This window comes from Haemaphysalis longicornis, unplaced genomic scaffold (assembly GCF_048455015.1).
Source record: "Haemaphysalis longicornis isolate Haplotype H1 unplaced genomic scaffold, Haemaphysalis longicornis Haplotype H1 scaffold_10, whole genome shotgun sequence".
Taxonomy (NCBI): domain Eukaryota; kingdom Metazoa; phylum Arthropoda; class Arachnida; order Ixodida; family Ixodidae; genus Haemaphysalis; species Haemaphysalis longicornis.
Genome location: NW_027526204.1, coordinates 97,733,186 through 97,871,679, shown reverse-complemented (window position 1 = coordinate 97,871,679; position 138,494 = coordinate 97,733,186). Strand labels below are relative to the sequence as shown.

The window sequence follows — 138,494 nt, the reverse complement described above, 5'->3', positions numbered from 1 at the left end:
GTAGGGGGCGGAGGAAGATACCGGGCTCGCGAAAAGCAAAGCTTGGGGTGATGCGACCGAAGGCAAGACATCGCCACAGAAGCCTGGACGGGAGCGGGCCGGTGACGCATTGGCTCCAGTCCCCCGACGCTCTGCCAACTCACCCCTTTGACTGCTCCATCAGCGACGGGCGCGTGCATTCGGGAAGCGGCATTGCACCACCGTTCTACGACACGACGGCCTAGAGCATGGCAACGCCGAGAATAACGCCACAAGATCACGACGACAACATGAAGGCACTACCTGTTCTTTACATCTACCTTTTTTCATGACATCTTCAAAGCCACGCAACGTTTCCACCTCAGCATCGGTCACTGGGTAGGCCTGTTTATGGACTCATTGTGTGATGCCTTGTAAATAATTGTGGGAAACTATTCAATTGACCTTGGGGAGTAACTATTTTTTACTCTTATTTTCCATGTGTGTGCTTTCGTTTGCTGTTTTTGTTTGTTTCTAGGTTGGCTTTGCTTTGTCATAAATGTATTTTGGTAAGCCTGTCCCGTTTCCCGTTTTCTTCTCTGGCTGTCGAGAGACGTGACAAAATAATTGGCGAGCCTGCCAGAATCTTGGCATATTAACCGCCAGGATTCGCCCTGTCACGTGTCTGATAAGCTGAGAAGAATGGATTTTGGAAACCTCCTAATGATAGTTCAAACGTTCGGTTTTAACAAAGGTCAGGCTTTTCAACTAATTGAAAAAGGGAGTCGCCGAGCGGAGGAGATGTTTTGAGGCACAGAAAAGAATATTGCGACAGAAGATAGAAGTGGCCGAATCGAAGGTGAGTCTCGTGCAAGAAAGTACAAACCAGCAGACAGCCTCGAACTCGTCGCTCTTGGGAAGAAAGGCACGCGCATCGCAGACAGCACTGAGTGCAGGAGAATAGAAGAAAACGAAAAGGGTTCTCCGCAGCTATCCGCGGAGGTGAAAGCCCCATAAGAAACAGGAGATCGCGAATGTGATGAGTAATGTATGGCGGAAGCCCTGCAGCAGGGGCAGGAACGTATTGAGCGTTTCACTGCAGAATCACAGCTGCCTGGATGTGAGCCTGCTGAAAATAGGCGAAAAAAAAGGCACCGCTACCAAACACTTCGGAGGAGTCAGGTTCCTGTGGCGGTTCCGAAAGATGAGTGTTTGAACCTGAAGTGCATGTTGGTGGTGCACCGTGCACGTCTGTTAATCGCGGAAGACCTGGGCGCTTTCTTTTGCGTTCCTCAGACGTACCTGCTAATACGGAGGTTAGGCTCATAACTCAAGAGGGAAGGGAAAACGCCGGGCTTGTTACAGAAGTCACTGTTGCAGATGCATTGGGTGAGGTTGCCGACACACTAGGACCACGCCGGAGATAGAAAGCTGCGAGGTCGACTAAGAGACGCAATTAGAGGAACCGGACAGGGATGTCATGCACGAGCTAGTTGCCACGGGCAAGTCTATTTTACGAGTCCTAAACAACCCTTCTCGGACGCACAGCAGGGAGCATGCATCCTCTAGACATCATACGAAGCAAATAGCAGAGGAGTGCGTTAGGCATAAACAACTTCTGGACCTTGAGGTGATTCGTGTAGACAGAGACAGGCTTATTAGAAAATTGTACACTCTAAGGTACACAACAAGGCAGACATATACTCAAGGGAGCACAATGCGAAAGAGTGACGGCAGGATGATAACGGACCAGGTAAAACGCGGTAAACACTGTCAAAGGAAAGGGGTTGCGCCGTAAGCTGAAGAAACCTGCTCGACAATTGTGCGCCATCGCAGAAAGTGGATGATCGGAATGTGTCGGTACCTTCAGATACCACTGAGAGAAACGTCGTGGGCTAGCTATGGAAAAAGTAAGTAGAGGCAGAGCCGTTTGGAGAAACTGAAGCGCCCGCGTAGACAAAGATGTAATGGGCGCACTGGAAGACGATTAAAATGGACAAATAATGGGCGAATGGGCGCACTGGACAATGGGCGCACTGGACAAATAATGGGCGCACTGGAAGAAGGTTAAAATGAAGCAATAAATTTAAAGAGCGGACGGAAAGCACGGTCTAGATTTGGCTTCGTAAAGAAAAAGGACTGGGTATTTCCGCATGCAGGTTAAGGCGGAATGCTGTACGCCGAAAAAAAAACTCCCCAGTGTTGAGCTACTCAGAGATGCGTAGTTCTAAATGTGGTATGTTACAGATGTTCAATTTGGGTAGAATATCGTGAGCGGACGATATGAGTAACGTTGGTTTAGGGATGATGGTTTGCTTGTTGTGCGATTAGTCAACAATGCGCGATCAAGACTTGTATGGTGCGCGCACTGCAGTGAAGTGTATGCTGATACCAAACTGGTATTGAACAATTCTGACGGCGATGATGAACAATTAGTGCGGTATGGTGAACATCGTGATGACGAACAATTTGATGGTGAACAATGAGGGCGTGAGAAGCATCCAGCAGTTGTAGACTTTAGGTGAATCTTTAGCTTCATGGAGGGAAGTTGGTGAGAAGTTTTTTGGGAAAAAACTTTAAGAGGGGGGTATTGTCATGAATCAAGGCGAATCCCCGCCATCATTCGCCAGAGAAGAAGGTTGAAGAGAAAAAAGGAAGAAGGGAGATCCAGGCAGGGGCGGAGGAAAACACCGGCCTCCCGAAGAGAGAAGATTGGGGTGACGCAACCCAAGGCACGACATCGCCACACAAGCCTGGACAGGAGCGGGCCGGTGACGCATCGGTTCCATTCCCCGACGCACCGCCTACTCGCGCTTTGGTGGCTCCAGCGGCGACGGGCGCAGGCATTCTGGAAGCGGCATCGCACCGTCATCCTACGGCACGACGGCCCCCAGAACGGAGACAACGCCACAAGGTCACGACGACAACATGGAGGCACTACCTCTTCTTTACATCTACCTTTTTTCATGACATCTTCAAAGCCACGCCACGTTTCCACCTCAGCGTCGGTCACTGGGTAGGCCTGTTTATGTACTTCTAGCGCCACCATCATCATCAGCAGATTGGCCAGCTGGCACAGAAGACACTCGGCACCCGGCACCCGGTCTGGAACGGCACCCCGTTTCCACTAGCCTCGTCCTGTCCATGGCGCAGCCAACGCAACCGTAATAAACGTGGGCTCGGCCGCACCGCCTCATCGGCCGCCCACAATTTGGCGACCCGACAAGCGGCTTCGCCATGGTTTCCCAACACTGCTTCCCAAGCCACAACGCGGACGACGGCACGCGAAGAACGTTCCCCGCCCTCTCAGACCTTCCCTTGCTGATCCCGTTTGATTACACCTGAAACCACGCTGCATGCTTCGTCATCTTGGAGAGCCATTTTTATGTAAATGACATCTGCTCCCCGGAAATTAGGTACCTCGCGACACTACAGAAGCTACCTGCTTACCTCATTGAGTAGATCCAGCTACCGACCCCAGGACCCGGTGCGTATGACGACTTGAAGGCCGCTATCCTAAACCACTACGGTATAGGAACGCCTTTGTCCACACCACCACGCCTTCCAACGGCATCCGTGGATTACACGTCGCCGGCAGGTCCACCCTCGCCTGACCAACAAGCGCGAGCCCCGACTACGACTTGCGGCACTTCTGAATCGGCGTTTCACTTAGCCAACTAGACGCAACACCATGGCGCAGTCCCACACGTTGTTGCGTCTGGTGCACAAACCCACTTGCCACAGCTCGCCTCGACCGCATCTTCTACTCTAGGCGAGGGCTCCGGTGAGCGCCTTGGCGACGTGACCGTGCTATCTTTCCGAACCTCGTCGCCTGCTTCACCCGCGTTGCACATGAAGTGCACCACGACGTTGACGCAATGCCCAGCTTCACTGCAATCGCAGCCTGACTCGGGTGAATCGTACATTGTGGCCCTGTCCGCGGACATCAACAACACAGCCACGGCCACTGCTCTACATCAGGTGCCCCAAGAGCGCCCCGTAAACCACGACGTGCAGGATGACCGGACCGCGGCCGCACAATCGCCCGACCAGACAAAGTCTGTTATTCGGCGCCGCCGACGTCGCCACCGATGTCCTAAGCAAAAGTCGTCAAAGCAAGTTTCGCGCAGGGGCGCCATCAGTGCACGTGCCCAAGCCGTCACTGGCACCTTGCCCAACGCCCTTGGCTCGTGTCCGGTCGACGGCGACTTCGGATTCGTGCAAATACTCGTCGGCGCTCCGGCCCTCGGGTGTCTTGCTGTCGTCGCGCTCAGCAGAGTCGTCATACCACGGACGCACTACGAACCTCCGCAACGATGCTGCGCCCGAAACCGCGCTCGACAATTCCACGTCAAGGACGTCAGCCTCGTCGAACCGGCTGCCGAACGACGATGTGCACACATCGCCAGAGCCTGCTTGTGCAGCTCCAATTCTCTGAGTATTGCCATTTCGTCTACACCGTGGCTGCGGCTCACGCCACATTTTCTCCGGGGCTGCTACACCCTACACCAACTCATCCCATCCCCCACTCCCAGCCTCATCCACCAGAGGTTTCCCCACATCCCGGACGCTACCTCGCCGACGACCAGGACCGTGCCGTTAGTCAACCCCTGCCACTTGACCACTGACTGCCCACGGACTCTTCCTGAGAACGGACAAATTGTATATACCTTTACATAGCGCATAGTGCATTTTCGAGCATTGTCATTTACGTTTGTCACTTTCCGCGCTTCAAGCTAGAGGGGGAGCCCTGTAGCGCCACCATCATCTTCTTCTTAAGCGCCACCATCATCATCAGCAGATTGGCCAGCTGGCACAGAAGACACTCGGCACCCGGCCTGGAACGGCACACCGTTTCCACTCGCCTCGTCCTGTCCATGGCGCAGCCAACGCAACCGTAATAAACGTGGGCTCGGCCGCACATCATAAGCGCTCTTCGACCGCCGGTGAACATCCTTCGTGTGTCTGTGTTGTCTGTGCGCTGTGATCGTACGGCAAAGAAGCTTGCTAAGTGTTGTATTACCATACCTTGGCGAAATTTGTTAGCAACGCTTTGAAATCAGACAAATTCACCACGCTGGGAGCCCGTGTGAGAGCGACGTTTCCATATACACAAGGTAAGTTCATTCTTCCCGAGCGCTCCTGTATATTTCATAATGACGGGAGTTATGCAGTCCTACCTGAATGGCTATACTTACGACTTGGTTATTTGTCGCAATATAAACAGTGTTTTTATGCATGCCAACTCGAGGGCGACCTAAGAGGTGGGACTTCACTTCAGCCTTTCAAAAATACTGTACGTAAGTGTAACAAATTGAAGGGAGAGGTTATTGTACCGGCACATAACATTATAACGTCAATAGGAATTTTACTGTCTTCCACGCAGCTTTATTGCTTTCACGTGTGGTATATTTGTATGTATCTTATGCTAAAGATCTGAAAAAAAAACAACCTGTGGAGGCAAGTGACGAATAAATAAAACCCCAGACGTGGTGCTGCTACAGAACGGAGCAGGAGCCCTGTATTACCTAGTACGAAGTTTCATAAAAATGAAACACCATGATTAAGGTAAATAAAACTTTTGACGAATGAAGTTAACGAAAGTGAAAAAAAATGAAGGAGGTTGAAAAGAACAAGTGCCTGTCAGATCAAAAACAGATGCATGAACACTGCACTATGCAAGCACACCTGGCAGCGGTAGGTTGAGGGGCAGAACTACCAGTCACAAACAGGATAGTGTGTTCCACGAGTTAGGAGACATGGCGGCAACATCCTTACAAGCTAAAGTAAGGATATTTCCTTTTTTCAAGGAAATTTTCAGGAGAAAGAAATTTCCAAGCAAATTTCCTCTAAACTTAACTAGCTTGTGGTCGGCGCCATTGTCTTTCTTCATAAAAATGCATCCCGACCAGACGGGCTTCCGTCACATCCTTGACTTCAAGCTAAAATGCTGGCGGCTTCCTAATTCGAATTATTGCTTGGAGAAAGAGCGTTCCCTGAGTCCAGAGCAGTGACTCAGGTGTCAAACGTGGCCTAAAACGTACTTCATTCCAGCTAAGAAAAATAATGCCCAACAATATAAAAAATTCATTGATTGCTTTTGGAAAATAGAGACGACTATGCATCCGCAGATGGTAGGGTTTGAACCAAAAGCATCTTTACACAAGTCTGATGCGTTACCTTGACACCCTGAAGGCAAGCAGACACATTGGCTTTAAAAAACATTGCAGGAAAAAACGTGCTGCGTAAGTGTAGTAGTTGGACACAGACTGCACACTATTGTCATACATTAGTCTTTTACCACAAAGTGCCAATCCTCTGAGCGTATCTTTCCGTGAATTTTTTATTTGCCAAATTTTGTCTCAGGTACTAGGCAGCTTGTGTTAGGCCATGCACACGTGTGAAACTTTAAAATTGATGAATACCGGTTTTGACTTGAGCACTTGCTCGACTTGCTAGCACAAATTAAACTCTGCCATTGCTTCTAATCACAACCTGCTGACTGCCTTTCTCGGAGCAATTTTGAATAAGTTGGGCTGAATGTTGTGTGAGTAATAGCAAAATCACTGATAACATGCTGGCTGAACTGGTATCAGACGTGCCACTGACTGATGCTAGACTGTCATTGAGCGAGGGCTTAGTCAGTCTGTTGTGGCAGATGTTCTGCCTCTTGGAATTACCCAAGCGATTACTCGGCACGCTATCACTATACTGTTTTAGTGCTGCTACTGTACAGAAAATCTCGCCAAGCAAAAGAAAAAAAAAGCTTTCAAATTATTTCTCGCTCGAGACGCCGCCAGGGAGCAAGGACTCCTGGCCGCCGTCTGAGGGGGGAAGAATGAAGGGGACTCCCATCTCACTTCTTCCCTTACCCCCGTCTCGGGCTCAATAAAGTTATGCACTCACTCACTCGCTCGCAGCAACTCTGCTGTTTTTCCCCTCACCATACAAGACTGTTTCGTGTTCTCCTTGTGTGTAAACCGGCACTAGAACACAAAGTTATACTGGGATACTCCCTTGACATTGTTACGATTAAGGCAAAAATGTGGATATACCCATGTCTCACATGATCCCTTCAAGCTGCTGCTTAGTGCTACGTGTTTGTTAAACGTACTGCAAGGAACACACCATACTTCAGCGTTACAAGAGTGTGAAATACTGAAATTCAAGTTACATCGTATTTTTTTATGTCACGTTCTTTCTGGCACGTTTTCCTCTGTCACGTTCATGTATTTTTTTCACTAGTTGGTAGGCATAAAGTATTATGCGTTCACCCATTCATAAAGCCATTTGCAATGTTTCCCTGTTGCAGTAACTTTAGTTTACAGTACCATCTGACACTAGTGGAGTGGAATAAACTTGATTATGTGCCTGCAAAACCCGCGCGCGTGTGCGCGCACGCTGTATACCGGGCCTAGGTCACCGTCAGGGGGACATCTTGGCTAGGTTTCTTCTCCCCCACATGCAGGGTGTCGGAAGCCTGCCTCGTTCTCGCCTCTTCGGCTTGCTGGACGGCCCAGAGTTGTTCTTTTAAAGACGATAGTCTTTCTTCGGCTACTTAAACCCTGAACTTTTGGTCTGTCTGTATGTCTGTATGTCTGTCCGTCTGTTTGTCTGTGACCCGATTCAGCCACCTGGCCAAAGCAAAACAATGCCTGCGCAATAGTCTTATATAGTCACAGCTAAATCTACCCGTCTATGTCCGGTGTAATGTTCATACTTGTCAACATTGTTGAAGAAGAACAAGACATTACGTAAATATGAGACAACAAATCAATACAGAAGTGATATTTGCAGTGTTCCTTTATAAAGAAATGAAACATGCTTGAATTTGCGAAATTAAATACTTCATCAACTGCAGAAAAAGAATCCACTCCCCCGTCTCCTGCTGTCGCTCGCGCCACTATAGCTTCTGGGGCCATTTTAAGAAATCAACCGGCAACACTTACGCAAGGTTCCACTAGGTAGGTTCCACGTTCTGCTTGCAACGCACGTGGAGTAGGGAAACGCGGTTCTATAAACGCTGAAGTAGGGCGCCTCGAATAACGCGCGTCTTCGCCGTACGGCAGCGTTCGCATCGAGACACCCGGTTTGGAGCAGTGGAACGCGGGAAATTTAAAATGGTTTAAGCAAACCTTTGGCGTCTTTACCTTGGGAGGAGCGCGATGCAAGAGGAACAACATGAGAGGTGAGAAAGAAAGCGAAGGGAGGCATTTACTTCGCAAAAGCCGATAAAGACTATCGCCTTTTGACGGCATTTGCAACGAAAGGAGCAGATACGCGGCCAATTTTTTGATTGTAGGATGTCAGCGCCGCTGATAGTCGCGGCGGAAGGGTTCCTGACTTTGCTTCTTCGGGGTGTTCGTTGCAATTCCACAGCATGTGCATTAGAGTAGCCGTCTCCCTTCGGCAGACCCTGCACTTGCTGTCCGGGTAGGCATCGGGGTATCGTCTGTGTTGAAGTAACGGCGTTAGAAGGGTTCCGATCTGCAGTTGTCTGAAGATTACGGCCTGGGCTCTGTCCATCTTGTCACTGGGTGGAGGGAGAGTCCTGCGAGCCAGGCGATACGCTTTGGTGATCTCGTGGTAGTTGACGAGTCTGTCCTTAGTTCTGAACCAGAGTTGTGTGGCCGCTTCATTGCCAGCGCGGCGAGATAGAGTGTGCGCTGCGACGTGGGCCGACTCGTTTCTGTTTTCGTTTGTCTCTGAGACCTTGCCTTCGTGTGCTGGGAACCAAGTGATGCGTTTCTGGTTATGAAGGTTGGCTCGCTCCAGGATGCGGACTGCTGTGGATGAGATCTCCCCTTTGGCATAATTCCGTACTGCTTGGCGAGATTCGCTGGGGTGTGTGGTGTAGACTTGGCCGGCAAGCGCTAGGGCTATGGCCACCTTGTTTGCTTCATCGGACTTGACGCAGTTTATGCTTGCACCGGGTATTCTGCAGCGTCGACAAAGCGAGCGCTGGTGTCCTCGCTGGGTTTGTCCGTGAGGGCCTTGGCTCGGGCTTGGCGCCTGCCTTTGTTGTGTTCTGGGTGAGCATTCCTAGGTATTGGGTTTATGCGTAGAGCTTGGAGAACTTCGTTTCTGAGCGTGCTCTTGCTTCCTTCCTTTCGGTAGTGTCTGATCTGCAGTGTTTCGAGGATTTTGGGGCCTGTCTTCGTTGCTGATAGCCTTTCGAGTTGAGACACTCTCTGTGATTCTGCTATCTCTTCGAGCGTATTGTGGATTCCTAGTTGTAACAGCAGATCGGTGTTCGTGGTGTCCGGTATGCCGAGGGCGATCTTGTGAGCCTTGCGTATCAGTATGCTGATCTTTTTTCTTTTACTTTGGTACCAGTGGGGATATGCAGCAACGTCGGTTACGTGACAGATCAAACACGCTTGAATTAAGCGGACGAGATTGTCCTTCTTCATGCCGCCCCGTTTCGAGGTTACTCGTTTGAGTAGCCGGGTGGCGTTGGCTGTCTTGTATATGAGACGGTTGACCGTGTCGCCATTCCTCCCATGAGATTCGATGATCATTCCGAGGACTCCGTTCTTAGGTACCGCGGGTATGATGGTACCATCTTTGGTGCGTATCGTGATCTTGCCCCGTTTCCTTTGCGGTTTACTCTTGTGTCTTCTTGTCGGTTGGTACAAGAGTAGTTCCGGCTTCTTTGGGGAACATTTAAAGCCAGTTTCTTGAAGGTAATCTTTGATCTCGTTGACCACCCTCTGGAGTACTGTCTTGATGTGCCCGTCGCTGCCTTTGCATACTGATAAAGTAATGTCGTCGGCATAGATCGTATTTTCGACGTCCTCAAGCTTCTCGAGTCTTTCCGCCACTCCGATCAGGACTAGATTGAAGAGCATCGGGGAGATTACAGACCCTTGTGGGGTGCCCTTGTGCCGTATGGTAGGTTCACCGACTCTTAAGTCTCCCGCCACGAGTTCGGCGCTTCTGTCCGTTAGAAAATCTCTAACGTAGTTGTAGCTGCGCTCTCCCAGGTTGACTTTGGATATTTTTTCTAGGATTGCAGCGGGTTCGATTTGATCAAATGCACTCTGTAGGTCGAGACGTAATATAGCTTTGTTGCCGCTGGTCTGGCCGCCTGTTACTAGGTGTTTGAGCTGAAGCATGGCGTCTTGGGTGCCCAGGTGTTGCCTGAATCGGGTGTTCGTGTGGGGGAAAGCTTTTATTCGTTCAAGGAACTTTTGCCACCGATTGAGGAGGATGTGCTCGAGAGCTTTCCACACGCAGGACGTCAGCGATATAGGCCTGGGGTTGTCTGGGTCTGTGGGCTTGCCCGGTTTAGGGATTAGAATCATTTTGGCCTTCTTTTACTGTCGGGGGAGCTTCCCTGCTCTCCAACATTCGTTGTAGTAATCTGTTAGGGCTTGTATTGCCTGGACATCGAGATTCCTAAGGGTTCTGTTCGCTACCCGATCAGGGCCGGGCGCCGATCTGCTGTTGAGGTCATGGAGTGCCATTATTACTTCCTCGACGCTAATGTCGCGGTCTAGGGCTTAGTTAGTCTCGCCAGTATAAGGGCCATGTTGTTTCGCAGTCGACTGTGGCACGTACGTGGTCAATGGATGCATTTTGACAGCCGTCTCGCCCTTGGCCATCGCCTCCTTGTGTATTAGTTTAGCCTGTCGGTCACGCTGATGCGATTTCGTCTTGCTTTGTCTAGTGGCTGTCTTAGGATGTTCCACGCTTTGCCGTTGTGCATTTGGCCGTTGATCGCGTGGCAAGGCTCGCGCCATTTTTGCTTGCGAAGCTCCTGGCACTGCTCTTCCATGTGGCGATTTAGCTCCGCGATCTTTTTGTGAAGTTTGCGGTTGAGGCGTTGTTTCTTCCAACGTGCCAGTAGAGAGTTCTCGGCCTCGATCATGTCTGCTAATCGGCTGTCCATCTTGTCTACTTCAATTTCAGTCTCGATCTCCTTAGTTGCTGCCTCGATGCTGCCTGTGAGGTCTCGGCACCATGTATCCTTGTCTGTGATCTGGCTTGGGTTTTCGTCGTGTTGCGATTCTCCTAGTTTGCTAAAGTCGTTCCAGTCAATCCATTTAAATTTACGTATGCCGGCTTGGTGTGCCCGGGAAGAGGGATCTTGATTTCTATGATCAGGTCGTCGCTGCCCAGGTCAGTGGATGTGTTGTGCCACGTTGCCGGTTGCGAGCCAAAGTTCTTGATGAAGGTAAGGTCGGGTGGGGTATCTCTAGATACCGAGTTTTTTTTATCAAGGCTACAGTTTTGCAAGGCAGGTAATGCAAGTCGACAGTTTTCTAATCTTGTTTTATAAAATTTCAGCATTAAAATTTCAAAAAAACAATATCCACAGTTTGCTTTTGGGCAGGTTTGGGGTTTCTCCTGTCAGGTAGTGGCTGAACCAGTCTTGATAGGCCTATGTGAATTTTATTGGGCCTGAAAAGTGTGAAAGACGCGATAACGAACCCATGCGGTTGATTTTGCGGCTCTCTGCCGGCCTTGAAACATTGTCGTTCCTCTAGATTTCAGGCGCTTTAATGCGGAAGGCATTCAAGTAAAGGCATTCCACTCCCTCGCCATTGTAGAAATAATTGATGTGGCTAGCTTGTCTTAAGGCATTAAATCCTGAGAAAAGCTTATAGATTTGTTGAACTGCGGTCTGCTTGCCTTGCTTTCCAAACATACAAACCATCTAACTTCTAAAATGGCAAGCTACTTAGACCAGCATACCTAATGAGGAAGGGATGCAATCATCATTTCGTACTGTACTGGTGCAAACAAACAAGTCTGTTTCTTGCTGTATTTTGCACGCTACACAGTCAAGTAGCCAAGTGGACCTGCGAGGCTCCCAGCCCTCCCGCGATGCTTTTGTGAGCAAATAGAGCAAGCTTTGCCATGAAACTTCTGCACTATTTCTCCTGTTCCATGCACGCCTTGATAACAATTTTTAGAATATTTTTTGCAGTATTGAAGCAGACTCAGTATATATTTAATACAGTCAACAGAACTTTACTGGGCAAGTGTGGAAATAACTTGATAAACAACTCAAATGAAATAAGACGAGCTGTCTTGAATATGCTCAATAGGTTTTTATTTGACATTTATCCCCAGGAACTCAACAGAAGAATCAATAGAAAGTCAACACAGACCCAACTGGAAGTCGTAGTAGTATGTGCGTGTTTATGGCGCGTGAACAGCGAAGGCGAAAGAGCGCCAAGATCATATTTAGTGGTCCTTCGCGGTCATTTTAGTGTCTAAGATGTGTATGATATGAGTATGATCCTATTACTAAAAGAGCTTAATATATGGGTGTAAGGGGCCCTGACAATAAAATATGAGGATGGTCATAATGGTGGATGAAGGTGACCAAGATGGGTGCCTAGCCCTCGGTAGCTCTTTTAATGCTGAGAGATCCGAAAGTTACATGTGGTACAAGATGAGATTTAAAAAATCGGCTTCAGCGAGATGTGATTAAACACGTTTGTTCGTGACCGCTGGTTCGTCTAGTAAAAATAAAGACGAACGACGTGGAATTTTGTACTTGTATAAATCAGGGAAGTGTCGCTGTCTCATATCGTTTAAGGATTTGCATTCAAATAATATATGTAGTCTGAAAGCCGCTCGGCACATCTGCTGCAAACTGGTGGTAATCAACCCAAATGGAACTCAACAGACTTTCAATTGATATGTCACAACACGAACTCAAGAGGAAAAGTGTATTTGGAGTCAACAGAAAGTCAATCGCAAATCAACAGACATGTTGACTATAGTCAATAGACTTTCGATTGAAACACAGCGTTGAGTTTCAATTGACGCACGGTGGCCAATTCCCAACCAGAACTCAATGCAAAATTTCAATTCACAGTCAACTGTCTGTCAACAAAACGTGCTGAGTAGAGTCAAGTGACTTTCAATTTAATCTCATTAACCATTTTCGTAAGAATGCAAATAGTATTCTTATGCCACTTGTGTAGTGTGAGTTTTTTGCAGCCTAATATGGGCATGAGTAGCTAGAGTCGTTGGTTTGTTTTATTCCTTTAATTATTTTGTTTCTTTTTGCAAATGGTGTAGTTGTATAGCATTATTTCGATGAAGCGGCTTTACTTCGTTAGTTATGCTTTTTTTTCCCGAAGGTGCAAGGCGTACTGCAGAGTACTGGGCCGTACTGGGCGTATTGGGGCCGTTTACGCTATTTTTTTTGTATGCCTGACGTTCTTTTGCGGGCCTTTTCAATTATTCTTCAATTTTCGAGGGAGATGTATAAGATGCATATTTTTTAGTTTGTGAAATAATTAGTGAATTTTTATTTTTTGTATTTTCTTATTTTTCGGTTTTTCAAAGTTCTTTCGCCGTCTAAAGTCACAACAGGAATACCGCAAAAACATAACAAGAATTAGTGTCGTACTACAAAAAATATTGTTGTGACCAGAGAAGTCCTGTTGTAACGACAGAGCCATCGGTTGTTAAGACACATTTCTGTCGTAACTACAAAGTCAATTTTTCAACGACAGGCATTCCTGTAGTGGCAACAGAACTGTAATTTATGCTACCCTTCACATTGGGCAATGGCTTTCAAACCATGTGCAACTGATTAAACATCAAGATCACGACGATACAGGAATTCGGCACGACGGAACATCAAAGTGGGGACAGAAATACGACACACGACAGAACACCAGAATCATGACACGACAAAGATACGACAAGACGATAGTATGACACGCGAAAATACGACAAACAACAGAAATTTTTGTTGTCTTTTTCGACTGAGTTCCGACCAATTATCTCCATTTACGCTATTACAACAACTAAAGATGATGCGTTTCTAACACTGAAACACCGGCTAGTTGGTGACAATGCATGACTCTAACTTGTGCGCACCAAAAACGATGACCGAGCGAAAAAGGCACGAAGAGTTTGTTTCTTTTTCGTTCAGTCCTCGTTTTTTTGCGCTCCGGTTACAGTCATTGATGTTAATTCCGCCGAACCTGAATTTTTGTTGAAATGTATGGCGTCCCGCGGTTTTGGCCGTGGGGGTGCTCGGCAAAGAGTACACACTAAATTTTCGGCGTAGAACATCGCATAGGTCTTGCTTTCGGCAACGCGATAAATTGGGGCGTAGGCAGATTGGATCATTATAAGCCTTCCCCAATTTCCAATTGCTCTCTTGCCCTACCAAGGACGTTTATTCGTAAGAAAAATGAAATAGTTCAGTGAATGGTTCCCGAGCAGCATTTGGAATCGCTTTTACTTGTCAAAGTCGCCCTGGGGAGGAGAAAATGCCAAGAAGACCTGGTCTGAGAAGCTCGTGTGCAAGATTGACTACATTGTCTGTGACATTGCTAACCTGCCTACGTTCTCTCATTGAAAATACAAAGCAAAAGTGTAGGGGAAAGAACATCAGCCCTCGCCCCCGCAAGGGCACCTTGTGTACTCAAGGTGTTTTGGTGAGTAGCGCCACCACGGTCCCGACCTCCGGAGGGGTGCCTACTGCCATAGGCACTTGGTGTCTTGCAACACCACGGACCCGAGCACATGCGTAGGTTGGACCCACCCACGTCCCGGCTGTGCTTGGCTTTGCCGTGTCCGGGGAAAAGGGGAACCTGGTGGCTGAGCGAAAGTTGGGGTTGTTTTGGACCTTTACGGCCCCCCCAGCAGTGGCAACACGCCACTTCGGCCCCCGCTTCTCGCAGACGGTACCCCTGGTCTTACCCGCCCGGGGGAATCAGCCAGTCGCCTTTTCCTCTCCCTCTCCATTCTTTCACTTTCCTATCTCCTCTCCTACCTCTGTCCTGTCATCTGTTTCCTTCCTCATTTCTACATTTTTCCTGACGGCAAGGGTTAACCCTGTGCAAGGATATCAACCTTGGTACCAAATATAGGGTTATTGAAGGTGAGATGTTTGAGTGGCGCCCTCTGTCTCTGACGTCGGCTTAGGGACTCGCTCCGGTGTCGTCTGCTGCACTCCGCTTGCAAGCGGCAGCAGCGCCTGTGCTAGAAATCGTTCGCTTTGGTGCTTTAGTACATCACAAGGTGTAATTCTAGTAATTCAAGTATTTTGACCAGCTTCTGACACATATGAATTATTTCTAGCTGTATCCCCCTAAAGTGTGCAACACAATAGGAGAGAGAGAACAACTTCCTTCGGAGCATCGGTCAGAATATCGTGTGTAACTTGTCCTTTCTAGCTTATAAGCGAGGTTCAGCACTCAGAGCTCCTCGATAAGTATTCAATATGGTAGGCTTCCATACAGTATTTTTGGGATGCTCTTATGAAAACTCAACAGTCAATGCGACATGCCAAGCAGAGGGCCCCTATGCGCGAAGTGTATGGAAAAAAAGCGGCTGTCTTCTATTTCTGTTGACTTGTATCAGGTTGATGTTTTTTTTTTACTTTGCTTGACGCATTAAGTTTTTTGAACCGTCAAAAACGTCTTATTAGTAGGTTTTGGGATGTTTGGGAGGATAACAAAGATTGTGTGGATATTTTCTTCAGGCTGTTTGGCAGGTATTTCTTTCTTTAAAAATTGGTTTTCGTTATGGCTGCGTGCAAAGAGCTGCTTATTGGCAGCGTACGTTGTTTATTCACATGCAAATAGAATGAGAAGGCTTCTGCTACGCCACCGCGATCGGGCTACAGACAACGTACGTTGTTCGGAGTACTCGAAGGCGGCTCTTGTACTCTGAATTTCTACCGTAACCATCGTTTAATGACGAGCTGACTCTCAACCCAAACAATTATGACATGCTCACGATTTTGAAGTTATGATATACTAGCTAACGAACGCAATAAATAGTATACCTGAATATATCACAAGAATCGAAACCGATGAATATTTCCAAACAGCTCTTTATTGCTTGCCACCCCTTCCAGGCGTAAAGAACAAATCCTAGTCTACTCGGGATGGCGTTCTATGAATCGAAGAAAATTAATCTTACTCTCTTGTCCTGGACTGAGGACCCGACCCACTAATCACTTCGATTTTACTGTTAAAAATGTTTCTCCTCCTCCTCTAGTTCCTCCTCTTGAGCGCAGTTTTCCTATGACGCATATCTGAATATTGGGGAGATAAGGCAGTGGAAAATGTACCGAACTTCCTTCCAGGTCTAAACAAACATAGTGTTAATGTATCTTTACCGTAGACGTTACTTATTTGGCTCAATAAACCTCCATACTGGTTATAAGCCCGGTGTAAAACAAACACGCGCCTATACACACAGCGGGTTGTTTGGAACTTAACCTACAGTTTTTCCGGCTCATAGTGCATATCGGCATACTTTCATGCTATTACAACGTAGGGATGTGATATAATCCTTTCGATAGTTCGGCGAGGTTACAAAAAGTATTTTTCCTTACATATGAGAACCGGGAATCGTAATACCTTCTGCCAAAACCAACAGCCCTGAAGGCCTGGTATTTATTTTGGTCTAGCATTTTCACTGTTGTCGGTTACTAGCAGCTGGCGGCTGCCTTTGTTCTAAGTATTGATGAACGCTGAAGCTGAAGCTTACTCCGACTTTTCGCTCTCCGCAGAGGGCCGGCTTCGCAAAAACTGGGGTGGCGCCGACAATGATTCTTCCGGAGCGGTATCAAAAACTATACTTTAAATAACGCCTTGAGGTGGTGTATGCGATTTAAAGTGTTTTATTATGATAAAAAGTTACGCACACGCAAAATCTGGTACGGACAACCATCAGACGTATCAGACGACAACCGTGCGCAAAGAAACAGCACGGAGAGCGAGCCTGAGTGAAGCAGAGGACAAATGCGAGAGTCCCTAAGCCGACGTCACGGAAGTGCGCCTCGCAGTGCCGCCCGTGGTCGCGCTCATCGCCAATAGTGGCAGGGTAGCGGTTAGCATGTACTTTAACGTCTCGTTCACTTGTTGGGCTTGGTGGTAGGCGACCGGCTCAGCCGCCGAATTGATTCCATATTCAGATGACTTTTTCTATCTCCCCCCGCCCCCCCCAAAAAACAAACAAAAAACAAACAAACTGATCGGCCTTCTAAAAGGGGCCGCACCGAGGTAACGCAACTGAAACAAGCCTCCCAAGCTGAAACTTTCGCAAAATACCTTGTAATCCACCCCGAAGAAGAAAATACACCGCTTGCTAAAGAATCTGTCTTCCTCATTGCAAAGTGCCTTGAAAGCGTTGTCGGCCGGGATTACCAAGCCCAGAAGCTAGCCTCTGGTGATCGGCTGGAAGAAGTGCAACGAAAGAACCAAAGTCAGAACCTACTAAAACAGGACACCCCGGCTGAAGTCAAAGTAACGGTCACACCGCATCGTAGCCTGGATACAACACAATGCGTGATCTCTGAGAGGGAACTGCTTCACTAGGCAGATGAGGATTTGCTTGAAGGACTGAGGGACCAGGGCTTCACGGCTGTGCGGCGGATCACCATGCGTTGTGCAGGAAGGAAATTCGAGCTAAGCATATTGTTCTGACCTTCAACTGTCCAACGCTTCCTGAATCCGTACATGCTGCCTTCATATCCTGTCCAGTACGCCCTTACATACCTCATTCTTGAAGGTGCTTCAAGTGCCAGAAGTATGACCACGGAACTCAGTCTGATCGTTGCCGACCAACCTGTGCTCACTGCGCACGTGCTGACCACACCAGTGATGACTGCAAAAAAGAACAAGTGAAATGTCCAAACTGTGGTGAACCACACTCTGCGTACTCACGTGCATGTCCCGCATTCAAAACGAAAAATAATTCGACTCAAAGTCACTGAAAACCTAACCTTTGTACAAGCACGCATGAAGCATGCCCTGCTTTCACGCAGAAATAACGCAGACGCTGCTCGCCGGGGGGTGGAGCGTCGTCTGGTGGATGCGGGCACCCAGTGTAACCTGGTCCCGCCACAGCCCTTCGCTAAGCAACTGAAAGTTGCTCCCGTGGCTTCTGCTGCTACACAATCCTCCAGTGCTGCAACTAAGGCCTCCAGCGCGAGCGCTGCTGCTGTGCCTAGGCCTCAAGCACGAGCTCAGTTCAGATAAGTGATGATCTGGCTCCATCCCGGGCATCTGTAAAAACAGCAGAAGGCTGCTCCTGCGGTCACTGCTGTTGCAGCAATGTCCAGTGCTGTGGCTGCGGCCTCTAGCACACACAGTGTCTCCACTGACACGTCTCCTTCGGAAACCTTGGATTAGGCCATGGATGTATCTCTAAGTACACCTGCTCCTAAAACATAACAGGAGAGTCGCAGTTCCGTTGGTCATGGTAAATCAAACAAATTGAAGTCACGCAAAATCAGTACACCGGGAACTAACTCGGCGACCTAGGTAGACTATTCAAAAGGTCCAGGAACAAAACTCCTTCACTAATAACCCTTTTAATGGAAAAAGAACATCGCATGATCTGCATTTCTCTTCTGTTGGTATTTATGGCTGCTGAAAGTATTATCCAGTGGAATTGTAAGGGGCTGTTAAACAATCTTGACGATATATATGACATAATCTCAAATCACAAACCAAAAATATTGTGCCTCCAAAAAACACACGTACATTCATCACAGAGAAACGTTTTAATGCAGTACGTTATCTTCCGTAAGGACAGACACAACCGCATCCAGCCGCCTGTTTGTGTGACAGTAATACTACAAAAATCTGTGGTTTGCCAGTACGTCAAGCTATAGACATCTCTTGAAGCTGTAGCTGTTATGGCCATAGTTTTTGCGAAACTAGTTACAGTGTGCTCTCTTTACATTCCGCCAGATCAACACCTATCCAACGTTCAATTTGAAAACCTAATTAATGAGCTACCAGAACCCTACATCATAACTGGTGATCTTAATGATCCCAACCCCATTTTGTGATGTGTGCGAGCCGCCGCTCGAGGGCGGCTCATTCACGCAAAATGTTTTTCAGTACTGGGTGACGTTGGAAGGAGTTTCTTGGGATGAAAAAACGCTTAAAAAGCAGCTCCTCAGCCTTGTGGCCTCTGTTAAGACACGGCAAATCAGGTATTGTATTTACGGTACAGCTGAAAAGACAGGATGTATTCGGGAGCCCTGCCATTGTGAGCTCAGTCCTATTGAGTGCATATGGGCACAGATGAGGCCAGGCGTCGCAGCAGAAAATGACACATTTAAGCTGGCAGATGCAGAGGTGCTCCTGAGGGAAGAAGTTGTCAAGGTAACAGGTCAGCACTGGGCAAACACTGTTCAGCATGTGATGAGCATTCAAAGGTGCAGCTGAAAGGACAGGATGTATTGGGGAGCCCTGCCATTGTGAGCTCAGTCCTATTGAGTGCATATGGGCACAGATGAGGTCAGGCGTCGCAGGAAAAAATGACACATTTAAGCTGGCAGATGTAGAGATGCTCCTGTCGGAAGAAGTTGTCAAGGTAACAGGTCAGCACTGCGCAAACACTGTTTAGCACGTGATCAGCATTCAGACAAAGTTCAGAGGAGACGGTGGAGCAAGTGCGCATGTTCAACCTATTATTATAGATCTGGGTGAAGACATGGACTTCGACAGTGACCTATCTCCTATCGAGTCCTTTCACGATGTGTAAGGCTGCGACCTATTCGCCAGTGCCGCCTTTGCATCGTTCAGTTAGTGTGGAATGATGCGTTTAGCTTAAATACCTGTGTTTCCATAGCTTCAGAAGGAACAAACTCCTTCAGACAGCAGAGAAGAGCAGATTAGCTGTTTGTGTGCTTTATTAAGACTTATTTCTGGACCTAACTGAGCAGCCTGTGTGTGGTGCGTAACTTGCTGAGGGTGGATTGCTTTGACATGTAGCTATGAGAATCAGAAGAAATCATTGGAATGTTTGATTTGTAATCTCATTTGCAATTAAGCAGTGTTGTCTGCTGTGTCGTAGACTCAACATTGATCTTCCAGTCAGGGCGGCAGAAGCTATTTCAACAATCGGGTTATGATCTCATTTGCTGTAGTGAACGGAGCTATGATAATAAGAAAAGCCTGTTGCAGTGCTTGGTTTCTGATCTCATTTGTTATAAGTGTGGTGCAGGAATTAAGACGGATAAGTTCAGTCGTGACAGGATACTCTGTGGCAGATGTATTCATAAAAGGAAATCGTACATCTCGAGCTAGAGAAAACCCGCACTGTTCCAAACTATTTTCTGGAAGTAAAGCCACGCTTACACTGTGCGATAGTTTTCGCTGCACGAGGAGGGTGACTATTCGCATGTATAGCATGAGGTGTGTTCGAGCCGAGTCCAGCGAGTTCCCAAATTCACTTTAAGCAGAATCACGTGTGCGGTGTATGGCGTCGGGGATCTTTGTGCGACACTGTAAATGGTGATAAAGGCAGGTTTCACCTACAGGACAAGACACTAGCTTGAGTTTTCACTGCAAGTTTTTTACATTGTTGGGACACTTACCCACATATGGGATGCAGAAACAGTTGCAAACAAAATGCCTACATGAAAGCATGTAACTCAACATTGTCTGCTTGTGCGGCTGGCTGAGACAAGTTGTCTTCTGATAGAGCAAATAAATCTGCTTCAGTCTCCTATTGCTCATTTCATTTGCTCTGCATAATTCAGCAGTGTGTCTCTTTAGCTGTCTGAGCCAAATCTGACATGATAACAGTAGTGGGGACCAGAAAAGTTGCTTCGGTGTTTTATTTCTACTTTGATTCGTTTTAGCTTCTTTTCTATCTGGCTATCTGCTGTCTTACGCAGGAATTAGGATAAATAGGTTTTAGCTGATGGCTAAGCCACTGGATAAAATGCAGAAGTACAACGTTAATAAAAACAATTCCCAAAAGCTTTGGGAAGATGAAACAATGTTAGCTTCAATCGATCCGCCCATGTATGGGAATAATTTCATGTAGTGCATTTTTGCAAGATAATAAATTTCTTCCTGAGCATATGATCCGATTTTGGCTCTTGCGTAACAAGAAAAATATGATACCACTGACCAGTTTCAGTGCGGCGATATGTACCATATTAGTGTTTCCATGCGTCCACTCAACCGACATGTCATACATCAACCAGTGCAGATAACTTTGTATGGTACAGATAACTAAGTAACCCTTCAAACATACTTCACTTCCCGTGTTATGAATTTGGCAGCAATTGATGTGCTGTCATTGTTATTTACATTCCTAATATATGCGTAGACAGTGCACGTGTTGCGTTGTAAACAGCGCTGCAGCAAGCAGCAGCTTGCTGTTCGATTTGGCATCCACGAATTTGAGCACTGCTGGAGCAGCGAGCTTCTCACTCCAGCAGCCACTTGTGATGTGACAGGGAGAATGCTCTATCTCGAATTTAGAGCACATGCATGCAGATGACCATTACAGCAGCGGCTTCGTACTTAAGTGACATAAACACAAGGCGAGCAGTGCCGATAAAACTTCATAATGCACATCTCTGGTGCAAAAATTTGATTTGGTAAAGAATATGCATGCTCATGTGTAGGAAAAGCTGAAAGGTGGTTTATTTGATTTCAGTGCTGCTTTTAATGTTTTCACACGCATTGTTGCAGCTGGTCATACCGGTGAAATCTAGCTTATGAAATTTCATTATCGCGAAGCACAGCTAGCTCATTCACGAAGCCTAAGCAAGACAATTAAATGGAACTTACAGTGGTAATACTCATGTATAATTTTTATTATCGTAGACAATACAAACTCAACGCAGATACCTATTCGTATTTAATTCACAAAGGTTTTTGTCCAAAACAACAAATAAAGCGCTCCAAGAAAAAACAGGCGACTTACACGTACCAGCTGCAAATAACACATTTAACGATGGAATCTCAGCGTAACCGAGAATCAAAATAGAAAAGGCTGCATATTAATTCGCATCACGCAGCTAAGCTACAGCTCGTTCGCATTCACGTTAAAAAAACGCGATAATTCAGCTTCTTGTATTTGGCGACTTTTTTTTTTTTGCGACTTGATCACAATTTGGGCGAATACGCTTGCGCCCGGTATGGACATGGGGCACACGACTCGACATATGCTCTAATAAAATGCAGCGCGCGGCGTCACGCTGTGTCCGGTTTTCCCCGTGCATAGAGATAATATAGTGGCCCCGTGCATAACTCACCATGGCTTTAACGTCGTGCGCTATGCACAACAGTAATATTTACGAAAGGCGTAATCTACGAGAAATAAACAAGGAGTGATCAAGCCCTGTCGCAGTCACTGGTGTGATAAAGTGGGTAGCAGAGACAGAGGAGGGACTAAACGGTAGAGCTAGAAGCACTTCACGCTCAATAAGAAACGCCCGCACAGGGTAACGACCACCGCTTTGTATCACACAGCGTACTCAGAATCCAGTACCTGCAGCGGCGGCTATTTCCCGGCAACGCCGGTCGCTCACAAAGCAGAAGAAAAAACACCATAGCGATTGTCGTTACCGAGCATGTTAAGAACACGCACACAACACGCAAACAACGGCACTAAACGGCACTAAACGTCACAAACAACGGCACTGAACGGCACTAAAAATCATTCTCAGAGCCGGACGACGTCGAGGGATTGACGCGAACAGCGGAGGTGGCCATTTTGGTAGAAGTCTGTTAGCGCGGAAGAACATGCTCTGCGATTTCTTCCGTGAACACGGCGTAGGTGGTCTATAATGACGTCACGTTGATACGGTGACACCATTGGCTAGAAGGGGTCCTTCGATGCGAAAAAGCCGCATTTTTCTTGAGTTGTATCCGAGTATAGCCACGTCTCAACCGCTTACAGTGAAGCAATTATGGTTTCATCGACTTCCCAACCACTTTTCGCGCATCTTTTAAGCTTTAGAAAAAACGCACTACTATAAGCACCTCGAATGCGCGCCGTCTTTGTGCAGTGAGTGTCTGCCGGCCACGGGAGAGTCTGCAGGCCACGCCGAGTTGATTCCTGAGTATAACGTCACTTCCGGCAGGCAGTAATGGTCGCTCTTTCATCCAGTTTCTGTTTGGAAAAGAGCAATTCTTGGTTTTGGTTTGAAATGTAGCGACGCATACTCGGACCCCAAAATTTTGCTCTTAGCACCTTGTAACGTAATACTACCAGAAAAAAGTGTATTTAGGCGACCGAAAACATGGTTCCGCTTGGCCTTTAAGTCACACTTGTGGGTAGTTCTCTCGTTTGGAGGAAAATGATGTGCGTTGACAAAATTCGGCGGCTGGTAAGGAGTCATAAAGAGAATTTATTAAACACAGGTTACAGCTAGGACCCGCTGTAGTTAGCTACTACACGGGTCGACAGAGCACAGGATTTACGTAATGTGCCACAAAGGAAAAGGAAGTGAAGATCATGGAAGTTCACAAAACAACTAGTACACCGCACCGAAGGTCCTTTACAATAATGTCCGAGTAAGGAGTGTTCGTGGATATCCTGTCAACAAGACAGTAGATCAACTGAAAAATAATCTTACAATGTTGTGTTCATGTGAAAAACAAGTTGACTGCGACGTCAGTGGTACGGCTGGTAGATTCAGAATTTTTTTGGTATATAGCAGACGGATATTTCTTAATACTGAGGAACACTTATCCAAGGACGAATCACCATGAAACTGTCTTTCCGCTTCCCAACACAAATAGCTGCTTCATCCCAGAAATCAATAACCTCGAAACCGATTCAGTAGCCCGCTTACCCCAACGAACAATTTTGCACACCCATGCGCACACTAGCACGATGTTATAAATGCCACAGCGCTCCAATTTTTAGTGCGGCTGATATTATCAATATCCAACCCATTTTTCACAAATGAAATTTCTAGTCTTTTCTGGTCGACCCGCAGGCTCAGCTAAACATATTCCGAATGGCCCAAGATGCCGCCAGGGCTTAGGGGCGCGTGAGCACCATTTAAGGAGAAAGGACGGGTGAAGGCTCCCCCCCCCACCTCCTTCCTCACTACATTTTGGGCACAAATAAAGTTACCTTCTATCTCTCTGCCCTTTCTAAAAATCTCTTTAATTCGAGGTCATCGTAATTGAATTTACAGTAAGACAAAGCTCTTGCGGGTAAGCTGGCGTTATATTGTTAACATTCTTGAAAGGCTCTCTTTTATAGTTTGACAGGATGAGGTGACCAATAAATTTTGCAGGCGGACATCTAGAAGATCCCTAACAAGACTTCAACCGTGAAAACGCGTGGTGAAAAAAAAAACAACTACATTTGACTTTTTTTAAGGAGAGTTCTAAAGTTTGCAAACAAGTGGAGGCAAAATACGTGCATTTATAAAAATCACTCCGCTCTCAATTCTAATCTGTGGCAGGCAATAAAACGTGATCAGCTTACCTCGGGTGTCGTTTGCCTAAGTACACTTTCAGCAGGCCACTTGTCTTCGGCATAACGTATTTTGAAGAATCTTTATACATGACAAGCAATGGGCGCATTCACGCATCATACTGGTAAGTTTAACCAAAGAAGGCGAATGTAGTTGACTAACCGCTTATTTTGTCACGTAATTGCAAGTGAGCCGTAGCTGTGCGAGAAGACAGCCGAAGAAAAACTGCTGGCGTGTCTCGTAAAATAAATGAACATCTCAATGAATACGGCATGTAAGTAAAATTGTCATAATCCTATTCGTCTTCTCAACGAGCTTATTTGTGTCCGCTGCATAACGAAGGCCCTCTCAAGGGATATAAATGGCTTCCGTGCCGTTTCTTATTGTGACGGTATTGTTATACACATTCAGGTATTTGTAGTCGGCTCCATACGTCAACAATCTGCCCTGCTCAACAAACGTCCATGGAAGCAGGTTCTCCCCGCCAACAGGAAAAGGGCACAGCTTGCCTCAAGCTGCAGGAATTGTGAGCAGTGACGGACAGGAGTGTGAAAGGTAGAGGCGTGCTTGCGCGCTCACCATTAATGTCGCTAAATGGACAAAAATGAAAAAAAATGCATGGTTCGCACGTGCCGCGCTTCTGCAACGAGTTTGTTCTTCACGAGCCGGTGCTGGCACATGACGTCGCAGTTATGGTTGTTAGAAGTGGCCATATTTGCGCGATTACCCCCTCGGCTTACCCCAAAAACTTATACCGGGACTAATGTTGCGGCTATTATAAAAAATGGCCCCAAGCAAACGCTAGGTTGTACACGGATTAAAGATAAGAAGTATGTGTGCTAAGTGGAATTTATACCCATAAATGCGTCCAGTTACACAAACTCAGCGACACCCCACCGCTGCACACCTTTATCAATTTATCTAAAGCAAGGCACACATAGATATCCTCTGTCTTTTTTCGTGTCAATTGTTTGGGAATATATTTTTTCCAATTCACCTCTCCATTGAATCATTTTTCTCCTGATTTGTTTGCCATCCCTTGGTTGGCATTGCGTTAAACGCAGGGTTGACCATTTTTTTAATCGGTTTCCCAACACCCTTATCTGCGAACATTGTCTTCGGCCTGTTTTGATTCTTTACCCACGGTGTATGTCGTCTATATATCGTCGCCACCAGCATTGGTCTGTCCATGGCTTGTTGGACAAAACAAAGCTTCTTTTAGGTACTTAGCAACGCTTCTGATTTCCGCTCCGTGCGTCACCATAGGCTTGAATAGAGTCTTTGTAGTGACAGGTTTAGCTTATACCTCAGTATTTTAGACTGCTTAGGAAGGCAGGTAGCGCCACGGTTTTCTTAGGCTTATTTTTGATTTTTGTTTATATCAGAACAATTACCGTGACCAGACCAATTAGAGCAATGACAGTTTGTGTTTTATATCCTATCTCACGGGAGAAGACGATGTCCTCCAGAAAGTTGAGTGGGCTGAAATGTTCGTAATTTACTTCCTTTCTTGTTTTTACTTCATTAGGCTCTCTGACACCCTTTTTCGAGAGGCCGCAAATAAAATTGAAGTAGCTACATCCCATTGCCTGACACCTTTTGCTACAGAAAACGTCTCAGTTTTCTTAGGAAAGGGCTTGGTTTTATGCAATTCACGGCTCGCTACACCATGATCCCGTAACGCTTCAGTCACTGCAGAGGGGGAACTGAATCACAATCCATAAGCGACACACAAATTTACGCATGTAACAGATTTTTGTATTGCCCACAGATTTTCATTACAGTCTAATGACCAGCATAAAATTTGCATTTCAGAAAACTTCTTTAATAGCAGACTGTTCACTTGGCTGATGAATGTTCGAGGTGTCTATTATGGTATCGGAAATCACTTAGAAAAGCAGAGGCTGAGGCCTGTTATTTCAAAGCTCCCAGACATCCCATCTATTGTGTGTTAAAGCTAGGTAAGCCTGTTTTTACGTTTTAGGTATTGCAAGAATTCGGCTCGACGCGGCCGAAAGCACAATGTACAAGCTTATGCTTACATTCTAGGCAATCACATCATGGCTACCTACAGCCGCCCCTCCCTCCCTGGATACACCGCATGTGTCCAGACCCCTCCCTGCATCTTCGACACTATTCAGGATGCCCTGGGCGTCACCGTACCGTCACACCTTCACCATAAATCCGTTCAGGGCCGAACCAGGCATTTTGCCTGGCAACAGCCCACATCATCGACGTGATCGATCTCGGGACCACGAAAATCGCATAAAACCCACGCGACAACACCGGCTGCTTGGGCTCGACACCACTCGAAGCCACGACGGCACAAATGTACAAGCTTCTGCTGACAGTACAGGTTAGTTATCTCTGCTTTTATAAAGACTAACGTAGCAGTAACCGTTTCCTTTTTGCGGTGTCTGGGCCCAGTACTCTGAATTGTGTGGCTGTTGTGCGTTTGAACTCCGATGCAGGTGCTCATATTCTATTGTCGAACTTGCTCTTATTGCTCTCTGGCGACGTGGAACGTAATCCTTCACCATCGAAACCTCTCCCTGACCCTATCTTCAGCGCTATCCAAAAGCTAGTAGCTGGGCAAGCCACCCTACGCGCGGAGATGGAGAAGCGCAAGCAAACCCATGAAATTCAATCCAACCAGTTCCCTCCTCTAAACAATCGAAGTGACTGCTAGCGATCGAATACCAACTAAGCAACCGGAACACGAATGCCGAAACGACCACTGACGACCAGTTCATTCAGAAAGTACCCACGCTAAAAACTGAAATCACCGAGTTAAGCAACCGCCTCCTAAAAAATAACTTCCTGTTCCTAGGACTAGACGACCGAGATAAAAAATCATGGGAGAAATCGGAGGAAAAACTTGTGGCCTTCTGCCAAACAAAGCTAAACTTCCAACTTAATTCTTGTAACATTGAAAGGGCTCATCGTGTCGGAACTCCCTCTCTCAACAAAAAGTGGCCTATCATTCATGAAGTTTTCTAAATTCAAAACCAAAAAGAGCATATAATAATGTGAGCCAAAACTAAAGAATACTGATTACGCGACTAGAGAATACTTCGCATAGGCCACACGCCAATCCCTGCCCATTGCATAAAACCTAAAAAAATGCGCGTTCAAGTTAAGATTAGGCAAGCCGCTTGTTGGCAATAAATACTACATATATACCCTTCCACCATAGAACTTTTCGCGCATTAGCCAATGCGCAAAGATTTCAATTAGCTCTGCAGAATATGCCGAAACATCTCATGACACTAAAAACGGCACGGAATGACGTAGACCAGATTGTTCCACCCGTTTTCTATCTCAACAGCGACCGTTATCATTCTCACAGCTTAACGTCATGTTCACAAACATTGGAAGTGTAATCCCAAAGCGCATCGAACTTAACAGTTCTCCTGAAGACACTGAAGCCGATCTCGTAGTATCGGCCAAAACTTGGCTACACAGTGACATCAGTGACAACGAGGTCATCCCTTGTGACCAAAACTTCAATGTGTATCGTCCGGATTGTATTGGTCGCAGAGGCGGTGCTGTCTTCATCGCTGTCAAAACTACACTGTGATCATCGCTCGCTTTCCAGGATGACAACGTTGAATTTTTGGCCATCTTCACACAAAATCCCGCGGTGAAAGCCTTTTGCAGCTTCTGCTACCAGCCACCCGACAGCCACCGATACTTTTTTGCTTCACTCATACGTGGCTTACCTGAAATTAGGATAGAACATCCTGACAGTCCCGTTCTGTTATTTGGCCATTTCAACTTACCTGATGTAAGCTGGACCCTGCTCTCGACCCCGAACAGAACCACTACTCATGAAGCCAACCAATTCATTATTCTTGCATTATTCTTGCATTATTATTCTTGAAACATTGAAACCTGTATCAACATTGAAATCATTGAAAACCTTAACCAAAATATATCATGCCCAACACAGAGCAACAACACACTCGTCCTGTTACTAACCACCTGCCCTGATGACATTACATGTGGAAACGTTTTGCCCGGCATTAGTGACCACAGTCTGCTCGACATTTCCATAGCCCTCCCGTTTGCGAGAAGGCAAATACACCAAACTGATCACTGACTACATGCGTGGTAATGACGACGCCATTAAGAACGACCTTAAGAGATTTTATTCTCACGTCTGTAAAGCCTACGGAACACGCACGGCTCATACTAACTAGGAATCGCAGAAAAATTACCGATAATCTTAAAAATTAAATTTTTTCTTAGTCTACTTGTAAATCTAATTCTAATAAACCATGGTTTACTAACTTTATAAACCACCTACGGAGTAGAAACATGCGCGCCAATCCAACCTGTAAAACTGGTTGGAAAGGGAAGCTGTAAGCGACCCCCACAATGATTACCCATGCGACGTCACTTGGATTCAAACACGTGGCTCTAAAGAGAATGAAACCGGGGACAAGTGCACCAGAATTAACCACTCCGTTTGTTACTTCAAAAAGATATTCTTTTCACACGATAATTGAATGCATAATCATGAACGCTGGTTTGTTTGAGTTTTGTTGGTGGAGCCCAAGAGTGGAAACTTTTTTTTAGTTAAAAGGAGCTCAAACCCGGTGTTAGACGATCTCAATTCACCTCCATTTCTGCCGCAGGCGATGGAGGCGACGAGATCGGCGGCAGATACGGAGAAAGGAGATGCCATGCGTTGGTGTGAGGTTCCTTTAATTGTTGTAACACCTAGCGCATGCGAAAGGCGCGCACACGGCCACTGCACATGCCGTCGGCGGAGCGCACAGCGGCGCGACAAGCCGCGTGGTGCTATCACATGGAATTTAGCGAGAACGCAGGGGGAAAACCGGCAGATGTGCTGAGTGAGTGTACCGTTTGTCTCCCCCTGTCTCCGCGTTGGCTCGTAGCTCAATCGGCAAGTCAAGGTGCTCTCGCACTGTTTCTGTATTCACTCCAGGTTCTATTCCTTGCGGGGCCGGATTTTGGAACATGTGAAAGAGGCACCGGTAGTGGCGATGAGAATAACAGTTGTGAAAAGGGGTCAGCAGTAGCGAGGAAGAGTGCCGGAGCGGCACTGAGTAAATCGGTTTCACTGGAATGAAAACTTCGGGGGTTAGACACATCTGCTTCGCAGTAAAAGTAAACTAAGACTTTTGCCGACGTTTGTTTCTAAACCCCTGCCATTAAAAGCTCCGACGATAACAGCACCATACAAGATGACCTTAACAGCATCGCATTAGGTGCAATAAATTGCTTACTCCTCTTAACTTATCGAAATGCAAACTAATCTCATTCTCTTGTAAACGCACCATCATCCACCACACTCAAAATATTAATGCTGTTTCCATAAGCCCTGTCACATCGTATGAATTCTTAGGCGTTCACGTAACACCATTATTATCATGGATATTACGCACCGACGCAATCTGTTCAGAAGTATCCAGGACGCTTGGATATCTCCGACGAAATCTGAAATCCGCGCCCATAGAAATAAATAAATAATATCCATAAAAAACGCTTTTCTAACATTCGTGCGACTAACATTCGTTCCATACAAAATCGTGTAACTCACTTTATCACCTCCCAATACTCCTCAGGTACCACCGCCACTGCTTTGAAACTGTACATTTCCCTTCCGCCACTTGTATCGCGCCGTCATATCGCCCGTTTGTGCCTTCTTTATGGGGCGTAGTATCATCGGAAATCGATTGATTGATTGATTGATTGATCGATTGATTGATCGATCGATTGATTGATTGATTGATTGATTGATTGATTGATTGATTGATTGATTGATTGATTGATTGATTGATTGTAGGGTTGTAGGATGTAGGGAGGTCTCCGGATTAATTTTGACCATCTGGGGATCTTTAACGTGCGCCGAAATCTTGTACACACGGGCATTTTGGCTTGTCGCCTAGCAGCCGCCGCGGCCGGGAATCAAACCCGCGGCCTCGTGCTCAGCAGAACAACGCCTTAGCCACTGAGCCACCGAGTATCATCGAAATCAAGGCACGAACTATTAAAACGATCCCACCGCACGTCAGCGCGCCTAGATCACACCCACTCAGAAGCACACATACCCGGACGAAAATCAGCTTTCTCAAGTTCATTTCTCCCAGATGCAATAACCCGTTGGTATTAGCTACCCAATTATATACGCTCATCTTTTTGAAAAGAAATTGGACGACAATTATCACAACTATGGACATCAATGCCTCTTCATGCGCTTTACTAGTTTGAACCTGTGTAATCGGTCTTGCTTGTATGTTTTAGTCTTCTAACTGACCCTGTGTAGTGATATTTACTTGTCTCTTATTTGCGCTTTATTTCTTTTTTCTTTTTTCTTTGTTAGATGTGGTTACTTATGCATGTTAGTGAGTGTTATGTTCTTGATTCTCAGTTGTATTTATCTTATATTTATTCATTGTATTCTTTATAAGTATTTGTCGCTCTTATGAAATGCCTTCGGTCCCTTAAGGAATTAATAAATGAAATGAAATGAAACTGCACTAGCGTTTTTCTCACACCGTATTTATTGCAGTATAATAGACGGTATTTATTGGTACAATAGATTGGACGACCTGCAGCTTTCTCTTTTTAAAACCCGTGAGTGCTATTGTCGCCTCATTTGCCATTACAACGGGAGCCTGTCCCCTGACGTCAGCTATGTTCAAGCTGTTTCCTTGGTTCAAAGGGACAACTACGCATAATATGTCTTCGCGATTTACCCTATCTAACGAATGCTCTTTGTTATATCGCATTTTTGTCCCTGTCGGCATATATATAGCTACTGCCAATGAATAGGTTCACTCCGGTTTCTGGCAAGATAATTTTTGCGATGTTAACGAATGCCTGCAGCCTTGCTTTTGTTAATAGAGTTGGGCAACTGGACGAGATAGATTAGTTTTGGCACGCTTGGTATCGTCACTTTAAGCGCTTTCAATGAAACCCTTTGATTTTTGCGATCATTTACTAGGGTTGTTTTTGGTCTCTCTCCCTCTTCTCCAGCTAATGCGTATTAGCGCTGATAGAGACTGCAAATTTAATTAAAAGAAGCTGTCTCAATTTCGCGCTCATGTTTTAAATGGAGCGCAAGCTACGATTCTTCAAATTTAACACTTACACTCTCTCCATTCACAGAGCCTGCGAAACCTGGCTTTCTAACTACAGTGTAAGCGCTTAACGTGGCCTTGCCATGCACCCAGGATCACGTAAAATACTTTAGTTATCCGTTTAAAAGAAATCTATTGTAGGTTACTTTCCACAATTTGGCTTACCCCGCGTCCATTTCCTATTTTAACAAAACAATTTATTCATTATTATTAGAATATTCCTTCCCAAAACCGACCAGTATATTTCCTCACTTTTTCGCGACCTTATTTCAAGTTTTCAATTCGACGCTGAGGCATTGGCTTTTATCTATCATCGCATTGAAGCCCGACACCCATAATAACGTAAAACAAAAATGACGGATGTTTGTGTGCGATTTATTCAAAGCCACATCAACGTACCCACAACAATGTAAATACGTGCACATCAATAGTTGGACGTCATTGCACAGACGTTTGCCGTAGCAATGTGTGCTTGCTGTTTGGCCTAATGACTATAAACTAGTGCTGTCGTGATTACCCAAAAACTCTTCTGCCATCTACTGCGTTCTCATTGTTTAGGAAGTATAACACCAAAAGTTTATTTCTTTCAGGATGGTTGTCGTAACATAGACAATGCCCGGAAGTGAGCATTATATCTCCTTCGCTTTTTTGGCCTCTAATTTCTAATATCTTAAATTTCAGACACCTCTTCTAAAAGATCTGCTAAACCGGCCTGGCTCTAAAGTGTTCCAGTGTTGAAAGTAGCAAATTTATGTTAATTAGCCCAATCCTGTGATAGCACCATGTTACGCTATAGCATATCTCTCCAGCTGACGCCTTGCGTGAGCGCCGAACAGCCGCTCGAGGCTGAAGACCAAGAGTGTGATTGTGTAAGCATTTGGAAAGCCTCTGACTGGACCGGGTCTCTGGACGAGGTGTCCAAAATACAGGAAAAAATTTACGCAATAAAGTTTTTCACAACTTAACAATGCAAGAAAGTTTAATCCCACTCCAACCAACAAGAATTCGGAGACTAAAAAGAGTTAAAAACAGGAGAGGACCTAAGTGAAACTAGGGTGGCCACTGGAAAAGCAATGCTTTCAGAGGTGTATTTTCAGGGGTGAAGATGGTCACATTACGAATTTTCATGAGAGATAGAAAGCAGCAGACTGATTCACCGCGGCGTTACAGCCAACTATGTCTGGCCGGGCACATTACCCAAAGCAACTTTGCTCGCGAGGTACCACGATTAACTAAGGAGAAGTTGAAGTGAGGATTAAAGAGATAAAGAGAAGAACAACAATACACATTGATACACAGGTATCCTCAAGGATGCATGCGATTCCCCAAAAGAGTTAACGGTACTGCAACAGTAAAGCCCGATTATATCGAACAGCGCGAAGATTGTAAAATAGTTCGATATAGCAAAAACTGGATATAGAAAATGAAGCAAAAAAAACTTACATGAGAGCAATCCTGCCGACGGAGTCACGAGCTAACGCTGAGCTCTTACAACCGAGGAGTTCACTATTGATACGACACTTTCTCGGAAAGAAAACAATCCTTTATTGGGGCGGAAGAAATACGTGAGTGTAGCCTGCTTCTCGGAGCGCAACGCGTTGCTGGTGACTGCTTGCTCCATGGTATCTACGCAGTCGACAAGCACTTCACCGCTGTCCACAATGGCACTGCAGTATCGCCGTAGCAGGGCCACGGCAGTGACGGCTTCGCTCGGGATAGGAAGCGGTACGGAGTCTTCGGCGTCTTCGACAGAGCGGAGACAAGCATGGATACAAGCGAATAACGGCGAACCAAGCTTACCGAGCAAGTGCGCGCAGCGAGTGGCGCGGACTTGAAGATCGGTGACACCGCAGCCGGCAGCGCCCAACGTGGCGCTTTCGGCGCTAACGGCATGCATGCGTGGAGCTGGTCCACTCTTCCACGTCCGGTTTAGGCGCGCTCCAGCTCGCACGGGAATCGCAAGCAACACCCGCGCCTCCGCTGCGCGCCGAAGTATTGCGGGGAAGCCTGCCGCATGCCTAAGGAAAGCGAAAAATTCCGGCGCAGGAGAGTTCGATATATCCATTGTGAGCGAATACGCGTTTGATATAAAAACTTTAATATGCGTGCACTTTTTATCAGGATGGTGCAATGGTTCAATATAAGCAATAATTCGATATATCCGTGTTTGATATAAGCGGGCCTTACTGTAGTAACGGTTTATCTTGTACGCACGAAATTGGCAGAACATTCTTAGTAACAGTTTGAAAAGGTGTTTGTCCGCTACTGATTAAGAAACATCGTGGCAGTACAGCAAGAATCTTGCCTTCTTCACTGTAGATATTACAGTTCACTAACATTTCTTTGCTGCGTAGCTTGAGTCGATGAGGCTATTCATGTTGACGTCAGAGTTCGGACTGAACGCAGCTGGGATGCATACATTTTGGGTACGTTTTCAGTAAGTACACTACTTTTCGAATTGTATTTTTATAGTGACACAAAAGACGTATAAATATTTATAGATACTAAATATTTTCACACTCTCATGCCAAAAAAAGTTTATTTTGGTGATTTTATATTTTAAGCCTATGTAAATGCTTCTCTGAGTAGAACATATATAATTTCAGCTGCACTTTCTGGTTCTAAAGCCAGAAGCCTTTCACCAAGCACAGCGGGATTGAGTAAGTACTTCTCTAATACTCTATAAAATTTTGTTTAGATTGCTTTCTGTTCGGTTTGCTGCACGAGGTATTTTAGTTGCTTTCGTCATCGTGTGTCGATTGTGATGTAGGATACGATTTAAGTTACCCGGCGAGGACAATTGCTTGTACTTAACGGGTGGTGTATTTTACTTTTAACCTATGGCGCCGGTTTTAAATACGTCTCATAATGCGGAATATTGCATTTCTGATGTGCGCGAGTCGTTGGAGTGCGTGATATCTACCTTCATTTTGTTGAAGATAGAATTCGGGGATTGTGACGGGGTATTTATGGAAAGTCTGATTCTTGAATGTGCGGGATATTCGTAGTGAATCGCACAAAATTTGTGCGTATTATTTGTTCTTCAGAAGTAGATCTAACTTTTCCTGCGCACATTCAAGACCACCGTTTCACCCGTAATGTTGGACAATGGCGGCCGCGGGCTGACGATAGTGCCGTATCTCGCCGACCGCGCCGGTGATTACCCATATAGTAACGTAGCTGGTGGAGTTTGCGTAATGACGGCCAACTTTCTTGATTTTCCGGAGTGCTTCTGACGCGCGAAAACAAGTCGGGTGTGCCTCGCCCTAGAACAGCTCTACGGGTACAGTGGTACAGCCTGTAAATGTAGTCATCTGATTACACAAGTTGAAGGTAAAACTAAGAGGATAAAAGTTTATTCGTAGTGTTGTCGCGATGTAAAACTTTCGGAAGGTGCAATGGTAAAACTACTGGATTGAGAAGAATTGTACCGGGGTATATGTGATTGGTAGAGTTAATAGGGGGGGGGGGGGGGTGGTATTCTTCTTCATCGTTTTCATCGGCCTAGCCAAAGCTGAAAGACGAAGTTTATAAACGAGGCGCCACTACCCTTCCCAAGGGACTTAGTTCTCTTTTGAACCAACACATTTTTCATCACGCAACAGTTGTTTAGTGACGCATTTATACGAGGAAATAGTCAATGGTGTAAATGCAAGCAACGCTGGTGACATATAAAGAGCATGGTATTTTTAAAGTCAGTAAGCTAGAAACAGTCGCTAACAATGATGTAAGCCACCCTTTGGCGTTAATTAACGTAAACATTTTTGAACCACCCTTTAGGCGGACCTGATGGGTTACCTTAGCCTAGAACGCCAAAAGCGCAAAACCTGTATTCCATTTCTGTTGAAAGGTTACGCGTACGTTTAGCGTGTCATTCTTTTGTACGGAAGATGAGCCGTATGACGCCGTGGTATGACCGACACGTTGATTGATTGATTGATTGAGGGGTTTAACGCGCCGACGCAACGCAGGCGATGAGGCGCGCCGTAGTGGAGGGCTCCGGATTAATTTTGACCACCTGGGGATATTTAACGTGCGCCGAAATCTCGTGCACACGGGCGTTTTTGCTTTTCGCCTCCATCAGAAAAGCGGCCGCCGCGGCCGGGAATCGAACCCGCGACCTCGTGCTCAGCAGCGCAACGCCTTAGCCACTGAGCCACCGCGGCGGGTGGTATGACCGACACGTGACCACAATATTTTAAGCACTGCTGCCATACGACACCAGCAAAAAGAAGGTGCCACGGCATGCGTTTACCGAACGGCCTGAATTTGAACGGCAACTGGCACTCATACAAACAAAGCTGCAGCAATCCTACGACACGGACCGCAACATCCTCCGCCCCACTGCGGCTGTTTTCAGAAGTGGTGAGAGAGTCATGGCAAGGACACCGTCCATAGAGGAAGACTGTGTGAAAAGCTCTCTAGGGGGCTGTTTGGACCTTATAGAGTGTTGTATCAGGTTACCCACGACGAAGTAGTTGGCAGTCAACTTCTTTCTTGAAGCCGTAGTAACCTCCTCCCAGATGTCGTCCATGTACTGTACATGCACCCTTACTTTAAAAGTTTGCGGGTTCTAAGTATCTACGGGTATACCGGAAGTGCTTTTCTCCATACCAGTGCGTGGATCGGGCCAATGCTCCTTCGATAGGGGTGCGGTAAATGTGGCGGGAATGCAGGTTTAGCGGAGCAATAGCCGAAATAACGTATGTACCACACGTTTGCGAGGATGTCGGAAATGGCGACTCTTAGTTTGCAGAACCTCCCAGCAAGGAATAAGTGCTATATTTTATGGGTCGCCGACAACTCGAAGATGACGAAGATGACAACGACGAAGACTGAGTGAGCCACTGTTGCCGAGTGAGACCCACCGTCAGAGAACCCCTGTTGCCAGCCTCTCCACCTAAGTGCACGATTCGAACTAGACCTGTCATTGAATTGGAATATTCCATGAGCTAGTCAAAGGGGGGTATACTTAAAGTCTTGTTGCAGGATCTAAATAAAGAAAATGATGACGTGGAGAATAAGGATCAGAGAACGGTTTCCTTATTTTTCACATAAGCGTGCCTAAAGCAGAAAAGTAGAGACAGGTCGATACCACATAAATGCATCGTCGATTTTTTTAGTTTTTTTTTCCGGAACTAATGGTAGGTAACTCTTATTAGAGACAGTACAAATACAAGTATGACTTCATGACGTCACCATAGATGGTGCGAAAACAGGTCCCAAAATGAAATACTCTTAAAATTGATTAGACGCAATGAGTGATATTATTACGCACAAAGTTGGTGCAGATGGGACAAATCTTAAAACCTATTGTGGGTCCTACATCGACGCCCTTAGGCAGGCTGTTGAAGGGATGCTGAAGCAAATATACGTTAAAAAATGGGGAACACAAATGTTAGGATCACCTCAAACAAAATTACAGTCAAGTTTACTTCATTCCATGAAGGCACCGTCACAAAATTATCAATAAATACCTCATGAATATTTTTTTTATTTTAGCTACTCCGGAAATGATTGAACTGAGGACATTCCTGGTGGTGGCTTTGGTACTGGTGAGTATATGATTTATGCAGACAACTCTCTGCGAATATGTTTTGTGCAGCACGGGGTGCCGTGTTCTTTTTAATTACTCTTTGGCACGTGGAATACGGTATTCACTAGCCAAGGGCTTCTGTCATTCTTGTTGGGTTTGCACAAATAAACGCACTCAGGGAACAAGGACAAAATATACATCTCCTACAAAGTAACTTCTTGCGACGTGACTGGCACTTGAACATGGAGCGAAATGGTAAACATCACTTTGTAAGATCCTTTGCAAATAAATAGTAGGCCTTCGTATGTTAAGTTAAAATTGAGTTCTTGGCATTGCTTGAGAAATGCTTGCCTTTAAGGTGCAGTGAAATAGGTAAAATGCGGAAGCAACAATGATATATTTCATTGATGATAAATAGGTTGTACTTCTTTGAAATTTGAATTCAACTAATGTCTCTTCAAAATAAATATTCAATATTATGCATTTGAGGATGGATGCATTGGCCCATCCGTAGACAAGATATACCTAGAGATAACTGTTGCATGGCATACAAATTTAGTTTGTATACAATATAATAATGGTCACTACATACGTCTTGTGACGATTATTATACCGAGCATGAACATATATTTTGAATTCAGTGTAAAATTTGCCCCTGTATATTAAAAGAATATTGTGACATATTTTAATTATTAGCGGTTTACGGACATGGTTTTACTTCTGTATAAAGCATTCAAAACGCCACCATAGGGTCGGAAAATTAGTGTGAACCTGAAACGAGCTAATGCAAGGTAACTTAGAAGAAAACTTTTTATCCGCTTCTGGTATTTTTAAAACATTTGACAGGATTTCACTTATTTGAAAAAAAAAGCACGAAACCGGTGCGCCATGAAAGAGCTGAGGCGGCTGAGGTCTAATACTCCAGAAGTTTCAAACAGGGAGAATACAATAGTGAAAACATCACGAGAAATATTAGCGAAAGATTCTGCCACAAAGTTAAATTTTGTCACATAGTGGTAAAATATTTGTGTTTAATAAGTATAATATGAAATAACAATTACTCATTCTCATGGGCGGTGTCACGTCGCTATAAACATTACTGTATAATAAATGCGGCATGTCATATTCACAGCTGAAGGCGGGGAGTTTGTTTAGAAAAATAACTTACGTGTCTTTATGTACAAATGCCAGCCGCAAAATCCCTAGACGCAGTGGTGCAGGTGGATGCGGTGAGTGGGGAGGGTGTATTCATCATAAGAAATGTTTGTGCGCGTACATTTCCGACAACATCTAGTATTTCTTACCGAAGCTGAAAGTGCTGGTGTTGCCATCTTACACCGCATAGTGAGGGGCCACCTCGGTTTAGCACTCGTGCAGGCGAGTCTTTTTCCCATGGCATGTTTTACTCTTGAAATGCTTCCTAAACGTAAGATCAATTCAGAGGAGAAGCGCACTCAAGACAGCTGTATTCTGTTCGTTAGTGTTGCGATGTGATGTCCAGGTGAAAAAATACCCTCTCTAACAAGACTCAAGTGACACGAATAACAAGAAATGGCAAGGACAATTGTAAAAAGCTGTGACGGTCTAACTGGTTCTTAGTGCAGCTTTCTCCTTTGCTTGTGAGGATAGGACTCCCTACACATATCCTGAAGCAAAGCCTTCGTATTGGAGCTTGCTTACCTGAGAAGGATGGACAAATCGGAGAGCAACGCATTAAAGAGAGTGACACCGCTCCTTAGTGGCGTCGTACCTCCTCCCATCATGAGGATTAGTCCCACCTTTAAGTTAGACAAAGCCTACATACCTCAACTGAGAAGGATACGTGGAATGTAAAAGAACACATATAAGGTCGATACGGGCACACCACTTGTCGCTTATGTGTTTTTTGTTTGGGAGAGCAGTCCAGCCCCTCATTTTAAGAAAGCCGTAGTGTGTCATCCGATCCTGAACATTATGTGACAAAGTTGGGTATTGAGGCTGTAGGACCAGCTCCAGCGACATCGTTTGTTCGAGCGCTGCTCCTCGCGCAGCAGCCCGATCGACATGGTCACAGGCTGCGTGGCCGCGCGGGCGCACGAGGACACGGGGGTTTCGCCGGTGCTCACAAAATAGAATCTGGTTTTGCCTTGCGATGAACAGTCGTCCTGCCTGAGGCTCCTTCCTCTCGCCCGACATAGCGCCCTACAAGGAACTTTCACGTGATTTTTTTGCATTTATCGCAAATGAATACGACGGCAGTCTCAAAATGGTGGGAAAAGTGGTGTTAGTCACTGCTGTTTTGTTCAAAGAAATTATCACTTAAAAAAACGCTCAGTTGTTTAAAGAAATACGTCCAAAGAAAAGTGGTTCTTGGTTCTGAAGCCCGGGGACAACCAGAGAATGTTGAGTCGCCGTGATCTACTACGGCAGGAAAATGCGCGGTATTGCTGTTTGAGGGCTGAAGTGGGAGGAGTTATCTGGATGCATCACGACCGAATGCATGTTGGGCTAGTTGGCGTTGACTTCAATACATATTACCAGCAAAAACCATTCGCGGATGAAGAAAGAGGCGGACAGGACGATCGACAGGTTCTAGCGATCGTCCTGTGCGCCTCTTCTGTCATGTAATCTTCTTGCTGGTAATTTATAGTCCGCCGGACGTCTATTGCTTTTGCTGGTGATTTATATTCGCCTGGACGGGCAGAAATGTTGTTGATAACAGGTTTCTCGACAGGCGGATGTCGATCATTCAAGCTCGAGCGCAGCCGACTGACGACACCGCATGTCGGTTCCCGTCACTTCAAGGCATCGCAAAGCTCTTCACCTTCAAACTCTTCCCCTTTGCGGAGCTCACCGATCGTCTCGTTCAGCTAGTCTGCGTGCTTGCATTAGAGCTCGTCGATTCCCTCTAGGGAGTCGGACTGAGACGGTGAGGGGGCCTTCCCTGAGCTCGGTCGCTGAGTTTAGCTGCCTCAAAATGGCCCCGCCAATAACCTGACGTAACCAAGGCACAGCGTGCAGTTGTCCAGCTTGGTACTTGGGAAAGGTGCGGCTTATTCCAAGTGTGGTGTCCTGGACCTGACGTGACCTGACAATGCCTGGTCGGTAGTAGGCGGGTTGCCATGGCCAGCCATGGGGACCCTTGGCTGAGGGCGGGGCTAGGAAGTCAAAATAAAGGGTAAAATAGCCGGCTATAGGAGTTCCCCGTCGGGGTATGAACCATCACTGTTAACATCATCGTGCAATAAATCAGTTATGGACGTTGTCAACAGCCGTGACCCCGGCCTCTCCTGTACCGTTCTTCCCCCACAATTCTGTTTGCTAAGTTCAGCGAGCCAGGACGACTTCGTTTTGTTAGGAAAAGATTGGGTGGATTTCCCTTGGTTTACATTATTTCAGAAAGAAAAAGCATTGCATGTGCGATGGACGTACAAACAGGCAGTTGTTTTCGTTTTGCAGCAAGATCAGTACACACACACATTTTGCGAGGCGGTTAAAGGTCTGGATAAAAATGAGCATTCAGAGACTGTGACTAGCGCGCCAGTTGTACCTGAAATACCTGCAGTTCCAACACTGTAAAACCTAATATAAATCGAGAGCTCCACGCCCCAAATTGCCCCACAACATGGATATTCCTGTCGTCCTGCCAAACCAGTAACTCAAAAAACGAAGCATATTAATAATAGCGATGCCTGACTTGCGTTACTACGTGGGATAGGTATCCAACGGGTAGAACGACCGCTATACACATCGTGCATGGCACCTCACCGCATAATCACAAGGTGGAATCTGCGAGGCAAGGTGATTGTGAAGAACTATGAGCGCAGCAAGAGAAAATGACCCCTTATATAAATTCTCATGGCAGGTTTGGAGTCGGATAAAATGATAGGAAGGAATTAGGTAACAGCGTACAGGCAAAGGTGATGACCGCTTCCTTTGCAGTTACAAAAGAGGTTCTGCCGATTGTACCACAGACTTGATGGGATGTTGGAGCAGTTTTTCGAGCAATGAGAGCGACAATAAGATGGGCGGGGTAGGGCACTGTCTACGGAGAATGCGGGCTCAGAGGAAGGGTCGTGAAAGTTTTTTGCGCACCGCAGGCTATAGGCGACGTCCGTGATGGCAATTTGGGAGCATGTTTTGCAGGATCGGCTAAATATGGAGATATTCGTGGACGAGCCTATTGTGGGATGAAGGGTCTAGTGTCAAGAGAAGGGAACTGTTGGCATGTATGTGCCAGGGTATATTCCGACCAGTCGGCATCTCCAAAAGCGTGGCGATGCAGTGAGCTTCAATAGGTTCGCGTGTTGTGTTATCTATTCTAAGCACTAACACACGTTAAGTGGGGGCGTGTGGAGGAAGCAGGCATCACGCTACTTTAGCGGCAGTTAGCATTCAAAGTTGCCGCTAAATTATTTCATGTACATTTCATGCACTTGGGCAGACCGAAAGACGAAGTTGTAGACCAACACTTTCGAAATAAACATGTCTTTCAATATCGGTGGTGTTACTTTACACACGTCGAAATTCTTGTGATAAAAATCTACAGCGCCAAAGGATGATAAATTGTTATTATATGCAAGAAACACTATGATATTCGCACATAGGTGGTAAGGCGGTACGGCGTACCCTTTACGAAAAACCGGGTTTTGTTACGCTGCTCTCATTTAAAGGTGTAACCCAACCTTACCGCGTTTTCAAGACAACATTTATCACATCCAGACCCACAGCTTAATCAAAGACAAGACGTAATAACCAGGAGAATCCCCACAAACACCTTTCCTCCTCCAACTTGGCTACATCGGATGTTTGAACACTTTACCCAGTCCAATGTGAGCAGTGCCCTAGCACACATGATTCTCGAGTGTGGCCATAACTCCACCTTTAAACCTTTATACACTACCCTATCTCTCCCGAAGCTCTTGAAGAACCAGATGACCAGCGCTGGTTTTGATTCCCAGCAACTCCAGGTCTCTAGTGCTAAGACAGCACGGTGGTCTCATGGTCTACAGAGATGAGGGAGCACTAGCACAACACCAGGGTCACAATACAGTGTTTCAACAGAAACCTGCAGGATTACTCAAAACTGTGTTGGACACAGTTGAAAACTGTGTTGAAAATTTGGAATGTTTGACAAATTATTTTGCTGCATGCCTCCACCCTTGTTTCCAGCCTATCGCCGGGCGCCGCCGAACCACACCAACGCTGCCAAATTTCCCTCCGTACGTCCTTGTTGCTCCTTTTTGTTTCACATTTGGAGCAATTATTTTTACATTCCTACTTCCTGGTGTAACGGAGCTGCACCAAGTGTTTGGGGCTGGGTTCTATTGGCCTCTATTGCACCGATTTTTTGCGTGACCCCATTCTCCTCCCCGGAGTAGTATCACGTGCTTCTAATTAAGGGCGAAATTTGTGGCCTGCATTGTTCTCATTTGTTTTCCATTTCTTCATTTGATTCTACCTGTAATTGGCGGCAGCTTCTGAAGTTTCACAGTATTAAAACGTAAAATAAGTTTCAAAGTAAATCTTTGACGGCAAGTTGGAACTCGAAAAAACTAAACCAAGCATTCTGACATGTTCCTTAAGATGGAAGATTGAGCGAAATGGAACAAATGGCAATATCTGTACTTGTACTGTGTCTCGCCTCTCCCTGTCTATGTAAACTGGTCGTGCTTAACGTTAAGCTAAAAAAACAATTGGATTATGCATTCGACTTTGGCGTATGCTAGGAGTTTAGAGCCTTTCATCTACTTCGTATAAACTCCGATAGTGACTCTTGGGCAGCGGTACTAGTTCCACTTTACCTCCTATTTGTATTTTAAAATTTGCGCAATCACTTTTTGGCAAACAATTCAATTCCTCGGTTAAACGCTGATAAGCTCTTTAAATAAAAATCCCACCCTCAAAATATTTTAGCGAATAGATCAGCAATCAAATCAGAAACCAGTAATCAAATCATTCCAAAGGGTGAGTGCACGTAAACCCGCTCAGAACGAAACTTACAAAATTATATTGGATGTTGGTGATGTTCTAGCGATGAACAACCGGCCTCCTGTTTCTCAGTGAGGAATCATAACAGCTCGAATACATATCCTTTGCCCTGCGAAGCAGTTAGTGACTTGGTTTCGTTAATATTCATTCCTGCGACACACAAAATCACTGGAAACGTTTATGTTACGGAGAGAACGATGCGTTCCAGTCACTTGGGATTGTAGCGTTGGCTGTGACGTTGAAGGGACACCCCTCGGAGAAGGGCACTATAATGTTATGCAGCAAAAAATAATGCAAGGTTCTCTAAGTCAATATAATAAAACAACCTTTGCAGGAGTCAGCTTATTCGCCACAATGAGCTATAACAAAGCACAAGCCTCGAAGTAGCGGTCAACAAAGTGATGTACACAGTAGAACAACGCGAAAGGAAATCTTACGCCGTTTCTTTTCATAGATTTCTCTTGTAATGCGCTCCTTCTCAGAACCATGAGATTAGATAAAGATAATTTGAAATCAACATAGAATAGTCAGGTCACTGACAAAGTGACAAAGTTTTGCTATAATAATAATGTGAGATTCGTAATTCGACAGAAGAAAAGTCACTCCGCTTAAACAATTGATAACAAACGAGTGTGGCTACGCGCTGGTAACAAAGCGTAAACAAAACAATACCAAGGCATAGGTTGTAGAAATTTTTTATAGTCCAGTGACAAAGTACAGCTTCGTGTAGTAATGATTCATGAGCGATTCGCGTTGCGCAGCGAGGTAAGTGTAGGAAATGTGCAAATACACCTGCACAACAGGGGGGCCAAACTACTTCGTTGGCGACACCGAGCTATGAAAACTGCATTTCGCATATGCGAGAACATAAATGGCGGAATGCCCGACCATCGAAAGAGGCGTACGTCTCTTAAAGCACTTCAATTATGGCACGCTGCCCTCCTGGAGGTTTCGAATTGGTCAAAACTTTTCACTGTACATAAATTTATGTCTCTGTATTGATACTGTACCTCTCTTTTGTGTGGATGGCAAGGAGATGTTGGTGGTGAAAAACAATTATCGAAAAAAAACAGCTTTTTTGTGATAAGCGGCACCTCAGGTGGGTGCAGTATTGCGCTCTCTTCTTACATGTTCCCACCGGTATTCCGACTACAAGATAGACTGTGTTCTGCCACTGCTCATGTGTTTGAGGGGGGGGGGGGGGAGTAATGGGGTTGGTGGTTTGTGCTGGCAAGACCACGCGTGATACGTGTAGAATGTTAAGTAAACCATGGTTGTGATACAAATGTGCACATACATTCGGGGAAAATTATAGGGAGTAATTTAAGGTCAGTAGCTGCGCCAAGTTTGCAGCGCCCTCTCGGGGGAGCTAATTGTGTGCTAGTGTTTGAGACGAAAGTGCTGAAATAGGCTCCGTGCCGCAGCTGGATAGTTCTGTGGTGCAGACATGTGGCGGCCTGGTATAAGATGGTATAACCTTTGTGGTGCAACCTGGTATACCCTGGTGGGATTCTTCATTTTGGCAGGTCTGATCAGCGCTGTGGTAACTTCGTCGGATAAACCGCCTTTCTAGTTTGTATGGCCGCGTTATTGATATTACCTGCGCGATCAAAAGCACTTCTTAGGGACGATGGGATGCGCGGTTAACCACGTGATGCGTCGGACATATGACTGCAGGATTTTCAGCATAACTACGATGGTTATTCCGAAGCATAAAAGCAACAATAAAACATGGCAAATTTGTGGATTTTTCTACCCCTAAGAAGCAACACCAAGAGGATCTTGATGGTACAGCCCTACTGTAGTGTGCTCATATTTTCTACTGTAGTTTCCTCATTTTCGCAGGAATCAAATTCGTTAAATCAATTACCCTAAAGTGGTGAATTCAGTCAGTTTATGAAAATATTTTGAGACTCCTCGATTGAAGGACAACCAAAATATGCAGACATTCAGCAAGCCCTCGCCAGTGATTCATCAGAAAAAGACAAAATGGAGGCAAACTTACATGCTTGGCTCCATGATTGCTCGATCTCAGGTTTTATTTCCAGATTTTGTGAAATGGATGACTTTCGCAGGGGAAGGTCCCCTTTAAATGTTTATTCTCAAATTCTCGAAAATTATTATCAGATAATATTCGCCATTTTCTATAGCTACGATTTTAAACTTCGAGTGTTAAGGACCAAATGTACGTCGTGTTTCCAATTACGATCGCTAGTACAGAGTCTTCGCCTGCGGCATCCTGTTTATTGCACCCTGGTTGCCAAGCCCGGGACCCATGGCTTTGTCTTAATCATTGCCCGGCCTCTGGCTGATAGTACATCTGTTTTAAACCGGTTGAAGCGGATCTGTAAAGAAATTTTCAAACTGCTATGAGCACTATATTGTTTGCCGTGGTGTCTTTCGCCCCGAAGCGTGCGTTAAGTCATTTCGCCTGATGACACTCCTTATTTGTGGCATCTCAGCTGAAAATATTTTTAATGAGAAATAATCTATGTACGTAACTGTTAGCGTTATGAAGGCATCCGTGTTTATTTATGAGCTCTCGCTATTGGTACCCTGCACATTTTAGACACAGTGTTCATTTCATCTTGAGTGCTAAAAGCGTGATATTTATTTTATTTCACCCTCACTTTACAGCTGCAAATTCTGCTTCCCCTAAATATGGGAAGACATCTTTCTCTGCTATAACGTCGGCATTTAGAATACATTTTGCAAGTCCTAAATCGCTGAAAGCCTAAAAAAGCTAGGGGACAACAGGGAGCACAGGGGAGTCTCTTGTGAGCGCTTTATAAAGCATAAATAAAGGGCACACAGCCACACAAGAGAAAAAAAGAAGCGCGATCTTGCAGATGCTTTTACTGTTGTACCAGTGCCTTTCACGTTTTAAATTTGATGTTTCAAGAATCAATTACCCCTCTGTCTTAACGGAAGCAGTGGGGGAACGCAAAACTTGCCAAAATCAAGTGTACCACCAAACACACACAAAAAAAAAAACAACCCAGAATCAAGCGTACCCTATTTATTTACTGTTTATGGCACTGTGATTTCCCTGCTGCTTCACTGATACGGGGAATTCATGGCTTTCTCTCGCATAAAATCGCCGTCGTAGTTTGATGTAAGTGTGCAATAACAGTCGAACTCTGGACGTCCATGCACCACTCCCCAAATCCAAACTTACCACGTCCGCTGCACACGTTGCTGACGCGAATCCGACGGACGGTATTTCCGACAGAGAGTATCTAAGTTTGCTGAAGTACAGAGAGGACAACACCCTATCCGTCAGTGGTTCCCAAGAACAAACCCCTGACCACACTTCATGAATGGCCGAAGTTCGACTCCTACCACAGAAAACGACTGATATTCTTCACTTCACCCAAGATCATCATCATTGTAAGAGAAAACTGTCTTTAGGGCCACGCGTTTTCAGTGACCTACAGCCGACATCCATGGGAGGCTTAAAGATTGGGTTTAGAAACAATTTGCAATATTACACTCTCAAAGGGCGCAATTCATACGGCCTAAGGCATACTAAGTGGCATGGCCAAATCAAGCAGCAACTATGTTCTGTGCTAAATCCGCAGTTTAACTGCGGACAAATTTGCCTAATAAATGTTCGCATTGATCAGAATTTATGAGAATAGTGCTGCTTGACTTGTGCTCTTGTTAAGGAAGGTCGAAGCCATGTTGAACTTAATAAAAAGCGTTCAACTTTCTCTCCTTTCAGATAACAGTCAATGGAGGTAAGAAAGCATGTCCATTCCTATTATAACTGTAGAATAACTTTTGCAAAAAATGAATAAGTGTAATCAATTTACAAGGTTTAGTTTTATCAGTGAATTCATTGCTACAAATTAGAAACAATCGACAAGAGTTGTTTTCAATGCCGTTACCGGGCACTGATGAGTTTCTTCAGTTTTTTATACGTCCGTGTACACTAACCAGCGGCATTAATGTTGGGTTTTTGTAGCGAAAGCTGCACTACGCTACCTCGGGCAGTCTTCGCGAGGTGACCAGTTTTGCCCTTGAGAGCTAGAGATCAAACCACACCCCCTTTCATAAGCGCCCGGCATGGAGCAGCAGCCGGATGGCGGGGAGACATAGGTTGCAGGGAGAGACAGGCGATGAGAGAACGGGGCCGTGCGCGTGACCCATCTCGCCACCTGTCAGAGGGAGGCGAGGAGGCCGCCGCCGAAGCGATAAGCGCGAGTCGAGAAGGAAGGCCACGAGGCCATGTGCGGCGCAGAGCCGTGTGCGATGGAGGGAGACGAACATCCAGCTGTTGTCGCTGGTACACCGGCGGGGATTAAACTATGCCGTGAGGCGAAGAAGATGATGAATAAACAGTGTATTTATTGCAAACGTGTCTTTATATAATTGCAAAAACCACATCTCTACAATGGGCTTAGGCAGGGCAGTGAAACGTTCGCTACGAACTAGGGTTAACCAAAGCGAAACCACAGCAATTTTTCTATTCGCGTCTTCATTGTTAGTTGAAGAGAGGACCTATGCACCCAGAGTTGTTTAAAACAGTGTGTTTTGCTCCGAACTGAAATGGGTCCTTAAATGGGTATTGAGTACCCTAAATGAACAAGCGTAGTCGTGAGGTTGGGTGGTCGACGCGATCTGTGCCATGTACACTTTTATACGTGCAGCGGAAAGCTCAGACTTTCTTTTCTCAGTTGGCCACCCCTTTTCCACTTTCCCGTGCGCGTTCATGGACACCATGATTTAAACGTGTGCATGTACTCGAGTATCCCGTTTCCGTCACAAAGCATAAATCCTGCTATTCAACGCCTTTAGTAATGCACTTTCGGCGAACAGGAGCGTCGTCTGCTCAGCGTTCCGGATCGCGCTGGCAACTTTTGTTAACGCCTCCTGCAGCACGCTTACACGCTATCCTGTGCGCCTCTAATAATTGCGGAGCTGCTGAAGCTTCACTTCTACACGCGGTACATGAACAAGGGGGGACTTTCATGATCAGTCAAGTGGAGCGGATGAAAATGCGATGCCAGGAAGTGTGAGGGAAAGTTGCGAGCAGGTAAGGAACCCACTATAGGTGTTAGGAGTGCGGGCCTTAAGAAAACTGTGCATGGAAAGGTCCTGGAAATCGAACGCCAGCCCTTTACTTACCTAACCATTGGCAACCTAACCATTGGGCCACTCGAAAGGCCAGCACGGTATGTGGTTAGCTGCGGCGAGGAACAATAATATGCGAAGCTAATTGGGACGAGGAAAGGCTGTGTTGGCACCAACAAGCCCAATTGGGCTAGTTGGTAGCTGTTCATGCCTTTATCAGCTCTTCAACTCGTCCCTTTTTCTCTCTTCATGCCTGTTTTAAAAGCGCTTACAACACCGAGATTAGATATGCATTACAGCCAAACGGGTTAATTCTGAAGCGGAAAAAATAAATGAACGTAACAACAAATTTAGGCACCCTAAGCGTGCAACAGCCATTCTCGCCTTTTCAGGCTGCCTCATTACGAGACGGGAAGGTAATTGATACATGAGCTACGGAGGTTGCAAGGAAATAATAAAAGAGGAATACATTTACGATGTCAATTTCAAACTACACGCAACAAAAGAAACTAAAATAACAGCCAAATGAAACAAAAGAGAAGAACCCAAGTATACGTGCTTCCCGTGGTCCGAATCGAACCCAGCAGGGTCACTCGCGTTATGAAACCGGCGTCTATCCGATTATGCTAAAAATTCTTTTTAGTATTGCACGGGTGTATACGCTCAACCCTGACAGTGGGAGGACGCTACATAGTAAAGACAACTATGCAATACATAAAGTTAGGAAAACCGAAATACACCAAAAGTAGGCAAACACACAAGTGTTCAAAAGAGGGGACCCATCATGTGGCAGTTCCCATTCGGGGTGCAAAATAGTGCGGGAGTTCGCATTCAACTTCGGCTTATTGAATTTTACTTCTGATTCGGAATTTGGAAGTTTGAATTTAGACATCAGGAGCGTGGATTTTAGACTTTGGTTCAAATTATTTTGCATAGAGATGGCTTCGGTTTTAGCCCAGAGCACTCTGGCACCGGTTACTAGGGTTTCGCTGTGGAGGCGGCGGCCTTGAAGGCGTCCGCGTAACAGAGTGGGCGAACCATCCAACGGAGCAGACAGTAGACGGAGGAGCCGCGGCTGGCGAAAGTGTGAGGGTGTGGCCGGCACGCGCTGCCAAGGCGCGTCTCCCAGAGTTTTGTCACGGCTCAGTATGTCTCACTGCCTCCTCCTCACACTTCAGCCATATGCCTCAGCCAAGGAACACTCTTGCCTCACACTTTCGCCAGAAGCTCCTCCGCTGCTTGTGGTTCATCAAAACCACGTGAAAGTTGCTCGGGAGTTTCAAACACCATTTGCAACAACATGCTTGGTGGTAGCGAAGCGCTGCGATATAACGGCAGAATAGCGCGTGCCTCCATGCGTTCACTGATCAGGCGATTACTTCCTGACACCCAGCAGGATATGCGCCATGACCAGAGTTAGCGCTAAGAGTTAGCGCTAAGCACAAGTTTCGCATTGTGAAGTATAGTGATTGTCATGTAAATTTAAACCGCCTTTCTCTTATTAGGGCGGAGACGTAAAAAAAAGCCAAGTGCAAGCGAGTGCAGACGACCAGCCGCGCTGTTTTCTCAACATTCGCGGCTAAATCTCGAAGGCGACCGAATTCTTTAGGCCTTAGGGACTATAGTCCTGCTTGGGATACTTAAGCGCAGAAAGTGTCTGTCTGTTTGTGTGTCTGTGACTGGATTCAACCAACCATCCAAAGTGAAACAGAAGCTGCACAATCGTCTTATATACCCACAGCCAAATCCCAACGTTTACATGCGGTGTCAATATCGATAGTTCTCCACATTGTTGAACAAAAAAAAAACATTCCGCAAATGTAAGTCAGGAAATCAATGCATAAGTGATATTTGGAGGGTTCAGTGGAACCAGAACAAGAGATTACGCAAATATGAGTCCGAAAATTAATACACAAGTGATATTTGCAGTGTTCCTTTATTTAAAAAAATGATGGATGCTTCTGTAAAATACTACATCAACTGCAGAAAACTGTCGCCTGCTGTTGCCCGTGCTACTATATCTCCTAGAGGAAATTAAGAAATCAAACGGCCACAGCAATGATTGATTGATTGTGGGGTTTAACGCGCCGACGCAACGCAGGCGATGAGGCGCGCCGTAGTTGAGGGCTCCGGATTAATTTTGACCACCTGGGGATCTGCGTGCGCCGAAATCGTGCGCCGAAATCTCGTACACACGGGCGTTTTTGCTTTTCGCCTCCATCAGAAAAGCGGCCGCCGCGGCCGGGAATCGAACCCGCGACCTCGTGCTCAGCAGCGCAACGCCTTAGCCACTGAGCCACCGCGGCGGGTGGCCACAGCAACAAAATGTTCCACTAGATAGGTTGCACGTTTCACTTGGAACGCCCGTGGAGTAGGGTAACATGCTTATATAAACGCTGTAGTATGGGGTCTAGATTCACGCGCGTGTCCGCCCTCCGGCAGCGCTGGCATCGAGGCACCCGACTTGGAGCAGTGGAACGGCGTAAATTTAAATTGGCTTCAGCAAACCTGTAGCGTGTAATCTTTGGAGGAAGGAGACGGGAGAGGAACAGCGTGAGAGGTGAGCGGGATAGAGAAGAAAGGCATTTATTTGGCAGGGGCACTAGTCGAATATCGTCTAGCGTGGACATTTGCCACGAAAGGAGCAGATACGCGGCCACTTCTCACTCTGTTACCACGCTTCTCGTTATGGGAAGGTCCCAATCGACTGACATGACGCCGACTCGTCGGCCGATTTGCACGTTGGTAGACAGTATTGTCCCACTACGCCGATGGCGAGAGACACGTCACTGTTTTGTGTACAGAATACATTGACGAAACCGCTTGGCCGACACGAACGAAGGATGGGTCTTCGGGAGTCAATGGTGAAGTGACAGGTTCGTACCCACAACACTCGTGCCGTAATGAATCAGGCTCTACTTTGTTATTATCTCGGGTGCAATGTGCTTATTAAGGTTAAATAATTCCAAACAAATAAACACCACCACTAATATGACCCGTATTTTGGTTCCTGACTAATTGGCCATGCGCTTCAGCGACTTCGCTTCCCCGGTGCTTGAAACTGAAATTCTTGTGCGACCACCACGCTTGTATATAGTATAGGCCCATCTAATTGCAGCAGATGAGTTAAGAAAGGTACTGCAGGTAATAAGGAATCAATATCGGCCGATTGTTCTAGCCTAAAGCATAAAATCGAATACGGGAAGCAGTGTTCCCGCAGCCAAAATTTCATTAGCGGGCGGCACACACCTGCAAAAGATTTTTCTTCCGGAAGTAGCGTAGGGGGACATAACCAGATATTGTGGGGTACCAGGGAGCCTTCCTGCTGAAGGGTTATTCAAGAAACGCTCAGTTTACATCCCGTAATTCTGCAGACTAGTTAGTCAAAGAGTAGGCCTCCGCCTACTAGCCTCGTACCAGCGTATTGTCCCTGCACCACGCAGCAAGCGTTTTACTAACTGCTTCAAGCCTATAACCAAGATCCGTTACCGTATGTAGGCATGCGAGGACATACGTATGGGAGAATATGTAGTCAACCTTAGCTGCGATCTTGTGCTTTCATTTTTCGGTGTCAACTGTACCCACATTTATTTAAATAAGAAAGTTATTAGTGAAAAATATATCCGTCATGGCGAAGTGGGCTGGGGCTTCACTCGCACTATGTCAATGTGGCCGCTTCAAATAAAGGTAGGGTGGTACTTCTTTTTTTACTGGGGGTATTTGACGCTGAATATTTTGCGTATGCTATACGAGAATTCATGTTTTGCGTAATTTATAGAAGCCACTATTGCTGTATCGCGCACAACTTGGCCCGTACGTGGGGCCAACCAAGCAATGTACATCAGTCCCCCGCATGGTACACTTTGAGTATTCATGGTGACGGTATTGGCGACACCGCGCACCCCGAGCTCCTAAACATAAGTTTAGGATGTTTGCAAAGCACAGGAATGGAATAGACGACGGAGGCACAACATGGTATATAGCTATAAATATGCTTCACCGTGCCGCCAGGCATAGCGATAACCTGTTTTTTGTTTATGCGGCGATCGATGTTTGCGCACAATCGGCCCAACTTGTTGCGCGCGAAAATAAAACCTGTACACCATAGCGAGATGCCACCTATTTAGGCTGTGAATGAACCTTTTTAGGGGAATACAGCAATTTCCTTGCTTTCTTTTTCAGCGGATGTTAGCTGGGCATACAACAGAGAGAGCATGCCCAGCGGAAATCTACCGTTTCTTAGTTTCTGCGCCTGACCGGTGAAGCTCTCTTCCATCAAATGGGGTCACGACGTAGATACAAGCAATTTCAAGTCATTGTTTACCAGCAAATCCACCATACCGTTCCAGTTGAAGTTTTTTTCCAGGCGTAGCTGATGATCGTTCTATGGTAGCCATGCACGCTTCAATGCACCGTTGCTTGTCACCCTCTGGAATAAGACGGGTGATGTCACGTGCCAGGCCGACCTTTTCCACTTTCGTCAAGGGAGACTCAAAGGCAAACTTGGGCCTAATCGCAGAACTTGGCGATGTGGCTCTAGAAGTTGCACGTCACCCAACGTGACCACTTGTCCTTTGTAGGATTGGACCTTTTCCTGGTTGGAAGGATAGGCCGGATGATGTTCCAGAGCGTCTGCGTTACTTGGAAAGTGGAAGCGCTTCAGCCCCGGTAGTGTATTGCGTGGGCGTTGACGATCCTTTCAACCGCACTGCACAGCCAGGCACTCCTTGGGGAACCTAACCTAGTGCCACCATCCCGAATGGAGAATGCGGCAGAACCGTCCAGAGTTACCCGGGGAAGGTTGTAACCACCCACACAGCGCTTAGATTTCCCTTGGGCAGGTGCCTTGCCTGATGTGCCACGACGCCGTCCTGGGCCTTACGATGCAGACAGAAATAAACGAAGCCAGCAGAGCCGGATTAGTGGCAGAAAAATTAAAACAAGTAAAAGAGCTCGTTGTACAAGAAATAAATTGTAGAGGTGTTGTAAGCTGGGCTTGTTGGTACTGCTCTATGATGAATAACAGCGCGAACCTGGACGAAAACACCAAAAGGGGAGACACAAGCAATTGCCGACTTTCAACTGACTTCAACTTACTTTATTCGGGGGCGCTGTGGAACATCGTCCGGCCTACCCTCGCAACCAGGAAAAGATCCATTCATATGCAAGGGAACATGGTCACGTTGGGTGACATGCAGCTTCCAGAGCCTCATCGTCAAGTTCTGAAATTAGGCCCACGTTTGCCTTTGAGCCCCGCTTGATGAAAGTAGAAAAGGTCAGCCTGGCACGTGACGCCACCCGTCTTGTCCCGGAGGGGGACAAGCAGCGCTGTATTGGGGAGTGCATGGATACCGTAGAACGGTCTACAGCTAGGCCTGGAAAAAGCTTCAATTGGAACGGTATGCTGGATTTCCTGGTGAACAACGACTTGAGATTGCTTGCTTGGGATAAAGAGGGCCAATTCGTTATTTTACAGAAGGGTGTGTTCTGTGAGAAGGCTTTAAGAGCAGTACATAAGAGTTTAGGGTAACGAATGATAATCCGGCGGACAAGAAAATGAATGCTGTTGCGCTGCGGTCTGAATGGAATTTGTATAAACTAGCGCAGTCTGTTAAGAAGGCGAGCGAAGTGCAGCTAGATGTCTTTTATACGGCATAAACTCAAAATCCAGATGTTCCCTTCCGTGTCATTGTCAACGATCGTCATTCGTGGGAATACCGTGCGTCTGGCTACCTGCAGAAGGGCCTGTCATTCTTGCGCATTGTTGACCCGTACCTTATACCAAGCTCAGATTTGGTTGTCGATTTTCTGCGCAATGATAACCCTGCCAATTGTGGGGCCATGAGTGTAGATGTGGAAGATCTTTCATATTGCTTTCCTCATGAACCCTCATAAATGCTGTCGAAGACTGCGTTACTAAGGACAAAGATGAATTCGCCTTCTGTACGCACTGTGGTCTGCCATTAGAGTCATTCCTTGAGCTGTTGTTTTTTATCTGGGGTCATTTGTTATTCCTTCTAACAATACTGTTTATATCACAAAAATCTGGAAACACTGTATGGTCTTCAGCCGCCACAGTTCTAAGTGACCTCTTGAGAAAAGTTGACCGGGCACTAGAAGTAGTATTGCATCCCCTGAAAGTTAAAGTGTATCGGTACGTTGAAGGCTACTCTGTTATTTTCGATACGAATGTCTACTGCCCTATTTCTGTTAATTTCTTGACGTTATTTGAGCAGTATGGCTTTTGCCTCAAATTCACCGCGTAAACGTGAAGAAAACATGTATCCAATTCTTGGATTCGGAAATGAAATTCTTGCCTCACCATGTCTGCTGGATGTATGCTCCAAGGTCGGTCGAACCTTTGTAAAGTACAGCTCAGTGCGTACAGAATTAGTGAAAAATGCCCTGGTTCTTTCCTGCTTTCGTTCGGTGGTATCTAAGTCGTGCCCCCACTTGATGGAAGAAAGCTTCACACGTCAGGCGCAGAAACTAAAAGACTGGCTTTCCGCTCGACATGCTCTCTTTGGCGTGCCAAAAGGTAGTTCAGATCATTAAGAAAGTTGATAGAACAGAGCTTACATCCACTAAAACGTAACGTAAAAAATTGCTGTATTGCCCTACATACATGGCCTCACTCACTCCCTAAAATGGTTCTATCTCACTACGGTGTGCGGGTTTTATTTTCCGCGCGCAACAAGTTGGGCCGACTGTGCGCAAAGTCGATCGCCGCATAAACATAAAACAGGTTGTTGCCACGCCTGGCTTCACGGTGCAGCGTATTCGTAGCTATGTAGTTCGTTGTACTTCCGGCGACTATTCCATGCGTCTGCCTTGCAAGCGTGTCTGTGTAGAAAACACGGTGCGCTGTCTTAACGTGCGATTAAAGGGGTCGTAAGATACCTTCCGCCGATGCATGGATGTACATGTAACCAAAAAAGTAATGTATTAGCAATCTCGTCCTGTAAGAATTTTGTTAAAGCGATGAGTATTATCTGAGAAATCGTAAATCAAAAACCACGCATTATCGTCGCGCCGTACTTCCTCCTTCCCACTTTTTCCTCGCTGTTGACGGCGCGCGAGCCTTCCCTCCCATGATGCTGCGCTCCTCAGCGGTGACGTAGTCCCGCTATTGCGCTGCTCAGACTGCCGTCTGCTACGGGCAAGGATCCCGCCCTCCGCTGAAGGCTGGAAAAGCGAACGAAAGACCTGGCCGCATGTGTACGGCCTGGCCTTTCCCTTTCGTGGTGTACGTTGCTGCAGTTGCTATCGGCGGCACGTGACATTTTATAGGCGGCGAACTCACAGCCGCACGGGGAGAATCGTGGGCTCGTTCCCTTTGATGCACCGCGCACCGTTTATCTAAAAAGCGCCGTCTCAGATGTAGCCCCGCTGGTGCTGTGTCTTATTTTGCGGCGGTGGTAATTCCTACCGGTCGGTGGCATGTGAAAAAGACATTTTAAACCGACATAAAACCCGTGCGCAAAACGCGCCGGATCGGATCGGTTTATCAGTGACGATGAACGGGAAGGCGCAGAGCAAACCAGCGCCGCACTCGAGCCGCGAGCATCCGTGTTCTGACAAGCTGCACCAATGTGTTGCCTTCAACACTGACGGGAAAGCGTTTCTTTGCACTTGTTTGGATAGTCGTAAAATGTCCAAGCACTCCGGCACTCCGCTAGCAGATCAGCCGGCGAGTCATTTCGCAAAACATTCGACAGATGGCGCCGTATGCATTAGCGTGTCGCTATGCAAAACTGATGAGACGCTCTACTAAAACTCCCCTCGCGGTGTTTACGTAGCGGGACGCAAAAATTTAGCGTTTAGCGTATGCAAAGGCAACAAACGCTGTACTAAAACTCTCTATTAGCAGCAAAATAGCGTGCGTACGTGAGGCCGCTTGCGTTCCCAATGTGGCGGCAAGTAGCACGAGATGGATGAAAGATTGTTTGCTTCCGATGAACCAAGTTCTTTGCCCCAGTGTTTTTAAATCCGTCAAGTGGTTAGCACTTCGCCCTCACGCAGCTCTGCATCGTCGTAACATCGCTCACTGTCCGAGCGAAGCTTGCAGTTAAGCCAAGGCAGAGACCGAAGCTGTGTGTGTGTGTGTGTGCATCGCCTCCTGTGTGTTGTGGACGCGTTCGTTTCGCAATGAAATCGGACGTTGTACTTCTGCGGGTGAATAGTGCATCCCATGGTCTGGATTATCTTTCTAGAGCGACGTATGACTCAACCTCGCATGGGGTATGTGCAGTGTGCCTGGCACAAAGCCTTCTCGGCTTGCGCGCCGGAGTTAAGTGACTTTCCGTTCGTCCCCGCCAACCGGGCCCGAGGTGAGTGCCGAATTTGCGACGGCCAGGAGGAGGCAACCGATCGTCTGTCAATCGCGGATCAGACTTGAACGCATGTTGTGATATTGTGTTCATTCGAAACGCATCTCTGGATTGTTTTGAAGTTGAATAAAATGTATGCGTCCAACCCGGGCATTCGGTTCAGGGAGTTGTGTGCCTTTGCACGAAAGAAGTGCCACGGTGCTGCGGCGCTTCCTTTATGGAACGTACACACGTAATATAATATCCATGTCGTGTTATGGCAGTGTTGCAGTCAATACAAACGGGTGAACGTCTGTTTACACTTGTTTCGTTTGTCGTAAAATGTCCAAGCACTCCAGCACTCCGCTGGCAGATCAGCCGGCGAGCCAACGCTGAGCCGACGACACATCTCTTTGCCGAAAGTGCGTGAAAAAGCCGCCCAATAGCAGGATGTCTAGCTTATGGCGAACATCGGGGAATCGATGACGTAGACATGTGAAGATGGCGGCGTCCAAAAACACGAAGAGAAGGGTGAGAAAAAACCGAGAAACTTTCCAACAAAACTGCGAGCTTTCCGCTGCACCTAAAAGAGTAATACTTGGCACAGCTGACGTTGACGACCCAATCTAACGATTGCGCTAGTTCATTAAGTGTGCTTAAAACGCATTTCAGGGCCCTTTTAAGAGAACATTACAATTCAATCGAAGGGGCTACATGTTCCCACTTGTCTGCACATTGTAGGCAGTGTGGTTGCACACCTCGTTCTGCCGACACTTCGATTTTGTTCTTTCAGAGGAACCAGAGGGCTAGGGAGCTGGTAGAGGCAGCGCACATTAACTAACGGTCGACGGGTTGTTTCAGCCAGCCTTTTGTTGTTTTGAATGAAAAAAAGATTTCTTATCTGAGCATAAGATGAAATGTAATATTTTGCAATCTGAACCGCCTGTGTCAGCAGCTACGGTGTTTCTTTCTCTCTGTCTTTTTTTCGCACATCCCTGGGAGAATTCGACATATGTATATATTTGTGTTTTTAATAAAGTCAGTTGAAAGTCAGCGCTTGTGTGTGTCTCCCCCTCTTTGTGTTTTCCTCCAGTTTTGCGCTGTTAGCTGTCAAAGAACAGTACAAACTAGCCCAGTTTACAATACTCCAACTCCATGTCCCCTACCTCAACCTGAAACAATTGGTAGGAAGGGCTCTCCATCGACGTTGGCAGGAAACATGGGATACGCTAACCGACAACAAGCTACATACTGTAAAACCATGCTTAGGCAAATGCATAGCAGACAGACGAGACACACACACGGAAGTAGTCTTAGCTAGCCTGCTGATAGTCCAAACGTAAGTGAAGCACTCACGAAACAGTCAATACTGCTTCGTTGCAGGGAAAGTCTAATGGCTAATTGCTCAACTTAAGAATTTTTTAAAGTGTGAAGCTATTTAGGTGTCCGGCTTGTAGCCATAGCTCGTTAGGGGTCAAGGCATCTGACAACCTCAGCGACGTGGTGTCACGCACCCCAGCAGAGTCTTCGAAAAGATCACCGTTTGCTTTTGTAGGTATCGAACCTGGGCCCCTCGCTCGAACCTTGACGATGAAGTGGTGGCGCAGAAGCAGAGCATCCGACTCGCGTGCAGAAGGACCGTTGTTCAACTCCCGTTGCCGCACACTTCCCACCGGATAAAAAAATAATCGAGTTCATGGGATTGAATAAGGAGGCCTGGGGTGCACCTGATCCAGGCGATCATCGCTGGTAACGCACTCCCTCAGCAGAGCAGGATTGCACACCCTGGTTAGTAACAGCTACAACTTCCCACGAATACGCCAATTAACCCACGACTGTTAGCCTCCAGGGGCTTCAATGCACCTGACCAAGGCGGAGGTCAGACCTGTGACGCAGCCGAGGGTGATTAAAATCCCTGAAGCCGGAAAGGCCGCCATTAGACTCTGAACCTGGCAACATCTAAAGGCCCAACCACATGCGCGCGTAAAACCGACGTACTCGCGCAACGACGTACGCCTGCGGCGGCTTCCGCCGCTGCCTTTACGCCGGCCGACTACGTCGGAGAAGGCGAGTAACCACATATCGCCGCAACGCGCGCGTAAACCAATGCGCAGCCCAGTGTGGCTCGACTACTTTGGACTCAGCTTTGTGGCGACCAGTTCAACTACATTTTAACTCAAATAAACCAAATAATGCCTATTCTTACAAAAAACGTATATTTAATACAGAAACAACTAAAACAGTTCTTGGGACATTAAAAAAAACGTTAAGGATTAGTATGCATACTTGGCAGGCACAAAACCCTTTCGCTACATTTGGCGTAAAACTGCCTTGCTCCCATAGTTGCTCGTTGCTTCGCGTGTTTTGTCCAGTTGTTTGGTCACCGTGTTTTACAAATTACTCCGTTTTATCGCATAATGAATAGTGAAGTTCGCTTATTTATCAATTCGCTGTCTTGTTATGCGACCTGACCGCCGATAACATCACCGCCAAAGGTGTACGTCAACACCGTACGTCCGAAAGTTTGCGTCGATGTCTGGCGCGCTCTGACCTGGGCGTAACAAGCGCGTACCAATGCATTCCGCGTACGCCGGAGTACGCCGGTTCCAGGTTTATGTCGTTGCGCGAGTATGTCGGTTTTACGCGTGCGTGTGGTTGGGCCTTAACACAAGGACCTTATCTAGCGAGTCGAGTCTGTAGACGTTTTTTGAACAATTAGAGGGCTTTAATCGGATGTAATAGGGCTTAGCGAGGTTGTGGGAACAAAAGAAGCCCTTACATTGCTGAAAAATGGACAGGTTCTATGTTACCATGGTTTAGTGAACATGAAATAACTGGGAGCGGGATTTCTAGTCAATCAAAGCATATCTGGCAACATAAACGAATACCATAACAATAATGAAAGGGTAGCCTGTCTTATAATTAAACTTAATGAGAGGTACAACCTCAAGTTGGTATAGGGCTACACGCCCACATCCAGCTACGATGACCAGCTAGTTGAACGCTTCTATGAAGATATGAAATGAGCAATAGCTAAAGTAAAAGCACAGTATTGCGTAGTTACAGGAGGCTTCGATGCTAAAGCAGGCAAGAAGCAAGACCATTGGGAACTATGGTCTGGGTTTTAAAAATAACAGAAGGGACTTACTAGTGCCCTCGGCAATACTCTACGTATCATGAATAACTTTTCTTGCAAACAGGAGAGCCGGAAATGGATGTGGAGGTGCACGAAAGAGGAGCATAATGGCTTCATACTACGCGAAAACCCTGGAGTAGTGCAGGGTGCGGAAGTGCCCGGAAGGGTGAGGTGTAGCATCCACCGTATGGCACGATCTCGACTAAAACTAGATTTGAAAAAAAATAGGCTAGATTTGAAGAGGGGCCGTAATAACCTAGTACAAAAGTGGCCCATAAATTAGGTAACACTACTACGGAAAGCTGAGGTATTCAGAATCTCACAGCAGAAACGATATTCATCTCGAACTGAGAAAGCAGCGTTTCTGACAGAGGAAGCCAGCGACAATGTTAGACGCATTATCACGGAGTGTGCAGTAGAAGTCAGAGGTGCGATCGGTAGACTGCATACCGGTAAAATTTTCCAGGAGACCAAAAATTTACTTAGCAAACGATGAACCATGACAATCTCCACCCTAGCTGGCCTAATCGAACTACCGGATCCTACGAAGGTAATCAATAAACATAAGACAGCTGACATATAGATATAGATACTGTATATAGAATATAGATACTGTATAATATAGATACTGTATAATACAGATACTGTATAAATGTCGAATATAGATACTGTATAAATGGTGTGCCAGTTACCACGAAGACAACTTACAAATACCTGGGTGTTTTCTTTTCTTCTGACTGTTCATGGAATGTACATGTGGATTATGTTGTCGCGAAAGCTGCGAGAGTGTTAAATTTTATTCAGCGTAACTTAAGATGTTCGCATCAGCGACTTAAAGAATGTGCGTATTTGACGTATGTACGACCAGTCTTAGAGTACGCCTGCGCTGTCTGGGACCCGGCGCAGGTATCTCTCAGTGATAAGATAGAAAAAATACAGAACAGGGCGGCAAGGTTCGTCCTGGGACGGTATCAATGGCGGGAAAGCTGTACCGCTATGAAACAAGAATTGAATTGGGAGCTGCTTTCATCACGTAGAAGAAAATTGCGATTAAAACTTTTATATTTAATATTTAACAATAAAACTGGAATCAACAAGGACATGTATTTACAGACGCCATATTATTTGTCAAATCGAATTGATCATTCCTTTAAACTGAGGGAATACCGTCCCAGGACTGCAATTTTTGCAAATTCATTTTTTGTCAAAACGATACATGAGTGGAATGGGCTCTCAAATGTACAAGTGTCTACTGTGAATGAAAACTTGTTTTTTTCGAACCTGTAACCCCCCTGCTATAACGCCTTCGGGCGCTGCAGGTATATGTTGAATAAAGAATAAAGAATAAAGAATATGGAAGTATAATATGGAGAGTATCGAGGATGTTGTAAAGAGCGGAGGCAGCCTGAAAGCAGTGAAGAAACGTGTAGGGGTGGGGAAAAATAAGATGTATGCGCCTAAAGACAGGCAACACAATGTCATCACATATAGGGATGAAATATTTATAGAAGACAAGGAGTTCCACAGAGACCTGTACAGTAGCAGCGACATCCACGATAATACCGAGCGGCGAAGTAGTTGAGAGGACATAGACATTCCACCAGCAACAACAAAAAAAGCGAAGAAGGCTCTGAAAGAAATACAAAGGGGAAAATACCTGGTGAGGATCAGATAACAGCACACCTCTTGAAGGATGGCGGGTAAATTGTACTATAATCGGTTACAAATCAAAAACGGCAACACCTCATGTAGTGTATCACTCCGTCAAAGCGCCAGACCCGTGACGTGAGTGCGCGCGCGTTTTGAAAGGGGTTTGCTATGAATGCATGATATCGTCTGCCTTGTCTCACGCAGTTTCTTTGTCGTCACTGGAGTCGCTTATAAGCATATTAAGTCCAAAAAATCACGGGAACGGCTAAGGCCATGTTCAAAATATTCCCAGGAACGACCTACTTGAGATGCGCGGTGAAACATCCGGCTACGGTGATAAGGCACAATGGCAAATTCCGATGCCGTTCTTAAGTTGTCACCGAGTATAGAAAAACTGGCAAACCTGGATACGCAATGCTTAATGACCACGAGTGTACCGGCATCTTGAAGAACGGGAACATCATCTTAATCCTTAAGAAAGGTGACGTGAAGGACTTAAAAAATTAAAGGCCGATCAGCTTACTGTCAGTCGTCTACAAGGTACTTACCAAGGTTATCGCTAACAGAATGTCTGCGCTTCAGATTTCAGTCAACCTAATGAACAGGCAGGGTTTCATAAAAGCTATTCAACAATAGACGATATTGAAACGATCACTCAGGGGATACAGAAATGCGCGGAGTCTACTCAACCCCTATATATAGCCTTCATTGATTATGAGAATGCATTTGACTCAGTCGAAACCCTAGCAGTCATTCAGGCATTACGGAACCAGGGTGTTGACGAGCATCATGTGAAAATACTAGAGGATATTTACAATGGGTCCACAGCTACCATCATCCTCGATGAGGAGAGCAGTAAAATACCGAAATGGAAAGGTGTCAGACAAGGAGACACAATCTCTCCGATGTTATTCACAGCCTGTTTACAAGAGGTATTCAGAACATTAGTTCGGGAAAAGGTGGGCGTAAGGGTTAATGGAGAATACCTCAGTAACCTCAGATTTGCTGGGGACGTCTCTTTGCTAAGTCACAAGGGTGACGAATTGCAAAGCACGCTTACCGCACTGGACAACCAGTGTAGAACCGTGGGCCGTATAATTATCATGCAGAAAACTAAAACAATGCTCAATAACCTCCGTAGAGCACAGCGGATGTAGATAGGTTGCGAGGCATTTGAAGTCGTAATAGAATATATCTACTTGTGCCATGTAGTGACCCCGGAACCCAACCGTGATGCACTGGCAATTAGAAGGATAAGAATGGGGTGGTGTGCATTCGGTAGGCATTCTCAGATAATGAATGGCAGCCTACCAGTGTCCCTTAAGAAGAAAGTGTATGACAGCTGCATCTCACCGGTACTCACCTACAGGGCAGAAACTTGGAGGATCACTAAGAGGATTCAACTTAAAGTGAGAACGACTCAGCGCGCAATGGAACGGAAGATGATAGGTGTAACATTAAGGGACAAGAGCGGAATGGGTGAGGGAACAAACGCGTCTTTGTTCCTTAATTAAGCTGAAGAAATGGGTGCGGGCAGGTCATGTAATGTGAAGGCAAGATAACGTTACTAAGAGTAACAGAGTGGATCCCTAGAGAAGGCAAGCGTGGCAGGGGGAGGGAGAAAGTTTAAGGGGCAGGTGAGATCAAGTTTGCTGGTATAGATTGGGCTCAGTTGGTACAGGAGTGGAATAATTGGAGATCTATGGGAGAGGCCTTTGCTCTGCAGTGGGCGTAGATACGGTGCAGCTGCTGCTGATGATAATAATAATGATGATGATGAAGGGACGCGCTCACATCAGCTCACTGGGTCGTCAAGACCCTTTCGTAGCAGGTGTGGAAAGGGCCTGTGCGTGGTTCACATACTAATTACATGTAAGACACTCGAAAAAATACGAGACAAACACTTCCCAGAATTATACAGGCGAAAAATTCCAATCAATCCATCATTCTTTTTGCGGGGCGAACCTATGTTCTCGGTCAAACGCGTTTCAAAGTATGTGTCAGAGACGAAGTTTTTACAACTGGTTCTCTATCCTCCATAGTCTTATCCTGGCGCTGTACACCAGCCATGTTACTTTCCCTTGTTTGTTGTTCTCCTTTCGATTTAACTTTTACACCTCATTTTAAATACTGTTTCATTCATCCCAGAACTCGTAACAAATATTATTGTTTTGGCCCTGTTTACCCGTTGCTGGCCTTGCTCCACTAAACAAACAACTAACTAATCTACATCGGTGCGGAACACGGGCGCGCTCACTCTTACAAAAGTATATTGATTGTTCAGTCATTAGCCCATATATTACATTTTTCGATACGCACAAGTTCATCTCGTCGCGGTATCGTTTCGGTGAACATCCTTTTTTGCTATCTTTCAGCATGATGGGTTCATAGGGATCTTACCCCAGGTATTTCGTTTGATTTTCTAGCCGTGAACGGATTACAGGATCTTGTAGCGAAATTGAAAAAGAAGTGCGACTTAGTTCGGCTAGGCCGGTTATGCAAGAGAAAAGAGCCGAAGCACAGTTTGGTATCCGAACGATATGTCTAGACGAACATTACGTTCTGCGAGTGCTCACTACCGTTATTTCCTCCGTTAACGAGAGGAGAAAGCCAAAAGACCTCGTCCAAAAAGGCAGTGCTCGCGAAGCAGTAGCAGACGGCTGTCAGCGGAGTAGAAAAGTGGAATTCGTTGAAGACGCCACTTCTGAAAGCAAATCATCATGGCAGGAAACTGCATAAGCCGCATACAGGGAGGAAACTAGTGAACAAAGAAGGAAACGCACCGCGGCAATTATTCGTGGTTTTTATTTTACAATTTTAGGGGCGAAGCTCCTTAGGGCGTGGGTCTGTCCATCCTCGACGTATGTATGTAGCCACCTGTAGTTTATTTCTTGGATTGTTTACTAGATGGCGTGGCTACCTCTAGTTTAGGAAAAAAAAGTATTTCGGGCCTAATAAGCTTTAGTGCCTGCCCTAAGCAGCGCTAGTATTAAACCAAGAGTGTAAAACATGGTTATATTAGTCCTTTTTGGTAAGATGACATGTCATCACCCCGCTTCAAAGGGGAAACCAATAGGAATCATCATCATAGTTCTTGGATTGTTTACTAGATGGCGGTACTTGTATATGATGAAAAGATGCGCTTGGATTGTTTACTAGATGGCGTGGCTACCTCTAGTTTAGTTCTTGGATTTTTAACTAGATGGCGGGGAGCGTTGTAATAAAATCCGTTCGCTGTTGGCGCGCGCTTGGAGTCGCCCGATGGATAAGGCTGCAGATGTGCGAGCGCTCCGTGAAGCTGCGCGACGCCGCCGCCAAGATCCTGCCGTACGAGAGCGGGAGGCCGAAGCGTGTCGTCTGGCTGCGCGACGACGCCGCCAAGATCCCAGCGTTCTAGAACGAGAGGCCCAAGCGTCACGGCAACGGCGCGAGGACCCTGCCGTACGCGAAGCGGCACGGCTGCGGCGCGAAGAGGATCTCCAAAACGTCAGAGAACGGGAAGCGGCGAGAAAGCGCGCGTATCGGCAGGCAGACCCCGATGCAGTGAGAGCTTGTGAGGCGTCTGCAAAACGCATCAGGCGAGCTCAGCCCCAAGGTGCCGACGCGCGGTTTAAGCGAGACTTTCTAGACGTTACGTTCGGACACAGATGTAGTGGGCGAACTTTCACTGAAGAGTCACGGTTTTACCGATGATTTCCCCTCAGGAGCTTCGCCCACTCATCATCATTCACCCCGTGGATATGCTGTGAATTTTTTTTCAGGTAATACTCATCCCTCTAACAGAATTCTTAAGGAAAATGGTCCCTAATACAATTCTTTTTTGGTTATATGAATATGCATGTCTCAGGATCCGTTCAACTTAGTTATGTAGACCTATTCGTTACGGGACCAACAGCAAGCAAAGAAAAAAACTATTGCTGCTTAAAAGTCGCGCAATGAGATAAATTGGCCGCCTCTTACAAAACTGTGCGCATTATCTTACGAATATAATATCTCCAGAATGTTGAGGAACATGACGCTTCCTTGCATGAAAAATTCTCAGGACTGGCAGGGTGGTTCAGGTACAAATTGGAAGTGCGGCTTAGCGCAAGGAAGGGGATTTCATCCCAGGCGTGCGGCTAATTTTGTGATGGAAGGAAAAAAGGAAGACCACCGAATGACGAAGTTTCAGTGCACGTTATACATCCGAACAGATTTAGATTATCAGCCCGCCAGGGTCTCCGAAAAGAGTGTGAGCGGGTGTTAATGGGTAGTCGGACACCCCATTTTGTTGTGAAAACTACGAGGCTGAGCCCTCCTCGTCTTTGCAAAATTGTGAATGTCCTGGTTTCTAAACCAGAAGAGAAAAGACGTCTGCCACGGCTAACTGGAATTTTCTTCTTCATATTCCTGCATTCTTTTTATTTGACGAGGTGGTAAGTACACACTACCATAAATATCCATTTTCTCCTCCTGCATTGGAAAGCAAATGTTGTTGTTTTCCTTTTTACTGTGCCATATAACCACTTATGAAAGTGGTAACGATCAGGAGATTTGATAAGCTGGTATCCGTGCTTAAAAACTGTGATTTGGAAACGAAACTATTTCTTTTAAATTCAGAAGAGTCCCGCTATGAGGAACTTGGTTATGAGAAATTCGCGCGAGTCCACGAAAAAATTGCTTGGGTTAACCATACTTAAGAGCGAAAGCTTGACTGCCCTGGCTACGCCCATTGTCGAGATGTGATTTCACAATTATATATAGACATGTTCACAATGAATACAATGTTTATTCATACGTTCTTCCGGCTCACGGCGTTGTTTAAGCTTCGCCGCTGTACGAGCGACAACAGCCGGATGTTTGTCTTCCTCCATCACGCACGGCCCTGCGCCGCACATGGCGTCGTGGCATTCCTTCCTGGCATTCCTTTACCGCTTCGGCGGCAGCCCCCTCGCCTCCCTAAGGCACGTGGCGAGATGGGTCACGCGCACGGCCCACTTCCCTCCTCGCCTGTCCCTCACCTGGCACCTATGTCTCCCCGCCATCCGGCCGCTGCTCCATGCCGGGCGCTTGTGGAAGTGGGTGTGGTTTGATTTCTAGCTCTCAAGGATAAAACTTGTCACCCCGATGTAGCGTAGTGTAGCTTTCGCTACAAAATACGTTTGCACTCCTGGAGCATGCGCAGTGCGACAACATCCCGCTTATTTCTCTCTCAGTTAGCATTAACGGAAGTTTAGTGCAATTGGGTTCATGATGTTGATTGTATCACGTGTGGTGGTGCTTGAAAGTGCGCTTTGAGTGCAGCATAAAGTATACGCTTGTTCTTCCATTAACAAAGAAATACTAGTTATCAGACGACGGAACATTCAAGGACAGTAGTGGATTTATTGAGCCTCTCGGAGCAAAGATTTATTCGTTTTTTATGTGCGAACTAGAAGCCCTAGGCGAAGTGCGCGATCCGGCCGCTAGCTCGAAGCATGCCTGGAAAGCCCAGCGCCACCATTCTGTGTTACTTATTTTTCCTCTAAACTTGCACAAAATAGCCTGACTTATTACAAAGTGTAGGTCTAACTTTTGGAGGGCATAAAAAGTTGTTAAAAACTAGTGGTGTGTGAACAAATATTCCTTCGGAGAAGCCGGCTGCTTCACCTGTGTGCTATAAGGAGTCACCGGCCTCTATAAAAAAGTATTCGTACGCTAAACAAGAACACACTCCACATTTTACAACTGCAAAATGGAAAATCGAGGCGAATGATTTGCGGGCATCAAGTCTGAGGGGTAAAATTGAGAAAGCGCAACAGGTGTCCCTAAGCGAGCAATAATTATCATCACCTTCATCATCCTCAACTGTCTTGAGGTACCTCCTGCCGGCACTTAAAATATTTCCAAAAGCCGCCGGCCACGCCTCATAGCCCACGTATACCTTCGAAACGTGAAACACCTGAATTTTTTTCAGATGAAATGAATATGATTGAGAATTCTCAAAATCTTGAAAAACGAATAATTCCCGAGGCCAGGTAAGAGAAGTTTGGTTCCCTGTCTGTGCCATAAAATAGAAAAAAAAAATTGACTTTTGGGCAGTGAACTTCACCGAGTCCTTGTTCTCCTAAACATAGTTAAAGTACGCAAACACCCAGTATATTGAGGCACAGAACGAATACATCAGAAAATGTTTTGTGGGTAGTGCTATAGATGGCTCAAAAGCGTTTTCTTTAGTTATGAGTCCTAAGTTTTTCTACATGATAGATGTTTCTTGAAATGCTTATGACTGATATTTTACATTGAAATGTCATTTGCCTGAAGTATAGACAACCATTATATTCATGGAATTGGAACTGCAAAGTTACCCAAACGCAAAAGTTCGGCAAAATGAGGTTGAATACGTTTTTAGCCTTATCTATGTCGTTACACTGGAAACCTCTAGTTTTAGGTTGCCAGAAAAAATTCCCCGCATTTCCCCGACGGGAAGAATGTGGAAGTGCGAATGCACGGGTTGAATTTGCGCGGTTCGGTAATGTTCGCGAAACAGAGATCACACACACACACACACAACTACAAAGAAAGAAAGATGCATTTATTCACAGACACCTATTTGTGTTGTCGTTGTACTTGATTGCTAGAGCGGATCTCAGCTTTGAAATTTCGTGTCAGTACTCCTTTAAGTGGGTGCATTAGCCCTTCTCACGCCCGATTCTTGGCCAATCCCCCACGTGGGTATGTGCCATGTCAGCGGCCAGGCAGCGCGCGCCCATCTCCCCCCGTTGCCAAGGAAGACGAGGAGATTCCTGGCCAATCCCCCAAGTGGGTATGTGCCATGTCAGCGGCCAGGCTGCGCGCGCCCATCTCCACGTGCGCGGACATCGCCGGTGGACGCAGGTTCAGGGTCGCTTAAGAAGTGCATTGCACTTAAAATTAAGGGAACATCCACAAAGCGAAATATGCGCTGGTAGCTCTGGCTGAGTTGCTAAGCTGTGCTGCTTTGGAGCCTCTGAGTCTCAATGTAGTGTGCTGGTACCAGAGGTGCATTTTACCTAACTGAAAAACCAAAATGGGTAAAATTCTGGGCACCTTATAAACCCTATACACTTCAAAGTTGTCGCTGCAGTGACTAGGGGTGTGGGAAAGGGGGGGGGGGGCGTTCTTGTAGCCTATACCGCTTCAGACGAGTGAATCCACGAATTTACGAGTTTTGTGCGTGAACATGTATCTGCACTTATCCCACCAGAGCAGACGCTGCAATCAATGGGGAGAAATATGCATGGCCTTACAATGTAAAAGAATTGGGAGTAAGTGCTATAGTGTTGATATAGTCGGTGCAAGTTACGTACAGAATAAGTGGCACTCAGCGGTTCGGGGTTAGAAATAATGAATACGAGCTTTATTTTTGTCTTGATGATGGCTGATGTCTCCTCTGTGCATAGGTTTTCTATGTTGCGTGGGTTAGCTTCCTATGCGGCGCGTCACCCTGCGTGGCCTGTGTAGGGATCCAGAACGGGGCCTGCTAGTTTACCTTGCAATTATGTGGTAGGTGCTGTTAAATAAAGGCAATTTATCGTTGTCACATTGTGACAAAACCAGGCCTTCTCTACAGTACTGTCTGTCAGGCTTTTTCTACTAGCCCAAGCATCCACGTCAGTGATGTAACCTCAGCGACACCGCGAGAAATTTGCTGCAGAGTAACCTTTGCTCTGTCTGTATTTCATATTATCGGGAATATTTCTTTGATGTTTGAAGAAAAATTGGTATGGTTACGTTGCGGCTATACAAATGACACGAACAAAGGTTGAAGGTGAACATTTTATTTGCTTGATATCCTTAACAGACCTTTTTAAGAGCAGTCATATGCCTCTCGCCAGGCTGCGCGAGCTGACAGCTAAGACATCGATGGTAGGAGAGAATGGGGCTCCAAGAGTTTGCTCTTCAATATTTTTGTTGACGGTAGCCTATTTTATCGGCGAAAACAAGTCTTTTTACAGAACCAACTTTGCATTTCGTCTCCATTGCCAATTTAAAAGTATGTGGGCGCAAAAACTCACTCGCAACCATGCCCACGAAAAGCTGCACCCTACGCGGACCATTTGGCTTCAAAAGGCCGCAACACCGAGTTTTTCTCCCACCTCTCGCACACCGTGCTAAACATGCCTTCCGTTCAAACCAGCACAGTAGTTCCTGTTTTTCTCGCTGTAGCAGCAGGATTGGCTTCCTGTTCCTCGTTTTCTTGTCCACGAGTTTCAGCGGTTCCTCGCGACCAATTCCTTTCTATGTTCTTCTGCCACCGACTTGCTGTATATCCAAATTTTTGACGCTTTAACGAGGCGAGTGGAGAAACTTGGATACGGGAATCTTCGTCACCCCTTCAACTTCACGTCCTTCAAGCATGGAGATCGGCAGCGACGCAAGCACAGCAACACTGCTCACAGTGCGGGCGCTGGGTTTGTTGCCGTAATCTTTATCCGCCACCGCTTTCGTTCTCTGAGGTTCTGTCACTGTATGACTGGAGGACGACTGTACAAACTTTACTGACTTCCACAATCTACTGGTAATGCAAACGAAAAACAATTCTAGTGACCAGGAACATGTTATAAAAAATGAAAGTGAAGTCCAGCTTGAATGAAGCTGAGAGCTGTTTGGGTAAAGAGATTTTTGAAACGGTGTAATGGTTCCGGGCTGCCCATTTTTCCACGTAGTAAGGACTCACTCTCAGTCATTTGATTAACTGAAAGGAACGCCGTTTTGTTTCCCGGTACGTGAGAAAAAACACAAAAAGGGAGTGAATTTGAGATCCGAAGTCGAGTCACACAGCAAAGCTGGGTACTTTCTCCGTTTCTATTCAAGGACTCTGCGATAAGATCACCCGACAGATTTAATGATAACCATTCGAAAACATGGCCCTTACCCCATCGCCGTGACCCTCTCGGCCGCCGCCATCAAGAACGGACACGCAAAAGATACCTTACAGAACGAAATACACAATAACCGTTTTTGTACGGCCGGGATGCCTCTATTACTCCTCCCAAAAATCACCATTCTTGGCACATAGACCCACAAGCAGAGGACGTGAACATGCCTCCGCTGCACCAAATATTGAGCTTGTAGCACCCCGGAATCTCGGCTGCTGAAGGAGGCGAGAAAGCCGACGTGGAGCTGGTTTGCAGTTTCAAGACAAGACTGTTTATTTTCCAGAGATGTGTACGGCGAGAGTTTTCCCCGACAAGGAAAAAAGAGGAACCCTCGCGTCCTTCTAAAAGATTGGAAAAGAGCCTCCCGAGAGCAGACGGCAACGCTGCCAGGAGACGGCCGGACAACAAGTTGTTTTCCGAACTTCGACCCTTGAAGAGGGCGGGGAGCAGGCGGTGGCGTCGTCAATACACGTCTTTCACAAAGGCGCACTGTCGACAGGCCGGCTGCAGACCGGAGAGGAAAGAATGCTTGCGCGGTAGTGCCAAGCGCCTTCCGCTACCGAGGCTCCCCCTTAGATTGAGGAGCTTTTAAGAAAGGCAGCAGTTACTGGCTAAATGGTGAAAGGTCAGAGTCCACTGGTTATCACTGAAAAAGTACGTGAGAGGCTGCATGAACAGAAACCTCAGTATGGGAGGCTTGGCACGGTCGACGGCAACGACATCTCGTTTCCCCCGCACGTCGATTGTGATGGTCTTATTACGCCCCAAAACTTTGAAAGGGCCGTCGTATGGTGGAGTGAGGGGCGGCTTCGTTACATCGTGTCGTACGAACACATGTGTAGCTGAGTCTATGTTGGGAAAAGTGAAAACCTTTCTGTTGCGGGCTATGTGAGGTGCTGTTGGACTGAGTTGCGCAAGCCATGCGCGCAGCTTCTCGATGTGGTCGGAGGCGGCTGGGGTGGAAAATGTCTGGTCTGAGAAGAATTCTCCCGGGAGGCGCACTGTTGAGGCGTACCCCATTTCTGCTGCGCTGTAGCCGATATCTTCCTTCACCATTGAGCGTAGGCCAAGAAGAACTAGCGGAAGATTTTCCACCCAGTGCTGACGATCGAATTTTGCTGTAAGTGCAGCTTTGAGTTACCTGTGCAAGCGCTGCAACATTCCGTTGCTGGCGGGGTGATAGCCGATTGTATGCCGCAGCCTCGTGCCAAGGAGGGTTGAAAGCGCGGAAAAGAGGTTGCTCTTGAACTGCCATCACCGGTCAGTTGTAATGCGGGCGGGCCAGCCAAAGCGGGACACCCATGGGTGAATAAAGGCCTGCGTGACAGTCTCAGCTGATATGTCCGCAATCTGTATAGCTTCGGGCCATCGGCTGTATCTGTCGATGCATGTGAACAGGTACCTGAAACCTTGACAGGACGGTAGCGGACCCACCAGGTAGAGGTTAACGTTGTCAAACCGCGACTCATTAGTCCGAAATTCCTGTAGTGCAGTCCGAGCGTGGCGAGTGACCTTCACTTGGTGACACGTTTCACATGTCCCAGACCAACGTCACGCGTCCGCGTTGACACCGAGCCAAAGGAAGCGTTCTGTTATCAGCCGCTCGGTGACACGACACCTGGGTGGCTGATGGAGTGGAAAGTGTTGAATACCACTCGGCGAAAATTCAGTGGTACGAAAGGTCGTGGGGTTGCTTGGGAGGTATCGCAGGTTATCGTGCCCTGGATGTAGGGAAGTGCAACCACTGAAAGCACGAGTGAAGATAGCCCACCTTTCAGTCTCGTCAACTCAGTGTCCCCCCGCTGAGCCGCGGCCATCGCCCCGAAGTCCAGGACTTTTGTGCCGGAAGCATTGACGCAAGACAAGTCGCCGGCTGCTTCGTTTTCGACCCCGGAAACGTGGTGGATGTCTGTAGAAAACTGAGTGATGAATGAGAGCTGACGAATTTCCCGTTCTGAGTAGGAGGAAGTGTTGTTGAATACGTAGGTGAGGGGCTTGTGGTCTGTCAAGATGTAGAGTTCATGACCTCCCAGGAAGTAGCGGAAATGTTTAATGGACCAATAGATTGCGAGCATCTCCCTCCCAGAAGTGATGTACCGTACTTCTGCAAGCTTCAGGCGTTTCGAAAAGAAGCCCACTGGCTTACAGTGTGCACCCTCCTGTGGCTGCAGCACTGCTCCGACCGATTTGAAGGAGGCGTCCACAATGAGGCGTGTAGGAGTGTCAGGCAGTGGGTGAATGAGAAGGGTAGCCACGACCAGCTCGTCCCTAGCTTTCTGGAAAGCGTTCTGGTGTTCGTCAGACCAACAAAATTCTGGTGCCTTTTGGTCGTCTCGGCGCAGCAGGTCGGTCAATGGCTGGAGTACTTGAGCACAAGACGGAATGAACCACCGGTGGAAGTTTAAGAGCCTAAGGAACTCTCAGCGTGGGAAAGATGTTGGAGCAGGAGACTTCTTGATGGATTCTAACCTCGAATCCAATGGCATAATGCCTTCAGGAGTGATGTGTTGGCCGTGGAAGTTGAGAGCCTCGACACCATACACCCACTTTTGAGGTTTCAACTCCAGACCGTGCTCACCCAGACACCGCAAGAGCTGGCGGAGGTGCTATTCGTGCTCGCTAGGAGTTCGGCTGGATACCAAAATGTCATCCAGGTAGACAAAGACGAAAGGAAGACACCGGGTGACCTCATTCATGAACCTTTGAAGGGTCTGTGCTACTTGTTTCAAGCCGTAGGGCATACGATCAAACTCAAACAGGCCGGATGGAGTTGTTATGGCGGTTTTTGGTATGTCTTCCGGTTCGACGGGGATTTGGTGGTATGCCGCTATGAGATAGATCTTGCTGTATACTATTGTACCTGCCAGCCACGCACTAAAATTGTGAATATGTGGCAGAGGATACTGGTCCGGCCTTCTCGATGCGTTGAAGGCTCTGTAGTCACCACACGGGCGCCAATCGTCCCAGTCGTTTTTAGGCACCATGTGCAGCGGCAATAAATGGTTGCTAGACGAAGGGCGAATATTTCCCAGCTGCAGCATATGCTCGAATCCATGGCGTGCAGCTTGAAGCCTGTTGCTGGACAGCCGCCGTGGCCGGACGGTGACTGGCGGCGCGGTGGTGACGATGTGGTTAGTCACGTTATGTTTCACTGGCTGTTCCGTGTTGCGGCTTGGTGAGAGAAGAGAATTCGACCAGGACGTGGTGGTAGGCAGATACTGGATGGAAGGCGCAGATGCCAGATGAGCAGATGTTTGACTCCAAACCAAGTACGTTGAGTGATGTGTTGTTATCCTTGAGGCAACGATCACGCACGTTCACATGCAGGTTGAAGTGGCTAAATTCTGCTCCAAGTATGGCAAAATTAACGTCCGCTACCTCGGAGACCCATCGAAACAGGAGCCTGAGTTCGACGTCTATTGTCAGGGAGCGGAAACCGTATGTAGCGATGGCAGTGTTGTTGAGGGCCTGCAGCGACGATATGTTCTTGCTACGTCGGCGATCCTCGGGGGTTGCGGGACAATAGAGATTTCGGCTCCCGTGTCGACTAGCAGGCGCGAGTTGCTTACGTGGTCGATTACGAAGAACAGGCGACTGGGTGGAGGGACGATGTCATAAGCCGCCGTTAACGACTGGCCGGAGCGTTTCCCGGAAACAAGCAAGGTTGAGTGCAGCGGCTAGCACCCGTTGCGTAACGACGGTGGTACCAGCAAACTCCGTCCTGCTATCTCGTAACTGGCTTCTCTGGTAAGACCTTGGCTGTCTAAAGGGGATCGGCTGCGTCGTTGCTGGCCCTGTTCGGCAGCGCCAGACAGCAAAAGTTGCTGCATGGTGTCCGTCAGTTGTTGCATTTTCTCCTCAAGGTGCGACAGTCGATCTGGTTGTTCGTGTGTTCTTGCAGCAGCTATGAGCGCGAAGTTTGGAGTAGAGTATTCTGTGATACGATCAGCCAGTTGCGCGCGTCGATCAAGGGACGTCTCATCTGAACCCGCGACAACCCCGCGCACCGACTGAGGCAGCCGTTGAAGAAAAAGTTCACGAAGAAGTGGGAGCTGGCCGTCCTGACGTGCGTGCACACAGAGTAGTAGCCGAATCCGGTGCAGCAGTTAGGAAGGTCGTTGGTCGCCCAGCTCTTGCCGACATAAGAGCTGCTGAAGTCTGCTTTCCTCAGGCGCCTCGAGGCGGTCCAGCACCGTCTTTTTTAATGTGTCGTATTCCCCTTGTGTGGCGGGTGAAACCAAAATGTCGTCGATAGCGTGGGCGATTTCTGGGGGCAGAGCTGCGACCACGTGAAGGTACTTCGTCTACTGCGAGATGATGTGCCCGAGCTGAAAACGGGCCTCCACTTGGATGAACCAAAGTCTTGGATTTTTATGCCAAAAATTTGGTAGCTTCAGTTCTGTGGCGAAGACTGCAGACATGGAGGCAGCAGTGTTGTCGTCGGAGCTCATCGTGGCGTGTTTGTTGAAGCGTTGTTGGGATCACCAATTTTGTAGCACCCCGGAATGTCGGCTGCTAAAGGAGGGGAGAAAGCAGACGTGGAGCTGGTTTGAAGTTCCCAGACAAGGCTGTTTATTTTCCGAAGATACGTACGGCGAGAGTTTCTCCCGAAGAGGAAAAGAAGGGGAACCCTCGCGTCCTTCTAAAAGACAGAGGAAAAGGGCCCCAGGACTAACCCGAGGAGTCAACCGGACAAGTTGTTCCCCAAAAGGCGACCCTTGAAGACGGTGGGGAGCATGCGGTGGCGTCTCAAATACGCGTCTTTCACAAAGGCACACTGTCGACATGCCCGCTGCAGAACGGAAAGAAAAGAATGCTTGCGCGGCGGTGCCCAGCGGTTTCCGCTACAAGCTCTACGCGGGTAACAAACTAAGTGCCACTATTACAAGTGTCACATTCCTTTGTCTAAAAATTCTAGAGAATGGCTAGAACAGAAAAACCATTAAAATGTAGGCAGCTGACTTATAAAAATATTGCATGGGTTGAATACACGCACAGAGGCATGAAAGAACAAAACCTAATACGCCTCATTCATGCCTTCGAGCTGAGGTGGATAACGGACGTGAGTCGATTTCTCCGTTTCAATGTAAATGAGACCATCGCAATCAATGCTCTGAACAAAAATACGTACAAACAAGCCATCAGCCTTCCAATCAGAAGTTCAAACAAAAGATTACTAGCGAAGGACATTGACAACATCATTAACGATGTGGTGAGACACAAAATGCGCCCTTTACGAAAGACGGCCTCCTGACCAGTTTGGAAGTAAAAATCTTCGCTCACTAAGAACAACCCATAAGGCACAAACATACCGAAAGAGAAGATCCCGTACAATATACGGGCACCTTTATGTTGCCCCACTTTCCAAAAAGATCAATTGCACGCACAACTTCGAAGGCACTGGGAACAAGCACGCCAACTAAAAAACTATTTTAACGATCAGAGGACGCAGTCTGCATTGACGCCACCGAATATTATGCGCGCGGCGTCATGATAGTACCAATAGTTAATCGTCAGGCACCGTTAATTGCGCCACATTACTCGCCAAGACGCAGCCGAAGGAAAATGAGGAAGTGGCAATTGCTATGAACATATTCAACACCAGCGCCAAAAGTCGGGAAGCTTGCACCGACGTGCCAGACGTAAACGAGAAGCTGTGGTGGGCGAGTATTGCTGGATACATAATCAATTTTCAGTGTCACTGTTTATTCTCATGGTTGCCCTTCTACTAATCGTCGTCGAATGCAGCGAATAGATCGTCGTCTTCTTCGCGTGGAGTTGTGGATGCAATGTTTCAGCATTGCGGAGTACCCCAAGCTGTTCTTCATCTACTCGAGGCAGCGTTAGCGGGATCTGCAAGTACTCTAGGAAAGGCGTGGCACGCTCGTAGCCATGTCTCCAATTATCTGTAATGATATCTAGAGAATGGGGCGGCCGTGGTGACCTCTCCCAAGCAGTGCGTCATTTCATCTTTCCTATTACAGCGCGAATTCTCAAACCGAAGGTTTGTTATTCTCACTGATAGCATATGCAACGCAAAAACACCTTGCAGGAAAGGCTGCTTTCTCTGACGATGACGATGAATGATCGTGGGTGAGGTGAAAGAAAAAACGGTTCAGTGGCCGGATTCGAAACAGGGTTTCTCGCGTTATGAGGCCGGTGTCTATCCAATGCCTCCATTTGACATGGTCTAAAAATACTCCAAACTGAGATTGCAACCACAGAATCCTATCAGAGAAAGCGTCGCAGTCAAGCATCGTCGTCGTTATTCGGAGGGGTGGAGGATTTTAACACGCAAGTGTTTTATGCCCGGGTGCACCAAGATGTCAGTGATGTCATATGCACCACGAAAGGGACGTCGCCAGAAGAAGTGCCATTCACGCGGCGGCGTCCGGTTTCGACCCCACGAACTCTTTCGCAACAACGCGACGTACGAGGCACTCTTCCCACTGAGCTAAGAACAGAGACGTAAGCAGCTCTACAAACGTGCCTTATGACCTACCGTACGACTTCTTCAGATGGTGCTGCGTATAGGGGAGGTCAAGCGAAGTAGCGTATTATGAGGGTAATGAGCACCGACATTTGGCGCCTCGATGCCAGCGCCTTTGTGTACGGGGGACGCGTGTGAATTGAGGCACCCTCCGCTGTTTGTTTCTTGCGTGTCGGTGTCGCTTCGTCTGGCGGGGTCAGGCTCGCGCACCCTTCGTATATGAAGGAGGATCCATTAAGATTTAAATGCTCCTATAAAGGCCCCTTTCACTTTCGTGTTTTGCCAGTTCCTATGAAAGAGATATCAACCATAACTTTTCACATGCGTGGTAGCGCTTGGCGACAGCTCTGGCGGTTTCACTTTTTTAGCGGAACCCACTTCACGAGCCTTCAACAGGGGAGTCACTGCAAGGCACGCGCTCACGAGCTCTGGGCTTTTCCTTGTTCCTCGGTGATTTTGTCAGTTTTTTTCTGCTAATGCCACTGTGCGTGCCGGGGATGCTCGTAGGTCGACGCCGGGCGCGCTCTCACGAGCGTTCGCGTTTTCTTGGTATTTTGTTCTGCCAACAGAACAGAACTAAAGGCTTGCACAACAGTTCCGCTGTTGAAGTAATTGTTAGCGAAGTGGAATCGGCCGGCAGAAATTTCGCAAGAGGCAGCGTATCGCTCGGACCTCGACCATGTTCCCCAAAACTTAAGAAACACAAATTTAAACAAAAAATAACAATGGCTTAGCTCGGCTATGCCAGGATATACGTAGCGGGAGCTAAGGTTCAGCTGGTTATTCATAGGTTCCCTGGTTGTCTAGGAATTGGCTGCTTATCATGCTTACTGCGCTAAAACAATTTACAGTCCAGTCCAGTCCAGTACAGTCAGTGCTCCTCGTGCATGCGCAGCCCGGCTCTCCAGGAGCCACGCAAAACGGCTATCAAGTGGCTCCGGCGCAGCGTCAGACTTGGCTACTGCGCAACGGAGGCGCACAGCTGGGCACGCGCCGGCACCAGTGCGTCTGCCGCGGTTATGACGTGACTCCTCGGGAATGCACAGACCGGTGAATGTGCAGACCCAATTCTCTACACACCCGTACTCCAATTGGGTTGGATTTCCAACCCAATACAATACAATTTAATTTCTTTCAATCCAAACCAATCTGAATACAATCGAATTTAATCAAATCTAATCTAATCCAATCCCATGCTCCTCGCGCCTGCACAGCACTGCCCTTCAAGGTCCACGAGAAACTGCTCAACCTCGGACAGTGTAGCTTACGCTACAAAAGGAGACCTCCCAATTCAGTTATGAGAGACTAGAGAGGGCCCACGCCACCGCCCGACGTTTATTCGACCGGACAGACATCAACTTTGACTAACCCCACCTGCTCAGATTGGAAAGAGATCGCATGGTGTCTAACCAAGTTCTGGATCATTACAGATTAGCAGTACGAAACTAGTCCACCACACACCGCAATTTTACCGTATAGGACCCAGACACTTGCAGACGTTACTACCACGACATATACTCGGAATATTGCAAGCTATGTGCGGGCAGGGCGGACCTCTAGTGCATGTTATGGGCGTGTCCTGCCGAGCAGAATCAAAACGGTGGAGGAAATTTTCTAGGAGTAGTTTGTTTAATGGAACGAATATGGCGTTATGGGAGACTGTTTCTCAGCCCCGACGGGGAAGCACAACTTCGAATCGTCCGAATGGCCAAGGCATCCTCCAGAATCCATGAACTTCTCGTTGACGACTGAGGAGGAGGGAGAAAGACGAGTGGAAGACACAAGTCTTGCCGAGTTACCACACCGGAATTAGAATGGCTCTAATTCTGTTCCACCTTTTCTGCACCCCGGAATGGAAAGGTAATGCAATTACGACATGCGTGAGAGGACTGTAATAGGAATGCAATTATGCCCCTTTTACCCAGAATGGAATAGGTGTGAGAAAGGCTCAGTTTTCAGGCAAGCTGTTTCGATCTTAAGCTCCGACCTATAGCCAGGCTGGCTCTGGAACTAGCATTACTGCAACCAAAGCTGCCAATCGCTGTCTTTAGTTCTTCGGCGGCTGCTGTGAACTCGAGGTCCTGAGGGCCCCAGCTGCACAGTGCGGCCTCTCACGGCTCGAGCACTTTAGTGCGAATAATTGGGGCTACTGGTGTGTTCAGGTGAGGCAATGAGAAATGGGAGTGAGGCAATGGGAGTGAGGCAATGGGTCTTGGATGCTGGCTGGCGTGTGGCAATGTTGGTGGATATATAATGAGGTGTATGATATGCAGCAAGCTAAGGTACGGGTATGTGTTATTCTGTAGTTGCCTCCAGAATAGACCCTATTCTCGGACGAGCTTCTGTTGCGGTAGAGGGTAGGCAAAGGTAACGAATGGCAGGAGCCGCCGCAGGCGCCCTGGACTGAGGTATTATCCCGCTTTCAAGCGCGAACCTCCTTGTTTAATAAATTTTTTACCATCACCAGCACCGCCTGCGAACTCGTGGATGATTGTGGTTACTCGCGGTTAATCCACCGAAGCGTAATCTCTACACAGGAAAAATGTTCTTGCACCCAAGTGGTGCCGACTTGACTGCTCTGCGCGACTACCGTCATATTCAGCAGCCGCGCAATTGCCAGATCCTACAGCGGCGACCGTGGCCACCCTTCCCTGCCATGGAGATTCCAATCTTTGTTGCCGTGGATCTCATCTAAGGGGGTAGCAAGTATGAACAAATCTTTAAATGGCAGTTGGCAGCCTGGATAAAACAAAACGCTATGTGTCGAAATTAAAAAAAAGACATTTTAACGAATAGGGAGCGCTTGTGACACGTCCGCACAGGGAGATCCTGTGCGCCAACATAATTCCAAAACGGCGCCACACCTGTGCTGGGATGGCATTTGTGACCCCTTAACGCTCAAGAGTTCACTTTTGGTATAAAGAATACAAGTTTTATTTCGCGCACAGAACGGGCGCCATCAGGTATGTAGTAGGAAGGGTGGCAGGTCTGGATACATTATGAAGACGATAGTCTTTCTTGGAGTGCTTATACGCAGAAGTTTTGGTCTGCCTTATGTCTGTCTGTGTCTGTGACTCAATGCAGCCACTCTGCCAAAGTGGAACAAAACTCGACAATTGTCTTATATACCCCCCGCCAAATCTCAACATGTAAATGCGGTGTCAATATTCATACTTGTCAACATTGTTGAACAAGAACAGGACATTACGCAAATATAAAGTAGCAAATCAATGATACAGGGTATATGCAGTGTTCCTTTATTAAAAAAATAATGGATGCTTGGTTTTTGCGATAGCAAATGACATACTACATAAACGGCAGAAAACGGGCGCCCGCTCTTACCCACGCCACCTCCTGGAGGTACTTAAGGAATCAAATGGAAATAGAAACAAAATGTTCCACTAGAGAAGATCCACGTTCCGCTTGGAACGCTCGTGGAGTAGGGCAACGTGGTTCTATAGAAGTTGTAGAAGGGTGCCTCAATTCACGCGAGTCCCCTGCGTATGGCAGAGCTGGCATCGAGACACCCGACTTGGAGCAGTGGCACGAGGTGAATTTAAATTGACTTGAGCAAACCTCTAGAGAAGGGAGGCATTTACTAGGCAGGGGCACCGTTCGACTATCGTCTTTCGTCGATATTTGCAACCAAAGAAGCAGATGCGAGCCATTTTTATTGGTGAGCCTCGCTCAAGCATTACCTGGCTCAGGAGACAAAAAACGCGCTTTTCACGTTGTGCGTGTCACCAGAAACTTGGGCGCCAAATTTCCGTTAGATGCGAACGCTGGAATGCATTTTCTTCGAACACTCTATTTGTGTCGGCATGCGGATATTCCTCGGCCTTGCGTCTTTAGTGGCTTCTAAGGCACGTATTGGCATCTCTGACATATCGACTGGGTGGTACGCGTGATATGGCTGAACAAAAAACTTTTGGCCCTCTCCACTAGCGGGAAACCTGGGGAGGGGTGAAGCATGCAGTGTATAAGTGTATTCTTGGCACCATGGAGTTTTTGACAACGGAGATGAAACCTTGGGGGGGGGGGGGGGGGTAGAGTTATACAGATTTGCTGTAAAAGCCTCTTGTGTTTGAACAGCATGAAGCTCTCTAGCGCAAGGTGTAAACGAGTGTCCCGGCGTTTCTTTAGTACGCGCTACGAAGCACTCCAGCGCGAAGCGGAAGCGAGTGTCCCAGTGTTTTTTTAACACGCGTTATGTTCTAGTGCGCAGAGTAAACGAGTTTTTCCGTGTTTTCGTACCGTGAATACATGAGACCACAATTACAACGATGACGACAGGAGACGCCAACAGCCGCAGCCCCTAAAAGGCTGATGCTGTATCATGAAGCTTTATTGGGCAAGGGGTTGCTGGTGGCCCAAGGAAAAATGTTAAAATGGTGAAATAAAACCAGCCGGACGGCTGGCGAGGAACGTGTGGAGGCAGGTATACCATGGTCCAATGTTAATCCTAAAGTACACGATTTGAGGTCTACAGTCTTCAACCGTAGCTGTGCTTCGCGTACAATGAGTTTGGCGTTGCATTATACGCGGCAAAGCACAACGATAAGGTTTCCGGACGTTATGCCTGAATATAGGTCTAACAAACGCTATTGGTGAAGGCTCTTGGTCATAACAACAAATAGGAGAAGAAAGGAGCAACAAATGGTAACGATGAAAATGCTGAAATGTGGCCTGTTAGTGGCTTCGCATGCTTTCAACATCTTACCCATAGAAATGGAAAATGCGGAAAATTTAGCGACACTAAATTTAGCGGCATAACTCGGTGACATAAATGAAAGAGCAGTGATGCTCGCGCATTCTGGCACCCCCAGATAAAGCATTTTTTCCGTGATAGTTCCTTTCTATATATCTTTCCCTGCACGGGATGTCCTCAAGCTGCTGCCATCCCTCGACGTTGACGAAGTGCCTGGATATTTTTCCAATTCTCAACGAGTCTCATATTGTCAGCGTTATGTTGATTCGTAACCCGTAACCCCCCAAGAAGATTTTTCTGCGTTCAGGAAAAACAGGAATGGAATTAGATTTCATGCCCATTCCAGGATGGCCTTCCATGGTCATTCCAAAATCGGCAAAATTTTGGCCTTCCGCACACTTGAAAAAGATGGGATAACCAAAAGTTTTAGTTACATGAAATAGAATGGGGCTGCCAATTCCGCAACAATAGAAAATACCACTTTCTGCTTTGCCGCTTTGCGCTTGACCCCAATCACGAGCACGTTAAAAGTTGCTACTAATACTACCAAAAAGTACATGGAGGTATGGACTCGATGTTGCTTGAGGCACTAAAACATGAGCAAGATATGCTTCGAAGCAAGGCTAGGAACAATAAAACAGCGTCAGTGGATAGCTGGTGCATAGACACCTCCACTTTATAGCGGAAAAATTCAAGGGTGACTAGAACGCTAAAGATGAAATATTGAAGTAACAGTCGAGAATCACAAACATGCAAGATAACCCGTCAGGTAGGGGACGTATTCACGAATAAGAAACAAGAAATGGAAGCGAAAACTTCATGCAGGAGCACAATGTAAGGAAATTTGGTGTGAATACGGAGAATGTCTGCGTTAACTGCCGCCATAGTAACAGTTTTTTACTTTTGATGCTAGACCAAGTTGCTTGAAGATAACGCGCTTTGTGGGAAAGTTACCCAAAATTATGGGGAACGTCAGTTTATGCAAAAAAACAAACGATTAGGTACATTCTTTGGTTGTGATTGTGTCCACCGAATATATACGAGAGAATAATTAGTCAGTTCGAAGTGATGGGTTTACAAGACGTATGGAGAAATGCTGTAGACGTGACCAGAAGAAGAAAATATTTTTGGTGGAGGAATAGAGAAAAGGGATAATAAAGTAGCAGCTGTGGGAAACAAAGTGTAGTTTGAGCCTGCCGCTAATAGCAGCTATAATGTAAAAAGGGTAGAGCAACAGAGATGCTTCTGCTTTGGTGTAACCTTACATGTCATGAATAATACAAAGCTGATAGCACAATCAATCAATCAATCAATCAATCAATCAATCAATCAATCAATCAATCAATCAATCAATCAATCAATCAATCAATCAATCAATCAATCAATCAATCAACCAATCGATCGATCGATCGACCGATCAAACAATCAATCAATCATAAATTGATTACTCGATCGATCAATCAATCGATCGAACAATTATAAGTGATTCAAAGAACCAACCATTCAACTAATGGACGAACCAATAAATTATTATTTAATCAATTGATGAATGGCTGAATTAATGAATCAGTCAATGAATCAATCAATCACCTAATAAAAATCAATTTTGAGTTTATCATGTAAAACAAAGAATTTTACGCCACCATCTTGGTAGTTCTAAAAAAGCTATATACAGTTGCAATGGGCTATATGCAGGGAAAAAATTGAATTGGTGCAAACTTTTTATGTTTATATTTACAGCTTTAAAAAAACTGGTTGTATGTAACATATTGAATTGAAAACACGTATACGTTCCATCAATTGCGAATTGTTAACGTCACAGTTGATGAGACCGTCACTTTAAGTGAATGACGACCGCTAATAGCATTTCGGTGTAAAATAAGGATGAAACAAGGTGGAGCTTTAAGAAACGGGGCCGACTGCCTTGAAAGTAACTACACACCTCACCTGTTTTGTTTTTTGTTTTTGTTTTTCCCAGGCGGTGGTTGAGTCCAGCAGATCGTTTTGAAATGATGTGCTACGAGGATCTGAGAAAAGAATTCTATTACCCTCCCCAAATGAACGTTGTCAGCGCCGGTATAAATATGACATGGCAGATATCCAACCACTCAGATCAACCATTTACCATGAACGCGTTTTTCCCTCTTATCTATTGGCATGATTTTGAAACGCAACCGGGTCAAGTGCGTTTCTTCAACAACTACACAACAATTCACAAGGATATTACGTACAAGTGGACGCACCCCAGAAACATATCTTCAAGATCAGCGGTATGTACACCTACTACTATGAATTAGGGAACTAAGCCTTTTTCTGTTTTTCTAAACGTAGTTCTTGACGTGTTTTATGCAGAAATGGATTATAGTCGGGGGTTGTCGTGCGTCCCTTGGCCGGCGTGCGCAGCTGGTCTGATGATGATTGTGGCATGATGCCCCTAGGGATTGGCTAACCAAACAATCAGAGAAGCATTATAGTCGGGGGTTGTCGTGCGTCCCTCGGCCGGCGTCCGCAGCGCGTCTGATGATGATTGTGGCATGATGCCCCTAGGGATTGGCCAACCAAACAATCCATCACGAGATAGCTTCGCGTTCAACCACCATGGTCATCTTCCCGTAGGGGAACCGCTGAAGAAGAAGAAGGAGAAGAAGACAAAGCTGCGAAGAGGAGGGCTGCGTGAGTTTTGGCTACCGTTATCCTCCTCGGCCGGCGCATCTTCCCGATCTGAACCCGGTCGAAGAGCGGCTCATCGCGCCTCGACTCCCCTTCATGAGCATCAGGCGGCTGACTCGAGGCAACGGGCAGTTTGGAATCAAGGGACAGGCGGTGAACGTGCCCATCGACGTATCGAAGGTTGTGCGGTGCCTTCCTCGCATGGTACCCGAGGACGTTGCGTTCGACGTTCGCATTTCTGCATCCTCACAATCCCCCTCGGGGAGGTGCGGGGGAATTATTTTGTTTGTATTGCGGTGATTTATATGCCACTAGCACGGCACTTTAAATTGTTTTTTTTAACTAATGTAATGAGCGATCGTGCGCCAAACAGGTGTTGTGTCAAACTAGTGCAATTTGTCACTGACTAACCGATTAATCTGCCCTTCTGTAGCCCGCTGGAAGACCTTGTCTATTCAAGGTGATGGTAATGGCGACACCGCCAACACCGAGCCCTTGTGGCTTGGACCCACCCACGCCCTGGCTGTGCTTGGCTTTGCCGTGTCCGGGGAAAAGGGCATCCTGGTGGCTGAGCCAAAGTCGGGGTTGTTTTGGACCTTCATGGCCAGGCGGAGGCAATACGCCACTTTGGCCCTCACTTCTCGTGGACGGTGTCCCCAGTAGGACCCGCCGTGGGAGCAATCAGCCAGTCGCCTTTTCCTGTCCTCTTGTGCATTGTTTTCATTTGCAAATTCATTTCCTAAGCCTGTCCTGTCATCTTCTCTCTTCCCCATTTCTCCATTCTTCTCCAGGCGTTGACGGTTAACCCAGTTCGAGGACATCACTCTAGGTTCCGACCACAGGGTTATAGTGGCGAGCTACACAAAGTGTGCTGCAAAGCCACGTTACCTTGTTGGGCTCGGTGGTGGGCGACTGGCCTTGCCACCGAATTGATTCCATGTTCTATGGATACTTTCTTGATTCCCGCCAAACACCGTCATCGACTTCATAAAAGGGGTCGCACGGAAGCACTCCGAACCCAACCTCCTCAGGAAGCTTTCAGCAAATACCTATTGGTGCACTCTACCGACGAAAAACCTATCACTGACCTGCCAGTCTTCTTCGTTACCAAGTGCAGACAACATTGTTGGGAAAGCGTACAATACCAAAAAAATTCCCTCTGGAGACATCCTTGCTGACGGTATGCGAAAAAATGAATGTGAGAACCTCCTGAAGCGAGAAAAAATGCCAACTTGACCAGCACCGTTTATTTATTTATTTTTTATATATTTATTTATTTATTTATTATATATTTATTTATTTATTTACTTATTTATTGTACCTTCACGGCCATACGCATTGAAGAAGGAAGTGGGTTTTACAAAAAAATGATTCGGAAAGTATGTAAAGAGGAGTACAGATCTCAACGTTTTCTTAATAAATAATTTTAGCTGATGACAAAGTTATGACACAAAAGCATAATAAAAAAGATATTGTGATCAGGATGCCGGGCTCTGTACTAAACCGACGGGTATGCGTCGGTGTCTGTGGGGCTGATGAGTGCTGAGCTGCTAGAAGACGAGGCCGACGACGATCGGACTCGTTTCACTTGGTGCATGGATCTGGAGGCTCTGCTCTGGCTTCATCCTCTGGCTTCCTCCTTCCACCTTTGTGAATACAATACCCTCGCCGTAACATTTTGGTTGAGAAGCTGGGTATGGCGTACCCCGCACCTCCATTACTTATTGTAAGTAATCTTAGTACACAATGCTAGCTACGAACACATCAGAACACACACGAAAAGAAAAAAATCGAAAGGGCACACGTCACAAGTAACCTCAGTTTAAATGCTCGCTAGTGCCGCCGAAACAGCTGATAATTGGCAATTGTAGCCATCGCGCCAGGAAGCTGGTTCCATTCCTGGCTGGTGCGTGGGACTAAAGACTCAAAACACGTTCTTGTTTGGCATACCGGTATACCAACATTGTGCGGATGATCTATACGAGATGACAAGTAGGACGGTGAAAGAAGAAGATTAGCTCGGAGGTGTGGGCTGTTATGGAAAATTTTATGAAAAAGGCACAGGCGAAAGAACTTACGACGGGAAGAAAGGGAAGTCAGTTGCAACGAGTTTTTCATAGCTGTAACGCTTGCCCGTTCGATCGTAATTGTGTTATTTGGACCACTTCGGCGAGTTACTTTGGACCAATTCTGGGCCTCTGAATAGATAGACCTTGCTGGGGTCCCAAAGTGAGGCAGCATATTCTTGGTTTGGTTTGGTTTGGTTTTATTGTTTGCCATATTTCAGTGAATAAATGTCTCAAAAGTGTTTAAGTGGTCGCATTCCTATTTAGAGCCCCTGGTGATATTTGTAGCACGAGATCAGGCTGGTGCTAAGACTGGTGCACGGCTCATCATGATCAGGATATCGAGGTCTTTCATGATTTTATGTCATGTTGCCCGACAATTCGATACATGCCCCCTATAATGATGATGATGTTTAATGGCGCAAGGCCGACAAAGGTAAAGGGCGCCATGGCCGTAGTGAAGGAGATGAAAAAATGTGTAGTAAAGGTATTATATAAAATATTTACTAAGAGAATTGGTGTAGAGGGCCATATGAAGCAGAATGAGTATACTAAAAGAAATCGTATATAGGGTCATATTAAAACACAGTGAGTATAGACACCTAAGCTGTGAGGCCCCAGGTTCCTACAGGTTCCTATTAAAGGAGTACTGACACTCAATTTGTCGCTTTCAGGTTTTATGGTTTAAAAAATACCTATTGGCCAAGTAATTACGAAAATCGAACCGAAAGCCGTCAGCCGCCAACATAGAATTAATTATAGCACGTCTATTACAACCAGTTTCAAATTCGGTCGCCGCGCGGGAAAATGGCCGTTCGACGGCCAGCCTGCAAGTGGTCTTACGTCACGGTCTCACCAGTGACGCCAGGGACGTTAGCCGCATCGCCTGCTACGATTGCACATGGTGCGCACTCGCCCGCGCAGTCGAGATGTCGTCTGAATCGTCAGACTCGGATGAGTCGCTGCCCCCAACAGACAGACAGACAGACAGACAGAACAACTTTATTTGGCCAGTCGATTAGGCCGGCGACGTCTTCGGTGTCGTCCGTTTTTTAATATAAATGCGGCTCGAACCGGCGCAGACCGTGATAGCAAGAGCTTGTCGCCACTCTTCTAACCAATCTGATCGCGAAAAAGGAGTTCGACATGCGAGAACGTAGATGTTAGTGTGGTGAAAAATTGTGCTAGGGGTTCTTATCAGCGCTGAATTTAAAAGCGGCGTTCAGATATTTGCAGTGATGGTAAGCCTACGCTGACCGGAAGCGGAGGTTCTGCGCTCCGACCCAGCACTGCCGGCACCGCGGTGCGGCGAGCGGCCGAAAGATGGCGCCATCTGCGCGCTAGAATCAAAACAGGCCACGGGAGATGTCTTGGTCACCGATCGCTGAAACCGCAATTATCGCCAAAATAAAGCTCCACATGCGAAAAAGTGGATGATAGTGTGGTGAAAAGTTGTGTAAGGGATGGTCATTCGCAGTTGTAGAGACAGCGGCGATCAAATATTCGTCACGATACTAAGCCTAAAGTTCCCAACACCCAAGCTGACCCGAGCAACGCCGAGCCCGCTGGCTCGGGCGACAGTTCTTGCGGCCACTCAGTCCAGGTTTAGCGCTGCATGTCGTCGCGTGGAAAATCATGAATCTTGGCGTCGTCGTTCATTTGCTCGGACACGCTTGCACCGAGCAGTACTTCGCATTCCGCGAGCTCTCCAAGCACAACTTGGGGGAGCTCGGCGACGGGCACCGCCGCGATGGTGTGCGTCGCGCGGTACCGGCACCGCGCAGTTTTCGGCACCAGTGCAAGGGAACATCATGCGCCGGCCATGAACTGAAGAGCAAAGACGTCGAACACGCAAAGTGCACAAAGTTTACAAGCATTGCTCACACGTAGGTGCACCCACGTCTCCTGCTCAAACGAATACCACCGACGACAGCAGCGCAGGATATCGTTTCCGGTTCCGAAAACGACTATATGAAGTCACCCTGAGCCGGCCAGACACACCGGCCAATGTTTCGTCATGCCGAAAGCGATTTCGCTAGTGCTGCCAATTTGTGGAAGCTCGCGGCCGGTACAATAAAAAAAAAAAACGATTTTGGGTGTGATTCCGGCCGCGGATCGCTGCAAAAATTTCTGTGAGGCATCTGTACAAGCTACGGAAGCCAATTATATCATTTTTTAGGCGTGAAAAGTTGGTGTGAGTACTCCTTTAAACCATAGTGAGTGTAGGCACCTAAGGTGTAAGACCTAAGGTTCCGCTACTCTTTTACTGAAGGCCATTAACGCAGGTGAAGTTATGGCCTGTACAATATGTATTTTAAAAAGTTAAAATCTGCAAGCTAGCTAAAACATCTTTGTAAGAGAACATAGAATGGTCGATAGGAATCATGTACGTTGCAAGGGAATGGTATTTGTCTAAGCATATTTAAAGCGACGTTTCCTTTCGATGTTACCCATATCACATTCAATATGCATGTGAAGTACAGATAGCTGACCCCACATCGATGACACTGAAGCTTGTTTGTGTCAGTTAACAAGTATGAATGCATGACGTGCCTGGCCAATTCTAAGCCTGCACCAGGCTACCTCTAAGGATTTGGCATGTTTCTCAGCAGAAAGTGTTTCTAGTTTAGGTTTAATGACGTGTAAGTTATTATCTACTGCTTTAACCCACTGTTGTTTCCAGCGATATCACAGTTTAATTCCTCTTCGCAAAAGGGTTTAGGTGTTGAGTTGGAACTAGGTTTATGTCCATGGTGTCACAAAGGGCTGCTTCAGTAGCACTTGGGTCAGCGGCTTCATTTCCCGCAAAGCAACAGTGGCTCGGGACCCAGAACGTTGCGACAGCAAGCTTGAGACTATAAGCCGTGTACAGAGTACCGCAATTAAAGTTGGAGTTTACTAGCCTTTAGGGATGAAAGCTTTGAAATAACACTCAGAGAGTCTGTGTGTATAACTAAGCTTTAAATGTTGTGTTGGAGAACGTGGTTCAAAGCTAGCAGGATACCGTATACCCCTGCAGTATATATAGTGGTGTTCCTGTTCATTGTTTTAGACGAAGTGAATAGAGGCCGTTTGCAGCACAAGACATGCTTGCAGAAGTCTTCGAGGTATCCGTGTAGAATTCAGCTGCCTTTTCATTTGCCCCTGAGTGGCACAAAGTGCTGAGCAAGAACGAGGTTTGCTACATTTCTCTTTTGTATTTCTCGGAAGGACATGTCACACCTAATTGGGCAAAAGCCCCATGCAGCAAATAACTCATGAATAGAGGTTCAGTAAACATCAGTAAGAGTAACTTAGAAGTCTTTTACTGGGCGTGACACTGCTAAAGGAAAAGGAGGTGCTAAGGATGGTCGTTTTTCAAACAGTTGAATACTAGTGTTTTTTTTATTAGTGTTCAAAGGGTTTCCTTCCGAGAAGTGATCATTGCAGCACACGTGGGGGCTGTGTAAGTGCTCGCGTACTCTAAGGACCACTGAATGGATTCAACATGAAAGGATGGAATGGGGCTCGTTCAATATGCACCTGTGGCCAAGCGAAGCCCCAAGTTGCGTACCGGGTCCAACGTTTTAAGCGTTGTTTTGCTTGCAGACTGGTATACAATACCCATAGTCTATCCTTCACCTTACAAAACTATTTAGAAATGCGAGCAGATACTTTCTATCCGTTTCCCATGACTGACCGGATAGCACCTTTAAAATGCTCATCATATTGAGACATTTCATTTTTAGTAGGTTGATATGCGGAATGAATGTGAGTTTGGGGTCAAGTGAAATACTCACAAACTTGTGCTTATTTTTCGCAGGTATGGGCTCACCTTTTAGCGTAATGGAGGGAAGGGGATGGACGCTGCGCCGCGTTGCCAGGAAAGTAGCATAACAGTGCTTTTATCAGCATCAAATGTGAACCCTTTTTTTTCTCAGCCCATGTAACCAGTCTGTGGACACTTCATTGGATCTGGTGTTCATATATAGATGAATAACGTGACCTAAATATACCTTGAATGTCGTCCAAATAAGAGGAGTACAAAACAATGTGGGGTAGAACATGTTTTACCAAATTTATTTTAACAAGGGAAAGTGCGCATCTCAGAACTTCCCATGGGTGACGCCATTTTCTTTAACAAAGGTTCCATACAGCAGATTACCCACACGAACACACGAAATGGGTGATTTAGTCCTTAACAACATTGAGCATGCTACCGGTAAGGCCAAATGACTGCGAATCCAGCAATATAAGGTATAGCCTTGTCCTTTCATACCCCTTCTCCATGTCAGACAACACAGGAAATGCAGTCTCGTTAATGGGTGAAGGCGCCTTTCACATACGATTCAAAAGCAACGAGACTATCTGTAGTTGATTTTACAGAACTAAAAACTCTCTGATTTCTTTCTAAAAGACCATGAAACTCATGAAAACAAAGGCGCCGAATTATAATTTTTTGAAGGGCTTACATGAGGCTTCTCAAGGCAATAGGCCTGCAACAAGAGACAGATTTTTTTCTTTGTTTAAGACGCAGTACAACTATAGCCTTATTTTATGTTCTTGGAAATTGACCTAGATGTCATACTTTGTTATCAAGACAGAATAGTGCATTTCCAATCCAATACAAATCAGTTGCATTGAGAGTGTCACTGTGTAGGTGTCTAATCATGTCATAACCATATCTATCCACCCCAGGGACTGACTTACCACATGTCATGATTGAACTAATTACAACATGTCAAATAATGCATTGTATTCCACATTTGAACGCTGCTGCACATTTAAGGGCTGACTCTCAGCTGCCTTCTTGTGCTTCAAAAATGCCTTTGTATGATGTGAAGAACTGAATACATGTTCAAATTGTTTCCCAAGAGCATCTGCTTGATCTTGATCTTTTACAGTGTTACCTACACTACTTACTAGGGGAAAGGATGGGTGTTGAAGCCTTTTAATTTGTTTATTCTAGTCCAGGCTTTCCTAATATCTGTATTTTATAGACGATATAAACCTGGTGAAACTTTCGTTTGTTGCCATACGACGCGTACGTTTCCTTTTGACATTTGCGTATTAAAAGTTCAGCAGGTTGTCGGCAGTGGGATAGCTACGTAAAAGTGCGCGTTGTTCTGTTCAGACCGTGGATGTGTGCAGTCCCCATTCCGCCATGGTCTGGTTTTGGGAAAGTTTTAGATACAGTCTCTGTTATGCTTTTCTGGCATTCAAGAATTTTGGCCGTAATTAGTGAAGAGGCTGCTTCAACATCAAAATGGCTTAAAAATGTAGGGGGGAGCCTCGAAAGTTTTTGGTATGTCCTGCAGTCCGCTGCTTGTAATTCAAATGTTCGAAGTTGTTCTGCCTTTACAGTCACTGTTGGTAGCTTTCGTTTTACGGGAAAACAGCCACTGCCATAGGGGTTTGGTTATTACCTTCGACTCAACCATAGGCATTAATACTTCTGAGCCAATTGCCAGGTCTATTGGATGATACGTGTGGTGTGCGGAGTTCTAATACGTGGGGTATTTCTTATTAAAGATGCAACATCCGGACGACGTTAAAAATTCTTGAGAAAACCGCCCTCGCGCATCGGCTCGCACAGATTCCCAGATGCGGTTCTGCGCATTAAAATCACCCATTATGATAAATGGCTCTGGTCACTCATTGATCACAATTTAAAAATCAACGTTTGAGATACGATAGTCAGCCGCAATGTAAAGCGACCACTTTCTTACTGGTTTGACGACAATTAAGGCCGGAACAGCTACAGCCTCGGCTGACATCTCTATCTGAAAGTATTGACAAGCCACAGATTACTGTACTACTGTTGCCACACCACAAGACGGGTGGACGAAGTTTGCGCCTGTCTTTACGGAAGACGATGTACTGTCTTAAGAAGTTTGCGTGCGATGGGTGTAGGTGTGTTTCTTTGACGCACAGGGTTGTTGGTTTGTGATTGGAGAGGATATCACAAATAACGTCAAGATTTCGTAACAACGCTCATACAGCTCCACGGCCTAATATTTTTAGGAGCCATAAAAAACAACAAAAGCAAAGAAAGGTTCATGGGATCCCGATTTTTTAAAGTGCTATTTCTTATTAGGCTGTCTTTTCGGATTTCTTCTCTACAGAACAGGCTGTTTAGGTTAGAGAGTTAGTTCCGGGTGGCATGACTTTCCGGGCTTTGGTTTGGTCGGTTTACCCCGACCAGTAGGACCGCGGCGCTCTTGAAATGTCTCAGGAGAAGACGTGCATGGTGAGACATCCATGGCCCGAACCCCGGTTTCTGAAACTAAGTCAGTTTTGTGAGGATCAGACTTTGTGCTAGGGACCGCAGCCAGCATTGGACACAGCTGCAGCAGCAGTCACCGCCGAGGTAGCATTATGCTGTTGCACAGAAGTTTGAAGACAGGTCAACATCACTGACCTGGACAGAAGTCCTGCTGGTGGCTGTACTGCTGCCGAGTGGGGGGCTGCGACGGGACCAGGTCAGCCTCACTGCCCTGGATACCCGCATCTTCCAGAAGACCCCTCCCCCCCTGGCTAGCTGCGTCTGCGCAATTTTTTCCTGAGAGCGAGGCATGCTTCAGGGTGGCTTGTGGGAACGTTAGGTCCTTTGTGGCCTCCAGTTGAATTACTTCTTTTTCTTTTTTGAATGGTAGCACGCACGTGAGTAGGCATGGCGTGGTCCACTGCACTTTGGGCGTTTCAGTTGTTTATGCAATCGTCGCTGGTGTGTTTAGTGTTTGCGCCGTGAGCACCGATTTGTCGGCCTCTGCCCGACTGAGTACCATGGCCATATTTCTGGGTCTTGAAGCACCCTCCTGGATTTGGATATGTAAGGATGCATTAAACTGGCATTAAAGGCTGCATGGACAGATTCAGGAAGTCTTGGAAGATTGAATGTCAAAAAAAATGTGCTTTGTTCAGATTTCCCCATTTGCGCGACTGGTCGAAACGAATGACGAAGGATACCTGCGAAGCGACCCTTTTGACGAGAAATTCAACTATGACCATCATTGAATTTCTCCTTGCTTATGTCAAGTAAGATATATTTTTTCTACACCACAGTTCGTTTAGCAGTGTTCAGATGATCCGACCGGTTAGTTTGCTTTCGAGTGTCACCGACCCTTACGTAGGGCCTTTGAGCTTTTTTTCAGTTACTGCTATGTCCTGACATGTGGCTTAAACAGCGACCCTGTCGAGTCACCGTTCAGTTGTCTTGAGCAGTTTAATGGCGGCAATGACAAAATAGACGCCCGGATGGCAGCTTATACTGTGAAGAAACTGCTAAAGGTACCTTTTAAACCTCACCCATGTTAATGTTATGAAACAAGCAATGTTATTTTTTTTCAGGTTGCAATTCTTCAAGTGGCAAAAAGTGGTAATGCACCCGCTTCTTCTAAAATGAAGGTACCAATCCGGATGGCCGTTCACAATGTTGAAACCTACCCGATGCCAGTGACAGTTGTATTTGCTCCTAGGGAACTTGCCAGCGAGATCAACTTCGTGAACCAGTTCTCTGAAGTAGCAGACCTCGAGATAGCTCTTGCGGCATTCTTGGCTGGTTAAATTGCCCGCGTACGTGTGGATAAGGTACGGGTTGTTTCGACAATATTTCACAAACCGCATTTTTATTCTGGTTTAATTTTTTAGTCGCCCAGGCGATATAAGATTTATATATACTGATCGTAGCTTTCGATTCCACGTACTGGTTTGTTCTTCAATTATTAAACCTAAAATGGAAACGTGTGTGCTAGTGCCTGGTGCCTGCTTTATGGACAATTTCATTCTTGCTTTTCGGAGGCCTTCCGGTCGGGTAAAGCTTTGCTGCAGGCCGAGGATCTTTCACAACCAATTTATGGGCTGCGCAAGCTCATGGACAACGGAAACTTGACCTAAATTTTTGTAGTAGGCCTATTCAAGCTCACGTGCAACTTCGTAAGCCGGGTGATAAAATCACGAGAGGTCAGACGTAGTAGCCAGCTGTGCAAAATGATGTTGTCAGCACTTCTTCCGCTCTTTACACGCTGCCCCCAATTACTCTGCGAAAATAGCGACAGCCTCTACACTGAGAATGTTTGCAAAGTGGTTTCGATCAAGCTCTTACGACCCCCTGCTAGCAAACTGGTCGGACGATATTACCTCGACGGTAGAGCCACTTCCGAGGCTGTCTCATCAACCTCTTGAAAGGACGGTTTTTCGTTTGTAAATATATCTTTTATAACAATAATGTGTTTAAATAAAGCTTCTCTTTATTGGAATACTTTATAGACGTCATCTCTTACTTTATTGTTTCGAAAGAAAAAATCTGAGCTTTAAACACGTTTTTTTTGTTATTGCTGTTGTAGACAAACTAAAGGCCTGCATGAAACTCCCGGTTCAAACTTATTTCTTGGCTTCAAACAACAGTGTTCTACCAATGGGCTTGAGAATTTACAATGCCATTATGAAGTTTAACTTGATAATGACTTTCATTAAGGCGGATATGAATATATGTGAAACTGAATCCTAATGCTTCCATAGTTGGTGACTTTTCGGATATAAATCCGCAATGCAATAGGATACTGCGTGAAATTCCAGTGAAGGGGAATGCAGTAAACACATGGAACGTTATGCCAGTTTGTAGTATTGATGTTTGTAACTTCAGGATACATAGGAGGAATTTTCAGTCGCAGTAAGCTTCAACTTCATCGCGGACTTACTATTAACACTCAGCAAAAGCTCGAGAGAGCGCGCCTTGTGAAGGTTAAGGCTTTCGCAAAATGGTCGCTTTTGCAATATAAGTTTTAGCTCTCACATCTGTAAAAAATTGGATTTGCATTCGAATCCTGACCGACGGTTAAGCGACAAATCTGGGAAATAAAATGTTGTTCACTCACTGCATTCGTTCTTTCTCAAGATAGCCAAGAATAAAGGCATATCGGCGCAGCCATCCGAGCGTTTCACCCAAGCCTTCTCTGAAGAGCGTTTCCTCGGACGGTAGCGTCGCGGCAGCGGCAAAAAGAACTATACCCAGGACGCCGTTTTCACGTCGCATTGCAGGCCACACCTTGCGTGCTCTTGATCGAGGGGCCGTGGTTTCACCCAAGATACATAATTTATAACGAAAAGGACTTCTACATGGCCGATAGCTTTGGGAACATAGAAAACTTGGGTGGTAAAGCAAATGGGCGATCCCACAGCACACCAGGCAATTAGAATAAAACCAGATAGCACGTCGGCAATACCATCATTGTAAACTGCACGGGCACGGAAACAAAATGGCCCCGCTTTTCAAAAAATGACATGGTATGTACGTCACGATAAAAGGGAATTTCCTTTTATCTCGAATGTATACCGCAAAACCATAATTTGTTCTTCCCGTTTGTAAGGCGAACACATCACGCATTCGAGCTAAATAGTGCATACTACGATGTGATATCGATTGAAGAAGTGAAGGGAAATGGTTCGTTGTCACTATCCTTTTTTAAGAAATGACGACAGACCACGCTTAAATAGTTGGTTCTGAGATATTGCATTAACTTGAAGGAAAGTAACTTCTGAAGGCAAGTGAAAAGAAATTTTCACTACTGCACAAAGCATTTATTTAATTTAAACAGCTGTGTTATGATGAATGCTGCCATGTTGCCTCAGGCAAGAATGAAGTAGCACACAAAACAAGAGAAAACAGTATCATACAGTCACTTAGGTTTCATGGGCAGAGCATGCTTTTTATGCGAAATAACGCCAGTGATTGGGGAGAGTTTCACGCATGTCTAACAGCATGGGCCCCCTTTTGCAGTTACGGTTCACGAATCTATGGCGCGTGACAGTAGCCGGACCATTCTTAGACACGACTTTGCTCGTGGTGGTTGCACGCTTCTTTACGAATCTCTGCACAATGCTGACTAGTCCCATGTGTCAAACGCACCCTGTGTTGACGTGGCCGTCGATGATCTAACCAAAATTGTGCGAAAGGCTATGAACCAGAACATTTCAAAGCAGCGAATTTGTTCCACTAAGTTACCCTTTTGGTTCAGTCACAAACTGCAAGGCGTGCTTCGAAAAAAAAAACATTGCTTAAGGCTCACAATGACCCATCTTCTCTAGCAAGCTTCAAAGAATGTCGGTCCTCAGCGAAAAAGCTTGTTGCCCGGGTCAGAAAGGCGTTCACCCACTACACTGAATCATCTCTCACCCACTCCCCGTGGGAGTTCTGAGGGTATATTGAGTTCCGCACACGTAATGCACGCGATAGCACAACTATTCAGGATAATGACAAGTTTGTGTTTTACCCGGAAGACCTATGTGAACTTTTCGGGCGGCATTTTTCTTCGATATAGTCGACGTCCTCTGAAAGTGGCCGCAAACTGTGTTCCAGCCCCAGGAGCCAGTAACATTACCGAGAATGAGGTAGTGTCCACTATTCGCAAACGCCCATCGAAAAAGTCATCGGGCTGCGACAGCAGTACCTGCTTCATCGTGAAATGCTGTTGTGCTCTCTTTGCACCTCTTCTGTGTCACATCATATGCATATCACTTGTTGAGCTACATTTTCCACCAGACAACCAATTAGGCACTATCTTCCCTTTGAACAAGTCCGGAAGAGCCACTATCCCCGGAAACTGTTAGCCAAAGCCTTTTGTCTTCATTTTTCAAATTTTCATTTCATTTAGTCATACTGCAGGCCAAGATGCTGGTCCACGCAAAGAGGGCAATGCAGAGCAAGAATACAAACAACGCATGAACAGGATGCTACCAATAACATGTCACAAAAATTTTTTGAGAACGTCATGCATCGTTACCTTCTAGCAGCAATGCATCCACTCATAAATTAAAACCGACACAGCTTTTTGACCGGAAGGTCAGTAGAACAAATCTCGCATGTTTCCTAACGGCATCGACCCTACAGTTCTCTCTCGTCAACAGGTAGATACAGTAAATTTCGACGGTAGGAAGGCTTTAGACACTGTTATTCCTGACACACAGTTTCGAAAATTGTCCGCATAGTTCTATACAGTGAGTTCTGTCATTGGTTCGGTAGTTATTTAAAAGGCAGGCCCAGTTGTGTCTGTTATGAAGGCGTCACCCCCCGGTCTTTCGCGATGATAGAGGGGTACCTCAAGGCTCGACACTGGGCCCTCTGCTCGTTAGCATTTTATTAATGACACCCACCCTGTTATTAGGTACTGCTCCTCTCTCAGTGCGCCAATGATATGAAGCTCTATCGCGCGGTTTCTTCTCCGGACGATCGCATCCTGCTGCAAAATGACATCAACGCAGTTTCGGCATGGTGCGACAGCAAGTATTTCAGGCTTAATCTCTCCAAAACTATTGTTATCATATATACTCGTAAGACTGCCCCGCTCGTTTTCCCAGACTGTCTGTTTGGTGCACCTGCAAAACGCGCTACTGTACGGCGTGGTTTTGGTGTAATGATGGGCGTAAAATTACTTTTCAACTCACAAGTGAACAACCTAACCAACCACTGTCTCCGAACGCTTGGCGTGATTTCTCGGGCCACCAGTGAATTCACCGACCGATCAGACTCTGTCTCCCTCTACCGCGCCATAATTTCACTGAAGCTCGACTTCGCAAGTGCTATTTGGAATTGTTTAAGCGCTTTGTCGTCTCTTCGTCTAGAAAAAATTCAGAGGTGCATGACTAGAACCGTATTTTATTGTTACTCACTAGTGCGCCTATATATAGGCTTCTCAAGCTCTTGAATCTTGATGAGATATGTATTAGCAGTTCTGGGGTGACCTGGTTTTTCTTTTAAATTGCATTCAGTAAAAGTTTGACTGCCCTTGCCTTGTAAGGTCTGTCCACCTGCGAGTGCCAAGGAGACCACTGCGGCCGCATGGCTGCTCTCATGTTGACAGAACACCGAGCCTGGCTCTAGCTATCCGATGCCAACAGTGCGTTCGTATCTTCCCATGACTTTTTTTGCTATGGCATAGTTCTTTTTAAACGCTGCTTGAAAAATTTTACATTTTCAATGCACACGTTGTAGAGAGGTCGCACATGCACTTCTCCTTCTGTTCTTGTGTTTCTGCGCCAAAAGCACCACCTTGTGATGCTCGTTGGTGTTGATTAGGGCATCCTCTTCACAGCACCTCCGATCTCTTGTTGTCCAGAAAATGTTTGCACTTCTTTGATCACTCTCCTTTTTTATATACATCTACACATTTATTTTTACGCATTTTTTATTTGTTTCCCTTGCTACATGTCCTCTTTTGTATGCAATATATTCATTTACCCAGTGCTTCACAGGAGAAGGCCCTTGCGTTCTTGGTAAGCACTTTAAATAAATAAATAAATAAACAAACAAATAAAAAATAAAACAAAAAACATATAAATAATTACATAAATAAAAACCCGCAAATGACTAAATAAATAAACTGTTAGTAAAGTATATTCCTAGGCAAAATGGAAATTCACACTTGTGCAATCTCTATATCAGTAGGGAGCAGGAGCAATAGGAAAATTATTAGGTTTTTATTATAGTTGTAAAATTACAGCTTTTGTTTATTCGTAGCGCATTTACGGCCTACCATCGTAACAACTAACCAGGGTGTAAGAATAGTTCAGGTGGTGACACTCGGACTGAGGGCGCGGCCACATCTTGTTCGGCGCTCCCCCGGTTTTCGATGCCGCACGTACGTGGCGCTAGTGCATGGTGGCCCAGCCACGCTGCTCAAGAAGTTGTGCCAGCTTGCGCGCGGTTTTCCCGAATGCGTAAGCGAAGCCCAAAAAGGTATTAATTCTTATTACCTTAAGTGGCCATGAAGGCAAAATACAAGCTTGTTTCATTCGCAAGATTTTGTGTTCTTTTTTACCCCCCGCGCTTGTCCGGAAGAAAACCATACTTTATTTATTGCGAAAGTAATCAATTTAAGATAATATTTTGATGATCTTGCCAAAACGTGTGTTTCAACGACGTTTGCAATGAAATCATACGAACAGGTCTCTCAGCTGAAGTTGGTGAGGTGCGGAGACTTGTTTATTTTTGGTCAACCTAGTTGGCGCTACCACACCGCGGCAAGCTGTTTTCTGGCTTTTTTTTGTTTCCGACCGTATTAAAACCTGGCTTGATTTTTATCATAAATAAAGTAATTGTTTCGTGAAACATGGTGTTCAGTATACGGTGACGTAAGACACCATCGCTTGCGTCAATCGGCCAGTGCCCTCTCAGACAACCCCGAAGACCCGCAGTACTGTGCATTTAAACGAAGCAAAGTTAGCGCAGCACAAACTGCAGCTGCCACCTCAGACAACCCCGAAGACCCGCAGTACTGTGCATTTAAACGAAGCAAAGTTTGCGCAGCACAAACTGCAGCACGCATAGGTACTTCTGTGTTTACGTGTGTTTTCGTAACTTATTTCCACGGTTTGTCCCACCATTCTTACTGATATGAAAAGAATCTGCCCTAAATTTAAGCGCAAAGAGCTCGTTCGACATACCTATAAGTTCTGCCTAATTTGCATTTGCTTTTTCCGGCCTCCGCAATACCGCAGAGCTTGCTGGTATGACATCATAGGTTTTGTTACTGGAAAAGAGGTAGTGGGTCGCATGGCCATTCCCTTTTTTCCTAATTATACAGCTTATTTGAGCGACGTTTACGTAAGAAGTGGTGTCGTCATTATTCAAACGAGACAATCTTTTGAATGAACCAAACTTGCATTTTGTCTCGATGGCTCCTTTAAGGGTAAAAATCTTGCCGGTATCCATTTAAAATTTACCCCTCGTTCTAAGCGCAGTGACCCAAAACGATGAGCCGGGGTAACATAAAGGCTGTGCGAGGTTAAGATTAAGTCGCCTGCCCTTATTTCCGGCTAGCTTCGTTGCATATCAATTTCTTACTTTATGTATTGCTCGTAAACGGCATGGTTACGTCCTCATCTATTGCCATAGTGCGGACGCGCGTCTGGTTCCGAAGTGATTAGGCACTATGGGTACTGCGTGCTTGAAGCCATCCGCACAAGTGTACGCTTCACAAATGTGCTTTAATGAGAACGTTCATTCTATTCTGCTTCAAGTAGTCATGAAATATGATCCAGCAGCGGTTCTGGAAAATCAAGTTTCTTAAATGATCAACTAAAAACCGACCAGGTTAATTCATCGCTGCCCGAGTTGACAACAAATTGCGTAATTAAACGTTTCGGACGCGCCTCGAAATATAGTAAGTGAAGTACTTTTCTTGAAAAAAGACTACCATCCCTTCTTAACGAAAGTTGAGAGTTGTGCGAAAGCTAAGAGTGCGTCCAACCGGCGTTGAAGGTGCTTCTGATCGTTCGTGAAACCTTCACAGTCGTAAATCGAAAATGAACGAACCCACGCAATGATATTTTTCAGAAAAAGTAAACGTATCTACGAACGATTTAAAGGAATGCCGATACGAGGTTTGCGAGATAAAGGTATACCATTGTTCTCCTTCTTCGTGTACGATGCGGAATTGCCTTATCTATACCCGTTCCTTTTTTGCGATTTTCACATAGCCGTTGGGACACAATGGAAGCCCGGTTTCGCGCACGCGCCGCTAGTCTAGAGATCTTATGAGAGTTTTCGGTCGACCAGCCGGTATCCCAGGCAGAACAGGACCGTTCGGCCTAACTGAAGCCGATGTACTTTGGCCAGTGATTTTCTATCCGGCCTTTTTCGGGCAGGCGTGTACGGCTCGTGTCCACATGTGGGCGTTTTGGCTGTACACGGCCGTACTCCCAGGGCTATCCAATGGCCAGTCTCCGTTGGCAGGTCGACCGGCTTATGTTCATACGACCAGATTCCCGCCGTACGGCTGCGGCCATTCGAAAGCCACCCGTGTGCGGGCGAAGTACAGCCACCGGAGGCCAGCCGAGATGCGGTCGTCGGGCTCCAGCCGGGCTAAAGCTGCCCGAAGTTCGGCCATGCTACGCGCATTGGAGTTCAGCCACAGTACGTTAACTGTACTGAGGCCGGTGGACGACCACTGCATGCAGCGCAAGCAGATGACTCAGTCGCACTGTAAACAGCACAAACCCGCCATTTTGAAAGAGCTTGTTGTTGGGCTAGTGGGCTCATCTTAGTGGATAAACACGTCCTTAGAGCGAAAAAACAACACGTGCAGAAAGGACGGGACAAGCGCAAACTCTCAACTATCTTTTGCTTGAAACCTTTTGCTTGAATAACTACTGTTTCGTAACGCTTTGCTGGACTGCACCGTGTTGTTTAAGTGAAATGGCTATTCCGGAAATTTGCCTCGCCTGCATGAAGGCTTTCTATGCTGACATCATCAAATGTCTGACCTGCAAAAATTGCTATCATTTGGGCAAATGCTCAGCGATAACCAAAACGGCCTTCAAGAAATCGGCAAAGAAAGATATCGATGCTTGGACGTGCACTACCTGTTTCGCATGCGCCTCAAGGCCATTAAGGACGAAGAGCGAAAGTCGGTCGGACAACACTGACGATGGTCGTCGGCAGAATGAGCCCTCTCTGAAAGATGTCCTGGCCTGTGTTATGTCACTGTCAACAAAAATGACCGATGTGATAAACCGGCTAGATAAACTAGAAAAGACGAACGAGCTTCAAACAAAGAAACATGACGATGTGTTAAGTGAACTAAAAGAACAACGGGAAAAGATGACGGCGATAGAAAGCTCGGTAGAGCACATGTCTGCTCAGTACGACAGTGTACTGCTGACCATCAAGGGCCATAATGATTACCTAAAGGGTTTACAGGAAACAAGCCTTTCGTAGACGCCTCTTGTAAATCAGCAATCCCATCTGGAAGAAGTAAAGTATGCCGTACAAGATTTAGAAGAGTATTCGCGAAGAAGGAACATTGAAATACATGGTGTGCCACAACTTCCAAAGGAAAACTTGAGAAACACACTTCGGTTGTTGGCGCAACGACTTGAGCTGACTGGACCTTTGGATGAGCATGTGGAAGCTATTTACCGCATTAAGGCTAAAGAAGGGTATTAAAAAATTAAGTCTCTCATCTTTCGTAGTAAAGATTTAGGCAAACCACGTGGACTAATTTACGCCGCGTGCGTCGTCATGATGTTCCGGAATCACCATCGGTGATCACATCGAAGGTAAGTTGACCAACACGTTGTAAAATCCGGTAGGGTCTCAAATACCGTCACAGAAGTTTCTCACTAAGTCCACATCGTTGGTGGGTAGTCTAAACCCACACACGATCCCCTGGGCGGTAGTCGCCGTCTCTGCGTCGGAGGTTGTAGCGTCCGGCATTCGCGAGCTACTGGTCCGTTGAACGAACTCGAGCGAGCTGTCGGGCCTCCTCCGCACGGTGAAGGTATCCTTGGGTGTCGCCGTTAATGTTCTTCTCTTCAACGTACGGAAGCATGGCGTCAAGCACCGTAGTCGGCAGTCTTCCGTAGACAAGATCGAACGGTGTCATGTGGTTAGTTTCCTGGATAGGCGTGTTGTACGCAAAATACATACGGAAGGACTGCGTCCAAAGTCTTATGTTCAACGTCGATGTACGAACACAGCATATCCGCGATAATCTTGTTCAGACGTTCCCTTAGTCCGTCCGTTCGGGGGTGGTACGCCGTCGTTCTTCGGTGATCCATGTCACGGTGTTCGGTGCGTCCGTGCGTCGTTGGATGATTTTCGTTTATCCGCAGTAATGCACTTTCAACTCCAGAAGTTGCTGCTTTTAGTTTTCCCGGCGTGGGCAGAGTGACCTTCCAGGTGCGAAGTCAGCATTGCTACGGTGGTTCGGCGACTGGTGTGGGTAGGGCGACGGAAGCGGTGTGAGCCACGGCTGGTTTGAGATAGATACTCTTCGATCTCAATTCAATTAAATTCACCTTTTATTTCCCAGAAAAGATTTTCTGGATCGTCACCAGGGCTAAAAGCTGAAAACGTGGTCGTTGGACAGGGAGAGGGCCAGGTGCGTCGACGGAGAATCCACGGAGTCCGAGCCTCTCGTATGGGCAGCGACGATAATTGTGGTAGGCCTCTCTGCAGTGGTAGCGCAGAGGACGATTATCGGTGGTTCGCCTTACGTCTATTTTCCTCGACGTCTGTTTTCGCCTGGGCGGGGGGGGGGGACATTGGGCGGCGGTACGGCGATGCCTTTTGACTACTGGCTGGAGCAGGGCGGGGTTGACGAACAGCTTCGCCGTAGTTTATGGCTTAAGGGGTGCTTCCGACGGCGTAGAATTTCCCAATGCGTGTTGAACTTCTCGAATCACGTCGGTCAGGCTTGGTGTTGCAGCGTTGCTGCCAAAAGTTTCCTCAGTCCTTCGCAAACGACGACCCAGATTGTTTCTATTAAGCATTTCACCACCAATCCCAGCGCGTTGATAGCGTTTGCCGGAAACACTGTTCAGAAATAAACATGCGCAGGCAGGGGGCGACAGTTGGGGAAGAGGAAGAGTTGGATCGGAGGTGCTTACTGCCTTGCTAATCGACTCCATCACCATCACCGTATCGGAAGCCAGACGCTGGTCCTCTTTCGCTACACATTTTCTGGTGCCGTGAAACCCGGGAACCGGACCACGAGCGGATCTACGTTCGACGGTGCAGCGGCTCCGAGGCACGTGAGTCTCGGATACATTCGTACTGCTTTTCTGTAAGCCTTGCCCTCGGCCGCCGCCCCTTTCGGCTCGTGCCCAAGTATTCGAAACCCCAGCGTCTTGCTCCATCGTCCGGTCCCATGGACGTCTTTCGTTTTCGCCGAGATGTCCTGCGAGCGACCGTCTCCGGGATCATGACAGTCCTCGACGCCTTGCTGCGGAGCCAGGCAGCAACGGCCCTTGACAGACAATACGTCCTCAACCTCATCTTGCATGACCAGGTGAGCCTTCACAAACTCGACGCTGAAGTTCAGGAGAACCTGAAGGATGAAGAATTTGATGCTGACGTTTTGGAAGCGATCGATTACGACGAGCTTATCTGCGCCCTGCGAACGCGCGTATGCTTATCTGCCGCAAGCATACTACCGCAAGATTCTACCGCAAGCCCTGTCCTTCAACTTCAGGCGGCCCTGTTTACTACCCGCATCGCACCCTCGACTATTTGCTCGCTCCCCAAGGAGGCCCGGCGGACAATGGTCCCGGCTGACGTGCCGCCCGTCCGGGAAATGACTGGTGCGGCGGTAGAAGAACAGAACAACGACGACGGAGGCGCTGCAGCCTTTCAGGACCGCAAGCAAGACTCCGAGGGGCTCAGCCCGGGAGAGCGGCTCCAGCGACCTCCCAACCATGGTGTTGCCGTGATTGCCGTTGTGGAGAAATCTCAGGGACCCTGCCGATACCTCGGCGTCGCTGACGCGACTTTCGCCTCGGAGACAGCTCATCGACCCTGTCTTGACTCTAGCTTTGCCGCCAAGCCTCAGACTCCTGCTTTGGAGACGTCTCAGTGGCCCCATACCACCCGCATCAGATATTAAGCCCCTTACATAAACCTCACCAAAACATTACAAAATCGGCTGGATACACTAATCAGGAAAGCAACAAAACTTGTCCTAGGAATTCCCTTCAGCGCCAGCACAACGAAACTTCTCAGCACAGGGACTCTCCATACCACCGAAGAAATTAGAACCACACAGCGTCACAGCCAACCAACTAATACGGCTAAACAGCACTCACTCGGGACGAGCTATACTCACAGAACTCGGATACCAACCAAGCCCCACCCAGGTCGCTACAACCCCCCTTAAGCAAGACATCCTCAAGCACATACAGGTGGCACCCATCCCACGGCACATGGACAAAGAAAGGAATCCATCTCGACGACAAATTAGAGCGGCGTTTTATTCAAAGTTGGTTGTCAGAGATCCCCACCAAAAACTCATATTCACGGATGCAGCCAAGAGAGGACCTATGTGTGGAATAGCCTATACGAACGTCAAAGAAGACGAATGCTCAATGCACACCAGCTGCACCACTCCGGAAGAAGCTGAAATGCTAGACATAGCACTCGGAATTGGCCAAAAGACGACCCCCACCACACTTACAAATATTTACACGGACTCCAAGAAGGCATGTCACCTACTTACAAGCGGAGTCACCTTTCCATCTGCACTGCAACTTTTAGCCACAGGAATTCGGACAGGACAGAATTCACTGGGCACCTGGGCACATGGGATTAGCTGGGAACGAACGAGCCAATCAACTCGCCCGTGAAGCACTCATCCGGGCTCCCACTGACCATGTATGTACCCAAAAATCTCACCCCCAACGTCGTATCAAAATGAGCCAGTACCTCCACGAGAGGATGGAGTATCCACGCCCCCATCCTTTGTTGGTCAGAGAAAAACAAACACTACTCAGACAAGCACAAACACACTACAAACTCCGGCATGGTTACACTGCCTAAGACATGGCACCACCAGCCCACCCCCCCCCCCCCAGTGCAGCCACTGCAACGCCACACTTAACCAAGAACATATATTGTGGGAATGCACTAACACCCCAGCACTCACAACACATCACACTAATGAGTGGCTGGCTACCGCCTGCAATCACAAAGATCAACGGGACCTGGTGGCCTTCATCCGCAGTGCTACCAGCAGCTGCCTGGACGGAGGCGGCTGACGGATGCCACTTCAACCACTGCGATAATAGACAAAAATAAAGCTTTCTCTCTCTCTCTCAATGGCCCCAGACGTACCCTGGTGTCACAGACGAAATTCTCACTTTGAAGACGTCAATACAGCTCCTCCACAACCGTCGCATCGATGACTCGACTTCCGCTCCGGACACGCCTGACTGGCCCTGCCATGAACTTGGAATCACCGATTCGACTTTCGCTTTGGAGGCGTCCCTGCCGTCCTGTTGCGACCGTTTCATTGGCAGCGCAGCTCTCGTTTCTGCAACATTTCAGCAGAACTTGCTATGATGGGAAAAAAGTTTTGTTGCATCCGGCAACAAAAACGCGATTCGCGCAGAAGGTGGACTCGCTTCAGAGGATAACGAAGCGCCTGCTCCTCCGGCTCTCCGTGAGCGAGCTTCGATGCCGGAAGCGAGCTTCGGCCGCGCTTGTCCAAGCCCGGTGGGGAGGCATCCTCGTGGCGAAGTAGAACAAATGCTTCGTTGGTGACGACCTCTTCTTCAGCAACCACAAGTGGACGCTGTACGCGCCTTTCTACACCGCTTATGGGTCCGACGAGAGGGAAGTCCCATTGTTCGCAGAGAAACCGGATATGCTGCTGGAACCCACCGATTGCTTCCCAGAAGCAGTATCAAACATGGACGCAGCGACAATGCCATTACGCTCGCCGCATGATCTCTGCAAATTTGACCGTCCGCATCAGCTGTTCCCATTCGATCCCGGCGGCTGCCTTCTGGTCGAAAACCTGGAGCATGGTTTCTCTTCCCGAGTGACCATATGAACATTGGACTTGTACTGCCTCGCTCGATTGACAACGCCCTCTACAGAGATCGACGGCACCGAGACATCCAGCCAAATGCTCCACTGAATCTCCCAGCCAGCCTACAAGCATCGCTACTGTGGAATTCTGGGCCGCCGGAAGTCGAACAACTGGTCGTAGTGAGGCCCGGACTTCGCCACTTCTCGTGCAGCTGCCAGCTAGCTCCCAACCAACTTGGCGGCGGCGGGAGTATGTTAAGAAATAAAGATGCGCAGGCAGGGGGCAACAGTAGGGGAAGAGGAAGAGGTGGCTCGGAGGTGCTTCCTGCCTCGCTAATCGACTATATCACCGTATTGGAAGCCAGACGCTGATCCTCTCTCACTACAAAGACGTTGGGAGGTCGATCGTACTGCCTCAAACGCGTGTCCAAGGAAGCCTCGGTCACGAACTCAGCTGCGGTTTTTGGGGGGTTGCCAATTAGTTCAGCAAAGAGCTCTTGTTTAACGCCCCGCATCAGAAAGCTCAGCTTCTTCTCTGCAGTCATTTTGGGGTCAGCTCGTCGGAACAGCATCTTAATCTCCTCAACGAACACTGCAACACCATCGTTGGGGTGTTGGATTCGCGTCTGCAACAATAGCTTAGCTCGTTTTTTAAGAACGACAGATGTGAACGGTTTTTAAATTCCGTTTTCAAGGTGCTCCATGATGTTAGTGAGCTCTCGTTATTTTCAAACTGGACTCGAAGCAAGTCTCCAAGGTAGAAAAACACTTGCCTCAAAGTTTCTTCATTATCCCATCGGTTGAAACATCCGACGCACTCCAGCTTCTCCAGTCGCTCTTCCGGGTCTTTACCAGGAGATCATCGGATTGATGGGGGCTCCTGAGGCTTCTGCCGAACGACGGGAGGATGGGCGTAGTTAACCATGCTGCTGGTCGCGACGTCTTTCTTCTTCAGTTCATCCGTTAGTGGACCGAGCTCGGAAGGGAGGCCTCGCTGTCGTCGGCTTGTACGAGTGGGGCTTGCTTGGCGACTTGCAGATGAGTTAGAGTGCATGGAGCCAGCACCTACCAGATGTCACGAAGCGAGAGGTGGTGCAGTTGTCTTGAAGAAAAACAGAGTTTATTGGAGCGAAATTTTGCTTCCCTAACAACTAAAAAATACGCAGGTGGCGAAGCAGCACTCAACAAAGTGACGTGCGCCGGCGAATGTCGGCGAATCGTTTCCCGCAGCGTCTGCTCTACGGGCATTTACGTTTCGGAGCGGGTGTTTCTCGTACCGTCGAAAGTGACGTCACTGCTCCGGTGCATAGTTGCGTTCTATTCCAACTACCATGGATAGTAAAAATAATGCACATTATGTACTTCCCAATGATTTGAAGGGCTGTATTGGCAAACACTTGTACAGATCCTTTAACGCATTTCGTTTTAATGCAAGGTCACTACAAAATTAAAGAATCAAACCTCACGCTGTTCTTTGGTCAGGTAGAGCCCTCTCTCGATGCCATGCTGTTAAGAGAAACATGGCCTTGTGTTGCCGAAACTGTTCTTCCCCTACAGTCATACAGCACCTTTTCTGTTAATCGCACTAATTCCAGAGGTGGTGGCCTATATATATCTTGGCTAAAAAGTGCTATCAGGCGGAATTACTGCCTCAATGTTCAATGATTTCTGGTGACTTTGAGCTGTTGTCAGTTAAGATGCAAAACGCAATATTTACAGTTTGCTACCGGCCCCCTGTTGGTTCCGTGACTCTTTTCTTGGTGCAAATAGAGATGCTTGCTGTGGTCACTGAAAACTGCTATAATTTTATTTGAAGTGGACACATTAATAATAATATGTTGAAGAATGATTCAACTAGAAATACATTCGATATATTATTAAATGTATATCGGCTAAATAACTTTAAATATTTACCTACAAGAGTTACAGAACACTCAGCATCTTTAATTGACGGTTTCTAGCTGATAAATCTTCCGAGGAAGTGAAGGCAGGAGTGTTTGCTAATGATCTCGGCGATCACCTTCCTATATTTATTTCCTTCAAACTAAACATTGACAATATAGTGCAGCAACCGACCGTCATCACACAGAGAATCCCAGAACACCAGTTATGAGTTTTTCGTAATAATGTCACCCTTGCGTCTTAGGAGAGTGTGTATAAACGTACTAATGGAAATGGTTCTTATCAGGTGTTCATGTCCATTTTAAAGAAAATATGTGAATCTTCATTTCCTTTTCAAATCATCGAGCAGACCAAACATGTACGTAAACCGTGGGTTAACGAAAAACTTCTAAAAAGGATAAGAAAAAAGAATAAATTATATAAGGAGTTTATATGTTGCTAGGAAACGGGAATTTTTCGCGAATACAAAAAGGTTCGTAATCGTCTAGACAAAGATCTTAAAAAGGCTAGACGCGGTTGTTATGGAAATATGTTTACCTCAGCTAGAGGGCATCCTGATGTGCTTTGGAGTAGAATAAAGTGTATATTAAAGTTTTCCTCATGAAAAATCAACAGCCTTCAAATAAGAAACTTCGAGCAATTAAGGGAAGAACTTGCTGACTGTTTCAATGATCAATTTATTACCATCACTAGTAATGCATATGTCGTCAATAATTTATCGAGTTTAAAATACAATGAGAGCAGCATATTTCTGAAACCTGTAAATGAACACGAAGTAAACTGCATTATATAGTCTCAACAACAGTACCGCTAAGTATATTAATGCAAATAAAGCCAAGTTTGTTTCATATCCTCTTGCGCCAATCCTAACCTACATTTTTAACCTTTGTCTACACCAAGCAACTTTTCCAAATGAAATGCAAGTCGCTGGTATTACTGTACTTCATAAGGAAGTAGATAAAAATGTCATGAATAACTGCCGCCCGGTCTCCATACTGCCTGTTATAACAGACGTTTTAGAAAAGTTCGTTCTGATCAGATTTACAGAATTTGAGCAAAAATAAACTCCTAACTCTATCTATGGCTTCTGTAAAGGGTGTGCAAAATAGTTTGCTTCATTGGCGCAAAACGAATTTACCCTGCTAGCACTAGAAAGAGACAGCTAGTACTAGGGGTGTTTGTTTATTTTAAAAAGACATTCGGCCATCTCAACCATAAACTCTTGGTACAGAAACTTCAGCCCAATGGTTTTGAGGGAATGCAGCCTCTCTTATCGCTTCATACTTGCAACACCGTACACAAATAGTAACCATAGATACTTGCCTTTGTGATCCTTTGCCAGTAACTAGTGCCGTACTGCAAGGTAGTGTTTTAGGCTCCTTCTTTATTATTATATTGATAAAGGACATCATAACTATAAGCTCCGACACTAAATGTATTATATATGCAAATGATACAAGCATATTTTTAACCGCTAAACCACGAAATGAGCTCGTTCACGCAACGAACCTTACTCTGGATAAATTCAATGGCCTGTCAAAAAAGGTTGTCAAACTGCAAAACAATCAAAAAGCTGTCAAACTGCATGCCATTGAACTCGTACCTGCGTTTGAGATTCTAGGTGATGTCTTCCAAGATAATCTTTCCTGGGACGTGCACATAGACACGGTTGCCGCTACGTTATCCCAGATAATGGGACTCGTGTAGCGTCACCGCTTTATATTGCCGCACAAGATCATGATGCTGATTTATAATAGTATATACACCTCAAGAATTCATTATGGCCGTTGAGTTTGGGGGTCTAAAACTCAAGCAAACCTTCTGAAAATTTTGCTGCTGCAAAAAAGGTTTTTAAGAATCGTAGAAAACGTGCCAGCCACCATAGACACTCAAGAGCTGTTCACTAAATAATGTGTAATACGAGTGGCAAAGCTATATAAATAGCGGATTTGTAGAACACTCAAACAGAATATTAATATTGAATATGATTTTTTGGCAACCTTGGCCAATTTGAAATGAACTGCCCCTATTTACAGAACTCGACATAACGAATCGTGGCGAGTTAGAACATATAAAACTACATACGAACAACGAATGATTGAAAACAGTCTGCCAAGGTTACTTAATTGGCTTTATAGCCAGAACCTTCAGCTTAACATGGCTTAATCTAGTGCCGTGTAATGTGAATTTTCTGTAAATTGCTTGGTATATTTTCAGTTATTAGACCTGGTTTGCCACGTTTTTACGTTTGACTGTGTTACGCCATTGGCTGACCTCTACTTTTGTGAATGGATTACTGCTGTAGTGATTGTTTTAACACCACTTTATTGATTGGTGTATTAATTGTATTAATTGTATTGACTGTTTTTTTTTCCGCGGAGCTATTCGGTCGCTGCTCTGCGATGCCACCTTTGGGAGCATGGGGCTTTCTCAAGTTGTCCTTGAGACAAGGTTGTCCTCGCGCTTCCACTGTCGCATGAACTCTGTATATAATATGACGCAAACAAACAAACTTCAACTTCAACATCGAGTAAACTGACGATAAACGAAAACTATTCTAGGCTAGTGGCGTTAGAAGCGTTTGGATAAACATTATCCTCCTCCAATGAGATAATCCGTGCGGCATAAGAAAAAAAGTCTGGAGCATGCGCTTCACTCGGGACACAGAAAACACAGCCCTGCGCAGCCGGGCGGTAAAAGAAAAAAATAAGTAAACAAATGTTGTGCTTGGTTCACGGCAATGTATCTCCAGTGGCCTGCGAATTCTCATCAAGAACCCTACATCCAACAATGTGACCCGGTTGTGTAAAGCAGCTAGTAGAAACGAGCTGTAGAAACCAGATAGAAGCGATGGTGAGATAATACATGACCGTACTGGCGAAGTTATCGAGGTAGGGGCCATTTCAAGTACTAGACACAAAGCTTCTACAGGGAAGAAAAGATGCAATAGAGGTTCATTACCCTGCATTCATTGCCACCCACTCTGCCAATAATACTCAGCCCACAACTCTTCTCCCCAGAAGTCTTGCATAGGATGCAACAGAGACACACTTAACCACAGCAAACACAACTAAACCACTCCCTAGCACCTCTGTACTACACCCCCTGACCAGCTTGCGGGACACTGGACACTCGCTATCATTCTCTCTGGTAATTCCCCGCAGATCTACACCACATCCTTTCCTTCCATCACCTTTGGGAGCAGAAGTTGCAGGACCAGAAAAATTCGGGCCATGTCGTAACCACCTCTCGATGCCTGACGCTCACAGCGGCCCACTCGGACTCCCCCCGCTGCAATACCTGATCCCCAAATACCAATAGGTATCTTCCTCGAGCACGCATGGCGGCCCAGCAACTCGCGCTATGTAAATGGCAAATGACTGCCCCCCAGAAGCAGGGTTTAATCGCTTAGTTACTTTTAAAGATAATGAGCTTACAAGTGGAAGATACCGTCATGGGGCTTTCGGTTTCTCTTCCAGCTTCCTCCACGTATTGCGGTTGGCTTCCCCAGAGGCATGAAACAAAGTCAGGTCTGGCCCGACCATTCCAAAGTGCTGAACTCTGTTTTTACATCTATCGAACCGGGCTCCTGACACTTCAACCTGTTTTTTGAAAAATTCAAATGAACGATGGGTAGCCCTCATCGTTCTGGAGAAAAAAAGACAAATTGCCTGCATAAACAGAGGAACTAATCATACCTGACCGCCTTACGGAAATCCTCAGATGGAGCTAAACGCTACTGACGACGCAAAAGAAGTTGTAGGTGTGTTAAAAACGGCAGTCGACATCAGGGGCAACCGTGCCTTGCCCCGCACGTGAGTACGCAGGGCTCGCCACATTTACTGTGCTGTATTTCTGCCTGAATCCCCACATAGGCAGGGGGAGTAAATTCTGAGTTGTAAACTCCATCGTGCTATAGGTTTCAGTGATACCAATCGTGTGAGGTGCATATGAAGAAACTATCGAAGGGAAACTGACGAGTGTGTTTGATATATTGCTAGCGTTAAGACATAAGACCTAAAGTTTGAAGAGCTATCTCGTAGTCACTTCGAAGAGCCAGACTGAGTAGACATGTCGGCCATGAAACAATTAGTTGTGTGTATATACGAGACCCGAGGTTGGAGCCTGTCTGAACTACTGCGATCCCGCACAAGTGCTTTATAGGCTTAACCATATGTGTAACAAGTTTTGTTTATAAAGGCGAGGTCGTAGCGAAGTCTTATCAATGAACCACTTGAACAAAATGGTTCTGAGGATGTACAGATCTATTTGCAAATAGCTCTTACTCTTGCGGAGAAACGTTTAGTAATATAATATTACCGTTCCTGTAATATAATATTCCCGTGGAATGTAAAATTCTACTATCTTCAAAATAACGGGGCGTGAGTACCCTTCTCTCTTTATACCCATTCTCTAGCAGTGTTCCTTGGGCGGGCAATCTATGTGCAGTTTAGTTGCAGGAGTCTTCTGCTTAACCATGAATACTGACATTGTCCCACGGGGAACCATTTTTGAGATAGTCATAATTTCCTTTAGGTTGACTCCAAGTTTTAGGCAGCAATGTAACTTTTGAACGCAAGTGTTCTTAGTGTTGTGTATCGCTTACTGGGAGAGCGAACTCGGCTGACGCGACTAGATTTCAGCTGCTGTTTAGCTGTAGAGCGTCTTACACGAGTTGATTCATTCCAGGAGTACTGACTGGTGAGGTCAGTGTATTGACCTCGTTATTGTAGCAGCTTTTCAGGAGGGCCCAGGACTAGCTCAAGATATCCGCTCTGTAGAAGTTGGCATGCACAATGCAAAGCATGGGCATACAAATCAGCAAAGAGAATTGGCTAGAAAACCGCAGCAGTGACCGGTCACATGACCTAAAACAAATATTCCTTTTACGATAACATAACTGCGCAAAGAAAGCGGATCATTTCAGTATTTTGTTGCAGCCACTGCCACCTATCCCACTGACGAGTAAAGGGACTTCTGCTGAATTCATAGAGCTGGTAGAAGTTGCCATAGGTCCATGCTCCTCGATGACTGGCGCATTCAAGGTGTCGAGCTTGATTATTGAGTGCGCAAAAAGAGGAGTCCGCCGACCATATAAGCTTGAGTAATTCTACAATGGCTAATATTGCAGTATGATTAATCACGGATGTAGGTTTACATCCACGTGCATCTGTCACCTCGTTGATGCAACCTGAATTGGGACACCGATAAGTAAAGCAGCAACGGAGTCACGTGGGCGAATGGGACCTCGTGCGCAACTTTCAGTTTTGTTAATTGAATTTCAGTATCAAAGTGTGTGTTTTCCGCAAGCCCTGATTGACGAAAAGCAGACGACTGGATGTGACGCGGAATATCGATTTGACACAGGCCTCGGAAGAGCAACTACCTCACAACAGAATGTACTTGTTCGGTAAAAAATATGGCATTCAGTGAGTAGGGCCTCAATAGCGTCTTATGAAAACATCCGGCTACGGTCACTCAAGAGTTCCCGTTGCGCCCCGTCGCGAAGAACAAAGTGTGGGAGAAGAAAGGAGGGAGCGTCTCGATCTGTCGTAGCAGGTAGTGCTGCGGTTTCTGAGTACCGGGTAAGGTGCTACACAGCTACTGTAATCCATCGGTTTCCAGCGGCCGTAATAGGGAGTGGGCCATACAGATCGTTGCCGATGCGTTCGAAAGGCCTTTCCAGACAGGGTAGGGGCTAGAACAGGCCTGTCAATCGAGATGGCAGCAACTTGCGCTGATGGCATTCTGTACACGAGCGCACTTACTTGCGCACGAAGGTGTACATGCGACGCCAATAGTACCGTAATCGAATTCGGTCGTACGTCTTCAGGACGCGGGCATGAGGGCAACTTGCATCTGCGTGTAAAGAAGCGTATATCTCGGCGCGCAAGTGGCGAGCAATAACCAGCAACCACTTTCACCAGTTGGAGAGATAGTTACGACGGTAGAGCAACTCGTAATCGTGACCGAAGTGTTACACTTGGTGGCGCAAGGCTCCCGATTCGCTCTGAAGTGACGCACCTGTAGCAGGAAGTGACCCACGAATCTCTGCATTGCTCAGCCAGCATATTAATGACAATAAGGGAAGGAAAACGTAAGTCATCAGGGGTGTAAATGCCACAAGCGTCACCAGACACTGGTGAGCCTGAAAGGGCGTAGGAATTATGTGCTTGCGGCCTGAACGATAAATGACATGGGTGTCGTAAACTTTCAGTCCAAGAGCCAAACCACGAAGACGACCAGACAGATCTTTCAGAGAAGAAGGCCAACAAAGTGTGTGATGAGCTGTGACGTCGTCAAATGGGCGGCGGAGGTTCCCGAGAGCCCAAATAAAGACCAACTACTTTTTTAAGTAACTGACTAGTTTGACTGAGCCGTTGCTAAGGGGGCGGATTGCACATTCCATGACGTACTCGGAAAACCTGACTTCGTTTGAGCCAGCACGACACCGTAAGCAATCCACTTGCATCTTCGTGGATCTCCCTTGTTGCTGATGGGTCTAAATATCGCATAGCGGCCGGGATGTAAGAAGCGAACGCAGTGTCGTAAATGCATCGTCGCATGATCGCGGCCACGCAGAACGATCACTGTCAGTGCTGAGTAGCTTCGCTAAAGGAGAAATACTGGTAGCAAAGTTGCGAAGAAATCGTTGAAAGTCAGAGCAGAAGCCAATAAAGCATTGAAATTCCTTTATCGTGGTTGGTTTCGGAATTTGGACACCGCTCGAAATTAGTTGCGCCAGGAATATTCCCCTTCTTAGGTACGACGTGGCCCAGGATGGTGAGTTGGCGTGCAGCGAAATAGCCTTTTTGAGGTTCAGATGTAGATCGGCGCTAGCAAGGCAGGACAAAATTAGTACCAATCAAACAAGGTGCATCATCGACATAACAAAGACACGTCTGATACGTCCGAAAGAATACCTGTCTGATGCAACGGCCACTAGGCCACCTGTGGGGCTTTTCTCCCCTCCACTTCTTCCCCTTCTCCCCTCCACTCCCGTCCACTGCTATTTATGTCAAGGTATTTGGTTCCTGCGCTTCGGGGTGGTAGCCAGCGCCACTAGGGTTACTCGGGGTGAAGGGGACCTTCTTTTCTACTACCGGGCCGTGACTCGAGCGTCTACAATATGTCGATAGGACGTATTCTCGGGGTATTCGGGACATTGCGGGTTCGGTTCCCACCCGGCGGGCATTTTGTGTCCTCTTTCGTCATGTCTTTAAAAATTCTTTACTGGTTTCAACGATAATAAAATACCTACAGCATTCTCCCCTATGCTTTCCTTGAAATTCTTGACGACCAACCCCTATTTCTATATTTCTCTCTCACTCAATATATATATATATATATATATATATATATATATATATATATATATATATATATATATATATTGAGTGAGAGAGAAATATAGAAATTAGGGTTGGTCGTCTCCACTTTCTTATTTTCCAAATTCTTTATCTTGACTAACTACATCCTCCCCTTTGCTTTCCGAGGTCTTCTTGACTGCCAATTCTTATTTCTGTCTTATTTTCAACGAGCCCCTCATTTTCCTATTCTGATTCGCTACATGCATAGCTAGGGCCTCTGATCTGGCAGTCTTGGTGCCATAGGGAGCTTAAGAGGGATCAACGCTGGTCGACCACTCTCGACTTGTCGTAGACGCTCGAGTCACGGCCCGGGGGTTAAAAAGAAGGTCCCCTTCACCCTGAATAGTCCGAGTGGCGCTGGCTACCACCCCCAAGCGCAGGAAACAGAAACATCTGAACATAAATACCCCAGAAAGTGGAGGCCAAAGTAGCCCCCTTATTTTCTGTCTGATATATATATATATATATATATATATATATATATATATACACAAGAGAAGAAAAACTTCGAACAAGGTAAAAGCACGATTGTGGCCTACGTTTCAGCAGAGAGAACTTGCTTTCCTCAGGGCCCTGAGGAAAGCAAGTTCTCTTTGCTGAAACGTAGGCCACAATCGTGCTTTTACCTTGTTCGAAGTTTTTCTTCTCTTGTGTTCTCTACCATCTTCAAAGTTCTACTACTCCCTATATATATATATATATATATATATGTGTGTGTGTGTGTGTGTGTGTGTGTATATGTATATACATATCAAGGTTGCAGTCGTCATTGCCAGTGCTATTCGGCTGTTTCCGAAATATTTAATAGTGCCGAATGACGTGTGTTTGTCTTGTTTGTTTGATACAGTGATAAATAAGCGAAAATAAAAGTCGAGAAAAATCTGCCGTTTTTTCAGGGAGCGGGAGTCAAACCCACATCTCCGCATAACGCGTGCGGTGCACTGACCAAATATGCTATCCTGCAGCGGCTTCTCTCTCGACTTTACAGCGGGGTTTATATTTACAAGTGCTCTGTGGACGGTCAACTAGCGCCGCCCCTCGACCACCGCAGGAGACGTAGAACTTAATTTTTACGTGGCGGCCGCTGGAAAAAAAATTACACCATCTTCCCGTGGGGAACCCTGATGAGGATGCGAAGCATCGTGGCGGTTCCGTGTGGTTGCAGTGTGTTGCCGTTATGTTGAGTGATCTGGTTTTTACTAGCGCCAGAGGGAATTCCGCGTCCGGGTCCACACCGGTGGCAAAGGCACACAAGTACTGTTGTGTTACGGTGAGTAGGCGGTGGATCACGAGGCGCCGAAACTCCTCCATCATGTTCGTGTCGATGTTGTCTCTGTGGTAGAATCGCTAGTCTCCGTCAGCGTTGGTGAGGTAAAGGTTGTTGACATTGGTGAACCGGCTGAGAGCAATGTACACGCCCTCCTCTTCGCAGCTTTTTCTTCTCCTTCGTCTGCTTCGGCGGTTCCCCTACGGGAAGATGACGACGGTGGTTGAACGCGAACCTATCTCATGATGGATTCTTTGGTTGGCCAATCCCTAGGGGCATCCTGCCACAATCAGCATCAGAGGCACTGCGGATGGGGCTGGTAGAGCTTTGCCACGGGAAATTCAACATCCTCCTCTAAAGTTTTCAGTTCGTCGTTTCCGTTGACGTTCAGCTTCGCGTGCCGTCGTTGTATCAGTAGCTTCTTGACGTAGTTTGAATAAGTCAAGGACATAAGGCGCGTTCGTAGCACTTGCTCCTGTCCCGGATTTGTAGCGTAGTGGGAAGATCACCGCGTACCTCCCGTTGCGGCCAGAGAGACGTGAGGTCGGACCCGGGCGCCGCGAACTACTTTTTTTTTATAGTGTAGTATCGCGCAGCTGCGGGTCTAAGGAGGAGAGTTGCGCGTGCGCAGTGTGAGTGCGGACGCCGACGCGGGGCATGCCGAGACTAGAGTGTACTAGAAGTTTTAGAGTGGCCCGAGCGGTGGCTTCTCCCATTGCTCCGCCGGGTCGACTTTCGCACAGAAAATAAACCGGTATAGCGGCGGCGCTGCTGTCCTACACCACTGAATAGCGGCCGCTTCCCGGCCCCAGCTCCTAGCCTGCGCGCGGCAAGATTTGTGCTGCTCGCTTCGGTGTTTGGCACCGGGGCAGCTGATTTATTGATCGATTATGAAGTTTAACGCGCCGACGCTACACAGGCGATGAGGGGCGCCGTTGTGGAGGGTTAAGGATTAATTTTGACCACCTGGGAATCTCTAGCCTGCACCGAAATCTTGAACACACGGCCGTTTCTCGCTTTTCTTTTAGATGCGACGCATCTCTTTCACTCGCCTTGTCCCTCCGGCGTCTTCCGGCGTAGTCCGCATCCCTCCCCCATTCACCTCGCCGCGCCGCTCTCACCGCAGCGCCATCTGCGTGTTAGCGCTCGCCGGCGCTCGCTCCGTCGCCATGCCAGCTGTGCGTGGGTGCGGGTTAGCGCGCAGCTTGCGCTCGGTTAACACATGCGCATGCGCTGCTATGCGCTGCTCCTCTCATTCCGCTGCATATAAACGCGGTACCTGCGCCGCTCCGCTCAGTCGTTCCGCCGCCACTCCGCCGATGACATCCTCCGATGACCACCGATGATTTGAATGGAGTCTAACAGGCCTGCTACCGCGATGGTCGGCGCAACCGTAAGAAGCACCGGCCACCCGATAAAATTTACGCCATCTTCCCGCGAGGGAAACCATGGGGTAGATGCGACGCATCGGGGGTGAACATGCTGCGTAAAATATGGACACACACAACAACAATGTACTTGCTAACATAACGGAAACGCCTCGGAAACCCCCGATGCGTCGCATCTACCCCATGGTTCTCCTCGCGGGAAGGTGGTGTAAATTTTCCATCAGAAAAGCGGCCGCCGTGGCAGGAAATCAAATCCCCGCCTTTGGGCAGCTAATTTAGAGAGTAAGCACCTTACGTTGTAATTCCGCTTGTGAAAATTTTAAACTAGTACGACCCAACATCAAATTGTCGACACCTTCCACCTAACGATACTTTCACATTTCCTGATGCGTATTCTGAAAACGCTCTTTATATACAGCTCCCGTTAACTCAAAGTCATAAAATTGTCTGAAAATTTTAAGATATGTGGAATGACAAAAATTTGTGACCAGGTCACTGAAAGAACAGCTGGTGCTCCTTATAGCTTCCCTGCAAATAGGTGCTTTCCTAATAAAGGGAAAATAATTCGCGGGGAAAACAATTTTTAATATTGCAAAAGAAACAACTTATATGATCCTCGCCTTTTTTCCGTTCGCATCTGCATCCCAAAAAAGCGTTCTCAAGCTGCTCAATGCATTACATCGGTTGTTGGTCGCCGACGCTACTTTCTATCTTGTTGTGAAGCAGACGTTGCATGTTTGGTGTTTTCCTGTTGTACGCACTTCTGGAGGCTCCTCGTCGTCCGCAAGGTCAGCTGCGTTGTCCACATGTAGCTATTTAAAAACGATGTAAGCGACAGACAGCATTCCGGTAACGGGGAGGTCGGTTTTGCACAGCGCGTGCTTCGCGTAAATTTGCCATTCACGACCGCGTTTGGCACGTAGTAGTGGGAGTTAAGTGTTCGAACAGGGAAATTATCAGCTGTCTGTGCTAACTTTGCCTTGTGTCCTCCCTTTCAAGATTTCTAGATATCCGTGGTCCTAGGAAAAAAAAACGTTTCGAGATAAATGGGGGCAATTGCGTACCGCCTATGGGAGGTAATTATGCACGGAGAGAAAAAAGTTTTGATTTGACAGATATTTCGAGATTCCAAAATCGAGTTAATCTTTCACGTTCGGTATCGGGAAAGTTTTCCCCTTCACCGATATTGGTTGCGGCGAGCACAGCGAGACCTTGACTGCAAACTTGGTTGGGTTCTATGTCGTGACACGGATGCATTTCTATATAAAAAGTCTAAACTAGTCCTGTGATTACATGCGAAGTTCTGAAATACGGTTGCCCCAAAATGTAAGCAAAGTATTCTTGTCCCAGGTAAATCTCTATGCTAGCGTTCTTATGCTTTTATTTGTTGAATACATTTTGTGTATGATTATTTGCGTTACATTTCATTTTCGTTGCCATCAAAAATGCAATAGAAATGTATATTTAGTACCAGTTCCGTTTATTTGAACTTTGAACTTTCTTTAAAGATAGACTGTGTATAGTTTCCCGCATTATACTTTATTTTTGCCTCGATGAATACATTTGTTAATGATCTTATCTATGTCTTGCTTTGGTTTTTTGTGCGTGTAGTTGTTCTCTCAGTATACTTGTGAATAAAATTTCTGTTTCTTTGATTCGACTTTTCTTCGACTTTTCTTCGTGAGGATGTGCTCCTCACCAATTCTCCCTAGGAAAAAAAAAGAAAAAAACAGAAAAAAAGCAGCAAGAAAAAGCAACGTTTTCATAGTAACAGGAGATGCGCTCCCGCGGGCACGGGCAACAAATTTATTTCTTAAAAGCAAAGCAATAACCAACTTATTCCATTAAAAAAGGAGGGCGGTGGTGAAAGAGAGACGCTTCACGTACAGATTGTTGGAATAAACGAATGGTACAGCGAACGTCTCAACACAAAAAACGCGAAGTAAGCTGACTCACAAGAACAACACGTACAAAACGGAGCTGGCTGGTGACCCATCAATTTCTGAAAATACCAGTGACCAGCTGCATGAGCAATTGCGGGGCAGTTCACAAGTTCAGAATATTCCTAGGGGCACACGCGCCAGCAACGCAATCAATTACAAGAAATATATACTAGTGGAAGCCAGGTATACCAAGTTACCATAAAATCGGTCATCATTAAGGCTCAAGGATTTTCTGTGTAAGGATCAAGCATTTTTGTAAGGGTCAAGCATTTTCCGTGACCAAAGCCTGTCACAGCAGAATGGAGGCAAGGAAAGAAGTGGGGAATAAGGGATTTTAGAGTTAACTAAACTGTCCAAGAAGGGGAGCTGTGGGGAAACTTCCACGCGAATACCGCCTTCGTGGTAACAAATCTACTCCCCAGAGTTGCTGCCAACTACCGTAAACACCCCCACCTCTGAACTGGAGTGGGATGCAGGAGCGGAGTCGTACTGAGAAGAAAGATGCGATTCCGCGATAGCAAAGACAGACAGACATGAAAAAAGAGAGGCAGGGTAACGTATGGTGGCCGACAGGTGTTCGGTACGGCGAATGAAACAAAAAAGTGTAAAGGGGCTTGGTATGCAGCAAAGGCGACAATTTTGTATTTCTGACCGAGGGAAAGGGGGAAATTGTGCTTGCCTACATTCGTAATTACCTCCTTCACCCGTTCACAGTTTCAAGCGTTTTTTTTGCTGATCAACTTCAAGAGCCTCTAAAAACTAGTTTTTGCATTTCGCCCTAACCAACACTATCGAGGTAATCCCGCATTCCGAAAAAAAATTGGTGTTGCTAAAAGATTCTCAAAGAAATCTTTCACTGATTCATTTATTCAACTCCTTTTGGCTGGGATATGTTACTTATACAAATGCCGAGAACTGTTATTAAGGATTTAACCCTGCGACGCCGCTAAAGGGGCCAAATTGTTTTTTTCACAAATGACACGGCTGACTATCCAAAAATGCCTAATAGGTGATGTCCACGCCTAGCCAAACGTCTCTTTCAAACGGCTTCAGATTTCATGAGCACATTGTGATTACGGTGTTGGAGGTCACTATTGCTGAAAATTTAAAAATTCCACTGAGAGTGAAAAGCGGTAAAATTGTTTCTGAGACATTATTTTTTTATCGCACGCCATTTGAGATATTGAACTGGTTTTTGTTAATTTAGGTAACTTACTCAGGTATCTAAACACTGTTCCACAACATTTTAGATGCAAAGCATCTCTTGCTCCCGGCTCTGTCGTCCGTCCGTCGTCCGTCCGCACCTATCCCTCTCTCCCTACCAGCTGTGCGATAGCACGCGCGCTTCTCCTCTCACTCTCTCCACGCCAGCTGTACGATAGCGCGCGCGCTACTCATCACCGCAGCTGCGCGATAAGTGCGCATGCGCGTCTCCTCTCTCATCTCCTCTTCTTCACTCTATCTGCTCTATATAATAAACCCGGTCCGCGTGCCGCTCCCTCAGTTGCGGCTTCGGTTGAGTGACGCTGCGCCGTCTGGTGTTCCGTCGTTTTCCGTTATTTGCATACCCAATCTCGTGAACGTTTCGGAACCTTCAAGATGCTTCGCATCAACTCAGGGTTACCTCGCGGGAAAATGGTGTCATTTTTGTCTATGACACTCACCCAATAGAGGCAAGCCGAATTTAGGGAAAACACGGTGTTTTTACATATTCGTCAATACCCACACAGCCAGTTGATATATCCCATTCATTTTTGATTGCAAATGCTGCCCATCCAATTGCCCAAACATTAATTTCAGGATTTTGTCACAACATGCGGATAAAAAGGCAAGCGAGGTTTTTTAAATTTACACACATCTGGACGTGAAATTCACTTGAATTTTCACGTGTTCACATAGCGCTTGGCTTTTCTAGGTACCTTCTGCAACCACGCACCTTCCGTAGGAGCCCTGCAATTCATCATAAATCTAAAAGATGAGACGGGTGGGTAAAAAGTGAAAAGGTTAGCGCTCGCAATCTGCTGGGACTTCCTGCTACCCCGCGCCTGCCATAGCGAGCCCATATTATTTATCATAAAACTGTACCGATGAGCATTGTTTATATCTGCTGAGATAGCCCTTCCCATGAGAAGAATACCCGTCTCCCAGTCGGCCTCCATCGTGTGTTGTCAGCGCAATTTCCTGCCGAATTCTAATTGTGTTTACTACCTGGCACTCTTCCTCATATCATGTTAGGATTGCAAGCAAAACAACCTCCCTCTTCTTCCATTCACTCTCCCCACCCATGAGCTGTGGGATAACCTGGCAACTAACAGCGATCTGGATGTCCAGGCACCTCTTCCTCCACAGCGAAGTCTGCCCGCTCATCACATGGGTTTCTGAAATTTGGAACCACTCCCACTTCGCCAGCTCAATAAAACGTTTTTCACTCACTGACTCACTCGCTTGAGTGCGCCATCTTGGTGCATGTTGCTTAGCGAGAGTTGCAGCAAAACACGAGTGCCAGTCGTTTCACATTACCACGACGCGCCTGTGGTTAGAGCCCATGTATTGACCGCAGGAGCTCCTGAGTGTGCACCACTTCACAATAAAGTAGCCAGATATTGCAATTAACAAATAAATGGACACGCGTTTTGCCCATTACTGTCAATAATATACTGGCCCACCCGGGCACCGCCGGGTACAACCGCTTCTATTTGTATATATAATATACTTAGTGTGATCTGTAATTTGGCTGTGTGGGTATTTATGGGCACTAGTATGCCTATTTAAATTTGATGGTAGACTTTTTACAGTGGAGACATTGTCTGGAAGCGGCTGAAGAAGACTCTGAAGCCAATTTACACCTGTAATTGATACCTGATTCATGATGAATACCTGATACATGATACTGAATAAATATGCTTTCTTGTGTTCGAACATTCAAAGTTATATCATCGGTGTTTATCACTGTGAAACTGTTAGGCCTCATTGCTATTTATTTTCATATTTTTCAGTTTCCCTATTATAATTCATTTTTTGCGTTTTACGATCATGATGGCACAATCAAAGACGGAAAGTACGTGATGGGAATGTATGAGCAACTAGCGACATGAACGCAAGATTGACGCGATGTACAACAGAAAATCGTTTTTACATGTTCCACTGTATTCCAGGCTAATTTGTTTTATAAATCATGTAAAACAGTAGTATTTTGATTGTTTTCGGTGTCGTGAGCATGGAATACAAACCGATTTCAATGGATAGCTTGAACAGTAATGGTCAGTGTAAGTGGTGACACCACAGGCTCCGAGCAACTAGACATGGGCTAGTAAAGTTAGGTTCGTTGAAGAAGGTGAGTGTTGTCGTCGTGGAGGGTGGTGAAGGACCCGATGACGAGACGAGGCAAGTAGACGATGAAGAAAAAGAAGTCTATTTACACTTATTTACAGGAGACGACGAAACATAGCACAAAACAAAACAAAAACTGAATTACAATTAAAAGGCGCCGCAGCGCACAAAGGGGGGTATCGCGGCACGATCCCTGCTGGGGGCCCGGGGGCCCAAAAAGGTGCCGAACCGTCGCGCGGTTGGCGAGGAATTCGTGGGGCTCTGGCGCCCACAAACCGCCACGGGAGCAAGTCTTGATGCGACCGCTCTGGGCCGCAGCTCCGAACAAACTAGTTGAAGCATGCGCGAGCAGGGTGCAAGCAAAGCCGCCTCCCCACCGTAGCGCACATGCCAATAAGGGTTTTGACCTCCGCTCCCCCCCTGTCCGTCCCCGAAGGTCAGGAGGACAGGAAAGCCTTCCCCGACGCCGCGTAAAAAGCCACCGGTAAGGTGCCTACAAAGGGTTGCGACTCGCTGGCGTCTGCGGAGGCTGCCCATCCCTTCCGCCCAAGGAGGGGGACAACAAAACCAGGAGAAGGCAGGAGGGTCGTCGTCCCAACGGGGTCTATCGGAGCTGTCATCATTACAGGGCTGTTACCAAAAATGGCTATGTGTTAAAAGAAGGAATAAAAATGGCCGTGTATCTGCTCCTTTCGTTGCAAATGTCCCCGAAAGACAATAGTCGACTGGCGCCCTTGCAAAGTAAAGTCCTGCATTCTCTTTCCCGCTCACATCTCAGGCTGTTCCTTTCTCGCCTCGTTCCTCCCAAGATAACACGCTAGAGGTTTGCTCATGTCAATTGAAATTTACCGCGTATCATTGCTCCTAGTCGGGTTTCTCGGTGCCAGCGCTGCCGTTCGGCGTGGACGCCAGTGAATTGAGCCCTCCTACTGCAAAATGTATAGAATCATGATGCCCTACCACCGAGCGTTACAAGCGAAACGTAGTCGCATCTACTGGAACCTTTCGTTGCTTGTCCGTTCGGTTTTTGAAATGCCGCCAGGAGGTAGCGCTGGCAACAGCAGGCGACGGTTTTCTGCCGTTGATGTAGTATTTCATTTGCTATCGGAAAAACCAAGCATCCCTGAATTTTTTTCATTGAATGAGTACTGAAAATATCACTTATGCGTTGAATTATGCCTTATATTTGCGTAATGTCTTATTATCGCTCAAGAATGTTGACAAGTATGAACGCTGATACCGGACTCAGACGTTTAGATTTAGCTGTGAGTACACAAGACTATTGCGCTGATTGTATTTCACTTAGGCCGGGTGGCTGCATTGAGTCAGAGACAGGCAGACACACATCCAGACAGACCACAATTTCTGCGTTTAAGTAGGCCAAGCAGGACTATCGCCTTTAAAATCGCGAACTGTGGGCGACAGCCTCTGGGTCAAGTTCCGTTAGATGGGCTCCCTGTCCATCTACCTGGTTCCGTCATCTTACTGGCCTCATGGCAAAGCTGGCAGACTGCGCATGACCCCTTTCTTGCTTTTGACGTTCCTATGCAAATAACCACCCAGCACAAATAATCGGTCTTTCAAAAGGGGCCGCCACAAATTTTTTGTCAATCCACTGCCTGTATTCGCTTTCAAAAAGACCGGTAAGTACTCATGTTTCGGACACCTCCCGCTGATACATCCGAAGCCGCTGTTGCACAGTCTGTGTTTCTTGATACATAAATTGTCTGATCCACAACAGCTGAAAATCTCCGAACCGCACAACTCATTTTTGAATTCATTACCACACAACCACTTAGCCGGTCGTGGAAACCCGCTGCGTTCATGTGCACATCAAGGTCGTTACAAGCCACAGCCTTAACGGCTTTCAGTGCGCGATCTCCCATTGGATTCGAATGAACATGACTGAAGCCATCTGGTCGACAGTTATGGAAATCAGTAGATGTGACATCAGTGACCCGGATCAACACACTTTGAAATTCTAGGCAGCGCAACAAAACACAATCCTACATAACTATCCCTTGGGGCGTTTTCAAGCACGCGTCATAGCACACTTTCCTCGCGGCAGACTAACCTGGGCCAAGTGCCCTCCAAAAATGTGGCGACTGAAAAATGATTTTCAAACCTTCACACGCACCAACTGCCAGGGAGCGAACCCAAGTAGAAAAGAAAATAATTTTTCTAAAAATTACTGAAGAAAAGTTGTGTCTCGGAGGCGCAAACAAGACCCTTCCTTTCTCTCTGAGGAGGTGCCCCGACGCAACTCGCCGGGGGTGAAGTGGTATCTAAGGTCTGCAGCGACACAACGTCGGGATATCAACATGGCCCAGGCCTTTTTTCCTTTGGTTTCTTTCTGCTGCACAGTGCATCACCACACCGCATACCGAGCCTGCAGTGGTTTCGGTGGAATCCAGCACAGAGAAGAACAATGCCGGCCCTTCCGTTTAAGGATTTATACCCGGTACACCTGCGGCTATACAGGCCTACCACCTCCATCGTGACGCCAGTGACATACTTTGCGCTGTTGAAGCCCTTGGTGAAAGCGACTGGAGCAAAGAGGGCATGAAAAGCTGCCCGGACAAAAGAACCTCATTTGTCCTCCAGTCGAAACGTCCGTAAACAATTTGTGCTTGATTTTTTTAGACTTGCGCCTGTCACCACTTTTTGATATCTCTTCTGGGCCATTGGAAAGTTTCCTCCTCGACTATATGTATATGTAAATCATCATCGTCATCATCAGCCGGTCTACGCACTCTGCATGGCAAAAGGCCTCTACCAATAGATCTCCAGTTATCCCAGTCCTGTGCTTACTGCAACCAATTTACACCCGCTAACTTCGTGATCTCACCTGCCTATCTCATTTCTGCCGTCCCCTGCCATGCTTGCCTTTTCTAGCGATCCACTCCGTTACTCTTAATGAACGGTTATCTTGCCTTCGCAATACATTCGCTTCCAGCACACATTTCTTCTTCTTAGTTTCTACTAATATATCCTTAACATGCGTTTGTTCCCTGACCCACTTACCTCTCTTCTTGTCCCTTAATCTTATATATTGTAGCGTTGATTATCACCGGGATTGGAGTAATTGACCCAGTCGCCCATGTCCGGACAATGCGATGTTTGCCACGGTACATGCCCAAAAACGACAAGACACAAGCAGCGCTTGGTGCGCGAGTCAGTTGAGGGCTGCGTTGGACGGAGCTTGCGTGGGACGATGAACCTCGGCTTCCTCGCTGCTTTAACTGCTCGTCAGTCGTCCAATAAACAACGCTTCAGTTTGGTGGAGTGGGCGGGTTCGCTCCCAGCGTGACCTCACCTTCGCATCGCAAGGCTTCGATACCGCGTCCTGGAGTTACGAAGCAGACGGCTGCAGCTCGTGATGCAGCGTGACACCGACCGAAACGTGGCACCATCTTTCCTGCCACCGGTCATGTGTTCTGGTGAGCTTCGCCAACGAGTCCCCGCTAGCTTCAATCGAACGGATGACAGCGACATCGAAGAGTGGCTGCCGCAGTACGAACGATTAAGCCCACACAACAGATAGAAGCATCGCATGGAGCATAATAACGTCGACTTTTATTTGAACCACATAGCCGAGTTGTGGTCCCGCAACAATGCAGCCACCATGATTACCTGGTCTACCTTCAAAAACCGTATTTTCGAGGTCTTAGGACGTCGCGCAATGCTGAAGCTTCGTGGTGACCAGCCTCTCAACACACTAGCGCGACGTCCTGGAGAGACCTTCACAAGCTATATCAATGGTGTTGTGGAAGTATGCAACCGTGTTGATTCAGATATGGCAGAAGCAGAAAAAATTAAGCACCTAAATAAAGGAATAGATGATGATGCTTTCCAGATGCTGTTAGCGAACCGTTGCGGACATCATCACGCACTGCCGAAGCTGCGACGAACTCCGCAGGCAGGGACCGCTTCCTCGGGGCTCTTCTGTCTATGGCAAGCCGCTGGCGATCTTGACAGCGGCGGGGGACGACGCCTCCTTGATGCGGCAGCTTCAACAGTTTGTTCGTGAAGTCGTTCGGTAAGTGTCACTTATCAACCTGTCGTCTGGATCTACAATGCCACTGTCTGTTCCTGGCCCATCTCCAAGGTACGGAGTTACCCCGCAGCCCACCGATGTGACTCCGCCAATTGTCTCGCCGACACTTCCAGCGTTTCGCCACATGATCAAGAAAGAAGTCGATGAGGCACTACCGCCCAATCTGTATTTGCACCCCTCAAGTAGGCAGAAGCCATGGGGAGACTGGTACGCGTACTTCCAAACCATATCCCGGAGGGGCCTAGGCCGGCCACACCCCCAAAGCAGCGACACAGCACCGTGACGTCACTTCCTCTATGTGCGCGACTTCATGCGACGTGCATTTTTTCTCCCCCCCCTTGTTTCCAATGCTTTGAAGGCAGCCGATGGTTTCGCTCCGTGCGCGGGGCTGGCCTGCGGCGCTGGGGAAGCTGACACACATGTGGTAGAAGTTACCCTTTTGTACCCGAGCCCCTGAGCTCTCCGCGCTCTTCTTGCGTGCCTGGAAGTTGACCCTGACCTATCATCGTGTAACTAGACAAGCGGTCGGCTCGGTGCTCTGAGTGCGCGCGCGCGGATGGACGTTTTCACGTACATGTGGCTTTTATATACGTTCCGGAAAGCAAACACTCTCACTGAAAGGCCATTCTACAACACACAGAAGGGTATACTATTGAGTTGGGAGCTCTTTCACTATATACACACCTCCAAACACGATTCGGTACTGCAGGTAAGGATTACAAGAAAGGCAGCCAATTAACCATGACTACATTTACAAACTGTCCTTCCCTTGAGAAATATTACAGCTGCATGAGCTGCTACATTTTTGCACTTTCATAAGCACTATTCTTTTGAATTTCGTTAACATAACTTCATTGCATTATTTCTTTATCAGGAACAGTGCCAGTAAGGAACAGCAATGTAAGATGGGAATTGTTCTTGCAAGCGTGATACGTTGATAAGAAATACACTAGCTCAAACGTACACGTTTTACACTCGGTCATGAATGTCGCATAAGTTGCAGTGCGGGTCATAACAATTTAGGGAAACAATATCGAGAATTTAGACAAACGATGGGCTAAGTAATAGTTGGGTTGTACAGCTTCTGGAGTACTCGAGAAATCTGTTATATGTCTTCGGTAGAGGGCTATTGGCCACAGTATCTGCACTGAAGCCATCAGGACGCAGTTTGATATCAGTAATGATGAGTGCTACCACTCACACTGTTGCCAATGTCAATTAGTTATTTTGAACAATTTGTGCTTTATGCACAGACAGATTTTGCTGCATAAAATAGGTTATTTATAAATGGACAAATACAGCAGGATCCGACTTGCGCCGATGTCCCCACTGTAGTCGTGAAGGCACAGCAAATCTTTACCACTTAGTTTGGCTTTGTCCATTATTCAACTGTAATCGTCACCAGCTTTTCACTTTAGGTCCCACCCCTGCGACTGAACAGGAACATGTCAGTCGGGTCCGTGACGATCCCACCACACTAGAAGCAATCAACGAGTACGCCCTTGAAAACGGACTACAAATTAGTGTAACGGCCTGGTTGACTTCCCCGTTCGGCCTACAATATGAACTGTCCGCAGCATGCACTGTTCTCAGTGTGAACCGCATTATCTAGAGTGTAAACTGTACATTTCAGTGTGATCTGTGCATGTTAGTGCCACTGACTGACTTTAATGCGTTGATTCTGCTTAAAGGAGCCCAAGACTGCAACTGTGTTCATTGTGCGAGCTCTGACCTTACCCTACAAAAAGTATACAAATATACAAACAAGAAACAGCAAGCATAAAAATAAAAATAGTACAACACAACTTGAAAACGGCAGCTTCACATACTACAAGGCTTTGTATCCCAAAACAAACCTTTCGCCCCGTTTCTGGGCCTTTTGGACAATCCAGGTAGTGTTGGTGCACCCGCTCTACGTGTCGATGAAGGCGTTGACTGCTACTTTGTCAGGCAGGTCCGCGCGGAACACCGACTCATGATCTGTTGACGCGAGGTTATCTCTGACGACCTCGAGCGGCTGCCCGTGCTCATCCTTAATGCAGAAGTCATAAGCTGCGCGACAATCGCGCGAATGCGAGGGGGACGCGCGTGGAGCACGCAGTTATGACGACGAACCATGTGATGGGCAATTCTGCGCGAGTGCGAGGCACAGACGAGTATGGCGAATTAAACGCTCGCTGTTGTTAGCAGCAGACGAGCGACCGACGTACGCGTGTTCTTTCGACCGAATGAGAGCAAACGTTCTGCGTTTCGGTACGGAGACCAAAGGACCACTCAGGAGGAGGAAGGAGGAGGAATAAACTTTATTTATGCGAGCCTTAGGTGCTGCTGTCTGGGCACCCGCCTGGTGGGGGGTTTCCTCTAGTCCGGGATACCCTGGCCTGCACTGGCCACCCGGGCCCTCTCTACCAGGCTACGCTGGGAGGAGAGGTCGGAGTTGGTCAGTTGTGCCACCCACTGCTCGTAAGTAGGTTGGAGATTGGGAGTAAGGGACGGGGTTTGTTGACACCCCCATACCAGATGGTATAGGGTGCCAGGATGGGGGCAGTATTTGCAAGATGCGGGGTAGAGGGTGGGGTACATTGCATGGAGTAGGGTATTGTGGGGGTAAGAGTTTGTTGGTAGTCGCCGGAGTATTGTACCTTCGGTTCTAGATAGGTTTGGGTGGGGTGCTGGGTATTGTTGGCGCCCGCGCCGGTAGTGGGCGAGTATATCGGCATATTTTCTCAGGGGCGTGGGCTTGAGGATGTCGCCATCTTGAAGTTTGTCACCCTCTCGGGAAACGGCCCGGTGTGTATGCGCGCGGGCGGCGGCGTGTGCCGACTCATTTCCTTTGAGGGCTTCGTGGCCAGGTGTCCAGACAATCTGTAGTTCAGGAAGTTGCTTAATTTGTTTTAGTATAGCCAATGCTGGTAAGGATATTCGTCCGATCAAGAAATTGCGGCATGCAGCTTGGGAGTCTGTCAGAATTACTGTGTAGTTTTCGCAAGTGGTGGCAGCTAGGGCGATAGCAACTTCTTCGGCTGTTTCTATAGATTTTGTAATGGTCGTGACTGCGGTTAACTCTTTTCCGTTGGCGTCGGTCACACTGGCAGCGTGCGCAGATTTGTGGGGGTATGGAGAGGCGTCTGCATAGCGACTGAAGGGGAGGTGGTCATACTGCACATGGATTGCTCGTGCTCTTGCTGCTCGTCGTGCCTTGTTATAGGTCGGATGCATATTACGTGGGATTGGAGCCACTCTGATGTGTTGTCGAATTTGTCCGGGGATGCGTGTCTTCTCGTCTGGTTGTTGTGCGGTCCAATACCCTAGCCGGCGGAGGGTCGCTCTTCCCGTGGTGGTGAGTTGGAGGCGTGTGAATTGAGAAATTCGGTGCGCTTCTTGGATTTCTTCCCACGTATTGTGGACGCCCAGTTGTAGTAACTTGCTTGTTGCCGTTTTAGGGGGCAATCCTAGTGCGGTTTTGTAGGCTTGCCGTATCGCGGTGTTCAGTTTGTTTTGTTCGGAGGGTTTCAGGGCTAGGTAAGGAGCACTGTATGCAATCCGGCTGATAAGGATGGCTTGGATTATGCGCAGAGTATCTGATTCTTGGAGGCCAAATCTTCGGTGAGAAACTCGATGGATAAGATGCATTAATTGTGAGAGAGTACGTTGGAGTGGCAAAATTGTTTGGGCACCCGACCCGTCTTTAGGAATAGTGAGTCCCAAAATTCGGAGGTGGGGGACGTTAAGAACGGGTTGATTATTGATGCTGAGTTCAGGATCCGGTATAGAGTTGGCGCGCTGTTTAGGTGTTCGTTTACACAGTGTAAGTAAGGCGGATTTTTCTGGGGCACATTCCAACCCCCGGGCTTGCAGGTATTGTTGTACTACTTGGATGGCACTTTGGAGGGCGTCTTGTTGGTCACCTATGGAGCCCGTAGGAGTCCAGAGTGTCAGATCGTCGGCGTATAGGGCGTGTCGCAGGTTGGGGATAGTTGTCAACAGAGGAGGTAGATCTTTCATACCGATGTTGAACAGTAATGGAGATATCACTGAGCCTTGGGGGGTTCCTTTAGGCATAGTTTGGAAAACGTCGGAACGGAGGTGCCCGATTCCCACCGTTGCAGTGCGATTGGTTAAGAATGAGGCAACGTAGTCGTAGAGACGTTGGCCGCAGTTAGTAGAGGCAAGACCTTGTAGGATTGCTTGATGAGTGATGTTGTCAAATGCTCCTTTGATGTCTAGAGCCAGGATCGATAATTTGTGGTGATTGGTAAGTTTGTCAATGATATCTTCTTTCAGTTGGAGTAGAACATCTTGGGGTGAGAGGTGTGAGCGTAATCCATACATCGCATTCGGGAAGTAACCGTTGTCCTCTATGTGGGGTGAAAGTCGGTTGTGGACCATGTGTTCTAGGAGTTTTCCAACACATGAGGTTAATGAGATGGGCCGCAAATTTTTTGTATTCAGAGGTTTTCCCGGCTTGGGTATGAGTGTTATTTCTGCGTGTTTCCATTGTGGTGGTAGGGAGCCAGATGTCCATTGGTTGTTGATGTACTGTAGTAGGCTTTCGAGGGCTATTGGGTCGAGGTTGCGAAGTAGTTTGTTTGGAATTTTGTCTTTTCCTGGGGTGGTGTTTCTTGTGAGGTTACGCACTGCGGCTTCCATTTCGGCTATTGAAAAAGGTTCATCTAAGTCTAGATTGGGGGTACCGGTGTATGGTGGGATAACTTGCGTTTGGTTTGCCGATGTTGCTTTGAGGGGTTTCTCTAGTTCTTGTATGAGGTCTTGCTCAGTGCCCGGATGGTTGTGTATCAGTCTACGTAGTTGATGCGCCGTCGTCGATTTGGATTCTTTTGTTCCCATGAGAGAGCGGAGAAGATGCCAGGTGCGACGGGTTCCCAGGGTTCCTTGAAGTTTATTGCAAAACTCCGACCAGTTTTGTTGGCTTAAATTACGAGCGTAAGTTTCTGCTTCGACCGTGAGTTTGGCGATGCGAATCCGGAGCTTACGGTTTGTCTTGCGTTTTCTCCATCGTTTAAGGAGTCCGTTTCGGGCTTCCCAGAGGTGCAACAGGTGGGCATCAATGGCTGGGTTATCTTCAGTTAGCGCTAACTCTTTCGTATGTTTCGAGGCTTCTGTGAGGAGCTGTGCGGTCCATTCTTCTATATCGTCGATGGGATCGGTGGGGGAGTTTTCACGAAATTTTTTCCAATCTGTCAGTCTGGCCGTGCCGACTCGCTGCTGATTGTTTTTGCGGTGTGGGATTTGAAGTTGGATGATGTAGTGATCGCTGCCTAAGGTTTCGTCCAGGCAGGACCACATGGCATCGTTGATGTTAAAGGTGAACGTGAGGTCAGGGGAGGTGTCTCTTGAAACACTGTTGCCGATGCGGGTGGGGGTGCCGTAGGTATTGCAGAGGGAGAGATTATTTTGTTGTGCGGCTTCGTGAAGCCGAGTTCCTTTCCGGTTATTTCTCAGATAACCCCAAGCTGTGTGCGGAGCATTGAAGTCCCCGAGGACAACGAGTTTATGTCCTTTGGTGCGTTGGCGTACGTGTTTTAGTAGTCGGTCAATTCCAGAGAGGGATGAGGTGGGTGAGCTGTATATATTTAGAACGTAAAGGCTGGTATGGGACTTCCGGCGGGGCAGCAGTTCGATGAATGTGTAGTCTATTGTGGTGGGAAGGGTATGTGCCTGCGCCTTTTGGGAGGCTTGGACTAGGATGGCCGTTCTGGATTTGGGGTCTGTGGTGTATGCTGTGTATCCTCGTAATGCAATGTGGTCGGTGTCAGTTTCTTGTAGGGCAATGATGTCAGGTGAATTTTGCTGTGTAAGTGGAAGGAGTGAGGCTTGCTTGCTTCGGTACGATCGACAGTTCCATTGCCATACAAGTAGCGAGGACGGAGGCGTTGAGTCGTGCATAGGTGGATTAGAAGGTGTCATCGTCGGATGGGAGGTTAGGGGTTGCGTTGTTGGGGTCTTGGGGAGCGGTGTGTTGTTTGGGCTTTTTATGGGCTTGGCGTTCCGTTTCTTCGATGGCGACTAGGCGTTCTTCTAGGGCAGCAAAGCGGCTGTTAAACTGGTTGCCCATTTCACGTATAAGTGTTTCTATGCAGCCTACATCCGAAGAGGGAAGGGAGGGGCATTGCATGTTGGCAGCGATTGTGGGTATGGGTACTTGCGGTGCAGTGGGTACTGCTGTGACTTCTTGACGTTGTAAAGTCAAGAGTTCTATTTTAGTTAGCAGCTCGTGAATGCGCTGTTCTAAGGTGGCAGTGCGCTTTTCCGTAGCTTCCAGCTGTTGGCGTAGGCGCGCGTTTTCTTCTTCGAGGGTGTGGATGCGGGTGTCGGTAACGGAGGTAGGGGGTTGGTTGGGGTGTGTGGGCAGGGAGGGGAATTGGTCAAGAGCAGTGGGCTGTGAGGTGACAACAGCTGACCAGCTCACCTGGGTTTGGGCTGGGCGATGAACGTTCTGTGGATGAGGCATCGACTGGGTTTGACGATCCGGCGGGTTATGGAAGGTCTGCTGCTTGGCGGATGCTCGTTCCCGGACCCGGACAGGTGGAGGCGGAGGGCGGAGTTTTCTGCGGCAGTCCTTGCTGGCCGTGGGGTGATCTAGGCCGCAGAGTTGGCAAGTAGGTGTACACTCATGACCAGGTGTGGGGTTTCTGGCGTGGCACTGGGCGCATACAGGCGCATCAGGGTTAGGACAAACGTCCTGTCTGTGTCCAAGGTCACCACACAGAGAACAGCACTGCACAGTTTGTCGATACGGGCGGCACCGCGTGAAGAGACCGTAGGCCTTGATGTAGAAAGGTACATGTGGTCCTTCAAAAGTTACGACGGCAGAGGTGGAGGTGCCCAACATTCGCGCATGCAGTATACGGGGTCCATTGGACGCGAGAATGTAGGGTAACTGTTCCGTCGTGGTGCCCTGGTCCAATCCGTGAATCACTCCACGAACCGTACCTGGAGGTGGCTTTAGGTAGGGTAGCACTTCGTAGGCTGCTGCACCAAGCTGTAGTGTATTAACTTCAGAAAGTGCCATGGCGCAGTTTTCGTCGGGCGTGCTCGCGACAATTAGATTTTGCAACGCTTGCGGTTGTATCGTTAAATAAGCGTTGAACACGTGCTCCGGGATTTTACTTGCCTGTTGTATGCTTTGGGTCATTTGTCGGCCATTATAGGCAGCTACACGAAGTCCTGTGCGTGGTCGGTAGATCACTTTATAGTCTTTATCAGGTAGTCGTGGCGTCGGTGTGCTTCTTGGAGTGGTTTGTTGGGTGCATGGCACAGGAAACGGGGATGTGGGCGGCGCTGCTTGTTGTTTGAGGTTTCGGCGCTCTCGTAGAATCTGCTTCCAGGGGCCTGGTGGCGGGATTGTGCGTCCGCTGAGAGTGTCGAACTCCATCGCGGTTTCCGTAGCCGTGTGCGTGGCGGCAGGTGCGGTGTTGATCTGCGCCGGGAGAACCGGCGCGGCGGCAGCTGTGGCGGTGCTGATCTGCGCCGGGTGAATGGTGGCAGCTGGGTGTTGATTCTGCGCCGGGAGAACCGGCGCGGCGGCGGAGGGGGCGGTGTTGATCTGCGCCGGATGCATGGTGGCAGCTGGGTGTTGGTTCTGCGCCGGTAGAACCGGCGCGGCGGAGGGGGCGGTGTTGATCTGCACCGGATGCATGGTGGCAGCTGGGTGTTGGTTCTGCGCCGGTAGAACCGGCGCGGCGGAGGGGGCGGTGTTGATCTGCGCCGGATGCATGGTGGCAGCTGGGTGTTGGTTCTGCGCCTGTAGAACCGGCGCGGCGGCGGCGGCAGCCAGCTGGGCGGCAGTAGGCCTAGCGGTGGCCGCCGGCGGGGTCAGTTCTTCCGCTGGTGATTTTGGCCGAATATGTGGACCGAGGTCGACGTGGGTGGTATCAACGTGACCGGCGTGCTGGTGGGAAGCCGCTGATAACTATTTAAGCGTTTGACGTGCCCTTGGAAAGCCAAGACCGGTCGAAGAAGCTGGAGCCCATGCAAGGTGCGCGTGTTCGGCGTGGCCCCCTGGTGGTGTTCCAGGACCACTCAAAACAAAAAAAAATCATTTTTGTTTTCACTTTAATGGGAGTGCTTGCTTTCCAGAACGTAAACAATGACTACATGTACGTGCAAAGGCATCCATCCGCGCGCACACTTTGAGAAACGCGGAGAGCGCTAGCTTAACTATGAACATCATGGCAGACGAGCGACTGAAGGCGTGCAAGAGAGCGCGGAGAGCGAGCTTCAGCTTCCCAGCGCGCACGCCAGGCTGGCGCTCAGAGCGAAATCATCGGCGGCCGCGAAGCAGCGCGATCACAAAAGACCAAAACAAATTTTTGTCTTCACTTTAATCAGAGTGTTTGCTTTCCGGAACATATAAAATAGCCACATGTACGTGAAAGCGTCCATCAGCGCGCGCGCACTGAGAGCACCGAGCTGAGTGCTTACCTAGGAACACGATGGGAGGTCAGCGTGAAGCTGCAGGCACGCACGAAGAGCGCGGACAGCTCAGGGGCTCAGACACAAAACAACGTGTGCGTCAGCTTCCCCGGCATCGCAGTTCAGCCCCGCGCACGGAGATAAACCATCGGCCGCTCGCAAAGCAGTCGAAACGAGGGGGGGGGGATAAAAAATGCACGTCGCATGAAGTCGCGCACATAGAGGAAGTGACATCACGGTACTGCGTCGCTGCTTGGCGGGGGGTCAGCCGGGGCCCCTATGGGATATGGTTTGGCAATACGCGACCGGTACAGCCAGCTTGAGCGCCATTTCAGGCCATGCCGTCGACCCCACCACGCTCTTCGGTACGCAGGCATCCGGCACCAGAGAACCCGTGGAGCACGGCTGATAATTGCCCCATCTGTTCAGCCTGCCGTCTTCCAGGCCATGTGTCCAGTTACTGCTGCCACCGCGTGTCCACAATGAATGATGACGCCGGAATCCACACTTTTGGCTCTCCACACGTGTCTTCGCACTAGTGACCGATGTGCCGACCCCGTTGCCGTTACCGGCCTCCCATTACAACTGCAGCCGCCATGGCGCCCATAGCCGCCGTTCAAGCTCCCCACGTCGCCGCCCATTATAGCCTATGCGACGTTGTCCAAGCCCAACTGTACAGTAAAACTAGCCGCCGCAGTTCCGGAGGCAAGAGGTGCGCGACTTTCGAAGTGTCATCAAATGCAATCGACGTATCTGTTCAGGGTGTACGTACAGTTGCATACGTACGTATAGACACAGGATCTGCCGTCTCCATGATTAACGCCGATTTTTGCCGCTCGCTTAGAAAAGTAACGACGCCGCTGCCGCAGTTGTCCTTATGTACCGCACCTGCGCAAAGTGTAAAATCTTCGGCAGCCTTTACGGCGCGCGTCATGATCCAGGACATTGTGGATCCCGTCGAGTTCACTTCCTGCCATCTTCATCTGATGATGTTATTTCAGGCTGGGACTTTTTATCCTGCCATCGCGCTGTAATCGACTGTGCGCGTGCACAAGTAGAATTTGGTTCTGCCTTCGACGCACTTTAGGAAGACCTCCAGTTCGCTGCTTCTGCAAAACTTATCGCGGATCACGACACGAACATCCCTCCCCGCTCGCCTGCTGTAGTACTACTCTGCTGCTCTTCCGTTCCCGACGCACCTGTTCTTTTTACGCCGTCGCCCTTATTTCTTCACTGAAATTGCTGTGCCTGCCATTCGCCCTACTTACAGTTCATTTCTGGCACGAGTACCATATTAGTCACTAACGAGTCCTTTGAGCCCCGTCGTCTTCTGCACGGTGAGTACCTTGCCTGCGCCGAGGTTGTCGGGCCACAGCTTTTCACCGCCGTAGCAGACGGCTTTCTGCCATGGGTCCCAGTGGCTGGACTGCGTCCTACCCCGTCAGGACCATATCCGCTGCCTTCAGACATTGACGCTTTGATCGATGCTTCCCAGAGACCAGACGAGTGAAGCTCCTCGCTCTGCTACATCGGTTCCGCTGTTCGTTTGACGACGCAAAAGCACCCCTTCGCCGTACTTCTGCAGGTCCTCACTACATTGACACCGGCTCGCATGCACCACCTGCGCCAACGACCATACCATGTGTCGCCGAACGAGCGCTGCACCATTGATGAGCAAGTGAACGATATGCTCAAGCGTGGCGTCATTGGGTCCTACAACAGTATCCAACGAAAAAAGAGGGCTCTATTCGCTTTTGTGTTGAATATTGCCATGTGAACAGCATAACGCTGAAAGACGTCTATCCTTTACCATGAATCGAGGATGCCCTTGACAGTTTTTCTCTTTCTGCGGTCTGGATTTTGGCAGGTACACATGGCGGAAGCTGATCGCGCAAAAATGGCTTTCATCACTCCTGACGGCCTGTACGAATAAACGTTATACCCTTTTGCCCGTGCAATGCTTCTGCCACGTTAGAAAGGATGATGGACACCATTTTGTGCGGCCTGAAGTGGAAAAAGTTTGTCTGTTATCTCGATGACATCGTTGTTTTTCCTCCCAAATTCTGCACTCATTTCGGTCGCCTGGAGCTGGTTTTGACTTGCCTTGCCAAAGGCAGGTTGCAAGTCAACATAAAGAAACACCCCTTTGCGACGCGAAACTTGACCATAATGGGCCACGTTGTGTCGAAGGAGAGAATTCTTCCATACGCCACCAAACTTCGTGCGGTCGCCGAGTTCCCTTAACCAACGGACAAAACATCTTCGGCACGAGTGGCACTGGTAATAAAATGGCTGAGAATCTTATCTGTATTTATTGCGAACTCCAGGCTCTGCTCCCTGTGCCTTTTTTGTCAATTTAAAGGCCCGAAATATGGCTTCGTCGGACGCCTCTTCCCGTCAAAGCCGATGTGTTTGCGTTATAATCGTGCCAATGGTGAAGTTTGTCGCTCAGAAACGACATTGACTGCCTGTCGCTCTTTTTTAAGCAGTACTGGAATTCTGTAGGCGCTGATTTCATTGCATCTTCGGAGACGACGCAGGCGTTCACTCGAAGTATAGTTCATTTTGTTGTTCGAAGGCACACAACAGGCCCGTCAGGAAGCGAGTAGCCGATGGTACGGAGCAATTTTTGAACGTGTGTAAAGGTGCTTCATCGCTGGCGGCTCTGCTTGGCCTAACGTACCTCGGTAGGCGCTGTGGAGCCGTTTGTTATAATCTAGCGCAGCCATTTTTAAACGGGCCAGTATTGGTGTCAAAATGGCAAAAGTAT

The 138,494-nt window shown here is 47.1% G+C and overlaps 1 protein-coding gene across 3 annotated transcripts; it reads left to right on the top strand.

The window, feature by feature from the left end:
- The first annotated feature begins 33,886 nt into the window (after positions 1 to 33,886).
- Positions 33,887 to 123,089, top strand: LOC144158919 (uncharacterized). 3 transcript variants are annotated; one of them, XM_077690108.1, is made up of 6 exons: positions 33,887 to 33,917; positions 36,760 to 36,812; positions 46,488 to 46,503; positions 66,870 to 66,930; positions 82,990 to 83,281; positions 122,898 to 123,089. In XM_077690108.1, exons 2-6 carry the CDS (start codon positions 36,771 to 36,773, stop codon positions 122,994 to 122,996), a joined length of 510 nt encoding a protein of 169 aa, XP_077546234.1. In that variant the 5' UTR covers positions 33,887 to 33,917; positions 36,760 to 36,770; the 3' UTR covers positions 122,997 to 123,089. The 3 variants fall into 3 exon arrangements, with proteins under 3 accessions (XP_077546234.1, XP_077546233.1, XP_077546236.1); XM_077690107.1 differs by lacking the exon at positions 122,898 to 123,089 and adding an exon at positions 93,077 to 95,000; XM_077690110.1 differs by lacking the exon at positions 122,898 to 123,089 and adding an exon at positions 89,550 to 92,286.
- Positions 123,090 to 138,494: the final 15,405 nt, after the last annotated feature.

Excerpts from the sequence above, each read along its gene's own strand:
- LOC144158919 (XM_077690107.1), top strand. The coding sequence starts at position 36,771 with ATGATTGAACTGAGGACATTCCTGGTGGTGGCTTTGGTACTG. Across the intron at positions 66,931-82,989 it reads CGAATAATTCCCGAGGCCAG|GCGGTGGTTGAGTCCAGCAG; the intron begins GTAAGAGAAGTT and ends TGTTTTTCCCAG. Across the intron at positions 83,282-93,076 it reads ACATATCTTCAAGATCAGCG|GTTGCAATTCTTCAAGTGGC; the intron begins GTATGTACACCT and ends ATTTTTTTTCAG.